The sequence below is a fragment of the Hevea brasiliensis genome, chromosome 4 (genome assembly GCF_030052815.1).
Source record: "Hevea brasiliensis isolate MT/VB/25A 57/8 chromosome 4, ASM3005281v1, whole genome shotgun sequence".
Classification (NCBI taxonomy): Eukaryota; Viridiplantae; Streptophyta; class Magnoliopsida; order Malpighiales; family Euphorbiaceae; genus Hevea; species Hevea brasiliensis.
The window spans coordinates 4,588,979-4,727,905 of NC_079496.1; the positions used below are offsets into that span (position 1 = coordinate 4,588,979).

Genomic DNA, 138,927 nt, shown 5'->3' on the forward strand with positions numbered 1-138,927 from the left:
CTTATACCCCACAATAAAATGGTCTAGTTGAAAGGAAAAATAGAATATTGGTAGATATAATTAATGCTATGCTTATGCATGCAAAATTACTAATGAATCTATGAGGAGAAATATCATTAATAGCTTGCCATGTGCATAACATAATACTTTCAAAGAAGTTTAGAGTCTCTCCATATAAAATATGGAAATGAAGGAAGCCTAACTTAAATTATTTAAGGGTATGGGGTTGTATAGCCTATTACAGAGTTTCAGATTCTAAAAGAATCAAGTTAGGACCTAGAGCTCTTAAAAGTATTTTTGTGGGATATGCTAAAAATTTAAAAGCATATAGATTATTGGATTTAGATTCTAATGTAATTATAGAATCTAGAGATGTTGAATTTTTAGAATCAAAGTTTTTTGGCGATACAAATATCAATTCACGCTCAAATACAGAAAGCACTAATCGTACATTAAATCAAGATGTCAATTTGAATTATAGTTTTTTTTTTCAAATAATAAATGAAAAGAAATTGATTCTTCTATTGAATCTAAAAGAAGTCAAAGAGTTCAGAAAGAAAAGAATTTAGATTCTGATTTTATTTCTTCACAAGCAATAATCTTTCTAGTTGAAGGTAGTAGAGATAAGGTATTAAATAAAATACCTATTATCTTAAATATGGAAGAATTCTGCTTTTTGAAAAGAAGCAATAAATGACGAAATGGATTCTCTGTTATCAAATGGTACATCAGTATTAGTATATTTACCTTCTGGTTCTAAACCTATTGGATGTAAATGGGTATTTAGGAGAAAATATAATATCAATGGTTCTCTACAAACTTTCAAAGCTAGGCTATTTGCAAAAGGTTTTAAACAAAAAATAGGAGTTGATTATTTTAATACATATGCTCCTATGACAAGAATTACTTCAATAAGAGTGTTATTTGCATTAGCATCAATTTATAATTTATTTGTTCATCAAATGGATGATAAAACTGCATTCTTAAATGGTGATCTTGATGAAGAAGTATATATGGAGCAACTTGAAGGGTTTGTATTTCCTGGAAATGAAAAGAAAGTTTACAAATTAGTAAAATCATTGTATGGTTTGAAGCAAGCCCAGAAACAATGGCATGAAAAGTTTGATAATGTGATATTATCACATGGTTTTAAACATAATGGAGCAGATAAATGTATTTATTCTAAATTTACAAAAGATTATAGTGTAATAGTGTGTCTTTATGTAGATATCATGCTAATAATAGGAACTAACATACAAGGTGTGAATGATATTAAGAAGTATTTAGCTTCTCAATTTAAAATGAAAGACATAAGAGAAGTGGATACTATCTTAGGTATCAAAATTAAAAAAACATAGTGGAGGTTTTGCTTTGAGTCAATCTCATTATATTGATAAGATTCTGCCCAAATATAATCATTTGTATATTAAATAAGCTAATACTCCTTTTGATGTTTCTAACAAATTAGTTGAAAATTTAAGAAGATCGATAAGTCAATTAGATTATGCTAGTGCAATTGGTAGTTTGATGTATGCTGTGCATTGTATTAGGTCAGATATTGCTTTTGCTGTTTGTAAACTTTCAAGATATACTCATAACCCTAGCGCTGATCATTGGAGAGCTGTTGGAAGAGTTCTTGGTTATCTTAAAAGGACAAAGTCTTTTGCCTTATTTTACAATAAGTTTCCTTCAGTACTTTAGGGTTATAGTGATGCCAGTTGGGTAACTAGTATTAATGATAATAAGTCTACAACTTGTTGGATATTCACTTTAGGTGGAGGAGCTATCTCATGAGCTTCTAAGAAACAAACATGCATCACCCATTCCACAATGGAATATGAGTTTATTGCTTTAGCAGCATCAGGCAAAGAGGTATAATGGCTGAGAAATTTATTATTAGAAATAAAGTTATGGCCACAACCGATGCCAACAATCTCTTTGCACTGTGACAGTGAAGCTATTATGTCTAGAGCATTTAGCAAGATTTACAATGGCAAGTCTAGACATATTGCTTTAAGACATAAGTATATTGGACAATTAATTTCTGATGGTATTATCACAGTTATATATATCAAATAAAAAAATAATCTTGCTGACCCATTAACCAAAGGGCTCCCAAGAGATATGATTGGTAGCACTACATGTACGATGGGTCTAAAATTTTTCTAACTTGTCACTAGTAATGGGAACCTTACCTCTATTATTGCTAAGTAATTTTAAAGGTTTAAAAGGTAATAACAAGTTATAGTTTGTGACAGTTTGCGAGCATTAGAAATTTAAGTAGTGCTTAAGAAAAAGAGGTTGAGTATTTATTACTCTTAATGACTAGGTTTGGTTTAGAATCAAGAAGTTTAAACTTCACCTATGTAAACATAAGAAGTGGTACTGCTTCTATCAAAGTTTGGATAATAATACTTTGTAAGTATTTATGAATTCAGGAGGCAGCACAATGCCATAATATGGTGCTAAAGCTCACGGTAAATGTGTTAAAGAAGTTGACAAGATTTATATGTATAATATTTTCGATCTTGTTAATATAGGAATTATCGTTTAATATTTAAATATAACCAATAATTTCGATAAGATTTTGAAATATTTATACTAATAATAGGTTTTAGTCGAAAGACACATTCTGTATGCATAAATCTTAATTCATGTTGATTGTGTTTATCACTAACTAAGTGAGGGATTATTATAAATAGTTAGTGATGTAAAAGTTGTCTCATATCAAAATAGTTATATCTGTTCATTAAAAGATATCAAAAGAAGCTATTCATTACTAATAATTGTATATTTTATAAGAGGTGTATATGAACTGATGTAATTATTCTATTTTAAGAGGTATAAGTGAACAAATATAATTTTTTCTAAGAGATATGAAATGCATCATTTTATCTATTATAAAAATTGCAAGTAAATGGATATGATTATTATAATAGATATATGGTGAACTGTTATATCTGTTTAAAATATGTGTAAATACTTTATAAATAGCAGTAGTTTTTAAACAAAAATTATTATTATCTTTTTCTCTTCTATCTCTTTTTTTCACTTCTACTAATAATCAATATTATTATTCTTTAATTCGTTGTTGGGAGAATTCTAGAATTATTGTCTAAAATTCTAATTTGGCTTTATTATCTTAGGGGGATTTGCTCAAATTATCCGATAGCAATATAGTGGGGGCATAATTCCCTTAAAGAGAGTGACTACACAATCGAAGCCTATTGCTATTATTATTGTTATTTTTTTAACAATTTCTTCCTTCATAAATTTGTTAGTATTTTAATATAATATTGTTTTTGAAATTGAGGAAGGAGAATAAAAAAAATATCAATGATGAGAGGTCCAATCCTCCACATGTTTAGACCGTAAGAGAAAAAATATTGAAAGAAAAATTATTTCATAAATAATAAAATTATAATGTTACTCTAAATTGAGAAAGAAAAATTTATAAAATATAAAAATATATTTACAATTTTTTATATTTTTTTATATTTTCTCTTTATTTTAAAGAGAAAGTAGAAATAGATTAAAATTTTTATTTTTTCTTTCAATTTTTTCTTTTCTCTTTATTTTTTATCAATCTAAACATAAAATATGAAAAATAAAATTATTTTTTCTCAAATTTTTTTTCTATTTTTTCTATTTTAAATTCATTCTATCCAAACATAATGTAGAAATTTGAATTTCATTAATGATAAAATACTCTCTAATATTAAAAACAAAAATTTGTGAATATTCAGAGTTGTAATGGAATTACTGTCTTATTTTGCAAAGGTAAAGTACAACTCATGATTTGTTGATTTGATGGGCTTGGGACCAATGTATTAGTGCCACGCAATAGCAATGCCAAACTAAAAAGCGGTGAGATTTGAATGCTAATCAGCCTAGAAAACGAGTAATTTATATCGTTACCAATAATTCCATATAAAAATCGATTAATACAAATTCACTTTTATTTGTTGAAGTTCTCCACAGGGTCCATTGGTGATGGACACAATGCCACGTTTTCCATAACCTGCTTTTATTTTTTTTAATAATTCTTCACAATATAATATTACATGGCTCCTTAGATATTTTGGCTTGCATCAAAGATAATTTCAGGTTCCAGTCTGCAAAGCTGTCCTTTTCTGGTTGGCTGGGTGGGTGGGGGTGGGGTCATTGTCATTGCATATATGCATGCCTCAAGCAAGCAATGCATTTCTATTACTGAACTATAAATAAACAAATATTAGTTTAGACGCTTTTGTTTATCTGTCTCTTTTGCTTTTCTCAATTTATTCCACCAATGCCAGTGCTAGTGTTCTTGAAAAGCACTGACTGATTTTCATCCCGTCTGGGTTGAAAAAAAAAAAATCCCAATTAAACTCAAAAATCCAATCCTGTGTTTGCTTTCTTCTTTGGCTTTAGATTTTTTGTTTCTATTTTAGAAAAGAAAGAATGAAAATGAAGTTCTCCAGCAAGGCATAATAATAGGTAGTAACTTTCCCAAAGGAGAAAGAACCAACAAGGAGAAAAATATCTAATTTGCCACTTTGGCTTCCCTTTTGCATCATCAAGCACTCAGCCCTATTAGCCAATGCCCTTTTGCCTTGCAGGTAGAGAAGAAAAAGAAAAAGAACAAGAAAATAAAAAAATCTCATCAGCTATTTATAACCAGATCATTCATTCCCCCTGCTTTTCTTTCATCTTAGCCTTTTTGTTTCTCATTTCCTCTTGTTTTGAATGTGTTGCTTGGTCTCCTTGTAGCATATCTCTCCCTCCAAGAATCTTTGCTTAGGCTTTGTTCTTTAACATTACTACTACTCTCCAGTTTTTATGGATATCTTCTGTTCATGTTTCGGATCCATTCAAGATTAAAAGATAACTTTATCCAATCTCTCCGTTTCTACTTCACTTTTTCCATATTCAAACCAAGCATTTACTCATAACTTCTCTTTCTTGATAATTCCATATTCAATCCCAAGCTGCATTTTTTGTTTTTAGGCCTTTTCACATATTATTCCACACATCTCTCTCCAAGAACAGTTTCCCATTATAAATAATCATAAAAGAAAAAAGAAACCTAACCCACATCGAATCTTACCCTCAGTTTCCAATCATGAATCGTCTAGACCGAGAGAAGGAAGAGTATGCAGGAGCTAGTTCATCTTACTCAGGAATGGCATCTGCAGCTATTCCTCAACCAATGGAGGGACTTCATGACGCTGCTCCTCCCCCTTTTCTCACAAAAGCTTATGACATCGTGGAGGACATGACCACAAACCATATAGTTTCTTGGAGTAGAGGCAACAATAGCTTCGTTGTTTGGGATCCCCAGACCTTTGCCATGAGTCTTCTGCCCAGATACTTCAAGCACAATAATTTCTCGAGCTTTGTTAGGCAGCTTAACACATATGTAAGTATTCTTTTTATGATTTATAGATCTTTAATTCTGAATGAAAAACAATTACAAGTGGGTGAATATTGTTTTGATTAGTATTAGTGTAATATCATGTTGGTTTTATAGATGTGAATGCTCCCCATGTTCATGAAAGAGATAGAATATGTATTATTTATTCATATCTAAAAAAATAAAAAGAACTTTGTATTCTTTTCAGTTGAGATCTAGCTGGTCCCTTTTTCTGCTATCTTTGGCTAATGGACTCACTGAGGACATTTTGTTTGTTTGTTTGTTTTTGAGAGGATCGGAATATGCAGATCAAGATAGAGAATATATAGATTAGTAACGCAATTATTTGGTTATTGCTCAAGCATCCACAGTGCTTGCACATTTAATTTGGTGGAACTTGTTTGATTTTTGATGCATCGTATTTTATCCGTGCCTAGTTGTTGACAGTTCATATGAGAGATTCTAATCCAAAGATCAACTGAACTTAATATATCTTTTGTATTTGATTATGAGGAAAGAAATTTTGGTTTATGTAGGGGTTTAGAAAGGTTGATCCAGATAGTTGGGAATTTGCCAATGAAGGGTTTGTCAGAGGGCAAAAGCATCTTCTCAAGAATATACGAAGGAGAAAAAATCCACAACCTCAGGTTTTTAAGCAATCTCTAGACCCTTTTGTTGAAGTTGGAAGGTTTGGAATAGATGGAGAAGTCGATCGATTAAGGGGAGACAAACAAGTTATAATGATGGAACTGGTGAAGCTTAGGCAGCAACAACAGAATACTAGAGCTTGTCTTCAATTAATGGAACACCGACTCAAAAGGACAGAGACAAAACAGCAACAAATGATGGGTTTCTTGGCTAGAGCAATGCAGAATCCCAATTTTGTGCAACAACTAGTCCAACAAAAGGACAGAAGGAAGGAACTGGAAGAATCAATTAATAAAAAGAGAAGGCGGCCTATTGACCAAGGGCCTAGTAATGCTCAAGTTGGAGACTTTCATCATGGTGGAGGAGTGGAAACTTTTGTGAAGATTGAACCTCAGGAGTTTGGTGACCTTTCTGACTTTGAAGTTTCAGAACTGGACGCACTGGCAATGACCATGCAAGGAGTGAGTAGAAGCCAACAAAACATGGAGGAAGAATGTATAGAGAGAGGAGAGAAACATGTGGATAAAGGTAAAGACCTTGATAAGGGGTTCTGGGATGACTTATTGATTGAGGATATTGGGGAAGAAATGGATACCTATTAGGTGGTGTTGCTGAAGACGTAGATGTGTTGGTAGAGCAGCTCAGTTTGCCTGGGTCCTAGTCCATAGTAGAGAAACTGGAGTTATGCTGCTTCTTTTCCTGCCTGCTTCAGTGCTTTGAGCATGAAAGACTCTCACTTTAACTAACTCTCTCTCTCTCTCTCTCTCTCTCTCTCTCTTATTTATTTTGCCCCTTGGCTGCCAAAAGCCACATATATTAGATGGGTTGTTTTGGTAATTGACAGAAGACTGCCTCAGAATAAAAGCATAAAATGTGTGCTTGGAAACTAGATAAACAGCTTATATAATTTTCTGGAATTATTCATGTTGATATATAGTTGATCGTAGGTTCAGTTATATAACAAGATTACCAGAACATTCATTTACTGTCTCTAGTATCGTGTGATTGCCAGCAGTAAATAGGAAAGCATGTTGAGGTTTTATATAATTGTTTTTGAATATAATTAACCCCATGTTCAATTTGTTACCTGATATATGTAGAGCACTACATCCAAAGTGTTAATATTGTTTGGTCATTTGATTACACATGCTAGCCAGTATTAATTCTTCGTGTTCTTAAAATCCGAACTCATTCTTGTTCTTGGAATAGCTAGCTTATCGTTGTTTTGCCCTTTATATGAGTACTATTCTTGTTCTTCAAATTCAAATATATGAGCTCTTTGAGCTAGAGGTGATATTGTGATTGCTTCATATGCATGAGTGAGCTTCATTTACTTTGTTATGATATGTACTCAAATCATTGCATTTTGGGATCATTTTGTCTTGAAACCAAGGCTGCACTGTCTGTCACTGAGACCCTGACCATGTTGTCCTTAATGCTGTTTCTTTGGTGCTCTACATGGTTCTAGAGTAAATACTAATAATAATTTCCCATTTAATTTTTATGTCATGAAGTGGTGGGCTGGTGGTGTTCCCAAAATGATTAAAGCTTGAAATCTTTTACAGCATTCTGTAGAAACTTCAGATCAGTCCTAGTCAGATCTGTGTTCTTTTTAATTACTCGTTACAAAATATTTTCCTGAACTTTATTTGATTAAAATATAGTGTCTATAATATATATAATATAATGTTTTGACTCCCATCTATCCATTTATAAAGTAAGTTCCAAGTACTGCTCTTGTAGCGCAAGTTTTCTTTAATTTCTTTGTCTTCTTTCAATCTCTCTCGCCCCTCAGGGTGAGATATATAATGCCATGCCATAGACATGCCTGCAACAACTAGCATGGAATTAAATTTTAATTTGTTTCTTTTTCCTCATTTAACAAGATATGGACTCTCTGTATTGGATCATGAAGAGATTTCAAACAAGAAAATTACCAAAGTTTAATGTCAAAAATAATCAGGATGTAATAAAAGGGCAGTCGTTTTTATTTTCTGGTACAGCAAAGGGACCAACAGCACAGTGACTTGTACTATTGTACATGTGCAGCTCTTAAAGAAAAGCATGGTAACACTTTTTTCTCTTTTTATGGGCACAAGAGCAGAAAGCTAAACCCTGAGCTTCCCTAACTTGGGGAATTTTTTTAGGTGTGCGCCTTCAGAATTGAGTTGGATCACATTAAACATTTGCCTTTGTCTGCTGAAGAGACAGGGTTGCACATGCTGTGCATGAATTTGCTTTCACGTGTAAAGAACCAGCAAAGTATGGGGACAAGCTTATTGCCAATTAAACTCAAATTGAGATTTTACCATTAATTGGTATGAAAAATTCATATGTAAAATAATTTTCTGGATTAATGAAAATTAATAAAATTTTGCTTATAAAAGAAAATGAACTCTAGTTCATGTTACTACCAGGCATATTCTGAAATGACAAACTTATGTGAACTTATATATAACCAGGGGATTGGTAGGTTGGGCTGGCTGGCTGGCCTGGAAAGCCCTTGGGGTTGGACTTGAATAAGCTCAAGGACACCTTATGTGCAATACGGTTTGAACAAAATGTATAAGTTCCTCAGCTGCAGGCCTTGAGCTATGGATGAAAACTATGTGCGATTTTTTTTATCTAAAAAAATAGGGCTTTCTAGATATGACAGTTATAGTCTCCTTAAGCTTAAAGCTCAGGGTCATCTGTTGACATTCTCAATTTAACCCAACCCAATATGGAGGATTTACCACAGAATTCAAAGTGAGGTCAAATGAGGCGAATTATTGGACAACTCGCTGTCGTCTCCTATTGCACTCCTAAATATAAACAATATCTAATCAAATCGAGATGGAACAAGGCCATCTCACTAGGTTAATCACCCGATTATCATGCTCGGTGGTAAAAAAAAAAAACTATGTGCGATGAAGATGAGCTCTTATACACAGCATAAAATGGACGAGAATATCTCTATCAGGGGTAGGTTGAATTTGTTTGATCTTAAAACTAGTCAATGCTAAACTAGAACCAAGTCCACCACATTTCATTTCAATGACTTTATAAGACTTTTTGGCATCGTAAACGTTAAGTTTGATGGGATTGTTTTTATTGAATTTTTAATTCTCCTCTATAGATGACAAATTCTAGCCTGCAATTTCTTTTCATTAACGTTAGTCTAAAACACTACTGTCTGACCATCTTGGATTAATCAAATGACATCTTTGAAATATCAGTTCCATTTTTGATAGATATACAATGGGATTACAATTTTTTTTTTTTTTTTTGAAATAATGGGTTTGTAGATTTTAAAGATAGCAAATTGTGCAAGAAATTGTTCATCCTTTGTCATATCAATTTCAATAGCAGAATTGCAAGACACAGAGAGATGTCCAAATAGCCCACAGAGTGCCAAAACCAGGACCCCAGCATGGGCTAACCCTCTGAAGTCTATCTTCAACCACTCCTCCATCTTAATCCTAACAGAGTATTATCCACAATTCAGTAATTGAGTGATTGCATTATAAAATTATAAACTTAAATTTTATAAATTAATTTTTTAAAAATTTTTCAAAATACAAAAAATAAAAAAGTTATCCAAAATCTTATCACTACCATTTTCCACCATTTAACTAAACATCTTAAGTCATAATTTTTAGAGCAAAAACATTATGCTCTTCCATTATCATCCCACCAGAGTAGGCAGGCAGGTGCTGATTTTTGCATAGAAGTCTGGTTAGGTGGAAGTGCACAAGGAAACTCAATAAGGGTTGAACTTGAAATGAATAATTTTTTTTTCCTTGTTTTGAAGGACATTGATTGAAATTGAAGAGGAAAATGGCAAGCGACTTACTTTCTATATTGGAGGAGGAACTACCATATTGAATATTTCTATATTACAAATAAGAGAGAAAAATATAAAAAGTTTTATTGTAATTAGAAATATTTAAATATTTAAAAATATATCAATTACAAGGCAAGTCTTATAAAGTTTACTTTTTCATCCGATGTATCGCATATTTAAAAGACAACTTGCACTTCTAGACGCGTACAATACTTGATGGGAGATGGGTCAAAATGGAACCATTGATCTAAAAGTCAATGGTGTGGAAACCCACGGTGCACATTAATTTCGTGGCACGTCTACCACCGGATCAAAGTTTTTTCAGCGATTAAACTCTCCTAAGACGTTATTTTTCAGTAATAAAGATTAATGTAAAACCAAACAAGCTTATATTATAAGCTCTTCTAATAGTGAAAATAATAGTTAAAAAAAGAGTATAATTTTTTTTAATTTTTGTTAAAATTGGTAATTTAATTCTTAATTTTAATTTTAATTATTGAATTTTAATTTTATGGAATTATTTTATTTTATTTAAAAAAAAAAACAAAAGATAATTTGTTTTAAGCAAATTTCCACGTGGCATCTTGCCGACGAAGCTAAGTACAGTTTTTGCAAATGACTATGAAACTGCGATTAATAGAGATACTTTACCCTCCATTTTCTATGAAAAGACTAAACCACCCCACTTCAGTCAATACTACATTTCTCTCTCTCTCTCTCTCTCTCTCTCTCTCTCTCTCTCTTTATTTTTTTTTTAAATATAGTGATTCAATTGATATGAAAAATGATGAAGGAAAGCAAATTTTCATGTTAAGATTTAGCAAAAATTTTTCCAACTCCTAAGCTTTTTCCTTTTTTTTTTTTTTTTTTAAGTCAAAGAGAATACAAAGAACTGTTTGAGAAGTATATTTTTATTTAAAAATTATATGTTACTAAAATTTTTTATAAAAATAGAATATTTGATTTTCCTATCTAAGCTCCTTTATGAATATGAAATTTATATAAATCAAATGAATGTTATTTGTTTAAGTAATTAATTTAAAATATATAATTTATTAGTTAATTATCATTATTTTTAATTAACTTATATAAACTAATTAACAAAAAGTATTAGTAGATAAAGAATATTAATTAATTGTTATATTACGTGGTAAATGTTATTAATTAATTGATATGTAAATAATGATATAAAGATAATGATTATTTAAAATTAATTTGAATCTGTTTATTATTTTAATTTGTAAAATTTAGATTAGAAAAATATTAATTTGATAATATGCACATATGAACTAATTAAAAAATATAAATAATCTATTATTTATTAAATTTTAAAATTTAATAAAATTTATTAACACAAAAAAATAATTTCATTTATCACTTTATTTAGATATTGAATATAATACTTGTTAAATTGTCCCTCTTTTCATTTGCTGATTTCAGTAATTTAATTATTTTTTTATATAATTACATTTTTAATTATTTTTTTTTTCAAAACCCTAATATTTATATTTTATAAACTGTTGGTCAAATCTCATATGTTTGTATAAATAAATATATATTGTGCTTTAAAAAATAGATATTATTGTAAAAGATTTGGAGTTTAAAATTATTTAATGTTTATAAACTATAAAGATTATAATAAATTTTTATTCATAATTTAAAAAATAATATATTAATAAACTTATTTATTCATCTATGCTTAAATAAAATTACAATTAATTAAAAATTTTATTATTAATAAAATTTTATAAAATAATTATAAAATATAAAATAAAAATATATAAATTTATATTATTAAAATAAAATAATAAATAATTTGTACAACACATGACTAATTATTTATTTTAAAAGCTAAAGTTTTTCTACAGAAAAAGATAAAGAAAGGAAAAAAGTGTAAGATTAAATATTTGGTGAAGGTGATTTTTAAATTAAAATTGAGTGTGGTATTGGTGTTATACGGATTATTATTATTATAACATTTATTTTATAAATAATTATTATTAAATGTATTACTGAGATATAAATCAAGTAAATAAAGAAAATCATAATGTGTCTCTAAGATTGTCTAAAAAAATAACTTTATTTTAATTTATAAAATTAATTAAAAAAATTTACAATCATAAATATTAATAAGTAATAATAAAAATATTTATATTTTATATAAATAATTAAAAAGTACATAACAATAAAATTCATAAAATATATATTTTTTTCAATTTCATGTCTTTTCATATGAAAATAAAATATATTTTTCTTTTTTTAAAAAAAATTCACATATCTAAATAACAAAAGAGAAAATAATTTTTTCTTTTATATATTTATTTATTTTTCTTTGCTATTTTCCTTCCCCGTAATATTTCCGAACAGAGGCGGAAGGACAAATCGGTCAATCCAAGAGTCTAATGACGCATCCAAATTGCTCCGAGGTCACCTCTCTGATTTATCCTCTGTTCTAAACCTTCGTCTCCAAGCTCCCTTTCTCTATTTCCTTCATCACGAGCAGAACTCCGTTTCCATTTTCATTCTCTCCCGAAAGCCGAACAGATCCAAAACCGTAACTCTTTCTATCTTTCTCTGTAATGCTGGTTAAGATCTCCTGAATCGGTCTCTGAGCACAGTTGACCCGCGCACTGAACCAACGAGTCAAGCGCTTCGAATTCCAATGGGAGCAGTGCCTTCAACGCCGCGACGGGGCAGCGCACGCCCACAAGACACGGCGGAGTATTTAATTGGTTCATTTGTCGGCGAAAAATCTTTCCCGCTTGCCTCAGATTTCTGGCAGAAACTTCTGGAACTCCCTCTCAATCTCCGTTGGCCCACCGACCGCGTCCAGGAAGCCTGCCAGCGCTTTGGTCAGTTCTCCTTTAAATATTTCTTCTGATCATCAATGAAACTATGGAATTGTTGTAGTTCAATTTCGCATTAAACTGTTAACTATTGCATATATGCCATTTCATGAAGTTTTTGGTGGTTTTGGGCGTTTCCATTGTGTTTAGTGAGCCATTTCTGATCAATTAGTTAAGTCCATGTACGAGAAACTAATTTATAGTAATATCTCGTAACGTGTTTGGAGAGCCACATTGTTGCCCTCCAGTTGCGGTTTAGGAATTTTAGCTCCCCTTCTCAATTTCATACTGTTCGCTCATTTGGTGATTTGAGTTGAGTAGTAATTAAGTACTTTCGCTTGTTAATTATGGTTATTGATTGAGCTGCCCAACTTGGTCATCTTTTCACTTTTGAGTAGTAGTTAAGTCATTAAGTTTTAGCTTAATTTTTACTCCCAATATATATTCAATAACTTTAAACCCCAACATCACGACACATTGTGATGAACTGCACTGTTATACTTGCCTACTGAATACGTAACACTAATAAAACATGGACTAACTATGGTTATTTAGTTTAATTATTTTCATTATGGTTCACTTCGTGATAGTCATTCTATTGGATTTGCAATGGTAGGATTGTGTTTTTTTGAACTTTGTTAGTTTTAACCTCATTGCTGCTTTTATATGATTCTTCACCTGCTTATTTTCTTTTTCTTTTTTTTTTTGCACACAAATTTAACCTTTTCTATGTTGCTTTGCATAATTCACTGTGCAGCACAAAACAACTGTTATACTAGGCATCTTGCAAAGATTTTGATTCACCTAACGCAATGTTTGCAAGAGTCCATTTCAACTTCTGGTGCACCATCCCCAGTTTATACGAAGGCCATCAACGCAGTGTACATTTCATCTGTTTTCTTGAAGTACTTAATTGAAAATGCCCAAAGCAACAACATTGAGGACGTGTGTCTGTCATTGGATGAAAGCGAACCAGTACCAGATGGTTTCATAAGAGGTATTTCGCATGTAATATATGGTTTATTTGTTGCCCTTCTTACGTGCATCCTTACCTAGTCACCAGTAAAGAAATCTAAGGCTATTATCTCATGCTGGTTCTGCCAAAGTTGGGGATCCTGGGATTGTTGATCTACATGGACTCCTATCCTCCAGCACTCTTGATGCTTCTAAGAATGATTTACTTGTGATAAAATGCTCCTTTTTTTTATTTATTCCTTTTGGATGTTGGGGAGCTTGGATGTTGATGATTGGGTGTAAGATTTTTCAAGCATAGCATAGGCAATCATCTAGGATTTGGCCTAGATTTCTGCCTGTATTTTTGTTGGGAACAGTCTAGTTTGGACACATTCAAGTTTTTGTTTGATGGCTAAGCTTTATGATATATATGTCTGAACTCTGAAGTTTGGGTTTTATTTGTGCAGATATAAACATTGAGAATCTTGTCATGCATAGTGTGCTTAGCTTTATTGGTTCTGTAGATGTAAGGTATAGCATGGATTTTTTCCTCCATTTTCACTCTGTAAGATTGAAGTCGTTTGTCATCCTAAATTGTGTTATTTTTGTCACAAGTACGAACACATACCTCCTACATCAGGAGTTGCTTAGCTTCATGCTTATTGCAATGTCATCCCAACTTCTTTATGGTCCATCCCCAGGACCAACAGATATGAATCTTTTTATTGATGCAGCAATGGCTCAGGTTAGCTGGTGAACTTTGCCTTATCTGTTGTTCTGAAGTCTCCATCCCTTGGAAAACTTATTTTTAGCAAAATTTATAATTTCCAGGAAAGTTCTTTGGTGAGTTTTGTTGTTCGCAGACTGCTACTCAATTATATAATGCGGCCTCGCATTCCATTGAACAGTACATCTTATCCTGTATTTTCTGAAGGGAGTCAGCCAGGAGTTTTGCAAAGAGTTGGTTCTGCAGCTGGTATGTTGACTCTGGTGGCTTGCTTGTTCAAATTGTCTAGTTCAACATTACAAAGCTTATACTTGTCATTTTACATATGGAAAAAAAGGTTTTGAGCTAGATGGTGCTGTTGTTTGGAATTGTCGAATGGTTAATTTCTTTTTGAATTTCAATTGATATTTGCACTACCTGACTGATTTTTAGTTTGGTTCATATTTATCAATATGACTCTTTGACAGTGAGGATTGGTTGAGTTGAGTTGTATCTATGTAGCTAAGTTGAGCTAGATATGAATGTCATGTAATTTGATTCTTGAGCTGAAGTTGAGCTTATTTCTTTCCTAACTTTTTCCCTATGTCATTCCTATTCTGTTACTTTCTTTCATGCACTATGTAGATGCTTCTGAGTTCCAATATATACTATTTTTGAATTTTGGGCGAAATTGTCAACTTCTTTGCTGGGTAGATGGTTCCATTGACCTTGTATGTTTGACTTGCAGCTACTTTTGTGTTACTGCCATTCAATTATTTGGTCAGTTCAAATGTTGAAGGCATAAGAAATCCATTGGCCGACTGCAGTCTTCATGTCTTGCTTATACTTAATTATTATCATAAATGCATTGTGGGTGATGAGCCTGTAACGGACAGAAGTGATGATAGTGCTGCTTCAGAATCTCTTCCCAAAGTAAATACATATTTCTCTGACAATCCTTACTGCAAAGCATTAGAAAGTGCAAGGGATATTGAACGTGAGATCCTCTTCTCTCTCTCACTAAATTTTTTCTTTTGGAACTTTTGTTGGCATGCAATATTTTTTTGTATTAAAGAACCCTTTCTGCAGTTGATCTATATTTTTTTATATTAAAGTACCCTTTTTGCAGTTGATCGTGTAGATATTGAGGGGAATGCACACAATGGGTCACTTGTGAGATTACCATTTGCATCTCTATTTGATACTCTTGGCATGTAAGTGTCATCTTCTTCTCTGCCCTCTACATCAGTACTTTGTATAGTTTGAGTTTTAGCATGCTAGAATATATGCTTTTCTATATCTTCATGGATCCTGGTTTAAGTTGCATCTATGCTCCTTAGGAGGGATTAGAAGAAGTAAGTCAATTTATACTAGCCGTTCTACTGCTATGTAGTTCCTGTTTTCATTGGTGAAATATAAGGGAGGAATTCGAAGTAAGTTTAATCATACTAGCTGTGTCTACTGCTATGTAGTTCCTTTTTTCATTGGTGACACAGAGAGAAAGAGATAAGAAGTAGAAAAAGCAAGTTAATTAACATTTACCTGCTTCTACTACTATATAGTTCCATTTTTATTAGTTTCCTAACTACTAAACTTGTTTCTTATTCTTATTTTTGTTGGTTGCCTCATAACAATGCAGCTCTGTTGTCTCTGTCTCTCAGAATATTGCATAAAAGTTTTTCCTATGCAGGTGCTTGGGTGATGAAACTGCTGCCCTATTACTTTACACGTTGGTGCATGGAAACTCTGATTTTTTGGAGTATGTTTTTGTGCGAACTGATTTGGATACATTGGTATGAAATATCAACTTGATATTTCTGTTATTTTCCTTTCTTTTTCTCAAACCTTCAAATTTGGATTAGCATGGAAAAGGATACCTCTTTGGGAGGAGGCTTTTGAAGGAAGCTTAGTTAACTGAGGTTTTGTTTGATAAGTAAATTTTAATATGCAACTAACTATTGATATCAACAAAATTCTTATATTTGTTGATTTTATGGCTTGTCTTAATTATTTATGTGATGGCTTTACTGAAGTACAGCCTAATAATGACCTTTTTCTGTGGAATGAAACCTACAGCTGATGCCCATTCTAGAGACGCTATACAATGCTTCAAAGAGAACATCAAATCATATATACATCTTGTTGATTATACTTCTTATACTGAGTCAAGATTCTTCTTTTAATGCAAGCATACACAAGATGGTAAGAATAAACTCAATTGGTCAATGTTTGACCTTATTTTTAAGGATTATATTATTTTCTTTACTCTTTTTTATCAATTCCTCCAGATATTGCCTAGTGTTCCATGGTATCAAGAGCATCTTCTTCATCAAACATCTCTTGGTTCCCTAATGGTCATAATTCTTATAAGGACTGTGAAGTATAACCTATCTAAGCTGAAGGTATGACTTAAATTATTTAGCATTTCCAAGTTTTGTGGTAATCCCTCTCAAAATCATCTTTATTGAGTGCTATAATATTGAAAGATGATATTAATTTACCACAAAAAACGCTTCTATTGGTATATTTGTTAAACATTTAATGCGTTCATATTCCCTTCCATGGTTTTAGTAGCGGTATTCTTTTTAATCATGGGTTCATTGTCTGGTTCAATGTTGATAGTTTTCAGTTGCACTGTGTGATGGCATGGAGCCTTTAGAACAGTTATGTCATGCAATCATACTGAAGTTCAGGGCTGTATTGAAACAGTCCCTCCTAGGACCATTTTGCTTGGTGTTTGGGACGAACATGGGGTTAGCGACATCATTTCTTTTCTTTTACTTTGTGGTGCACCCCTTGAGCACATTACGTTAGAGGATAGAAAGAAAAAAAGGGGTAGACCTAAATTGACTTGGAGGAGAGTAGTACAACATGACTTAGAAGCATTACACATTTCTGAGGATTTAACCCAAAATCGTTTAGAGTGAAGCAAGCGAATCCATATAGCCGACTCCAAATTTTTTGGATAAATGCTTAGTTGAGTCGAGTTTGTGGTGCACCCCTTGGTTAAAAGTTAGAATATAGCTTGTCTCCTTTGCACTAACCAAAACAATGTCTTCTCTTTGGTATTTTTCACTCAATTAGCATTTTTTAAGCGAGAAATAAAACTTATATGAAATATTAAGAAATAGGAATGCCTTGAAAAAATTTAATGTTGGTGCACCGAGTTGTCTGTTATGGAGAAAGGACAGTTTTGTTCATGTCGTAACCTAGTTTATTGTCATATTGTATTGCAAGGGTTAGTAAAATGTTCAAAAGGTGAGTATTTTTGAAAAGCAACAAATTGCTGGGGAAAAGGAGTCCATAGAAGTTTTTAGGAGAAGAGGAGGAGGGGGAGATTTGTGTGGGATGAAGGTGGGGAGAGAGGGGGATGTGGTTTTCCCACTTGTATGGGTGAACACAGAGCCCTGCTGCTTCTGTGTAATGCGAAGAAGGATCAAAGTATCTAGCCTAACTATTGTTAATGGACCATTTTTCTCACATGGGATCCATTCAGATGTTTATCATGTTAATGATGGCAACTTATATTTCGTCATGGTGGATGTTGATTATTTTCTTATATAAGAAGTACGTATATTACTGTAAATGTTGATAGGTATAATCTAAAAATTTCCCTCACAGCCCTTGAAAATTTTAAATTTGTGACAGGATCTCTATCTCCATACAACTTGTCTAGCGACTTTGGCTAACATGGCTCCACATGTCCACCGTTTGAGCGCATATGCATCACAAAGACTCGTTAGCCTTTTCTACATGCTTTCTCGCAAGTATGTCACTTCTGTTTGGCTTCTTCTTTTTATGTACTTTTATCAATCATGATGATTTTATCACTCTGTTGTTGATTTTCATTTTCTGATGTCCTTGCATATCCTTTTACTGTTTCTTTTAATGTGATGTTGCATTTTCAGGTACAACAAACTTGCAGAGAGGATAGATGATAAAATAGGAAAGAGTGGCTCAGTTGAACAAGGCAGCTTTGCTGAAGATTTGGTAACCATTTTGGTCTTTTTATATGATTTGGCATTAGCACAGTAGTTAAATTATGCTACTTATACATACCCTTGTGTTCTTTTCTATTAGATTAACTGGATTGTTTTTGTCAGTCTGCTGAGTTGCATATTTACACCGACTTCCTGAGAATTGTCCTCGAAATACTAAATGCAATTTTGACTTATGCCCTGCCACGCAATCCTGAGGTATCATTTCATGGGTAGATTCAGCATTGATTATGTTTGTTTTCCTCAATCACGTGAAATATTGTTATGAACATTTCCCATTTTATGTTTTGTGGCAGGTTGTATACGCTATAATGCACAGGCAGGAGGTTTTTCAGCCATTCAAGAATCATCCACGCTTCAATGAATTGATTGAAAATATTTACATGGTATATCCATTTTTTTCCTAAATAAAACTTGTTGCATCTCCTTTTCTAATGGAATTGTTCAGGCACAACAGTTGGTGGTATTGTTATACCTAATTTATTAGGCTTTTCAATACCTAATTAGTGCTATTTGTGTCTGATTTTCTTTTGAATTATCTATGACACTTGTTACCTTTACAGGTTTTAGATTTTTTCAATAGTCGCGTGGATGCACATGCAGAAGATGGGGAATGGTCAGTAGAGAAAGTCCTCCAGCTTGTAATTATTAATTGTCGGTCATGGCGAGGTGAAGGAATGAAGGTGAGAGCAAATCATTTTGGAAATTAGCAGTCGTTCATAACTTCAGAATTTGGATGTATTATCTTTAGGAATTACTTTTGCCATTTTATAAAATTTTGATTATTTTATCTGGACAGATGTTTACTCAGTTACATTTTTCCTACGAACAAGAGAGTCATCCAGAGGAATTCTTCACTCCGTATATTTGGCGGCTGGCTTTGACCCACTGGTATTTTCCTTGCTTCTCCTTGACTTCCTATTTTGCCTTCCACCCCTGTGGGGGCACCCTAACCAAAAGTAGAAAATAATAGAGTAGAAAGGAGAAAACAAGATTCAGATATTTTGTGTGATTATGAGTCGGTCGCTATCTTTTTATTAACTGTGGCCTGCCTGTTTCCCTATTTGCTTATTTGCTATCGTTGCAATTATTGTTTTGCATAATATGTATGGTTCCTTATACATCACTAATGCTCTTTTTTTGCTGTGCGCTTGTTCTTCAGTGGACTCAGCTTTAATCCCAGTGCCATAAATTTGTTTCCTGTTGACTTGTCAGTAGAAGTAAGTATCAAAATATGCCTTATCATCTGTAGAAGTACTTCATAAGCAAGGAAACTTAAAATAATAAAAATCTGAGAGTACATTTGGATAAATGTGAATTTGAAATGATTGTGAATTTGAATTTGTGTTTCAAGTAAAAAAAAAATGCTCCAGTTAGACAAGTAGAGCACATTAGGCTAGAGGATAGAAAGAAAAAAAAGGGGTAGACCTAAATTGACTTGGAGGAGAGTAGTACAGCATGACTTAGAAGCATTACACATTTCTGAGGATTTAACTCAAAATCGTTCAGAGTGGAAAAAGCGAATCCATATAGCCGACCCCAAATTTTTGGGATAAAGGCTTAGTTGAGTTGAGTTGAGTTGAGTTGAGTTTCAAGTAAAAAAAATCATAAAATTAAGTTTTTAACATAAGTTCAAATTCAAATACTTTACCATTTGAAATCAATATCTATCCAAATGAGCCCAAGAATTTTAACTGATTAACAAATGCAGAAAAATTGTTTAGCAGCATTATGCAATGAATTAAGTTTTCATAAGCAACTAATGAAATATGGGTTGCCAGAAGACTAGAGCTGCCTTCCTTAGCATAGGCCGGCAGAAACGAGGAAGTTTGTGTGTGCTGAGACATCTGTTTATTATAGGAAAATGGGTGTAGCTGGGGTTGCATGTAGAGGAATTAGAATTCAGGGCTGGTTGATATATTCTACGAGTAAGACAACAAGGAATGCAAGCTATTATGCGAGTGCTCTTGTTGGTTCCAATAGAACTATCATTATTTTTATTATTATTAGTTCAGCTCTTGGGGAATGGCCCAGTTGTTTTCCCAACCTGGAATTTCCTCTAAGTGTACCGACTAAGCAAACTTCTGTAATTTTGGTCTCTCTTCCTTCTTGTCACATGTATGGGTTTTATTTCTTTACAGTGACGGTTATTTTGGTGCAGAAACTTAATGGTTACGGAGGGGATGCTGACAAGCATCAAAATGGGGAGTTGGATCAGAATGAGCAGCTGGAGGTGTAGAGGGTGTGCAGTACAATGTTTCGAGCATAGATATTTTCATACATTTTTAACTTCTTGTAAATACGAGTAGTAGAAAAGTGTATTCGCCTCATTCTTTCATGTTCATATGCTTGGAAAACTGTAGAGGACTCTTTGCCATACATAAGTGATTGACAATACAATATAATGAATAAGAGAGTATGAGATTCCAGTTCACAGCGTATTTTTACGAGAGAGTAAATAGATTCTACATTTCTTTTGCTTAGGCAGGCACAGATTTTCTTTACCTTGTAGATTAAGCTGTCTCAGGTTCAACTTTAGTGGATGCAAAGCGAATGGAGGCAGGTATTCCTTGTGCTTGTATCTTTTAATGATTGTTGAGAAAATCAGCTTTTAGCTTTGCATTTCCGCTTCCTGCTGAGGCGATAGATTCACAGTAAATATTTCTGGGTTTTAAATTAGTACTTCATATTCCGTCCGTGGATTCTTTCGGTTTTATCAAAAAAAAAAAAAAAAGAAAAATCTATGTATCGGATGTATCTAGATCAGCTCAGGCTTTTACCATATAATTCTTTTTCCCGTGGATCGGATGTCAAGGACCACCGGCAGATCAAATTTGGTGGGTACCTCCACCGGTAGGATTTGTCGAATGCAATATTGATGCAACGGTCTTGTCATGTTTCGACGAAAACGTCAGTTGGTGCGGTGGAGCGGACACAAGCGGTTCGCTTCTAGCTGGTTATTTAGGCTTCTACCGAGGGACCTTTCCTCCTAAACTTGATCAGGCGGTGGCTCTTCGTGATGCGTTAAGGTGGCTCCTCCATGCATTTCCTCACCGCGTGATAAGATAGCTGAATATATGTTAGTTATACTGTGTGGCAAGAGCATTTGAACTCAATGTCTTCTTAAGTTTTGTTATCTGGTCCTTGCTAGATTTTCTTCACTTAATATTTTAGATTCTAAGGTTTATCTGAGGAGTCTGATAATTGGATTAATTTAAACTTTCTATATTAAGTTTTTTCTAATTTTATTAAGAAAATATTTATTTAAAAAAAAAACCTTTTGAGATATTTTTGAATTAAAATCAAATCATTCAATTTAAAAAAGAAAGGAAAATTAATTTTTTGTTTCAAGGTGTAGTGTAATTAATATACCTCTATTTTTAAAAATCAATGGTATAATTCCTAAGTTTTGATTAATTCAACACTTGAATCTCTGTCCAAATTTCTGTCAAGTTTCCGTTATTTAACTTTGGAATGACCAATATACCGTCATTGCTCCCATCCATTTTCCTGGTATCCAAACAGGAAGTGGAATTCAATACATTATTTTCCAGGCTCAAGCAAATGGGATGAATGTTCAGCATAATTTGTGCTCAGCGGTGCAGATGCTGTGGGCTTTTGCAGTTATTTGGGTGGGGTATTTGCAAGTTTGTACACATAACTAGAGAACATTTCAAATTCTCTTTGGCCTCCTACTTCATCAATTGGCGCAGCATTTCGAATTTCTTTCAATTATAACAAGCAGGTTCTTTGTCACTGGGTTCAGAGCCCCGTATCTTTTGATGTAGATTCTGTGCGCAAACACACTGCTTTTTTGGAAAAATTCAGGATTGATTTGGAACTTGAAATTAAAATATAAAATCAAAGGAAAAAAAAATGTACCTTCCCAATCATGATCTCATTGTCATAATTATCTCCATATGCATCAGATGTGTCAAAAAAGGTCATTCCTTTTGAAAAACCTTCCTTCATAATTTCACATCCAGCTTCATGTGAAAGTGGTGGATTATATATTCCTGATAGTCCACCACACCCAAAGCCCAGTCTAGAAACCTGCAATCAACACCATTAGAAGGAAATCACCGATGACTAACCTCCATCCAAGTTAGTAAAAAGTGCAATGGCTTTTTGAGTCACCGACAGCCAGATAGATCTTGTGTTGCTATAGATTTGGCGGTTTCCTATTTGATTTTGAAGGTTTATGTCCTCTCCATGGTAAAAGTTTTGTTATGTTGGATTGATGTGCTGTGACCATTATGTGAAGCTTATTTGTAGAGGCAGAACCTGCTAGATTGATCCATTCCTCCCATGAAATTTGTGGCTTTTGCTCTCTGTGTTCCTTCATTCACAATTAATTTCTGAATTTCCAAGCAAGTATAGAAAATCCAAAGAGCTATTTAGCCACTCTTAATATCTTTATTTTGCTCATAATCCAATTATTTTAGATAAGATTTTATGCAACCCTCGAGCCATAGAAAAAAACGTGATTCCTTTCCTTGAATTTTCTTTTTCGCGGCAAAAAAGTAACTCTGCTGAAAATTTAAAGCAATGATTTCTCCATTTGTCTACAAATTTCATTAATTAATTAAGAAGTTAATAGTAAAACTTGGTATTCATCATGTAAACATATTGTTATTTTTTGTAGCTTGAATTTTTTGGTATTTTACCAATATAAATATTGTAATATTCTGAGTTATGAGATATTCGAAAAATAAACTGGGATTAGGATTAGAGAGTTTTGATTGATTGTATATTGCTCTTTTTATCATAGTAGAACTTGTTTCTTTTGTCTTGCCTATGGATGTGGACTTTACCGTTGAACCACGTTAAATCCTGTGTTATTTTTCTTCTCTTTTGAATACTATGTAATTGTGCGATTTGTGTGTTTGTTTTAAATTTGCGTACTTATTATAACCCAGATATAGAATCTTTACACTATCAAAGAAAATTATATTTTTATTTCGAAAGCTAGCAATTAGATATTTATAAATATTATTCATTAGTATAATAAATTTTAAATACAAATAAATATTTTTAGAATTATTTATTAATTATTTTGTTGTGGGTTTAGACTGCTTAAAAATCTACTGATGCTGAATGCTTCTTTTGCAAGGACATTGGAAGAGAAACTATAAGGAGTAAAGGATACGAAACAAAGCGAGGGAACATGAACAGTGACAAATTTCAAATCATTAATCCCCAAATTCAACATTTATTTTCCAGGCTCAAGCAAATGGAGTGATCAGCATAATTTGTGTTTAGCAGTACAGATGCTCTAGGTTTTTGCAGTTATTTAGGTGGAGTATTTGCAAGTTTGTAAACATAATTAGAGAACGCTTCATATTCTCTTTCACCTCCTACTTCATCAATTGGCACAGCATTGCGAATTTCTTTCAAATCTTCTTGTGTTAGCTCCACTGCTAAGGACCCAATATTGGTTTCAAGGTTCTTCAATTTAGTTGTCCCTGTAAAACATCCAGGGGAATCATCACCGCTATTGCATTTCATGTTTTCATGAAAACAGGGAATCTAAATTTCTAGAGTCAAATATACCAGGAATTGGAACTATGTCTTCTCCCTGGTGCAGAAGCCAAGCCAGTGCTAATTGAGGTGGAGTGCAGGCATGCTTTGCAGCCAGGTCCGCAAGACGGGCATATATAACTTTATTTCTCTCTAAATTCTCTCCAGTAAATCTGGGATGCATAACCTATGGCAGGATATCAGATCATTTCAAGGACATCCATGATAAAAATTAAATATATATTGCAATAATATCAACCAACCAATAGGCTCTTATCAGGCAAGCTTTCCACCACTGCCTTCCCAGCAAAGAACCCACGACCTAGAGGGCTATATGCTACTATGCCAATACCAAGCTCTCTGAGTAAACAGGCAGAAATACATTATATGTATATGTATCAGTCCAATTTCACTGTAGTGGAGAATAGAAAATGCAATGGGCACTGAACAAACCTACAGACTGGAACTATGTCCTCTTCAATTTCACAACTCCACAACGAGTACTCCATTTCTACAGCTGTTATAGGATGAACAGCATTTGCCCTCCTTATAGTATCTACACTAGCTTCAGATAACCCAATATACTTTATCTTTCCCTCCTCTACCAGCTTCTTCAATTCCCCAATCTACCACACACAATTAAATCAACATTCTATATATGTCAAAAGGAATGAAAAGGATTAACAGGTTTTGAACCAAACATAGAGGAAATATAATCTGTAACTCTTACAGTATCCTCTATTGGCACTGAACTGTCCACACGATGCTGATAATACAGATCAATATAGTCCACATCAAGCCGCTTTAAACTAGCTTCACAGCATTGCCTCACATATTCTGGGCTGCCATTCACTGCAAATTGAAATCCCTTTGACCTTATAATGCCAAATTTTGTTGCTAACTGAACTTTTTCTCTAGGAAGCTGCTTTAAGGCCTGAAAAATGAAAATAGGGAGAACTTCTTTAGTTTTGCAGCACTATTTTAATCAACTCCTGCCTCCTTTAGCATAAAGCAGTTATAATCTCATCACATTTTTTTCAGTTATAGAAGGTAGACTTTTTTTCACTGGATTCAAAGCCCTGTATCCTTTGATGTAGATTCCGTGAATAGACACACTCTACTTGTTTGGAAAAGTTCAGGATTGATTTGGAACTTGAAATTAAAATATAAAATCAAAAGAAAAAATTTACCTTCCCAACCATGATCTCATTGTCATAATTATCTCCATATAGATCAGATGTGTCAAAAAAGGTGATTCCTTTCGAAAAAACTTCCTTTATAATTTCACATCCAGCTTCATGTGGGAGTGGTGGATTATATATTCCTGAGAGTCCTCCACACCCAAAGCCCAGTCTAGAAACCTGAAATCAACACCATTAGAAGGAAATCATAGCCCTTGGTTGACGGATCTAAGTTACTAACTTCCATCCTAGCTACCAAAAAGTAAAATGGCCATTTGAGTAACCGATGTCCGGATACTGTGCAAGTAGCCATCACTACATCTATCAAACAGGTTAAGGGTAACCATCCTTCATAAAAATTTCATCACTACGGCAGCTAAAAACTATACCGTTGACAGATGCAGAATTGAATTTCTGAATCAATAAAACTTGAAGTTTACAGAAGGGGGAAATGTGTTCCGTGAAAGTAAAAAAATTATTTTATGGTGACATTGATTGATAACCTAAACACATAGGAAGATTCAATAACTACATTATTGCAATAACCATAGAAACATTCCATTTCTCAGCATGACATTGACGACATTTCTCCGTGAAAGCCTTTACTCAGCTTTTCTTTCTCTGTTTTCTTGGCCTGTTACCCAAATTCATCTTATTTCTCAAAGAAAAAAAAAGTTATAATGGGATAATTCTTTTCCACTCAATTTAAGGTTCATATGCCAGTTATATCTGATTCTGGGTTACAGAAATATAATTTTTCAAATCCAATATGTAGAACTAGTAGAGAAATTACGAGTGTGACAAACTGAATATATGCTACTCTCCAAAGCTAATTATTAAATGGTCCAGAATTGCTTGAAGAACCCATAACAGAAAAATTAAAACTAAAATAGGTCAAAGAAAAGTATGAACTTAATAATAATAATGATTCACAAAAATTAAGTACATAGATCAAAAGATGAAATAAGTTTTAAAGTGATACTTGTATATTGCAAAATAAATAGTAAATGGCATGCTTACCTCCAATCCCTGACTGCCCAGTTTCACTCTTGGGATTTGGATCTGTGATTTTGCTTCCATGGAAACACAGCTTAGCTGAAGATGCAGTGACAACAAAATGCTAAAAGTGGCAAAGTTCCTGTAAGGCATATCATTATGTATTATATTCTCTTTCCTACCAGTTTTGGTAGGGACCACCTGTTTCACTAAATATCATATGTGAGCTAGGTGTACAATTGCACTCAATACATAAACAGGCAATCTTATTCTGGATTTATTTAATAGAGAAAGACTTATTTAGGTCTGGAAATAGGCCTTTATTTAATTCATAAAAATATGATAGAAATATAAATTTCTTTTATTAATTAAGTGTACAAGTCAAGTTATACACTCAATATAAATAAGGATTTCTCTATTTTATTACAGCAGAAAAATGTTAGTAGATGTGTCACCTTCCATTTCCAACCTTCACCTAAAATTGGGATGATAATGTTGGCATAACAACAAAATCATCGGTATTCTCTGTTACATTACATCATTTACAAGCAAGATGCTCCCTGTCTCATCATTTATTGCAAGAGAAAGACATGAAATAACTCTCTGTTGTTTTGCCAGAAAAAAAGGGCATGTTTTAGCTTATAATTTTTGGTGGGGAGTTTGCAAGCCTTCAGGTATATTTAGCTATAATAGGAATTTCTCTTAAGCCATAACTTCATTAACGTGCAGAATCCGAAATTTCTTGTAAATTCTCTTGCAAGCTTTACATCATTGATCCAATATTGTCATCAAGGATCTTAACTATACTTGCTCCTGCATAATTTCAATATATATATATATATATATGTGTGTGTGTGTGTGTGTGTGCATTGGTCACTACAAATCATGGTTAAAACTAATTGCAGCTATCAAGTTTAAACTGAAGAAAAGAATTCAGTCACATGCTTGCATGAAAAGGGCATTTTCAGAGTAACCAGGAATTGGGACTATGTCATTCCCTTGATGGAGAGCCATGCCAGAGCTAACGAGGAGGAGTGCAGCCATGCTTTGTAGCCAAAAGTTGGCAAGCGGGTATATATGGGACTTTGCTGTTTCCTAGATTCTCTTCTTTGAATCTTGGATGTGTCTGTACAACGAAATTTGTGAGATACAAATTCCAGAAACAAAATTTTATTCTTTCATACTGCCATTTAAAAGGCAGAATGGTTAAATTGGGATGGACATTGCAACGCAGAGAATAATCGTGTATAAACAAATTTTTATATATAAAATTTATTAATAAAATCTTTATTAAAATAAAATAATTATAAAATTTAATAATTATTAATTCATTTAATCATAATATAAAAAATAAATAATTTTATTTATAAAATAATTAATAAATTAATCTAAAAATCTTTAATTTTCTATTACACTTTTATAAAATTAATAAATTGAATGCGTGTAATAATTATTTATCATCGTCTCTTCTCAACAAAAATAAACTATCAATGTCTATTCTGAACGTCGTCGTTTGACCTTCAGATATCAAAACCAAAAAACGACGTAGCATATTATTAGCTAAAAAGAAATGAAAATCCTAAATGCAGCATTTCGAGAGAAGACGCGAGTACGAACTCTTCTTTCTCTGTTTGCGCAACGCTTCTGTTTTTGGATCTCTTGAAAGCCCGGTGGAGAAGAAATCGAACAAAAATAAGAATTCAGAGAGAGAAGGATGGAAAGAAGGCAGATCTACGTTGTGGCAGCTCTTTTATTTACCTTAATTGGCCGCATATCTTCTCTTTCCGTCACCGTGAACGACGTTGAATGCGTCTACGAGTATGTCCTCTACGAAGGCGATACCGTTTCTGGGAACTTCGTGGTGGTTGATCACGACATCTTCTGGAGCTCTGATCACCCCGGAATTGATCTCACCGTAAGTCAATGTCCTCCCTCTATCTCATTTTCGTTTCATTCGGATCCATGCTTTGTTCGTTTTTCCGGATTACTCTTAGATCTACCTGTTTGATTTCGTTTATTTTACGATTTTTTTTTTGGGTTAATTCCGCATGGGTTTTTAATTTTTTTCAGTCGATTTTGTTTCGCTTTTGATTAGGTAAAGGAGTGGGGAAATGGGGAAATGGGAAATGGGGTGTGTATGGTTTCCGATAAAATTAAGGTCAACGAAAGGAAATAATCTTTTCATAATTCCTTCTGGTGATTTGGTCTGACACATATTGGCTGCAATTTCATAAAGGTGGGTCATTTTTTAAATTTAACTAAATAAAGCCCTCAGTGCTTGGAATACCAGGAAAGTTATTTTCTCTGGGCTGGAAAACATTAGAGTTGGCGTTATAATGCAAGCAAAGTATATATTATATCAATCTTACTAGTTTTTCTTAACTTGAGATTATTTCTAAAACTCCATTGCATGTGTTACCCGCCAATGAACTTTGCCAAAAAGATTTAAATATAGATTGGTCAAATGGCTAAAAGTACAAGTGAAATTGCGAATTAAAACATTAATGGACATAGCTTCTCTGTAGGTAATTGTGAGTGAAAAAAAAATCAGTAAGCTTAGATTCCTGCATGAAAGGTTTGACACGATACAAAAATCCAAAAGTGGACTTAAAATGAAATGAAAGCTATGATATTGAAGAGTGATATTCTTGAAAAAGAGTGCGTTTAAATGTAATTTGAGTTAAATGTCTCTCGTAGCAAATTTCTTTTCCTTCCTTTTTTTTTTCACTCAGGTTATCTGTGTATGCATCCATTGATAGAATCAGCATATCAACATACATATCATTGCAAAATTAACAAAGCATTTTTAGATAACTCAACTCAGGAAAAGTAAGATTTAGATGCAGGGAAAATGAAACATATTGAGACAGTCCAGATATAATCAGTGATTGTGTACATGTGTCTCTGTGTATCAGGGGGAAGGGTGGAGAAGGGAATGAGAGTCTGATCTATCTTGAATTGGTAGCTTAAAGTTCTAATGAATTGCATATAAATGATGGTTGGTTGGATATAAATGAAATCTGACAAGTTATTTGTTGTCTTGTTTCCCAAAAATTAAAAATTTTCATCAGGATTAACTCTCGCGTATGCACAAGTTTAATTTAAGGTTAGTTTAAGGAAGACTTGTAGCATGATGATTGGGGAAGAGTAAGCAACTTATAGATATGACTGTTAATTCGTATAATGAATTCCTTCAGGGTCTTCAACTTGTACTGTGTTTTCGTTGATCTTTTTTCTCTTTAAACAGCAGGGCACAAATTTATAGTGTTGACATGTTGCGAACTTATACCAGATGCTAGGATTACCTGTGGTAAGGTGGCATTGCTTTAATTTATTGCTTCATCTTGATTTTGGCTGTCATGCAGGTGACATCCCCTTTGGATAACGTGGTTCACACTGTGAAGGGGACATCTGGCGACAAGTTTGAGTTTAAGGCCCCAAGAAGTGGAATGTACAAATTCTGTTTTCACAATCCCTACTCAACACCAGAGACTGTCTCTTTCTATATTCATGTGGGTCATATTCCCAATGAGCATGATCTTGCGAAAGATGGTTTGTAAAATTATCTTTCATTAATATATCTTTTATTCTACATCCATCTCTATGTGTTTCAACTTATGAACTATTAAAAAACTAATGAAATTTAACTGTTTATTTAAGCCAATTGGTTCAATTATCATATTTTAGGTTATATCGGCACTGAAGAGATTTTTTTTCTTTTGTACATTTGATGTTTACATGTTTGTTTCTTACAGAGCATCTGAATCCTATTAATGTTAAAATTGCTGAGCTGAGAGAAGCATTGGAGTCTGTTACGGCAGAGCAGAAGTACTTAAAAGCACGTGATGCTCGACATCGCCGTAGTAAGTTTCTCTGATTCTTTCTTTTTCTTTTTTCATGCATTTAGGCTATAATTGTGAACATTTTTCAGTTTTGTTCTTTATTTATTTATTTTTTAGTGGGGCTGTATTTAGAATTAAGGCTATGATTACAAACAAGTTTCCCAAGACACATGTTGGAAAGGCATTTGTCATTTGTCATATGCAATAGATTTTGATAATGGTGTTTTCTTCTGCAGCGAACGAGAGTACACGAAAGCGTGTTATAGGCTACACAGTGGGAGAGTACATTTTACTGGCTATTGTAAGCATACTTCAGGTTGTATATATTCGTCGCCTCTTCAGCAAATCAGTTGCATACAACCGAGTCTGAGCCACCTCATTGTTTGTTAATTCTAGACGAGTTCAGGGAAATGTTGTAATGCCCTTGAGAAAAGTGATCTGCTGGTTTATCCTGTTCAGTTTTTGCACTTCAACCATAATGCAAAGTTTAGAACTTTAAGATATAGCCCATGTTTGATGGGCTTTGAGCTCTTATTTTTATACAACTCTTGACGTTGCCTGGAAAATGCATGATTGTGTTGCTGCATTACAGACGAAAGAATAACTAATAGGAGAGTCTAAAATTTACCTTTTAAAAAAAAAAAAAAATTGTGCAGGGGAGAGGTGGGAGGACCTGAAGCCCAACTGTGGTCTTCTCTCAATATTACAAACTGAATCATAAAATTTAATAAACTTGTTTTACGTGTATTAACGGTTTGGCTTAAAAAAAAAAAAATGAAGAAAAAAATAGAGAGCTCAACGGATTCCCTGTTGCCCATTCAAAGGCATATTATCATAACAGATAGATATAACCATTTAATTGCCAAAACAGATTAGGAATCCGTTGTCGTCCAGCGGTTAGGATATCTGGCTTTCACCCAGGAGACCCGGGTTCGATTCCCGGCAACGGAAGTTTTTTCCTGTAATTTTAATAAAATGTAAATGTTGAGCACAAAAAAAGAGGCTTTTTTTTAAATCATTATTGAGTTCAATTCCCTAATTTTTTAAAATATTTTCTTAATTGTAGTTTGTTGTTAAGCCCACCGACCATCAACGTGCTGTGGATAAGACCCCACGTTTCTTTTATTTTATTGCAGTAAATATAAAAAATCGTGGAGTGCATTAAATTACTGGAATACCCCTATTTTAACTGGAGGCAATCGTTGATTCGGTGTGAATTTGTAAAAATTGAAAGGGTAACATTGGGAGTAAAAATTAGAGTGCCGGAAACCTCATAACTACTTAAAACTGGAAACGTCTCCGGTTTTACGTATTCCAGAGACCACCAATCCCAAACAGTCACTGAAAAATGTTGGCAGTTTTTGACAAAACGGTAGCTAAGTGCCCGGAGGCGCTGCAGAGCCCGAACTCTGGTTCTAACTCCGCGATGAAAGATGGGTTCTTGGCCAAGCATTTTGGGTCAGTCCACCCCGGTTCTGTCACTGTCAATCTTGGCTCTGCTGGTGTTATTGCTTACTCCCTTGACAAGCAAAACCCTCTCCTCCCTAGGTAGTTTTTTCTTTGGCTTCTGTTTTGCCCAAAACAATCATTACAATGCCTTTTTTTTTTCTTTTTTTTTTTCCTTCCTAATGTTCGATCTAATCTTGATCGCTTTTCTGCCTTTTCGTTTTGGGATTTTGGGGTGTATGGTTCTTGAGAAAACGAGAAATGATGAAAACCAAATATTTGATGCAGATGATTATTTTTCTAATGATCAACAATATTTTAGATTTTCTTTTTTTGATGGATGTGTTCTGATACAAAAAAAAAAAAAAAAAGAAAAAAAAATCCTTGCTGGGATCTTTTATTGGTAGTAATTGCTTATAAATTTGGATGGATATGTTATGATCTGGGGCTATTTGTTTGCGGGAATTTGAAGTCTTATTGATTCCTTCCGTAGATCTATTCTTTTCCATGTATCATCGTCATTGTCGTCACTTGGTTTTTATCTAATCATGAAAAAGAATCTCAGTCTGGCTAGGGTCTTGAGTTTCTAATTTGGTTGAGACTTGCTGTAATGCATATATATTTTTTAAATTTTTCCTTAGTGATAAAGGGCTCTTAGAGTTGTTGATTGGGTCATCCATTGTTGTTATTAGTCGTATCATATACTGTTGTTTTGTTAATTAATAGTCATATTTTTAACCTCTTAATATAATTTCCATGAGCTTGTATAGGATGAGTTTATCTAACTATTGGTTCCTGGTGATTTGGCTTTAGTACGGCATATAATCTGAGTCTAGAGATTTCCACTTTTATTTAACATATATTGTTTTATTCATGGTTCTAATATAGACAAAAGACAAATCAAATCTAGTTCAGCGGCTATTCCGTCACTTCATGTAATTTCCATTTTTGGAGGTATTTGGATGCTTTTTTTATTGGAGTGATCCCATTTGTAGTTTGAAATGTGCTTCCACAAAATCAATTGGTCAATATATGGCATGGAGAGAATCATATTTTTTTGTATGATATTAGTCTCAGTGTTTTCTTCTCTACTTAGATTAGTATTGTTGGCTATTTTTTGTGAGTTGCCATGCTATAAAAGATAAAAGGCTCATCTCTTTGTTGTTGAAAGTTAAGAAATCAGGGCATGTGTGCCTCTGCCTGTAATCCAATATTTTTCAGCAAACTATAAAGCCAATTCCACTTTTTATTTTTGTTCTTTGTCCATTTTTATTTGTTGAAAATGCTTCAGATTTATCTTGAATAAATATGTTTTTTTTGTCTCATTTGTACATAACTTTGTTTTATATCTTCTTTTTTTCTTGTTAGATTATTTGCGGTTGTAGACGACATTTTCTGCTTATTCCAAGGGCACATTGACAATGTTGCGGTCCTTAAGCAACAATATGGCTTAAATAAAACTGCAAATGAGGTGATCATTGTTATTGAAGCTTATAGAACCCTCCGAGATCGAGGGCCTTATCCTGCTGATCAGGTTGTCCGAGACATCCAAGGGAAATTTGCTTTTATTCTATATGATAGCTCTTCAAAAACCACATTTATAGCTGCTGTAAGTAAAACCTTATGCTTAGGTTGTTGAGTTATATATAATCAGTTGCTTGAATCAAGCTTAACTTTGTTTCTTTGATGCAGGATACTGATGGAAGTGTACCTTTCTTCTGGGGAGCTGATTCTGAAGATAATCTTGTTCTTTCAGATGATGTTCAGATTGTGCAGCAGACCTGTGGGAAATCATTTGCACCATTCCCTAAAGGTGACATTTTTCTAATCATAATTGGATCAATTGCCTTGTATGTGATTCATAAAAATATCGTTTTTGGTACTTTTTTTTTTTTTGAAACATATCTCAGTATAGGGAAGAAAATACAAAATAAAAAACATAAGGAAACGCACATATAAGGATTGAAATCTACTTCAAGTTGGTCAGGGATAGGTGAAAATTGAAAACCCCAACAATGGGGAATTTTTACGTGCACTAAAATTTTCAACACAATATGTGCATCGTGCATCTTTTTATATGTTTTCTGAGAGTTTCTTTGTAATTTTTTTATCGCTTTTATTTTTATTAATGTCATTCATTTTGCACACAAGATTTTGGGTTCAAAGTTAGGTCTTGTTTTTTTGGAAAATTTCTATTCCTTTTTAGTTATCTTGTGATAACAAAAATTTTATAATATTTCTATCTGTTCTCTAGTTTTCATTACCTTTCATCTCTTATAGCATTCCGTAATCTCATTAACTTTAGATGGTCATTTAAGCTGCAAGCATGGCATTGGCAAGTCTATGATAGATGATGATCTGTATGGGTTAGATTGCATAATTTATCAGTTTCTGTTGTTACCTCAGGATGCTTCTTTACAACTTCGGGAGGCTTGAGGAGCTTTGAGCACCCTCTGAATGAGTTGAAGCCAGTTCCAAGAGTGGACAGTTCAGGTCAGATTTGTGGTGCAACTTTCAAGGTGGATGCAGAGACTAAAAAGGAAGGTGGCATGCCAAGAGTTGGGAGTGCTTACGACTGGTCCTCAAACTACTAAGGAGCTATAAAGTTTTTCTCAATGGGGCTGGTTGTTAACAGCCCTTGTGTTGGTTTTGCAATATCTTCTTCTGATCTTACATTCCGATCTTTTATGATTTTGCTGCACAAACAGATCACTTTATATTGCTGTTAGTATTTCCCAAAAACAGGACAGCAATTTACAGTGCTGTAAGTGTTGCTTAGTGTCCAACTAAGCCCTAACTTTTGTGGGGCTTAACATAAAATAAGATCTACCTTGCATATAGTGTTTCTTGTACAATACATGGTTGTTTTGCATTTGTTGATTTTAGCTCTTATTTTGGCTTGTTGGAGATGGACAGAGATAGGGAGACAAGAGGGGGAAGTCTTTTGAGGGAGATGAATTTACTGCTTTTGAACTGGGGAACAGTCTGCCATTGGGCGTGTTGATGTCATTTTTCTTTTAGAAGTTGCATAATTTACGTAGGGTATGTGCCCGATAAACTCCCGCCGTAATGTAATTTCATAATTTCCTCCTGGTCATCCCTTGACCTTTAATGAAAGTCTACCTTTGGAAAAAAAAAAAAAAAACTCCTGCCACAAGGTTCACTTTGGAGAAGTATTATAGCCAGGTTAAAGCTGCAAGTCTAGTTGGATGTAACCCCTGCTTTGTTTTACTAAGTAGCAACAAGCATCTCAGTAGTGAAAATGGCACTGAAGATAGTACACCTAGAGTAATCATAATGCCTATTTATTTGTTTACCAGGGTAGGGATAAAAAGAGCGATCATTGTTTAATTTTATGGAAAGGAGGTTCTTGACACGTGATCAGCAGTTGAATTCGTTATTTCTCGAAGTGGTGGTTGCTGTCTCTGCTCTGTGAAGTAGAAAGACGGCAGGCTTGATGAGTTGGTCTTTGTTGGATAATTTGATATTGAGGATAGTAACAATGCAGTGTGTTTTTAGGTAGTGAAGCACACCATAAAATTTTTTGTGTCAGATCCATTTAGAGGCTGCACAAACAATTTCCAAAATTACAACACAAATAAGGTCAATGCTTTAAAATGGTTCAAAAATGGTTCAACTAGTGTTCTAGAAAGCTCAAGGAGCACGTATTAATGCAAGGCTTATTGTACTGTGGACAACCAGCAGATGTAGAGGGGATGATTATATGTGTATGGGTGATTTCATATAGATACATGGAATGATAATTTGTCATGTATAAATACGTGGATCTTATAAAATTATAACTACTTGATAATTATTAAATAATTTTTATTTTTTTAATATTTAATAATTAATATCATATATATATATATATTTAATTTTTATTAATTAAATATATCTTTGGACACTTAAACTATTACGTTTCTGTTTAATAAATATTTGAATTTTTTTTTTTTACTTATCTCACACGTTAATTCAATCAAAATTCATTAGCACAAAATTGTACACTCATTTGATCATATATATATATATATATATATATATATATATATATATATATATATATATGATTATTATCCTTCCCGCTTTTCAAATTTTCACCTTTTATTTTTTTTTATATAACTTTATTGAAAGATTTGAAGATATGTATCTACGAATTGCTACCGAAATATGAAATGTAGTGGCCAGCCAACGACAGATGCAACAATAGTGTACAGACATTTGATCTTTGGGAAGCTGATTTTTTGTCTCTCTGTTTACGTGTCTTGCAATTTCAACACTGTTAATGGCTTCCCTACAATCTAGGTCCCTCCTCTCCTCCGCCATCGACCTTATTTCTACTAAGGTTCGATCATTTTGAGTATGGACATTTTGAGTTCTGGTGTTCTTGAAGGAGTACGGAGAATGGGATAAGGAAGTTCTTGAAGAATTTGATCGTATTACTGACTTTTGGTAAAAAAATATAACCACCCTTAGCCCATTTTGCCACCTCAGATTTTTCTGTTCATTTGGTAGATTTTTGCCAAATCAGATGGGCGTGTTGCTCAATTTGGAGGCCATGTGCAAATTTGTATTTAAGTGATAAGCTTTGATTGCAAATTTGTATTTAAGTGATAAGCTTTGATTGAGTTGAAGTGTGAGTTAAAAAAAAAACTTTAAGTATCTATTATGTAAAAATACAATAATTTATCTGAGATGTATTTAACTATTTTTATTGGCTTGTTATTTCATTTAGTATACCTACATAAAATTACAGCTTCATAATACAATGTCTGCCAGGGAGTTGGCTTCGGAGTTGGTACTGTCGAGGGGCACTAGATAACCAACACAATCCTTCCAACATTTGATAGCAGTGACGTCCCTAATGCCTGCTTCTTTTTGAGTTGTCGAGGGCAGAGCACTTTGAGATGCATCCTTATGATGCCGCGGTTTCATCGGGTACACATGATTTAAAGCATCAATTTGGTTATCTGCTTACATTGCATTACATGACATAAAGTAGTGATTACAAGCGAAGCACAAGCAGAAGCTATAACCAATTTTCTCTGCTTGCAAGATTAAAAAGGATTTAAGATTTCTCGTGCACTTCATACCAAAATAAGCAGCACAGTAACAGTATCGCACCACTTCAGCAATTCTCAATGTGGCTACTTCTTTGGCAACATGTTATAGCAAGTCTATTACAGAGTTCGGATAAATGTAGAGCACAAACAAGGACAGCTAAACCCTTGCTTTGCCTCAGAAACAACAAAAAAATATATTTTCTTCTAAACATTTACTCGTAGATAATAGGAAACTTTCTAATAATGTGCCCTTCGGTGTTCTGTGCATTTGCTAGTCCTTTGCATCCGCAATCCCCCCTGGTGTAATCTGAAATACGTGCATCTGTCAAGAAAATTTGCAATTTAACTCTAGGTTGGGAAATTAAATTCTGCATTCTAATTGGTGGTTTATATTAGGATGAGAGACCAAGTAGTAGTTTATTTTGGATTTTACATCATCCTCTATCTTATCATGATATGGTTATACAGCTTTCTTTATTTTTCATAGAAAAATTGAACCAGCCAACCAGTGTAAAAAGCAAAAATAACAACGGTGGGAAGAAGGATATTGCTTCAGCCTCAGGCAGATTTGGCGCGTCAAACACCTTGCAGATGCGTTGTTCACCTTTGCCTTTCCTGAACATCAACCTGATTGTGGCTGCATGAGCAAGCACATGGCCTCCTGCTGGTTTTTTTGGATCTGATATGAACACTCCTCCACCTGGGTCAGCAATAACTGCAACCAACAATTGAACAATATATTCAACCTATATGCCTCTGAAAACAAGAAATCAGAATAGATTGGAGCTGTACTGGGAGAACTGAAGGTGAGCTTGTGGGCTGATATACCAACATATTATAGCTAGAAAACAACATCTCATTTGTGAAGACATGTGGCAACAAAAATATTTAGTCATATAAAGAAGAAGACAATAGAATATTGGAGTCAAAGCTTTTACAGCACGCTATATCTGGCTTTCCATGCAGGATAATGTCTTAGGTCGAGGTCGAGGATACCTTGGTTAGTCATGTAAACTGCAACATTGAATTCCTCAGCTATCTTTATCAATCTGGAGAGCATCTGTGCTAACTTTTGCTGTAAAAGGCAATCAGTCAAGTCATTGGAAAGAATAGATAGATATAATGGTCGCAGTTTAACATTGAGAAGCTTATTAACTTCACCTGGCGCTCTGCAAGTTCTCCTCTACCAGTGAAATCCACTCGAAAGAGAGCAATTACGGAATCCACAATCTGAATTATAGGTGCAAAAAAAAAAAATATCATCCCAATAGGACTCCTAATATTGTTATGATAGGATAATGTGTAAGCAAGAAAAGTCACCAGAAGTCTGAATGGCTCTTCAGACATTTTTGCAGCCAGACCAAGAAGCAGGTTGTACTGATGTTCATATGTATATGCACGAGCATAAATGATCTTTTACATCCACAGATAAAATAAGTGAGAATTGACTTCTTCCATGATACAATTGATCATATCCAAAAGTTGATACTTACATTGTCAAGGACTGCTCCTGGGTCCATGCCAAATCTTTCAGCTATTGGAATAATCCTATCTGGTCGGCTGGAAGTGCCCGTAGTTAAGAAGAAAACAGACTGCAACACACATCAAATGAAGATAATTCCTTGTAACTTTTTCAAGAAAAAAGAAACATTAAATATTGCCAGTCTAGATGTTAAGAAGGATGGCAAAAGTGAGGATACAAAGTTCCTTCGGTATCAACATAAGCAACCTTTCCATTCCCACCTCGCATGTTGGTAGGAAGCTGCACAGGCAATAGAAATGTTTATTTTGCAAGGTTTGTTGCAATATTTTTTCTGCTACATAATCAACCATGTAAACCAAGGCTAATGCCATTGCCACCTACGATAGCCTCATATCTTTTCTATATTCTGATGGAAGGATTACTGAACCAGAAAAAGCAAGAACTGGAATGCAACGTCAAAGTCATTTAATTGACTAATAATACAAGACAATTATACTACAAGATCCACATTTTTAGTAAATCAGTTATCCACTCTTTTCTTTTTGCTTTTTCTTTTTCAATTGTCATGGATAATAATAATACATTAGTTTGTCAAAATTTCTTCCATTTTCTGTCCATGCTCAGAATATCACTCTATCTTGTACAACAGATCCAACTATTAAATCATGCTATAATTGACAGGCACTAATGAGCTGGGTAGGAGAAAAACCTGTGTAGAGACACACAGAGTATGAGCAAGCTGTGTTTTCCCAGATCTGAAGTAATAATTGAATTGTAAAAAGACTTTATGCATGTGCTTTTATGATAAAATGGCATAAAGCTATCAATGTAAACAACTGTATGTAGAAATGCAAGTTTCTCACCGGAATTCTCCAAAAGCTTCTGTAATAGCCAGAGTTTCAATCCCACCTTTATTAATCAATCACAAAAGCAGTGTCAATTGCACAGAAATAAACTATACTACTACACTTGCAGAGATAGTGTTAGAGTAACTAAGAGTGCAAAATGACCTCCTAATAGTTCATCAAGGGCTTGGCTTCCTGTCGTGATGCGAATCACTGACTTCCTCTGTCGGCATAAACAGAAATCATATCTCAGGTTTGTCAAGAAATGAAACTATTCTCAACAGCTTTGAAACTTCCAATTGTTCTTATGGCAGCAAATGGAGTTCAAATATTAGAGTCATTCAATCGGATATGATCTCTCTATAAATTCAAAAGGAGCAAAAAGAATATAGAACTTACTCTGAGCAAAGCATCACTTCCAGTTATATAACCAAAATTCTGAGAATGAGAAGGAGATATAAAAGGGAATTAAAGAAGGAGAAAGCTACAGAAAGCAATAAAAGTTTAAACACAGACTATCATTTTATTTCCTATAATTTGAGCATTAAAGCACTGATTATCATTTTGGTCATCATGTAATTTGGGCGCTAACCACTATCTTCTCAGCAGCTTCGCAGATCTTATCAACTTTAGCCTCAGATAATCCTTTGATCCCTGTCAGGTGCTGGAAAAAAAAGAAATTGAGATGATCATAACCGGAAGGGGACAAAACTTCCAGAATTTGAATTACTTGAACTGAAAATCATTGTACCTTCTTCGTGTGCATCATCAAGCCATTACAGGTGTAGATCCCTGCATCCTGAAGCTTCTTTATATCTCCTGCATTGATTCCTTGTGCGATTACTGCAAAAAAGAATCATACATTATAAACAAACAAACGGAGCACTAAAACATCAATAAGGTTCTAATTTCTTGATAACCGAGTGAAATACGCCAGGGAGAAACCAATTCAGAAATACGCTAAGGAAAAACCAATTCATCTTTGCAATGATGAATCAGCTGAATCCCAGCAGACAAAAAAAAGCCAAAGGCCTACCGAACCTAAAGAGTTGCACACAACTCTTGCAGCTCAAAATCAACAAGCCAGGCAAATAGCACGCGTCATTTATTACAATCAGGAGAATCATTCCAAATTCTTTCTTAGAAATGTAATTTTTACTTAATATTTGATTAAAAAAAGGCACAAAAATCTAGAATCAAGGAACGCGAACAGACAAAAAGTGCTGCATAGGAATAGCAAAAATTGTTGTAGGGATTTCGCTTCGCAGATTTGAAGAGAACTCGTATTCACCAAATTAATCGAGCAAATCACTCAAAATTTTCCAAACATAAACGAATTTTGACTTCACTAGGGGAAAATAGTACCAAAAAAGGCAAATAAACCGAGAACGAAGATTTTGTAGCTTACACTTGTCAATGGCTTCGAACAAGTCCTCTTCGTCATCAATGTCTTCTCGTTCCACAAGCTGCAACTGATTTTGATCTTCGGCTCTAAAAATCATCGGAAATGCAAATTTTGGAAAGTGATTAGGTTTCAGATCACCGTTATAACACGATATTGGTCCAATCAAAGAAAAAGATATTGCAAAAAGCTGCATTAACTCACTTGAGAGTAGCTATCATCTTGGATTCCAGTAGAGAAAATCCTAGCACTTCATTTCCACTTTCCACCAGAGAAAATTTCGGTGTTTGCTTTGAGAGAGAGGGGAAGAAATGTTTAAAATTGAAATCTCAAATATGCATGAGTGATGAGTTTTCTGTTCTATGGCATGAATTTATAAGGCGGGAATCGGAATTGGTCGAGTTTTTTTTTTTTTTTTTTTTTTTTTTATAATAAGATTTAAATTTCTTATTATTTAATCACTGAATTATAGCATTATTTACAATTTAATCATTATATTTTTTAAATATTTTTGTTATTCACCTACTTTAACTTTTGATTTTGTATGTTCATCAACTCTTACTTTCATCTCGCCGCATTTAACATGTCATGTGCATGCACGTAGGGATGGTAACAAGTTAATGTTTTTGAAATGTAATTGGATTTAAAATAAATTTGAATTTAAAAAATAATATTCATAGTAAATTAGTAAAGAGTTTCATATATATTATATATCTATTATTTTAATTTATTTATATACAATTAATTAAACATAAATTTATAATAAAGTTTGTAAATTTATACATATTGAATATAAATATTTTATAAAATTATTAAAATTTTTAAAATATAAATTGTTAAAAAATATATTTAATATAAATTATTAATTAAAATATATAAAATTAAATAAATTTAAATATTATCTAAATAATAGTAATTAAATTTGAGTAATTAAAAATAAATTTAAATTAAAATTGAATAGTAATGACAATAATTATTAATTTAATTCAAATTCAGTCAAAATAATTTATACGACGGCAAACCGACCGTTGCCCTTCCCATGCAACAAATTACAAGCGTATCCAGCCCAAGGGATTCGTGACCACGCCCTGGGCTGCCGTTCTTCCTGTATAATCTTTGTACGCTGCAGGAGCTATTTACTTTTGACCCGCCAGCGAAGTGGGCAGTGCCTTCCCTGGTAATAATAAAATCAACGAGTGCCCGTATTAAAATCCCTCCTCCTTTCAAATAATTGCTGTACTGTTTGCGTCCACATTCTCAGTTTTTTCCCTTCTTTTAATTTAAAAAGGGAGCGGTTCTCTTGTCTCTTTTCCTCTCTGGAGACCGCTCCACTTAAATTTTCCCCACCTTCCCTGTAATTTCCTGCAATTCTCATGTTCACATCACTGAATTTCCCTTTCACCCAAATAGTCCCGTAGTTTTTTTTTTTTTTATTCTTTTCCTCTCTCTATCTTCACTATCACAACATACCTCCAACCCTCCTTAGTAGAGCCAAAAAAAATCCGTAAATTGAATTTTCCTTCCGACGAACACCCAAGTTCGCTTCTCGGTTATCCAATGCAACTGTCCGTCTCCACCGATACCAATTCAAATGCACCCCAAAACCTCGAAAGCCCTGGATCCCGAAAATCTACTTTGACAGAAGCTGATGCATCTTCCGCGGCTGCAGCTGTGGTGGCGTCGAATGTTGAGGACAGCAATAAAAGGGGTGATAGTCTGGATGATGAATTGGTTCTCGATGTTACGGGAAAAAGTTTGGAGTTTGATTTATTAGAGAAGGTCGACGATTCCTTGGAGGGGTTGTATTTGTACAAGAATGTATTTAGTTTGGTTCCCAGATCTGTGGGAAGGCTGGGGAAACTGAGAACGTTGAAGTTCTTTGGAAATGAGTTGAATTTGTTTCCGGTGGAATTTGGGAATTTAGTGGGTTTAGAGCGCTTGCAAGTAAAAGTATCATCGCCGGGGTTGAGTGGGTTGTGCTTGAATAAGTTGAGAGGTTTAAAGGAGCTTGAGTTGTCAAGAGCTCCGCCGAGACCCTCTGTTTTCACGATTTTGAGTGAGATTGCTAGGCTGAAGTGCTTGACCAAGCTTTCTGTTTGTCATTTCTCCGTAAGGTAAGCGTGTAAGTGTTTTTTGAATGGTGGTTAGGAATGTGGGAAGTTGAATTTTTAAAGGCTAGGCTACTTAATTTGCTTTCGACCTTGCAAAGGGGTTTTACTAGGTAGGCAAAAAGAACGGCATTTGTAGCACAATTGGGATGGGATATTTTCAGTGGCATTACAGAAGATGCAAAAATACTTTCTTCATTTTGATTAATCGTTTCTAATACATGCTGGACACGACGACTTCTATTGATGCTAAATGTGCTCTTTTAAGAATTTATGTCCATTATGATTCTTTTGTTCATCGAAGTAGGGCTATGCCTTGTGTAAAATATTATGACTCTTTTCTTCATTGTCTGATTTTTCGGTTATTTCCTTAAGCGATACAAATAAGTTATGAATGCATTTAGATAAAATACTGACATTAAAGTAGAATCAGAGTGTAATACGTAAAGATAAAGGTTTACATGCCTTTACGCTGGATCTCTTTATTTTTTGGACATGCTTTCAGGATAGGCTATTGTATGATCTAAACAAACAGGACAATTGTGAATTTTGAGCTCAACCTCTCAAACTCGATGGGATCGAAAAAGTTATTGTGCCTAAAGCAACAAAATGATTAATTCACTGAAATTCAAACTTTTTGGAATTCTGGATCTTTTCATGTCTTTTATTGAAACCTTGAATTTTGTATGTCAGTCAAAGTATAGGTGTTTCTGCTTTTATTTATATGCAGGATTACTTTATTTAAGTGTCCGGTTAGATAGTTTAGGAAATGTTAAGGTGCTTTGCCAGTGTTTTTTATCTAGATATTTAAGGCTTAAGTTGTTTAATTAGCTAGAATGGGCTAGTCTCAGAATATAAAGGAAATATTAGAAAGTTAGGTAGTTCAAGGTATCAAATATGGAAAGAAAGGCCTGGGAAGTAGAGCACCTTGAAGTGATAACATAAATGAAACAATTTGATATGCTTCATATGGTTTGAAGAGGCAGACAACACATCATTTATGATATTTGTATGATTAGTTTTGTCTATTAATCTATTGGTGTGAGAAAACTGTGATCGATTAAGGAAAATGCAATCCTTTGCCATTACTGTAAAACAAATTTTGTTGTTCATCAACTTCCTTGTATTAACACTCAATTTGTTTTGGGCTGTTAGCACTTCTAAATAACGGTTAATGTTAGCATTCTAAACCGCAATGTTGTATACATTACTTAATTTTACAGCATTAAGTGGCTACATATCAATGTATCAGTGTTTAAACAAAAATTTTGGCGTCGGTGTTCTTTTTCCTGCAGATACCTTCCTCCAGAAATTGGATGCCTAAATAACCTGGAGTACTTGGACCTTTCATTCAACAATATAAAGAGTTTACCTACTGAAATTAGTCATTTAACTGCGCTGATATCATTGAAAATTGCAAATAATAAATTAGTTGAACTGCCCTCCGACTTGTCCTCATTGCAAAGATTGGAGAATTTGGACCTGTCAAATAATAGGTTGACATCTTTGGGGTCTCTTCAACTTGTCTTAATGCATAACCTTCAGTATTTAAATCTTCAGGTACTTTTCTGTGACAAAACTAGGAGTCATTTATTTTCCAGAATCTATAAGGGAAGATTATAATGTGAATTTCATTTTTCAAAATTATTATCTCCTGTTGTTCATCTGACTAGATTTGAAAGTTTTTTTTTTTTTTTCTGTTGTTATTTTTTAAAATAATTTAGTTTTTTTTTTTTCTATGATTCTATCTAGAAAATTCATAGTTGTATCTGCGATAATGCCTTTTCTGTTCTAACTTGTTATCCAAATGTTTTATCTAAGAAACATTGGCAATTTCTAGTGATTCTTTGTTTAGGTCCATATCTCTAGTCAAATCGCAAGCAATTAGGTGCCTTTTTACATTATTATCGATTCTTTCAGAATCATGCTTAGTCTTTTTTTTTTTTTTTTTGGTTAGGAAAAGTACTATTATATAATACTTTCTTTGATCAGACCTTTGTCACTTATGTACAAATTTGTTTTGATGCTATCTTATGTCACATTTTTTTTATTAATTTATTATTTTCATAAGTTGTAATGCTATGGATTCTTAATTGCTCTTGTTGTTTAATTCTCTTGTGATGTTGATGGTGTGCATTCCTTTGCTGGGTATAACTTTAGGTTTTCTAAATAGCCTCAGTAGATGATGTATTTTTGACATCTTCACAAACCTAGTCATTTGAAATGGATTTTCTATTGTTCATCTTTTTAAATTTTTAGTACTTGCATATGGATTATGTCTCTATAATCTTTTTTTTTTTTTTTTTTTTTTTTTATTGATCTTCATAATTTTCTTTGTTAAAGTACAACAAGCCTCTCAGTTGTTGTCAAATACCAGCATGGATATGTGGCAATCTAGAAGGAAATGGCAAGGACTTGTCAAATGATGATTCCATCAGTTCTTCAGTTGAAATGGATGTATATGAAACCTTCATTCAGTCTGATAATATAAAATTTTCTTGTAATGGTTAGTGCTTTAAGTTCATTTTATCTAAATGCCCTCTGCAGTTGACATTTTTTTTTTAATCTTTTTTTTTTTTTAATATTGACTCAATGACTTTTCTAACCAAAAGTTGGATCAACTTGAAATGATGCAGGTTCTCCTAATACCATTTCAAGTGTATTAACTGGTTCTTCATTGAACAGCAGATGCTTTGCAGCTTGGAGGTCAAGTAAGCGGTGGAAACAACGGTATTATTTGCAACAGAGAGCTCGCCAAGAACGTTTGAACAACAGCAGGAAGTGGAAGGTTGAAGCATGTGCTGAATTATTGACTCCAAAGGAATGTGAAAATCACAAACCTGACAACCTCAATGTGCTGACCTCTGAAAATTGTGGAGAAAGTACCTTAGACATAGGTCTGGATGATGAAAATGAAGATAAGGTAGTACATTCTGGTGGAGTTGAAGCTGAAAATTTACATGTTAGTGGTGAGAATGAGAGAATCAGTTCTGTTAACATAGAAAATAGCTCATGTGACCTTGAAACTATGAGTAAAGGTGGGGAAGATGAATGTTGTGTGCATGGCAAATTTTTAGCTTTGACGCATGGAGCTGGTGGGGAAGACGAGGGTTCATCTTCAGAAAAACCCATCATCAATTTTAAGTCAAAGAGACATTCTGATAGGGATCTTGATAATCCAAAACCAAACAAATGTCGAAGACCAACAGGAAACAGGTCAAGTTTATCCCGCAAGTATAGTGACCTATCATTTTGTAGCATTGAGGACCATATTCCAGATGGCTTTTATGATGCAGGACGTGACCGGCCTTTCTTGCCACTTAGGAGTTATGAACAAATTTTGCATCTTGATTCACGTGAGGTCAAATGCTGAATTTTTTTTTTTTTAATTTTTTTGTTATCTTATTGCTTGTTCAGTGCAAAAGACTGATTGTTTATTTTTTCCTGTAGGGAGAAGGATGAAAAGTTAGATGCAACAGTTCTATCTGCCCAGGCTTTGGCCTGCCGCTTGAAGAGATTCAATGGTTTTGTCAAGGAAAGGAATCAGGTTGTTGCTGATAACTTGCGGATTGCATCAATGCTTGCACTTTTTGTATCTGATCATTTTGGAGGCAGCGACAGAAGTTCTATTGTTGATAGGACATGAAAGGCTGTGTCTGGTTCAAACTATAGGAAGCCATTTATTTGCACGTGTTCAACAGGAAATGATGACAGTATTAATGCATCCACAAAGCATATTTTGGGCACTTCAGAAGATATTATTTTCTCTGATCTCTGTGAGAAATCTTTACATGCTGTTAAAGCAAGAAGGAATTCTATTGTAGTTCCTCTAGGGGATTTGCAGTTTGGTGTGTGTAGGCACAGAGCCTTGCTAATGAAGGTAAGTATTTTCTTTTATTTGACCATATGTTAGTCGGATGTTCATGTGTTCTTGGGCTAATTTAATAAAACTTAAATTGCTCCAGTACCTATGTGACCAAATGGAGCCACCAATACCTTGTGAACTTGTCAGGGGTTACCTGGACTTCGTGCCGCATGCCTGGAATACCATTCTCATGAAGAGGGGTGATTCATGGGTTCGCATGTTGGTGGATGCTTGTCGTCCTCATGATATAAGAGAAGACACTGATCCAGAGTATTTTTGCAGGTCAGGATACATGACAGTTCAGTAGTGTTAGTACATGGAAATAGGAGAAATTAAATTACTCTTTTGCTCATAAACAACATCCAAGATTATTTGATTGGTTATATCTATTTTTCCTTGTCTATTTTATTTATCCAAGTTTAAGATCATGTTTCTTATGGATTTTCTTGTTCTGTCAGGTACATTCCACTCAGTTGGACTAAAGTTCCTCTTACAACCGAGAGTATGCCTGGTCCTGGTTGTTCCATAACTTCTTTCTCCACATGTGATGAGTTAGGAAAAACAGTTTCTAATACTGTCATTAAATGCAAGCTTGGATCAGTTGAAGCAGCAGCCAAGGCATGTTTTATTAAAATTTTCAGGCTTGTATTGTCACCAAGCGGAAAAATGCAGTTAATATTGCTGTCTGCTAAATCTAGCAATTGTTGGTGTTAGCATTTGATGAGAATACTTTGTGCTTTTCTCATGATATTTTACTTATGCTAGATAATTAATTACTGATTTTCATTTTTATGTCTTTTCAACTAAAAAAAAACCTGATTGTCTCGAAGAATTTTCACTTTTGTAGAATGTATTTATTCCATTTTTGTTGTATTTTACTTGATGCTGGTTAAATTTTGGTTTTATTGTTTGGAGTATGACGACATTCTACTGTTCATTTTTATTTTTTCTATCACAACTTAGAAATGCCTGGCAAACTGTTGATAAGGTGTTCTTATTTGATGGTGCAGGTGCGCACTTTAGAGATATGTGGGACTTCGGTGGACGAGATTAGGAGTTTTGAGTACAACTGCATTGGGGAAGTAAGAGTTTTAGGGGCTCTGCAACATCCCTGCATAGTTGAATTGTATGGACATCAGATATCTTCAAAGTGGGTTCATTCGGAAGATGGTAAACCAGAGTGCCAGATGTTACTGTCTGTGATTCTTATGGAGTATGTTAAAGGGGGATCCTTAAAGGTATTTATAATTCAATTTTTTAGTTAGTAAATGTTATCATGTGGTTGTTGAATATCTTTCCATACTGATTATTATTTGCTTCATGCTACAGAATTATATAGAGAAGATGTCAAGAACTGGTGAGAAGCATGTACCAGTGGACTTAGCATTGTGTATTGCTCGAGATGTTGCATGTGCATTGGCAGAGCTGCACTCAAAACACATAATTCATCGTGATGTGAAAAGTGAAACTATTTTGATTGATTTAGATAGTAAGAGAGCTAATGCAATGCCTGTTGTGAAGCTCTGTGATTTTGACAGAGCTGTGCCTCTTAGGTCATTCTTGCATACATGTTGTATTGCTCATAAAGGAATACCACCACCTGATGTCTGTGTTGGAACACCTATATGGTCTGGTATGATGTTTTTTCTGTCGTTTGACAAAGATTCCTTAGTTTTTTAGCGCATATTGTTCAGGCTTCATTGGTCTTCCTCAATTTGATTGTTCACATTTCTATTACCATCTATGAAACCGATTGTATGTAAGGTTCCATAAAAGTAAGCAGGTATGAGAGTGAAGTAATGTTAGGAACATTGAAGTTAACAGATTGGCAGTCATAATTAGCTAATGACAGCTAAGATTACTTAGTTCAGCTGGAAAATATAAAAGAAAGTTGTATCAGATTTTATTTTCAGTCTTTTAGTCAATCGTAATATCCAGAAACTTCCCACAATTCTCTCTCTCTCTCTCTCTCTCTCTCTCTCTCATTTTCTCTCTCAACTGCTAATTTTCCTACTTTCTCAGTCACCAATTAGTCTATTCTTCTCTCATTCTTATTCCCCTGAACTCAGATGAGTGCAGGTCATGACAATACTGAGGGTATAAATATAATATAGATTTCCTTATATTTTTTTAAAAATTTAAACCATTACACTTTAGCTTTTATAACCTTGATTTGAGAAGGGAATACTGGGGCAACAATCCGAGATTGTCATCAATGTAGTTAAAGAGCATGAAGTGGTACCTTGGACAAATGTGAATCATTGTTGTGTAGAATATTAATTTTTTTGTAACTTGCAATTGACACACACAGACTATTTGGTGTAGGATCGTCCTTTTGTTTTCTTGAATTGCTAGTACTGTATACAGCCTTCAGGATGATTGTTTTGGCTAATGACCATATGTTCTACTTAGTTGTAGAAGTTTCTCTACAGAAAATGTTATTTGAATGGCACATTTTGAATATGCAGCATGTGTTCATATATGCAACTTAATTTCTGTATTTTTAGTTGATTTTCAGTTATGAATCAAGTGTTTCTGTTGTCTGGTTGCAGGAAGTGGATATTTGGTCATATGGCTGCCTGCTTTTGGAATTACTGACTTTGCAAGTTCCATATTCTGGTTTATCTGAATTCCACATCACTGAACATCTTCAGGTGCGTCTCTTTTGGAAAAAAAAAATAATAATAATGGACAATTGCACATATCTCAAATTAGAAATGTGGAAATAGTTTTGTTCTTTTTGATGCCTTGGTTTAAGCACTTTCTTTTATGCCATTTGAACTAAACAGATGGGCAAACGACCCCCACTAACTGATGAACTGGAGACGTTGGTATCAATGAATGAGCCTGCAGCTACTCAGTCCGGCTCAGATGGGGCATGCCCGGAGGCTGAATTGAAAACTATGAAATTCCTGTTTGATTTGTTCTGTCAATGCACAGAAGGAAATCCAGCTAACCGTCCCACAGCAGCTGAAATCTATGAATTGTTGCTTGTTCATGCAAATAATTTCACTAGTCGAAGGAGCTAGGTACATGTGTAGATTAATCTTTAGGTACTCACTCAGTCCAAAAATTTTTGTAGCCCTAGAATGTTGTATGACAATATGTAACATGTATATCTTTCAGGATTGAGTGTTTGGGCTTCTACTGAAGTTGTTATAGCATGACTAGTTACAGGTTTAGGATTAGCATCATCTTTAAGCCTTCTTCAGTATGAGTAATGTCCAGGATTCAGATTCAAATTTGGCGCTTCCTGCCTTTCTAATCTAATTGGGATTTGTAAATTTTGTAGGTAGTTATGTTTGCTTAGGTGTTGACGTCCTTATTCTTTTGTAAGTTGACATGTTTAAATTATTAAAGCTCCTTCATTTTGATTTATTTGAAGCTCTGGAATATGCTCTCTGATTTTTATTTAGCGAGTTGCCAATGACATTTTTTATGGACGTTGTAATTTAACTTCATAATGTCTTTTTGCATCTGTAATACTAACGCACAACATGATCATCTGGTCAGCCGTAGTTGGTTAGTGTAGTTATTATCTTGAACTGGCCTGGAAAGTCATGGGTGTATTAGACTGGCTGAAGCAATGGAGTTAATTTTTGCTTAGCTGTTGGACCATTGAGAAGAAAATATAAGGGGTTTGGGAGTAGTAAATGGTTGAGTGCAAGGAGTTAAACAAATTTTGCCCCTTGCTATGGAACCGGAGGTGGTAAAAGCTTTATCAGCTCAAGCATATAGCTGAGAGGGCATGGCAGGCTTACCACCTTTATTTTTGTCTTTTTGTTTAAAGGGGAGAAAATATTCATCAAGGGAATAGGGGAGATAATGGAGGGTCACGCGTGCAGTTAGCCAGGGGTAAATTTGTTCTGATTCCGGGGTCCGACTCTCTGAGCGTGAAGAGACTCTTTGTTAAGCAGTACACATCCATGAAAAGAAGTGGAAGCCACATGGGCGATTAAAACTGTTATGGATGTTCTTTATCTACGATGCATCCTGTCCTTTTATATGTATCCAGGTGTTTGTAATCATTTTTCCTCCTCTGTTAAAAGAAAAAGGTATCTATCTTTTTTTTTGAAAAAAAAAAATTATACTTGTTGTAATATCTGTATCCAGATGCTATTCTGCCTTAAGACTGTAAAAACATTTGATTAGAAAGGATCCCCAACCAAATCTTGTCATTTCTACTGCCTCTTTTTTTTTTCTCCTGCACATTGCAATGCATGCTGTATCCTTTGAGATTGATGGGCACCGACTGGGTGATGGGATAAATAAGACTCACAGCTGTTCTTATCTCTTACTTTGGTGTTCGTTGCGTTTTCTGTGGTCATAAAATGGTGCCTGCGTTTTTGTAACCCTAAAAATAAAATAATAATAATAATAATAATAAATAAATTAATTAAAAATTAAATTAAATATTTAAAATTTAAAATTTTTTCAAGAATGAATCTGGACAACATCTCTGATCAGATTCATTCCCAGAAATTCAAAAAAAAAAAAAAAAAGAGAAAACTCAGCCCCACCCTTCCTAAACTCTCTCCCGTCACTCTCCCTCCCCCTCCCTTTTTCTTTTGATCAGCGAACCTGCAGCCATCATGGCCAGCCGGCGAGGCTTCCACCCACCATGGGCGACACCGACGAACTGCCAGCTGGCCGGAGCAGTGCCGGCAGCGACGCAAATGGAGCAGTTTTCCTCATCAACGCGCGCACAATGAGCAGTAACTTTCAGACGCAATTCTGGTTTCATCCGACGTCCGATCGAGGCGATTCAGGTGGCGTTAGAAAGCTTGTTCCGAGAGCTTTCTTTTGATACTAATTTTGCAGCAAATGGAGGTCGGATGAGTGAGATATAGATGAAAGAAGTTTCGGGTTTTTCAAATTTTTTTGTCAGATCTAGGACGATCCGACCGTTGGATTGACGATCCGAGACCACCTATGGACTGAGGGAGAGGAGAGGAACATGATGGTATGATCAGATCCAGCAGATGCCGCCGGTGACCGACGGCCGGCCACCGTGCGCGGTGGTTCCGGCGGTGGCTCCGGTGAGCTTTGGAGATGATTCAACTTCCAGAGGCTTCCTCATAAATTTGTGAAATTTTTGAGACACAGATAAGCTTCGGGTAAGATTATTTTTATTATTTCTCTATTTGTGGAGCATAAATGCAGTATTTCTTAAACAGAAAAAATTGGAGAAAAATTCTAAAAAATATATATGATGAAAGTAAAATTATTTGGAGATATTCTATGGTATTTGTTGAATTTTTGAGTGATTTTAGAATATTTTTAAAAAATATAGATGGATTTTAGTTAGATTTTTAGCACATGGGCATATAAGATTATTTGAAATTATGATATTTAAATTTTATATGATTGATTGAAGCTTGAGGATGGAGGTTTAAATATATAAATATTGAATTGGGTTGAATTAAGAATATGTTAGCTATTGGAAACTTATGGAATTGAGTAATATTCATGAATAAAATATTCATGGTTGATTAGAAAATTACAACTACTTTTGTGATAGCTTTATAATTTTAGAATTTTTAGAACTTGTTTGAGTGAATTTTTACAAAATGTCAATTATAGAGACTAAAACGTAATTTTTAATATTTTGAGTATTGCTTAGTTTGGAGGGCCCAGGAGGGGCCATATAATGATGATGAGATATGGATTGAGTTTAGAAGTGTTATTTGAACCATTTTTGACAGGTTGGGTAGGTCCCAGGTATAGGAGAAATTTTGCCGGATTTTCGGCATGAATTAGGCTGTCTGTTGTCTCTTTAGAGTTTTATTTTGATTTAGTACTAATAAATTTATAATATAATTATTTAGGTGATCGATGTCAGCTATTTTCTTCTGTCCAGCAGCCACAATAGTCCTCGGTATACTGTGAGTAAAATATTAATTTTAATTATAATTTCGATATTATTATATGTTCAAGCATGCCCATGCATCACTTATAAATATGTATCTATGTAGTTAAACACTAGACACGTTTTATATTACATTCATAATTGATGAAGTGCCATGGATGTTGTTTGTGGTAATTTAGAGCAGTGTGCGTGAGTTGGTGTACGTGTAGTATGGTATTGGATATGGACAGGACGGGTAAACACGGCTTGAGAGACACTCGCTAGGACCCTGCATTTGGTTTATTAAGCGAAAGTCCGGCTTGAGAGACACTTGTTGGTAAATGTTGGATTAAGAGGGCTGTATAAGAGATCAGCTCCCATATATGTATTGTCTGAACATTACTGGGTGTGTGAGTGCTCCAAATTACGTTTTTGCTGTTATGATGTGAATTGTATGAAAATTATGATGATGTTGCATTTCATTCCACATGGTGCATTAGCTTTAAATGGCTATAGAAATTGTACTTAAAATGGGTATTTTACTCTCTGAGTCGAACGCTCACTTCTGTTCACTTATTTTTCTAGGCTACAGGAGGAGTTCTTTTACAGAGCAACCTGCCTTCTTCCTTGCAGGTTTAACGTCGGTTATTTAATTGTTTTTATTTTTTTTTTTAAATTTGAAATCTAGAACTCCGCATGTATTAGCAGTAGTATAGACCCTATTAGGAATTGTATTAATTTAAATTCTTGAGGTTAATAAATAAAGATTTGTATGATACTTAAACAATTTGTAAATGATGTAACCGGGTTGAGCTGGGCTCCCCTAATTTGAGTTTCTGATAATTATTGGGTTAAGTTGGCCCGAAATAAAATTATAATATTTTAATTTAAATTATTTTTATATGCATGTTGGGCCTAAATTATGGGCCTGGTTATGGATTTGAGAACAGTAAGGCTTACTACGGGCCTCGGAGGCTTTATGCCGGCTCAGGTCCTAGTGCCGGTCCAACCCATAGGTTGGGTCGTGACAAGAGTGGTATTAGAGCTTAGGCTCTAGATTCATGGGAAATAATATACTTGGGAGTGTAAAAGGAGTCTTGTTAGTATGTTACATGCGGAGTATAAGATTTTGTTTCATCTTTTTCTATAATTCTTTGTTTCTAGATTCTGCGTTATACCCCGAGTAATATAAGAGTGCATCAGTTGGTGTCTTAATTTTCGTAGAGTACATAAAAATGTGAAATAGAGTTAGCAGACATATTGAGGTCTACCATGATGATACGTACTCCAAGAAATATTATGTTTTTGGTCGGTATGCGTTTAAGTGGTGTGCCTAGCTAGTGCAAGGTACGAGTACATAAAGGTGAGTTATAAGGATGAGGATACCACTGCTGGCAGTCGTCAGTGGATGACCCAGTCAGAGTAAGTTTATGATAATAGCAGATTCGAGAGAGATAAGAAATTAGGAGACCTAGTCTGTCAAGACGTATCGTAGTAACCATACAATATTCTCGATGTCTACTCTGTAAGCTGTAGATTACAGTACTGACATGGGATTATTGTGTAGAGCTGCATGCATCCCTGTGGTGCTCCATAATGAGGGTGTTTGAGGATGGCCTCTGTTTTGGTACAGTTATGCCAGAACAGAGTTCTATATCTGCAGAGGAGTTGGGAACTCCTGGTTAAGGGTCTAGAGTTAGAATATTAAAAGGTCACAGTTGGGTGATAACTAGAGTCAGTGACTCGGTTACCCTAGCATGAGCTAGAGTTACATCAAGAGTTGCCATCAGACCAGAGGTTGCGGATTAGTTGCAAAGTACAGGTGACATCTAGAGTGAGACCATATGATCTTTGGTATGAAATTTTAGATAGTTTTTGCAGTACGACAGACGTTTTGCTTAGAGCTTAGTGAGAATAGTATACCTTGTGTGTATCAGTGAGGTGTAAAGTACAACCCTACTACCTAGAGAAGGTCAGAACTATGAATTGATGATTTACAGAGCTATGATATGATAAGAGAGTCATTAATTTGACATGGTTTTGGCAAGGTGGTAAATGTAGTACCTTTGTTACAGTAAGTTAGGGTATAATCCTATCTTTTCAGAAGGGATAGAAGGTTATTATTGATAATGATGACTTATGGAATAGTGTCCCAGATGGGACTGTTGCGTGAGATTGTGCCCACTGTTAGCTCAGGTGTTCTGGAGATTGATACAAGTTCCATTATATGAACCATAAATGATTAGATCATGATGGATGTAAAGTCTTTGAATTGAATGACGGGCTTGGATGCCCAGTATCTTAAGTTTTGGCTAGCTGAGTAAACATGGAAAAAAAATTAAAATTAATAATAATAATAAATAAAATAAAATAAAATTGCTGCAGAACCAGTTCTCGAGGTAGTAAAGGTATTATATAGGCTACAGGATAAGAATAGAGATCACACAATAAATGTATGACTGCAATTTTCTGAGTTCCTTTCTAACTTCATATTGTTCAAAATAATAGTATAATCCAATTATAATAGTATTAAGAGTAAAAAAAAATTAGCGAAGATAAATCACAGAAGGCCAGTGGATAGAGAAAGTGCAGAATGAAAATTTAGACAATTTATTGCAGATACAACGTAATCTAAACGCTAGTGAAAGTACTAGCTAGAGTGGTCAAAAGACCAAATCTGAGTAGCACAGATATGTGATAACCTGGTAGAGACTCTGAAAGATACAGTTAGCAAGTATAGCTGTCATGTTAGAAAGAAGAATGAAACCAGGGATATAATAGTTAAGTTTTATTTTGGGTAAGACAAAGGAAATAAATGAAAGGACAACCTGAAGGGTGCAGAATAAAAGGAACAAAGTTAAGATATAGGGTAGGCTAAGTATTATTCTTGACAAGGTGAATGACAAGGATGAAGAACCCAAAATGGGACCACATTAGTGAGAATAGTGATGGAGGTATGAAATCTAGTAATGTGATACTCATAGCATGATGTAGTTGAGGTAGTGGCAGGGGCTAAAATATAGAGCTTGGAGTTGCATGATTGGATCATACTTTATCTATTCCTTATTCCTAAAGTGAAGTGGATAGCAATGGGGCAAGATTCTTTTAACTTGTTAACTGTATCAAGAAGATTAGGCGAGGAATGCAATAATAATAAGCAAAAGCTAGAAGGTGTGCGATGGTATTGCGGACTATCTAATTAGGCAGAGAAAAAGAAGTTAGTAAGTAGTAAGTTGAATAAAAGTCAATCTAAGAGATCAAATAGGTATGATGAGAGGAAAAGAATGATAGATAATGACACATAGGTTTAGGTTAGACTTTTGAGATAGTGAGAAGGTAGTTAGAGGTTCGTTATGAATGTCAGGCAAACATTTTTAGTGTGATTAACAGAATCACTTTGCAGTGAAGCGATAACGATAGAACAACAGTAGGGGTAGAACAAAAAGTGACAAGTATGGGTGGTTATAAATCACTAAAAAGTTCAAGGATCAAATTAATGACCATAGATAAGGGTAGAATTAGTGTTGAAAGAATCTATTAGTTAGAGAAATCTTTCAGGATTCAACAAAAGTTAAGGGCACAATATAAACGATGATAGATATGAATCATAGGTCGAGTATAAGTAAAGTTAATAAATTATAAAATATTATGTCAGGAAGGACAATGGTACGGTAAAGGGTTCATGCAGATGGTACCTTATAGGTAGAGCACAATTGTGCTAGGAGATGATGAAATTTGAAGAGAAAGACCAAGAAACATAGGTTAAACATTATTATATGGACAATCGAGCGTAGTTGAATATAAGAGGATATTTTTCTTTCTTTTCAAGTTTAGCTCGTGCTTTTGGTTCTAGAGGGTTATATAAGGAATAGAGACTGAGTCAATGAGACCTAGTTATTTAAGAGTTTGGTAGGCACCAATTCATACACAATTTTCTAATATGAGAATGACAGTAAGTACATACCTAGTGTTAAGTATGAAATGACGATCAGAGTAGTGACAGGAGTTAAATTGAGTTAGCTACTAAGGCTTACAACTGTTTTAAACTATGAGCTGGAGGAAATACTAATTGTGGATGAGTTTCAATAAATGAAATTATTGCTAATGGGAAAAGCTGAGGCTGAAGTTTGGAAAGCTGTGGGCAGTATATATGGTTATATCAAGGAGAATGAACTAAGTATCTAGTTGGGAATTGTGGCAGAGCACGCATTTACCACTACCTCGTCAGTTCAGGTGGAACTTATAGGCTCAAGGATTGTGGAAAATAATAATATTTTGATGGTCATGTTAGGAAGGAAGTACAGGGAGAATCATCTATGGTGAATATCCTAGTGGTAACTAATCGCTGAGTTAAAATTCTGAAAGTAACAGAGTTAGTAATCAAGTTGAGAATAAAAAGTATAAAGGGTACAATTAATGCTAATGGGATGAATATCGTCAAGAGAAAGGCACAAGGCAAAGAAAGACAAAGAGGAATAGTATGGGAAGAACACTAAAGAATGTCTAGGGCAAGTTATTGTAAAATGGCAGGTTAAGGGAATAGTGGAGCCTCGATCTAAGTACCAATATTTTAAGAAAATACCTCAAATAATAAGAAGTTTTAAGCAGAAAGCAAGGAACTCCCTTTTCTAGAAAAGATGGTAGGATATGATAAGTTGTTTAAACTGGGTGGCTTAGGAATACATAAACTTTTGTTAGGTCAGAGAAGATACCCAATCCACTTTCTAATATTGATAGATAGAATATAAACGCTCAACGCTTAGATGGAGCTCTGCATAACTAGTTACATAAGATGGACATGAGTTGATTTGAGAACCTTAGTAATGACACAAAGGAGATTGAAAATCGAAGTATCATGGGAGTGAAAAGATGCATAGGTACTAACCATTGAAGTCAAAGGACAAGTAAAGATTTAGAATAAGATGCCTATGATAGGTGCTACAGGAAACATCTTATAAAATATTATAGGATAAGGAACATAAGTCATGTCCTTGGGAAGCAGAAGGTTAAGGGGTAAGTGCCAAGGTTGATTGAAGTTAAGAGACATAAAGTCAAGTATAGAGAGGTATAGTGAATACTTGAGATGTCAAAAAAATGGTCAATGAATAGTTAAGAGATGAGAGCATCTCTAGTAAAAAAAAAAATAATGACAGTTAGGGCACTACAGTAAAAAAAAAAAAAAAAAAAAAAACCCGAGAACGAGGGAATGTGATCTATATTGCACGAAGAGTTTGGAGAATAAAGTATTTTAACCATCTTTGCTTAGCTGGAGGAGTAAATGCTCGCACCTATCCCAATAGCCCTCTTTCCCTATCCCTTGTTTATTTGAAAATTCGAGGACGAATTTTTCTTAGGAAGGGAAGAATGTAACAAAATAATAATAATAATAATAATAATATTAATTAATTAATTAATTAATTAAATTAAACATTTAAAATTTAAAATTTAAAATTTTTTCAGGAATCAATCTGGACAACATGTCTGTCCTTCATTCCCAGAAATTCAAAAAAAAAAGAAAACCCAACCGCGCCGCCCCCCCCCCCCCCTTTAGACTCTCTCTCGTCACTCTCCCTCCCCCTCCCTTTTTCTTTCGACTGGTGAGCCTCCAGCCATCATGGCTGGCCGGTGAGGCGTCCACCCACCCTAGGAGACACCGGCGAACTGCGAGCTAGCCGGAGCAGCGCCGGCAGTTGCGCAAATGGAGGAGTTTTCCCCATCAATGCGCGCATAGTGGGCAGCAACTTTCCAATGCGATTCCGGTTTCATCTAACGTCCAATCGAGGTGATTCAGGTGGCGTTGGAAAGCTTGTTCCGAGAGTTTTCTTTTGATACCAATCTTGCAACAAATGGAGGTCGGATGAGTGAGATATGGAGGAGAAAAGTTTCGGGTTTTTTAAGCTTTTGTGTCAGATCTAGGACGATCCAAACGTTGGATTGACAATCCGAGACCACCTATGGACTGAGGGAGAGGAGAGGAATATAATGGTATGATCAGATCCGGCAGATGTCGCAGGCGACCGGCGGCCGGCCACTGTGCGCGGTGATTCCGGGGGTGACTCCGGTGAGCTTTGGAGATGATTCAATTTCGAGAGACTTCCTCATAAATTTTTAGAATTTTTGAGACACAGATAAGCTTCGGGCAGTATTATTTTCATTATTTCTCTGTTTGTGGAGCATAAATGTAGTGTTTCTTAAATAGGAAAAATTAGAGAAAAATTCTAAGAAAAATATATGATGAAAGTAAAATTATTTAGAGATATAATATGGTGCTTGTTGAATTTTTGAGTGATTATAGAATATTTTTGAAAAATATAGATGGATTTTAGTTAGATTTTTAGCATATAGGCATATAAGATTATTTGAAATTATGATATTTAAATTTTATATGATTGATTGAAGCTTGAGGATGGAGGTTTAAATATGTGAATATTGAATTGGGTTGAATTAAGAATATGTTAGCTGTTGAAAACTTATGGAATTGAGTAATATTCTTGAATAAAATATTCATGGGTGATTAAAAAATTACAATCACTTTTGCGATAGCTTTATAACTTTATTAAGGACCGCGGGGCGAAATTTTAGAATTTTTAGAGCTTGTTTGAGTGAATTTTTATAAACTGTCAATTATAGAGACTAAAACGTAATTTTTAAGATTTTGAGTATTGCTTAGTTTGGAGGGCTCAGGAGGGGCCATATAATGATGATGAGATATGGGTTGAGTTTAGAAGTGCTATTTGAATTATTTTTTGCAGGTTGGCTAGATCCCAGGTATAGGAAAAATTGTGCCAGATTTCCGGCATGAATTAAGTTGTCTGTTGTCTCTTTAGAGTTTTATTTTGGCTTAGTGCTAATAAATTTATAATATAATTATTTAGGTGATCGATGTCAGCTATTTTTCTCCATCCAGCAGCCACAATAATCCTCGGTGTATTGTGAGTAAAATATTAATTTTAATTATAATTTCGATATTATTATATGTTCAAGCATGCCCATGCATCACTTATAAATATATATCTATGTAGTTAAACACTAGACACATTTTATATTGCATTCATAATTGATGAAGTGCCATAGATGTTGTTTGTGTTAATTTGGTGCAGTGTGTGTGCGTTGGCGTGTGTGTAGTATGGTATTGGATATGGATAGGACGGGTAAACACAGCTTGAGAGACACTCGCTGGGACCCGGTCCTTTATGGATAAGTCAAGGTAGACACGGCTTGAGAGACACTCGCTGGTAGAGGTTAGATTAAGAGGGCTGTATAGGGGATCAGCTCTCAAATATGTACTGTCTGAACATTATTGGGTGTGTGAGTGCTCCAAATTACCTTTTTGCTGTTATTATGTGAATTGTATGAAAATTATGATGATGTTGCATTTCATTCCACAGGGTGCATTAGCTTTAGATAGCTATAGAAATTATACTTAAAATTGATATTTTATTCTCTGAGTCGAACGCTCACTCCTGTTCACCTATTTTTCTAGGCTACAGGAGGAGTTCTTTTACATAGCAACCTGCTTTCTTCCTTGCAGGTTTAACGTCGGTTATTTAATTATTTTTATTATTTTTTCTAAATTTGAAATCTAGAACTCCACATGTGTTAGCAGTAGTATAGACCCTATTAGGAATTGTGTTAATTTAAATTCTTGAGGTTAATAAATAAATATTTGTATGATACTTGAACAATTTGTAAATGATGTAACCGGGTTGAGCTAGGCTCCCCTAATTTAAGTTTCTGATAATTATTGGGTTAAGTTGATCCGGAATAAAATTATAATATTTTAATTTAAATTATTTTTATATGCATGTTGGGCCTAAATTATAGGCCTAATTATGGTTTTGAGAACAATAAGGTTTACTACGGACCTCTATGGCTTTATGTCGGTCTAGGTCCTAGTGCCGATCCGACTAATAGGTTGGATCGTGACAGTTTTAATGTATAAGTTTGCTAATCAGAGAAAGAGAGGGGTAAATGTTTCCTCCAGAGTATTAAGAGTGCAAGGGGACCAGACTAGCCTCCACCCTACCCTCAACTTGTGGCAAGAAGGGTCAAATTCTAGAGTTTTTATTGATCCATGCTTCATATATGGGTGATTAGGGAACACATGCTCTCTCTCCCCCAAGGGCCTTGTGAAGGGTTGATTTAGTTAATCACATACTTACGCGCATGTTTTGACATATCAGGTGGAGGAATCATATGATATTATGGTAGATTTATCAAGTGGCATTTGGTATCATGGAAACAAATCCCACCCTTTTTTGGGTATCCATATGACTTTAATCCATCTTTATTAGATATCCAATTAATAGGCTCAAAATTTTATTCACCAAATTCTGTTTGACCAAAAATTCCATATGATTCTCGATTATATATGAAAAACAAACAAAATATATATATTCCTCTCCTACATTATCCGTACTGCGAGGGTCTTAGGAGCCTAGGAAGAGGATATGATAATGCTTTGCTGCCACCACTATATATCTCCAGCTGCTTAAAAAATTCCACTCCATTTTATATTCCACAAAGGCAAACCTTCAACTTAAGAATACCCATTAGAAATGATTGTTTTGCTGCTATTGTAATAAATGAAAGGTTTGATAAGCGTTATATAGCTTGTTCATACACTGGTTTACACTATAAAACTACAAATAAAATATTTTTTCACATTTGAAACGTTCAAGAAAATTAATTAACGAAAATCTTTTTGTCAAAGACAAAAATAAATTATTTTTAAAAGAGTAAATATTTTTTAAATTTTCGCAAGCTTATATAAATGCATATTAAGAATCTTGTAATTTTATGACAAACACACACCTATAAATTTATTGACAACTATCAGTTATATATCCTTCACCATCAATAGTTACCGTCGATCATTGGCAGCCTGTGGCAGTCACCAGGAATCAGTGGTAGCCACCAACACTTGGTGGTGGCCAATACAATTGACTATTTTTATGTATTTAAATTTTCTCATATTCAATAATAAAAAATATATATTATTTATAGTTGAAATATTTTTAAAGCATTAAAATTGAAAATAAATAAATAAATAAAAATTATTTTTTAAAAAAATATTATTGGCTAGACCTTATCTATAATGGATTTAAAATATAATTATATAAGACCTATATATTTAATTGGTAAATTTCATCATACATCTTATATTTTAAGTCTATGGTAAATCGGATCTAAGTAAAAAAAATCAATTCTTAACTAGACAGACAAGAATTGATTTTTCTCTATTATGAACTCAAAATATAAAAATGTTAGTAAGGACGGCAACGGGTTGGCTGCTTGTGATATCCAATCCGACCAAATCCTAATATGATAAGTTTGGGACAGTTTCGGATTTGAAAATAATACCTATGGCAAGTTTGAGTCATGTTCAAATTTTGAATGAATATCTGTTACTCGAATCCATCTATATAAATAATTAATTAAATATAAAATATATTTTTTATAATAATATTTATAAATTTTTATTTATTATATTTTAAATAAATAAAATTTAAATATTTTATAGAATTATTAAATTTTTAAAATATAAATTATTTATAAAAAAATATTTTTTATGTAAATTATTAATTAAAATATATAAATTAAACAAGTTTAGATATTTGTAATAATAATTATGTTTGGGATAGGGTTGAATTGTTGAAAATAAATTTTAATTAAGTTTAGGACATGTTTGGATATTAAGTATATTAATCAGATTCAAGTTTAGATTTGGGTAGGGTAATTTTCATAAGTACTCTATCCATTACCTTCTCTATAGATAAATCTCACCATACATTTTATATCTTGAGTCCATATTAGATTATATCAAAAATCTTTTTTATAATATAATTTTGGTAATAACTAAATTATTGTTAGTGAAATAAATGGAGCAGGAAGTACTGTATTAGTAGGCGGCTGCCTTTGAGCGGCAACTGGATCGCGCCTAAGCTTTCCGGTGGCAAAAGTGACCCATCGTTGGCTTCTTATTAAGGTGAAAATTTATGGAGTTGGACTAGAGTAGATTAGCAAACTAAAAAGTAAAAGCTAGACTCGAATTATAGAATTTCTTAGAGAAAAAAAAAAAAAACACATGTTAGACTTGAATTATTCAACCTGTAATTCAGTGGCCTGGCTTCACCTAATTACTGTACAAGTTTGATAATTTGACAGAGGCAGAGTCTTCGCCATACATGGCATAAGTTTGCAATAGCGTGATCTACGATTGGTGATTGCACGTTCGAAAAGTTGCTGCTCCACAGGAGGAATTATATAAAAAAATAGGCTACAGCTGCTTCCCCGAAAGAACACATCAAAGCTACTTCAGCAAAAGAACATTACGTAAATACTTGGCAATAATTCATATAAAATAGGCTGTGTCAGTGTTACGTAATGAAATACTTGCAATCTGGGCAAATTCATGCCACACTTTTATCAATCAATGGATTCCAAGGTAATTAATTATAATTCCAAAATGGGAATCTTGGAAATTTTGGGCGAAAGAGAAGAATACTAATGAGAGTTGATGTGGGCATTACATGTGCATAAAATCAAAGAAGAAACTCTTGAATTTATATCGGAATAGATGCTGCTTGATTTTTATACTTAACAACTTGTAATCTAATTCCCATTAAACAATGGATTAGTTCGTCAAGAATGCGCATTCTACAACAAAATTTTGCTAGGCCTATATGGGTACTTGCCCTCCAACAACATGACCAAAAGAAAAAAAATCTTGAACAGTATGTGTGTTACGATCCCATTGCAAGAAAATTTGTGTCCCACATTAAAAGAACAAAATTTCAATGTGAGGTATATATTATGGACTCGAGCTTTTCAATCTTAATAGTTTATTTTTGAGGTGTTGTTCTCCTAAATTTGTATTAATAGTATTAGAGCCATTCATTATGACTCTAGTTGCAATCGTGCGGCATTGGTGGTGATGCAGAAATAGTATTCTTTACATGTGTTTATAATTAATTAATGATGATTTTCTTAGGAAGGTTTTGCAATTTAAGCTATAAGGGTAGCATATTTCAAAAAATCATTATATATTTCATATATTTCTCTGTAACATTAAAAGCTTCAAAAATTCTCCACAACTAATAGATTATTATATAGCAATGTAAACGATATGTAATGGGAAAATATTATCTAGGATAAGTAGATATATATGCTGAGAATATTAGCCATAAACCCTAGCCGAAGCTAGAGTACAACCTAGGTCTGCACAAGGTATAAGGTAATTATAAATTTATAATTGAAGTGTTAAGGGCATAATGGCCCACTTCAGTACTGTTACAAGGTTATAATTGAAGTGTTAGGTGTTCATTGGCCCACTTCATCGCAGATACAGAGAACTTTCCAATGATGGCAAAGGTGGATATCGTTTGGGGAATATTACAACAGAAGGATATGTTCCAACACAGAAAAATAAAATTTAAAACTATCAGATGAATATATGATAAAGAAGAGAGTGTTAAAATGTATATTTAAAAAAAAAAAAAAAGAATTGTATTCCATTTGGATTGTGAAATCAAGAAATGAAATCTCAAAAGTTTAGGCAAATCTAATTGGGGTTAGGGTTTTATTTTAGACCTTATAAATAAATGCAGCAGCCTTGCCGAAGCTTTTCATTATTCTAGATAAAGACTGATTGCATAATTTGGTTCCATAATCACGCCAAGTGCAAAGGAACAAAGCTTAATTGAAAGGGGCAAGAAAAGTTTTCTAAACAACCAAACTAGCTAGTCATTTTCATGATTGTCCATATCAATTGTTACTAATAAATACTGGTGTGCAGCTGGCACAAATCAGATGTGGGATTGTCAAGAAATCAAGATATGGCAAGTTTGCAAAGAAAGGGCTATCATCAGTGACCAAAGCAAAGATGCTTATATGGAACTGGATTAAATGCACATCACACACATAATAGCACAGAGAGAGAGAGAGAGAGGAAGAGATTCAAAACCATTTTTTTCTTTTCTTCGGTTGAGATGCTCTTTCCTTTCTCCTTTTATAGTTTTATTTGTTAACCTTATGCAAAAACCATGCAAAATGGTCCCCTCATAAGCTACTATATTAGAATTGTAAGCTCTTTTGGCTCATGGGTGATGCTTTACTTCTCCTCACAGTCACTGTAGGAAAGGAGGAGGGGTATGAATAAGGGTCCCCCACTCTCTTAGGGCCCAACCTAAAAAGTTATTAATGCTCTTACAAAATACACCTATAGAAACACTCACTAACCTGTCTGCAAAACTGCATCGGTGCCGAGTCTTGGCGTGATAATATTCAATGTGCATCACTAGGGACCACTCCTTGCATCTTGCATTTTATTTTATTTTCATAGCTTTAATTTTCAATGTCTTCTTCCCATATTCCATCACCAACAAAATAATAAAATTTCATTAAATCCCCTTCAAATCTCATCCCTTCCTCTTCTATTTATACTCCTTTATCCTCTATTCTCTATATCCCATAACCACCAGTTGAAGGTCTACTTCAAGTACTGCTACTGAAATAGGCCTTTAATTTCTTGTTACCATTCTCTGGGAATGAGAGTGTTGTGTGTCTAATTCTCATGGTACACCACTATCGGTTGAAGCTGCCAGCATGATCTTAACCTCCCTCCCTTGTTGAGGAAAGATCAGATCATGTGGCAGTTTCACCCGTTGTTGGTCGTACGAGAAACCCTAATTCTATTATTTTCCACTCTTATGCTTACATGTGCTATTAGGTTTTCCTTGTTCAATGATCCCTGGAAAAGGTATGTGATCTTCTTGCACTACATGATTTAGCCTCATCTGGGTTTCTTGGGTTTGCATTTTCATTTCTGTTTGTACAGTTTATTTGCTTTCTTTTGAGTATTTGGTGCATTGATTTTGGTGTTTCTCCATTTTCATTCTGTACCAAACTTACGCGGAAAAGTGTTTGCTCCTCGGGTTTGGCTTGTTAGGGTTATCAGTGACAGGATTTTTGAGTCTCGGTGCAGTTCAACGATTTCAAGAGATCCCATGATGCCTTGGTGATTGAACCTTGAAATTCCTTTGCTTGCCGTACACCCTTCGTTAATAAATTGGGTATGCATCTTCCATTTCCTGTGTATGATCTTCCAATATCATATCTGTTTGTTTAGGGTTTTTATACTACCGTTATGCTTCAGGCTTATAAATTCTGCTCCGAATTACAAAATAATAGCATCTACTTGTATCGGTCTGTAAACCCTGTTACATATTGCACCTCACATCTTCACAGTTTTAGTGGACTTGGATTGAAGCCTAGCTTAATTCTTTGGCTAGGGTTTCTCCTTGCTTCAATATGTGTGTGTACGTAAGAGAGAGACAGATAAAGAGAGAGAGGTAAGGGCAATAAAGAGATGAGACACGCCTGAGGGTTTATGTAAAATGTCTGTATGTGTGAGAGAGAGAGAGAGAGAGAGAGAGAGAGAGAGAGAGAGAGAGAGAGAGAGGGAGGGGGGAGAGGTGAGGGCGATAAGAGATGAGAGATACATGTGGGCTATGATTATGGTTTACTGCTAATTTTGTGCTCTAGAATTTCACAAAGTGAGGGGAGTAAATAAACTCTAAATATTTTGTGCACTCGCTTGAATGCATGATCTAAGTTGGCATCACTAAGTTTAATTTTTCACTAATATTATGTGGGTTGAATTCATCTAATTCAACTCATAAATTCAAAATTAGAAGGTAAGTAGTCTAGTCCCCTTAGGTTTTTGAGTTTTGCATTTCTTTTTTCCTCTTTCAAGATCCAAATTAATGTAGTTGATTCATTAGGGCTTTCAATGTAGTGAGCTGGATCTTGCTCTCTCTCTCTCTCTCTCTCTCTCTCTCTCTCTCTCCTTTATAGTTTTTTCTTTTCTTCGAAAGATTTCATTCATATAACTAGAGTACAGATAGGGATACAACTATAAAATAAAGAACATTAACTTGTTCAAACATTTATACTCAATAAAATTGCAAGAAGAAAAGAAATATCCTTACAAGGATTTGGAGAATAAAATTTATATTTTTTACATATACCTTTACATACATAGATACCGAATGAGAATTCGTTGATGTCTGAGTAGATTCGTTTAAAGGTTCTCTACCATTTATAAACTGGTGGTATCACAAAAGCCTACCTTGATATTTATGATATTTATGGTTGCTTGAAAATCATTTTGTTAAGCTAAACTATAAAAAGAATTCTTCTTCCAATCTGAGAGAACTAACTAAAAAGACAGGTACAAAAGCCATATTAGGCCAGAATTTCTAAAAAAAAAAAAAAAAAAAAAAAAAAAAAATCAAATCTATGAAAAATCCATGAATTTGAAAGAACCGCCATTATTATATAAGGGAAAAACTAAAAAAAAAATAGTAAAAATTAAGAGGAAGGGCTACTGCCGGCCAAAAAAGACCAGCAGTGGCCCTTAAAACCCAGATGGAAGTAGTCTTTTTGAGAAAAAAATAGAGAGAGGAGTAAAGAGAGAGTCGCAGTAAGAGACCTTTTTATCCTATCTTTTTTAGGTACACATAACAGGGATAAATTTTACATTTTCTGGTAAATTAGTTGAGCTATTTAACCAGCTGGCATCAATTTAGACAAGAAATACAGCTCAAAGAACCTGTTTCTCCAAGTTTCTGAAAACAAGAAGGAACTAATGAGCTCTATCTTGGTAGTGCTTTAATTATTTTTAAAATTGTAAAGTCCTGAGTTCGAATTTCAAAGCCAAATGAATCAAAAAAGAAAAAAAGAAAAGAAAACAAAGGCGGAAGAGTTGCATGGAGAATGGAGAAGTTAACTAAGTTACTACAACAATAGAACAGTAAGATATTTGTCCTATTTGAAAAGTTTTATACTTTTACTCCGTGGAGAATCTACCAGATAATTAACCTATTGGGTGTCTCTTTTCTTTTCTTCTGGTTTAATCCTAAGAGTGATGAAAGCAGGAAATATGGATATCGGCATATCGCTCTTGTTATAAATGTTACTGTTCACTTCTTGTGTTTCTTCCAGGTTTGAGGAAGGTGATAATGATGGTGAAGCATATTATCAGGATCATGATAAAAATGAAAAAGAAGAAACATTCAATCTTTATTTTGGCCAATAGGCATGCATTTTACTGTCATACGCTAAGAGAAGGTTTTGGAAACCCAGTTGTAAATTATCAACATGGAAAGGGAAACGAATAGCCATAAGACAAAGTACCCAGTTCCTTAAGCGTGCAAGTAAAATGACCATAACATTGATCCGGAAGTAGAATACATAGTATTATTATTATTATTATCCACTGTGACTTGGTGATGATCACATGTTCAACCATATGGGAATAGCCAAGAGAAGGGCTTAGAACTCACAATGTTAGCCTAGGAGTCTCATGCATTGGGACATCTTTTATGCAAGTAACTTCTGAAAGGAAATTTAGTTGTATTTCCTAAACGGAAGTGTGAAAAATAGTCTTTAATTGATGTTGTTTTCGAACTTTTAGCATTCGCATGTGAAACCAATAAGCCCTGTTGCAGTTGTTTCTTCTTAATAAAACGTTTCATATTCTTTCTTTAATAAAGGACATACCCAGTACCCACATATACACATGGATTGCAGAGTGAGAGACAAATATTACTATCTGATTATGCATATATGAGATCTGATTTTCCTATCTACATTGGTTGTTGGAGTTTGGTCCCTCTCATTTGTTAGGAAGCTCTAGTGGACAAGATTCCATATAGCTTTCTTCTTCGCTTGGTACCCAAGTTAGCAAAAAAGTCATTGGTTTGATTCTTCCAACTCTTTCAAGGGATTACATTTGTCAGTTATCATCAATGAAAGACATCAGGTGGAGAATCCATTGATAAGGCCTTGTTACATTCCTATTTATGGATGCTCATTGGGAGACCCAATATTAGATGCACTAGGCAATAAATTGGTTTTCTACAAGGGACCCGGGAATGGCTCGCGTTCAATTGTTGAAAGTGAGATTAATGCAGTGGAAAAGTCACAGCTTTCTGTGTGTATGTGTGACTGAGAGAGAGAGAGAGAGAGAGAGAGAGAGAGAAGGGAAATGGTAATTATGTAGTTTTGGAGATGACTTGTTCACATTTTGGCGCACAATTCATATATCTATGTAAAGGGATCTTATATACATGCTTCCTCATCACTACTGTGTCACCCTCCAACAGATATTAATTTCCCATGTGATTTTTTTTTCAGTGCAATTTTTCTTACATCTAACTCAGGCATTTTGTCCTGGAACTATTCAGCAAAAAGTATGATTGATGTTCCAAATATATGGGATGCATGTCTGGAAATGAGTTGAAATATATGTACATATAAACCAAAATCATATTTCCTATATGTGGATTCTATTGTTTTAATCTTTTAGGTGAATGTACTTTATCTTTCCTAGTACAAGAGTAATATTCATTCAGATATGGCCCATGAAAAAAATATCTTTTAATATAAATTAATACTGATATGAAATTAAGACTATATACCACTTGTATAAAGAAGATGGTTAGATTTATGTGGTGGAGATCTTAGGTTCAAGTTTTTCAGCCAATTTGCATATCTCTTTTTTTGAAATCTAAAATTTTACAAATATTTAATTTATTTAGTCAATTCTTATATTTTGAATGAAAGAATTTAATTCTTTTCTATTAAAAAAATTAAAAAATAAAATTAAATATAATTGTGTGAAAATTTAATTAAATTTTTTTTTATAAATGATTTATTTCAAATAAAGCCTGATGAAAGTTTTTCCATGGAGAGAAGGCTTATTTAGGCTCCTAATGAGAAAAAAAAAAAAAAAGTGGGTATTTTTCAAGTTGAATTTTACTTAAATTCCAGAAAAAACTAGGAAAAAAAAAGTTTTAGAAAATTTTTTGATACTGTTTGATAATTTTAGAAATGAAAATAAGATTTTTGTATAAATATTAAATATTTTGTTTTTTAATTTTCAATATTTATATAATATCACGTATTTGTAATGCTAATTTATAAAATTTTTATTACTTGAAATTAGAAGTAGAATTGGATATGATCTTACATCTTGTTAATATTTAAAGAGAATATATAATATTATAAATTTGATGATTGTCATTAATCTAGTAGCTAAAAAAAAAATAATACTAATCCAATAGAAGAGCTGCTTCCTGGTAAGTATTTCTCTTAATAATCTAAATTAAATTAAAATTTTCCATGGGCCAATGGCCTAAAGCCTTCTGAAAGGCCAATTGGGCCAAGCCTCAATGCCCAATAAGTTGTAATAATATAGTGTTCATCAGCAAATACAAATTTTACCCATGAAACTTTTGGTTCCTTTTGGTGTAAATTGCTCTCTCATAAAATGATTAGTTTTCCTTAAAAGTATTAGCAAGCGAAGGAGATATCTCAGACTTCGAATTTGAGTATATCCATCTGTCTATATAATTCATTAATTTTTATTTAATAATAATAATAATAATAATAATAATAATAATAATAATAATAAATCCTTACCAATTATGGTGACTCCAATTACATAGCCAAATTTGCATTTACAAAATTTTACCTTACAATCCAATGCCATCAAAGGAAAACCATCTGATTATCTGATTTTGCTATTTGATCTATTGTTCTCTATCCGGCCTTAGCTTTATAATAAGTTCTCTATTGGGAATAGCCAGTTGGTCTCTGGTACTTGAATTTCCAATTTTTTGCCCCACAAATTTTATTTTGCAAATTAGAACAAATTATTGTTCCTCTTGTAAATACAATCTTTTGACATGAAAATTAATGAGCAAAATTTCCTACATATAGAGATTGATCATGAATAATCATTTCTTTACAAGACCTAATTTGACATTCTTCCAAGATGAATGGTTACTCAAGAGGACTACAACTATCACCTATGTTTTGGGTGTTTCTCCCACTTTTTTGCTAGGAACCAGGGCTAAAGCTTTGCACTTGTAATCACTGATCTAAAATATTTCATGTTGCATATACAAGGGAAATTTTTTACCACTGTATCTCCCCGCATTTTCAACTACCACCAACCTCCCTCCATGGTCTTTAACAATAAAACATTACTCTCTTCACATTTTCCTTCAAGGCAGGCAATGGCCGGACTCCAGTTTCTCCTGCTCGTGTTCCCTTGCTAGCATGGCATGAACCACCAGCAGTTGAGCCATTTTCCTGCATTTCTGGCTCCATGTAAAATCGGGCACGAAAAGCAGCTAAATGTGCATAGTATGCAGGAGGAACTGCATGGAAACCACCAATTTACCACTCGAGTCAACGATTATATATATTCACCAATACTCCATGACAGCAAAAAGAAGAACAGAAATAATGATTATGATTCTTCTGTACTTGGACTGGTCACTCTGGTGGAGACTAATCCAAGCTAAAAGTTGCATGTTTTATAATTTTTCTTTCGGTATATATCAGAAAAACAAGTTGCATATTTGATGAGCCTATGACTTAACAGAAGGTAGCTTTACTACAATTTTTCATTTGTTCGCTACCTTTTTCATCCTTTAACAGAAAAGATTTTGTTAAAACATCACAATTTAATTAAGTTTCACAGCATTGTACTATTTCATTAAGGTTAAGCTCAGATAAACTTTAAAGTGGCAAAATCCATAATATACTAATTAAGGGGCTAATCTCAGTCACCAATGCATTGAGATGCTTTGCATAAATAATACCTACCAACAGAAACGGAGCGTGTACATCTTGCATATGTGTAACATAAATTGTTTGTCAATGACTGGATTCCATCAGCAGTAAAGTTGTTCTCATCCCACAGAACATGGTAGTGAGCAGGCCGACTTGTCCCCTGTCACATCAAAAAGAAAATAAATTTATTTCAATTGGAAAGCAGCATGATCTCAAGATTTGGATATAAATGTAAACATAGCAGCAGGTAAAATATGCAAAGCTAAATCCTCTATTTATCCACTTTTTCATTCTGAATAATTCCATGTTAAGACCTAATAACATAGGGCAGCATCATGTAAAAGCAACAAAGCAAGTGTTACAAAGAGTTGTAGCCTTATTCAAATCTCAAATTCTACATGCATTCCTACTACCTGAAGACATCAAAAATACTGCATCAATACTATTGCCTAGATTAGATTATGTTGGATTTGGACAAAGTGCTTGTTCTGCCCATTGCCTTCATTGGCCTTGCATTAATATGTGCCATAAATTAATAGTAAGTAAACATCAAGTTTTTTAATAGATCATAGAGACAGAAAGAGCTCTACCTGAATACCAGCATGGCTACAGAGATAAAAATCAAATTCTGTTGGATGACAGATTTTAGAATCAACCACAGTGCCTAAAAAATAAAAACAATGTCATCAGATAAATAATAAGCGAAGAAAATTTATTTTAAACAGATATAAATGACAAAAAAAAAAAAGAAAAAAAAAACATAATGTTACGCTTGTGTCCACAAATATAACAGCAAGAAATCATAAACCCTACCAGGTAATATGTTCCCACTCTTGTCTGTGCTGCTCCTATCCCTATGATTGTTAGCAAATAATCGAGTATGGTGTCGTTTTTGTACAACTATGAAAGTCACTGGTGGTTGATAGTTTGGCTCCAGAGAAGCACAAGCCTGCAAGAAAAATTATTTGTTTAATTGTTCCACATAATTTACAGGGGAATATTAAAACAAAATTCCATTCTCACCTTCCGAATTGCATCCAATTCATAAAGCAGAACTTGATAAAATTGCCCTTCACTAACACCATCCCTAATCAAATTAAATGGTATGAGCATCACCATAAGGACTAAAATGCAAAATGTCTTACAATGCATGTATGTAATTCATATGTGCACATAAAGATACAACACACAATTTGCATGCACAAGTGCATGTGTAAATACAGTTATTTGCAGCTAAAATGACTGAATAGAGCAGTAATAGGGTGTTGAGGGTTGACACCACAAGAAAGTTCTAGCCCTGTGCAAGTACTGCGTCAAAAAGGAAATTTTCTGTGTGCCTGGAGTATCAACCTGTAAAATATAATCCTTAGTGGCTTCTGTCCTGTTGCCTTCCTAAAGGAAACCAGAAGATCTCTGCACAGAAGAAAATATTTTATTGATCAAATAGTGGCATTAGAAAAAATTGATGGAAAAAAAAAATAATTCTGACAATTCCAGGGATATTGAATTTCCTATACCTGATCATGCCACCACTAACAGTTCCACGAACTGGATCTTGCCATGTTTTGTACAAGTCTTGTATGAGTTCCTGCCTATGAGCTTGAGCACAAACTAATCCGGCATATTTTGTTACTTCAGGCCAGTCCTGAGAAGCTACTACCTACAGTAGGAATAACATCTTAAGCAACCAGACGGAACTTACTGGGGGAGAAAGTTATAAATGTTAATATGGTAAGAAAGCGTACAGCTGCAATTGAGGGGCTTGAGTCCTCCCCATTCTCTGGGTGAGTTACATCTGCTCCAAATATAATGGTTGGTGTGTCACTGACTAATGGTATTCGGCAGCTAATGGCGTCTAAAAGGACAGTGTTTCTACCACCCATCTGCATCAAGTATGTGGGGAAAATTCAATAATATTTAGGGGATGCAAGCCAAAGGAAAACAAATAAAAATTATTCAGAAAAACGTGGTCATTCTAGCAACTTCATGAAGTACTTTGTAGAAGTATATATCCATACCAGATAAACATCTTATACTCAACTTCTTCAAACATTTGTGAAAAATATTACCTCATATCAAGAGAGTTAATCTAACCTTAACATTAATCTTAAGTGACACATTAGCCAAATACTGCTTGCTGATTTTGTAGACATGTTTTGTAAGACAGCATTGTGATATTAAACCAAGATCAGTTTCACATATCCGCTTAAGATCCCCTGAAAAGGAAGAATCGTATTAAATAAAAATGTCAGTTCTAGACTTCAAGATAATATCTTCAATTTCTTTTGTCGAATCAAGAAAATCAATTACAAACTAAAATAAAAATTTTAAAAGAAGCACAAATATCAACTTTATGAACTATAGCCACCAATACATGAGCACATATGACGTACCATACAGGGATCCATTGTTGTCAGGTAGAATAGCTAACAGAAGCTCCAGTTCTTTTCCTTTGGTTTTGCTCATGGAAGCATGATAAACATGCTTCAAAGCTTTCTCTACTTGATCAGGCCTGGCATTGTAGATTGGAATAACAGGCTCTGGATTGAATTCCTATATGACAGGAAAGATTGGCAATCCAATTAAAAGATAGGTGAGGGAAGAAATAAAGAATGGTTTGATAATGTTTGTACATAGATTTGCAGCTTATGAAAATGTTACCATGCCAGATACTTGGCACATCTGAGCAAGTTCATTGCAAAATCCACGAGCAACACTTTCTTGAACACTCCTTGAAAAGTTAATACATGACCATCGGCTTACAGTCATTCCATTAATCATTTTCTGCACATACAAAAAGGGGTAAACAAAAATGAAACTGACAAAATTTCTGATTTATCAGTATCATCAAATTAGGCTATATGAGAATTAATTCTAGAATTATGAATTCTACAATGAAAAGTCAGAAAACTTCCTGAGACATGCAATGGTTAGTTGATGCCAACAGAAGAAACAATAAGAAAGAAGGTTTTTTCTACTTGCCAAATGTATAGATGCAATAGTAAAGAATTAGTTCAAGTTGATAGATGTCCAGTCATTCACATTAATTCCAGCATTAGGAATCTCCTAGCAGCTTATAGAGATTGCAATTTGTGAGTACAATACCTTATTCATCATGTTCCATTGGCCAACTTGTGGCAAACAGTCCTTTTCCTTTCCAGTTTCATGATATTTCAGCTGCAGAAAGAGTCTAATGAGAGGATATGAAATGAATAATGCTAATTACCTTTCTCCAAATTAATATAGAGACTAGGAATAGAAGAGATGATGAAGCATTACCCAAGGTGCAGGGAGAATTCGAGCCTCAACAGAAGCTAGCTTTTCACTGATTTTGACCCCAAACTCCTTTGCGTAAGGATCTTGATCATAAGCATTATGCTGAACTGTCTGCTTGTGTTTCAACATGCATAGAGGATACAGGGCCATGAATAAAATAAAAACCAAAAAATCATACCATACATGATACAAGACCATAAAGCACTATTCAGCATGCTGCTTGCACAGTTACAAAGAAAAGGGGGGTGGGGGGGAAACAGCCATTTTAAGGAGGCAATGATCAACTGTTCCATTAATTACAGTGATAATTTAATTAAATGAGATTGTGCAACATAACAACATTCCAATGTTCTTCATTTCAATCTCAAGAAGAAGGCATCACATATTTATACTGAATTTACCAGCAAATTCTAACAGTTATTCTCAAAACTCCACCACATGCTGTGAAAAGTAAAAATAATATAATTCCGTTATCTATCTTGCTAGTAGGTCAGGTAGTGATAGCTCCAAAGTTGTCGCATTTTAGTCATTGGCTACATGAAGTGTAAAAAAATCCACTTGCATATCATACTAGGTCCACAGATCTACCATGTAAAGTTTGCACAAAATTACCACTTTGAGAGAGAGAAAATATCAGAAATCACAAGTACCTGCAAAATGTCATTTTCCCGATCCCTTGGCCTTTGGCACGTAACTTTCAATAGGGCAGTAATTTGCCTCTCATTCAACCTTTTTGTATATCGTTGCCCCTCTACAATTTTGCAAGCCTAGCAAAGCAATTCAGATTCCATACAGGGTTTATCTAAAAGAAGTGGAAAGTCAAAATTGAAACTAAAATAACAAGTAGAAACCAAAAAAAAATTCAGTGACCTTCACCTACCTCCATAGGTAGATAGTTTGCCTTCTTCTGGTTTCCTACTTGAAGGCAAGGTAGATGCGTATGTTGAATGGTGAAGCCATACATCTCTTGGAAGTATTCAACTACTGACTTCATAGTCGAGTTATCATCAACAGGAAATCTAAATGAGAAAACCATTGGCAATTAGAAATCCCATGAAGACTTCAACTTTCCATTCTTCCTCATCGAGAAGATAATCCACTAAATCCAATGATCAGATGTAAATAAGAGATAACTAAAACTTACACAAGTTCTCTTGTAGGTTGAGATGTCAATCCTGAGACACGATACTTTCTCCGTGCATTTCCTCTATGAGTTACTTCAACTTTTACTCCCCTGAGGGCCTTCTTAATCTGTTATTCATCGCCAGTAAGATCCTAAATTATATTAAATACCAAGAAAACGATACACACATATCATGACTATATATTAAAGTACCTTAACTCTATCAGAATCAGACAATGGCCTTGATAACACATCCTTGCCTAGAAGCTGGGCAACATACTCAATTACTGGGAGAGGCTCAATGAATGCAGCCGAAGCCATATCTATATTACATCAAAGCAGATGAGAGTTAAATGAAAAAAAAATGAGAGATCAATTATGGATACTGTACAAACTCTTACTAGATGTTCTAACTTATAGCCATTCGCTTACCAATATTCAAGGAGAGGCCCATTTGGGTAGGCCTTATACTCTGGTAAAACCCACACCAGGACTCCAAGCCGTCACCAAGTCGTTGTGCTGCTCTAATATCCGGTGAAAAGAAGGATCTTCCAATGGGGCAGTACCTTCACAGAAAGCGGAGTGAAAATTTTTCAATGCAAGTATGCTTTTTGTATATCCAGGATCTATTACAGTTCCAACACAATCATAGACTTTGTGAGAAATCATACCTCTTTGTTGAGAGCTCCCTCAGTACAATATCAAGAATTTTTAACGCTTCCTGTGGAGCATCAGCACGTTTACCAGCTAAAAAATGACCCAAATGGTGCATATTGGCCCTTGCTACGAACTTGACCACCACTTTGTACTCTCTTTCTCTCCTGAAACATTGTATGTAGGTCCGTGAAATTACTTATTTTATGCACAGATAAACGAAAAACAAAAGTTAGCGCGCATTATATATACAACAAAGAGAAGTTATCCTTTTTTTCAGATTTTTAATTATATTAATCATCAATTTTCTAAATTCTTTGTAAACAACAAAACTTAAATTTAGTCAGTACAGTGAAAATAACATAGATGGCACAAGAGTTAACGAATTAAAATTCAAAAATGGGAAAAAATGGAGCCAAAGCAGATTTAAAAAAAAAAATAAAAATGAAAAGAAAACTTACTTGGGACCATTGATTCCATCGTCTTCATCAACAAGCTTAATCGTGAACTCCTTCCAAGCAAAGGGAAGTTCACCAGCAGTGTACAGACTCTTTCTGCCATCGTAAGCAGGAAGTCTCATTCCCAAGTCAGATTCTTTGTAAAGCCTCACAAGCTCCGCCATGATAGCTCTGTTTGTAGTTCTTGATGCCACTTCAGGAGTTATGGTAACCTGCAGGAATCAGAAGTAAGAGATGACCAAAAGAGCACACAAACAATAAGAACAATATTAATAGTCACATTCGAGACTCATTACTGTTATTAGAAGGAAAAGTATATGAGATAAAACAGAAACCTATTCAATTCCTCCTGCAATGTACAGCGAAAGTAAGACCAACGGCATGTACATATCCATTGTCAGATTAAGGGCCACAAATTTGCAAAGGACATTATTTTGGGCCACAAATTTGCAAAGGACATTATTTTCTTCAAAAGAAGAAAAGAAAAGGCCAAAGGATGAAGCAAAGAAAACCCAACATTAATAATCGGCATCAGCATATGAACCGCCATGTTTAATGCAAGAGGCCAGAGAAAGAGAGAGAGAGCAATAAGAAGTATTCATTGTCAACGTCAGATTAAGGGCCCCGACTGTTAAACCAGAAAATCGATAACCAGAAAAATAAGAAAAAAGCAAGGGAATTCCCTTCCAGTAAATTTACAGCAATGTTTGATTTAAAAACTAAAACAGCATCAAAGACAGTAACTTACATCATACTGGTTCAAGTCCTTGCCTGGTAACTCTGCAAAGAAGTGGTTGGCTTTAACAATGCACTTTGTCCCCAGTTGACCATAACCAGGCCTAGGAGCAAAACTCAATGACTTGCTAGAAGTAGGGAAACCCAAACCCATCTCCATTTCACAAACATTTCCAGCATTTCCAACAGACCCATTTGGAGCACTTGCCAAGAGATTACCTGCTGGATTCACAGGCTTATGTGCCACAGTACAAGGCCTTGAACTGGGTCTCGTACAGACATCTCCTTGATCAGACTTTCTACCACCTCTGCCTCTTCTTCTTCCTCTGTTTTTTGTTGGAGGTGAGGTCTGGCTCTGGGGTTTGCTGTTGTGGGTTTCCTGAGATGGCGGTCCCTTGCCATTTTGAGCAGTTTTGTGGTGTTTTTGAGGTTGGTTCATTGTGTTCTGCAAGTGGGTTTTCATCACCAAGTGCTGCTCTGAGCTCTCTTTCATCTGCCTTATAGGCATTGCTGATTTTATTTTCTCTCCTCTCCTTTTGCTCCTTGCTCGCTGAAGCTTACACGCAACGCACAAAAAGCTGGTGTTCAAAACAGTAAAGATTCACCAAATGGCAGAAATACTCTCTTCTATCCTTTCCACATTTGCCTCACAGATTTGGGATTTTAGACCATTTTCTTCGCTGGGAGAAAAAATAAAACTAAATAAATAAATAAAAGCAGAAGGAAAATGCATGTCAGCCGAGTTACCAAACTTCATAGAAACTGTAAGGAAATAAGAATAATAATGAATGATAGTGCATCATAGTTGTTGACACGAAGTAAAAGGGTATGGGAGATTGCCTAGGCCTTTGTTGCGCATTACAAGCCTTACAATTCCTTTGAAAATTTGGGAACCCAAATAACAAATTAAAAATACATGTCTGACTGGTGATATTGCAGAACCGCTAAATGGAGAAGGAGAGACATAAATACAAGTAATGTACAAACGTTGCAGGCAAGTTTTAATATTGTATATTTTATTTTTGGAGAAAATTGGAATTAAATAATTCCTAGCCTTGAATCTATGCTCAAATTCTAAAAGAACGAAGAAATAAGAAAATGAAAACTCGAAGTCCAAAACGAGACAAACAGCACTGCAACTCCAGAAACAATAAAGTGCAAAGACAAAACTCAACATCACCACTCAAAACCCAAAATCCTTCTTTAGATGGTTCTACTTAGCAAGCAATGACCATGAATCATAGAGACAAAAACAAACAAAATAAAGCAACAAAATGAAAATTAGAAAAAAAAAATGCTAGTAGAAACCCAAGAAAAAGAAATAACCAGTTGACGAAACCATATCCTTAAAATCTGTCCCTACCCACAACTGAAAATCTGCAAGGGGAAAAAAATCACAATGAAGATGAATACACCCAAGCAGATAAAAACACAGGATGTGCATTAAAAAAATAAAAAAATATTTTTTTTTTCTAGAGAGTTTTGAAACCACAAGACTGCACGTAGAAGAAAACAAAAGGCAACAAGAAGAAGGTATATGCAAAGAGAAGGAATAAACCTTGAAAAGGGAAGTGAAATCACTATCCCAAGGATACCCAAAAATTTATTGCCTGGATAGAAATTACCCAACAATAAATACCAAGTCCATAACCACAACTCGCAACACTAAACAACTCCTCACTCGCTCAGTAAACCATGAAATGGAAGAAATCCTAGAGCTTGCAAGAAAGAGAAACACACTCACACACTGAGGTTTTAGAGATGGGGTGGCAAAGAACGTGATTGGATTAAAAGAGAAGCAAAAGAAGTGGAGATAGAGTTGGTATTTTTTTAAAACAAAATAAATAATAATTCAAGAATTCAGTTTTCACAGAGACTACATAAAAGAAAATAAAAGAAAAGAGAACATAGAAGAGAGAGATGATGATGATGATGAAGATGAATCTTTATACACGCATGCAAGTGCTTTTGGTGTTTTCTTTATCACGTGTAAAAGGCTTGTGAGGCCCCTGCCCGCCTCCTCCCCTCCTTCCCCTCCTCTACTTTTATAAATTAGCCTCTGTCTCTCTCTCCATCTCTCTCTCTCTCTCTCTCTCTCTCTCTCTCTGTGGTTCTTGACCGATCACGCAGCCTTGGGGACGTGCCCAGACCAAGTGTATAACGTAACTTAAAAGAGTATATATACTGATATATATAGTTAGAGAAAGAGGAAAGTGATGGTGGGGAAGCCCTCTTAGTTCTTGCTAAAGTCCAAAATACCTCTCTCAGTATCACAACTCAATCATACACGGAAAGATAATTCGAACTTGAAGTCCTCTTCTGATAAAAAAAAACTCGAAGTCCTCTCCCTTGCAGACTTCTCCGTATGTTACATTTCTCTCTCTCTCTCGCTTTATTTCCCTTTTTTCATTTTTTTAATTTTTGTTGGTATCTAGTCCCCATGTAATGCAAGCTTAATTAGCTCTTCCTCCCACAGATCCTTTTTTATGCATTCCTCCACCACCACCTTTCTTTACCTTGGGCAAGTTCTTTAACGGTCCATTCAATGGGTCCTTTAGACATCTGGGTCCAATTTTTTTTAAGTAATTTTTATCTCGTTGTGGACCCCACTTGGCTTTTTGTATTTATGATCTGATGATCATTAATCCGATGGGGTCGTACCTTGGCCCCTACCAATACCATGCGCTCTTTTTAATCTAATTTGCTTTTTCTATAATTGTTGGGTTCTAATTTGTAACGCCAACATATTTTGCTCATCTTTTGATCTTTCAATCACAACACTACATGAGCACTAAGTGGATAGGCAAGTACTTGATGATATATTTAAAAAAATGAAATTATGTGTGAGAAGTTAGGACAATGAAAGGGGGCAAATTGGGTAATGAAAGTTATAGTCATTGTGTATCATGACATACTAGACTTTGAAGGGGAATTTTGGGTCCTACCTATGAGTGCACGTTCTTGGTGGGAAGTCAAGTTAAAGTATATTGAAAGCCCTTTCTTTATCATTTTTTGGGTGGTCTTGAGTGAGATCATTGCTTTTTTGACCATACATATTGAAACAATCATGCATTCCAATCAAATTACCCTTCAATTGATTCGGATAATTAGTCTATTATTTCCTTCAAAACTCAAAACTTTTTATAATTTAATTAACTTCTTTTATTTCGTTACATTTGTTTTTAAACACTTTTAATTAATGTATCATAAAGATATTAAAATTTTAGTTTTTAATGTTCATATTTTTTATGTAGATATATAAGTAATACATGTGTGCATTTTTTATAGTATATTTACTATTTTTTAATCAATTTTTATAATATGTAAATTTATGTCTATTAAAGTTTATTTAATACTCCAATTTATATGGGAATTATAATTTGTAATTTATTAAATAAAATTTAATTATATTTAGCACAATTTTTCAAACAATTTGTTATTAAAATTATAATTTTCTATATAAATAGAATGCAATAAATAACTTTTAATAGTTATATATTTACATCCATTAAAAAAAATTATATTTTAAAGCGAAGTGATGCCTCAAAATTCAATAAAAACACAAATATAATTAACTCAATTTAACTAAATATTTATCTCAAAAATTTAGGATCAATTATAATGATTCTCTTTTTTCACTTTAAACATTTTTAAATTAAATTCTTAACAATATATAATATTTATAAGTAATGTTATATTACTCTCATTCAAGACAGTTACAGCATTAAATGACTGGATAATAAAAATGCCCACAATTTAATGACTTCTTAATGATATATTAAATAAAGGATTTTTTTATATAAACTTTATTTATAATAAATTTAAAATATAAAATACATAATAAAATTACCTATTAAATACAAAAATATATAAAATTACGTACATTAATATATTGAGCTCACGATACAACCGCGCATCACTCTAGCAAATGAAAATCCTATGCATAGGTGAAAAATTAAGCGCAATAAGGAGGAAAGGACCACTTGATCCAGGAGAAAGTCTATGGATTGAAAGGCCAGAAATGACTGGAATCATAACAGGATTTTATAATGAGAGTGGCAGATGTCATGACACACCAACATAAATGAGCATCTACCGTTTTGTTGGACGGTTCTGGATTACAATAACACATAATTCCACGGCACCATAAATGCACCAAATCATTACTCCCACGAGGATTTTGGTGTATATGACCTTTTTCCCTCTATTGTGACTTTGGAAATGAGCATCTCACATGGAACAATCGATGTTTTATATAATTTCTGGCATGATGCATTATCTTGTTTGATAATATTAGATATTTTAATAATTATTAGTAATTAAATATTAATTATTAATAATTAATTATTTATTTATATAATAATTTAAAATATAAAAATAATATTTTTATCTTATTAATTTTAATTAAAATATTCATTTTTTATAAATCACTAAATTAATATCTAAATACTAATATAAATATTATGTCATTAAATAATATAAATAAAATATATAATATTTTAATTATAATTAAAAATACTAAACATTATCTTAAAAATTATTATCAAACATAACTCATATTTATAATAAGAATTGAATTGGAATTAGTTTTATGACTTTGGGGATGGGTATGGTAGACCCATACGGTTCATTTTTTTTAACATTCAACCATATTATGGACTCGGTGATCACCCTTAGAGTATGGACCTCTTTTGTTTTGACATGCAAGTGGGTTTTTGATCATTCCTAATTGCATCAAAACTATGCACACATTGATACATAGATTAGGGACAAGTGGTACTATGATTGATGGGCAGTGTTTGTTTTGTTTTGTCTCCATATAAAAACAGTGAAAGGGCATGTTCACTGTGTTTTAGTATCATAGTGGACAAATCAGAGGCATGTATATTTGAGAGTTGAGAGAGTGGAAATGGCAGAACAGAAGAGGATGGGGTGGGGTTTCCCAAGTAAATGTCGTCCCCATTGAGAGGAGAAGAGAGATTGGTGTGTGGGTGGGTCCATGTATAATAATAAATAAAACACGCACACACATCTTGAAATTGTGCAAGTTTTGCTTTGCACTGCTCTATTGCCGCTGCTCATGTACAGTAATGAGTGGAAACCTGAAGATGTATACAAATCATCATCATCTCCACAATCCTTACTGAATTTTTTTCCCCTTTCGCCTTAGAATGTGCATTTGGGCGATCATACGAGCAGTGATTAAAGTATTCACTACTTAATTAGCAAGAGAAAGTAAATAAATATGAATCTTTTCATGATTAATTAAATTCATACATATATCGATCAGATAATTATAACGTCTTATGAGATTTATAAGGGATAATTTATATATTTTATTTAAAATTAAAATTTGTAATTGTTAGAAGAAAGAATACAAGTAATGAAGAAAAAGATTGTGTATTTATCTGTATATTTGTCTGTGTGTCATTTACAGAGATATTACATCTATTTATAGATGAGAATATGAACTAATTTGGACAAGAATAATAATTGCTATAATTATGCTACACAAATATCCTATAATCATGCTAATTGCTGTAATTATGCTACATAAATCTCCTATAATCATGTTAATTGCTGTAATTATGCTAATTGCTATAATGATGCTAACACTCCCCCCTCAAACTCAAGGTGGTAGCGCATGTGCCAACTTGAGTTTGCTTAAGAGATCCTGAAAGCGAGCGGGATGATGCGTTTTGGTGAATATATAATCAAAGGATCAACAATTGGTGCAGATTCAAGAGTAATGCTTTGGATCAACAATCGTGCGATTCAACAGAGGCAAGTAAGGATCAACAATTGGTGTAGTTGGACTAATATTGAGCACATCACAATCACGACTGGATTTGGAAACAAATTTGGTATAATAACAGAAATAAAAGAATGAACCAGAACATGTTGTAGAGAGAGAAGAGAGACCCCAGAAACTATAAATAAAAGATTTACGGCTCTGATACCATGTTAGAAGAAAGAATACAAGTAATAAAGAAAATGATTGTGTATTTGTCTGTGTATTTATCTGTGTGTTATTTACAGAGATATTACATCTATTTATACAAGAATATGAATTAATTTGAACAATAATAATAATTGCTATAATTATGCTACACAAATATCCTATAATCATATTAATTGTTATAATTATGCTACACAAATTTCCTATAATCATGTTAATTACAGTAATTATACTAATTACAATAATTATGCTAATAGTAATATTTAAATTTTATTTAAAAGAATTAAATTAATACTTAAAAAATAATCAACCCACTAACATAAACAATGAAAGGTATGATAAAAGGAATATAATAAGAAGGTAGAGAATTCTCCCTACCACGAAACACTAGCTATCATAGCAAGGGACATATGCCAAGCATTCATGGGTTTCGAATTTCGATCCTCTGAAGATTTTATTATCTTCTTGGAGTCTGCCACTGCACGCGTGGCCATCTTCTTCCCTTCCATTTTTAATCCCATAATTTCTTCTAGTTCAGGTGACACCTTCTTTAAGCTAGTATGGCAGAAATTTAACGTTTGTCTTTGTTTATTTCTTGTTCACTTGGTAACAAGAGCCTTAATGTGCACATGCACCACACCATCCTATCCTAATAATAAATTATTTTTTTAAATAATTTTTATTCATATTAACTTAAACTTATGTTAAATTTATATAATTTTTATTAAATAATTATCATAATAAACATGATAAATTCACATATTTATATTTTAAATTTATGATAAATCAAATTTAAATAAGAATTTTTCATTACACATGCAATAACTATCCACTAATAGTACATACACATGCACATACCATATGTTGGCCTAACAAGAAAGATGCTGTAAGGATTAGGGGTTTGTAGTTTTGTTTAGATTGGACAGTTTGCTATTGACAAATTTAACTTGTCTTGCCAAAAATTTATTCCCCAGCATATATAATTGGCCTTGCATGACTGTTGACGCCATAATCTAATGTTTCCCAAAAATGTGGATAACATCTCCACCAAAGTTGCACTAAAACAAAGAGTCCTTACAAACACTGAATGTGATTGAATAAAACCAACCTTCCAATGATACGATCCAACATTCTCAAATTATTGAGATTCAGATGAAGCTTTAATTTCATTCCAATTCAAACACTTGGAATAATTAAGTTATCTTGAAAAATGAATTCTGATGATTTTTATAAAGAAAATTAATTAGGATTAATTTAAATAAAAATTAACTTAAAATAGAAAGATTTTCTAATTTTTTATATTTAACACTATTAATTTATACTCAATCAATGCAGAATAATATATTCCTTATATTTAAATATAAACATCTGAAACTTAAAATTTACAGAACTAAACATCAAGATAAAGATTAACTAATATTATATAAAAAAACATATTAAACTTAACACAATTTAAAAATTAACTAAATCTTTATATTTAGCGATATGGGATTACACCCTATCAATGAAAACAGTCTTCTTAGATATCATAAAATGGGCAACCCATCATTACATTATTGATTCAACGACGAAACAATTACAGCATTGTCATTTTGCTCATGGAAGAGAAAGTGATTGGGCTAATAATAATCATTAATTAATTGTTCTATGTACGTGACACTAGGCCTAACAAAGTGGAGTAAGCATTTTCCTTGGGTGGCAACTCCACAAGCCCTTGCATAAAGATCTCAATTTGCTGCCTGATCTTCAACTCTTAGCACTACAAGTGTGTATAACCACCACAAATTGGCACTATATTTTACTTTTATAGTCATGCTTTCCTAGTTAAAACTCACTTTCACACGCTTGTGTAATCCCTCTAAAAAAATATATAATTAATATTAAAATGGGTGCACTAATTTTTCTCTAATCTCTTATAAAGAGCACTTGTAAAAAAAATCAAAACCCACAACTAAAAACAAGTTGCATGTAGTGACTTGCTGAGATAAAAGCATACAAATGCCATGTCACGGAGCAATATAGTGAAAGCTGCTGCTGAAGCAGACAAGCATCTGCCATATTTAGCAACTGAAGAGAACCATTATCTAAATCCATAAAGTGGGCTTAGGGCTAAAGGGGGTGGCAAAAGTTGATGGTAAAGAAATATATATATATATATATATATATATATATATATATATATGCACTTTTTTTTAAAATTTTTGTAAGAAAATAGTAATCGCCAACAATAAAGCTGCTGCTGGTAAAGAAAAACGCTGGTGTTTCGACTTAGGCGATGTCAGTTGCTCCAAAACATTTGAGAATCTGTTATCTTGCCACGCGTAGTTTGTAGGGTCCAACCAAAGGCCCAATAGCGGTGGAGCAAATGTGGATGATCGGGCCAGAGGCAGAGGTTTCAGCTGTTTTAAAAGGAAACATAGATTCCAAAGGCTTTAATTATTAATTGAAAACAAGGGCCCATTTGGCCAGCATCGGAGCAAATTATTACCAAAAGTTTCGCTGCTGCTCGCTTTCGTTGGCTACCTACTCTTTCCTTCCCTCTTCTTTTATTTACACTGTTGGGACTTGGGAGGATGGGAAGGGAAGAAGGAAGGAAGAAAAATTTGTTTCCCCCTACCTGGCATTAAAAGTAAGAATGGCAAAGGATTAAATTTTTATAGGTATCTAATTATATCGAACTCTAGTAGAATAATTTTGAGTAATATATAATTAAATTTGGGATGAACTCGAATTTGAAATTTAATACGTAATGAGTTCGAGTCGGATTCAGATTTTATATGTTAAGTATCTATTACTTGAATCCATTTACATAAATATTTAATTAAATATAAAATATATATTTTTTATAATAATATTTATAAATTTATACATATTTTATTTTATATAAAATAAAATAAAAATATTTTATGAAATTATTAAATTTTTAAAATATAAATTATTAATAAAAATTATTTTTTATATAGATTATTAATTAAAATATATAAATTAAATGAGTTCGGGTATTTACCGAATAATACTAATCAGATTTAAAACGGATTCAAATAATTGAAAATAAATTTTAATCAAATTTAGATGAAAATATTAATCAAATTTAGGTTTAGATAAAATAATTTTCATAAATACTTTATTAGTTGTCATCCTTAATAAAAAGTTACATAATTATACATACTAAATTATTTTTAATTGCATATACAAAACAATATAAATTTTTATTTTCTCTTCTATTATCACGTATTTTCTTATTCAACCAAATAAAGGCGGGAATAAATAAATAAATAAAGTAAACAAATCGATAAAAAGCAAAAGCACTTTTGATTCAGCAAATACAAATCTTTGAAAATGAATACCATACTCTGCTATTTCTTGCCGTCAAAAAAGTTTTTGAACAGATGAAACCTAAATGGGTAAGTTTTGCAATCAAGGTGCTGTCGTCTTTCCATTAAAAAAACAATAAAACGGGACAAGATTTAAGTATGTGCTTGTCGTTTTGCCACTTTATATCCCATTATATATATAATTGATTTTAAGGAACTCAAATAATTTTAATACTACTCACTATTAATACAGCTTAATCTGATTTGGACTAATAATTAAAAGCTCATCTGATGATAGGCATCAAGTTTTAATCTCAATTTTCTTAATTTTTTTTTATAAAATAATATAAAAAAAAACCCTACCCACCACTTTTTTTTTTAAGAAAATATTTTTAAATAAATAAATAAAATCATTAGACTCGTGTACATTTAAAATAAAAAATGAAAACATTTTGTCTTGTAGTTGTTTGATGGGACCCCACAAACAATCCCAAAACTCTATGGGCTAATGAGTGAGTTTCGGCGGGGCCCATGCAATCGACAAAACTCCAGTCCGTACAGACGCGTGAAATCAATTTTTTTTTTGAAAATAAAGGATAATTCAATTACAGCAAATCCAAATACAAAGCAGATAAAAGGAGTGGCCACAACATCCCAACTCCTACGATCTGGCACAGAATGAGTCTCTCTCGCAAGCAAATGAGCTACTTCATTTATAGAACTATGAACAAATTGAAATAAAATAACAGAGGTCTCTGATGTAAGAGATTTACAATATACAATGATAAAACTAGAAGAACTTTGTTGTAAGGCAGATATAATTGAAAGGGCATTTGATTTAACAATGGTATTAGACCAATTTCGTGATTTAATCCAGGATAAAGCTTCCCCAATGCCTACAGCTTTATAAACTTTTGGTGAAAATACACCTTGGACAGTGAATGATCTTGTAACAGTCGTGTGTGATTGCAACCAGCCTACGTATGAGATACAGAAGCAGCTTACAAATGGCTTTCCAACTAATTCTTAATGCTAGAATTAAACTTTGAACGGCGAGTTGACTCAAATCATCTTATTCTTTTTTATCGTTTTGTGAGATTAAAAGAAATAAAATATTGCTATTTCGTAACTAAATGTATATTACTCATTTAATAATTTAAGTTTAAATATTCATTCTCTCTATTCCTATAAAAAAAAAAATTCAAGATTTTAAAGATAATTTTACATCATTAAAACAAAGTGGTGTTGCTTTGAGATACAGAGATTGAAAAGTAATTAAGGGTTTCTTACTATCACTTTTTCCTTTATCATTTATATATTATTGGAGATGAGAAAGGTAAGGTTGTTTGTATGAACCAAAAGCCCAAAGTGACAATTGATGTATTGAAGACCAAAATATTGTTGTTGTCTTGCTTTCCTTGACTGGCAATAGTAATAGATGGACGTGTTCTGTGGCCTACATATTTATGATTATCTTTTGATGGAGCCACATGCATGCATTCTCTTTTTAATGCTTCCTTTTTTAATGTTAATAGATGCAGCACGTACTTGTTAGGTGAGTATTATTTGATTTTAATTGAATAAATTGAATCGAATCACTTTATTTTGATAATTCAGTTTTATTTTTAAAATAATTCGGTTCGGTACAGTTCAGTTTTATATTATAAAAATTTCTATTATTTCGATTTGATTCGATTTTAAAGAGAAAAAAATCGATTAAACTAAACTGAACCGAATAATTTTATTGATTTTTTAATTAATTTATTTTTTGAGAGAATTTATGAATTATATTTAATTATATATATATATATTATTTAATTTTATTTATTAATGGTTATTAAGTTAAAATCATTGTAAAAAATTAGATCAAATAATTTAAAAATTAAGTTCAAATTAAAAAATTAATAAAAAATTAAAATCGATCAATTTGAATCGAATCAAACTAAAATAAAGAGGTTCGTTTCAAATCTATTTTTTATCCATTTCGATTCAGTTTGATTTATAAAATATATAATTTAATTTTTATGATTTAATTTAATTTAATTCGATTCGATTCGATTCAATTTAATTTGAGTTTAATACTCATCCTTACGTACGTGTTCTCATTTCCCCTTATTTGTTCATTATTTTCCAACTTATTGTCCTTATCTTCCACGCCATTTCCTTCCTTATAATAAGAAACAAACCATAATAATCTAGCATATATTTTTTTTATTACACTCACACATTTAAATCATTATTTTTTTGTTAATTATTATCACATACTAAATTTTAGATGGACTCTTACAAAACCAACCCAAAGTCTGGCCTGCCAAAACTAAGCCCATCTGAATTACATACGTTTGCTTTTGTTGTGATCTCGTTCCCTGCTTTTTCTTCTGTTTTGTCTCCCGACTCCCAGGATGAGCATGGATTGATTAGCCGAACCGAATGGCCAATTTGCAAATCAAACCGAACCTAGTGATTTTTATAATATGTAAACAGAACGTAAATTGATCAAATCAATTTGGTTTTGATGCATTTTTTTAATTTATTTTATTTTATAAATTTTATAAAATAAAAATAATATAAAAATTGTAATATTAATAATATTATATAATTATATTTTAGTTTATGAATATGTATGCAGGCTCCTAGTGTGTCTCACTTATTTTTTGCTGATGATAGTCTCCTTTTCTTTAGAGCCAAGGAGAGGGAATGTCTCAAAATTGAAGAGATTTTGACTGTGTATGAGCGAGCATCAAGCCCAGCAGTTAATTTTCAGAAATCTGGGTTATTCTTTAGTGCAAATATTTCAGAAAGGGACAGAGATTTATTTTCTGGGGTACTTGAAGTGTTTAACCCTTTGAATCATGGCCGATATTTAGGGCTTCCTCCTCTTATTGGCAGTAATAAAAGACAAAATTTTGCTTATGTGAGAGATAGACTGTGGAAGCGGATTCATGGTTGGCAAGAGAGATTACTATCTCAGGCAGGGAAGGAGATACTTATCAAGTCAGTGGCTCAGGCTATTCCGGCTTATTGTATGAGTGTTTTTTTGCTTCCTATCTCTTTGTGTGAGGAGCTCTAAAGGATTATGAATTCTTTTTGGTGGGGTTGGAAACGGAATGGGCAACGAAATTTACCATGTTTATCTTGGGATAGACTATGCTCGACAAAGAAGGAGGAAGGTTTGGGAGTTAGAGATCTCCATTGTTTCAATGTTGCAATGTTGGGTAAGCAAGGGTGGCATTTTCTGGCTCATCCAGATTCTCTTGTTACTAGTGTTTTCAAAGCTAACTATTTCTCATTAGGGGATTTCTTGGAGGCTGTCGAAGGGTCAAATTCAAGTTTTGTGTGGAGGAGCATTTTGCAATCTCAAATTGTACTGAAACATGGATGTCGATGGCGAGTGGGCAATGGAGCGAAAATAAAGGTATGGCATGATCCTTGGTTTAATGATTCTGATAATTTTTATGTTGACTCTTTTATTGTGCCAGGATGTGAGGACTTGTTAGTTAAAGATCTTATGGATATTGAAGGTAGGAATTGGAACTTTGAATTATTACATGGTCTCTTTCAACAAAGAGACGTGGCAGCTATAAGCTCCATTCCTATTAGCTCTTTTGGGAGGGAGGATATATGGATTTGGCATTATGCGAAGAAGGGCTTGTATATTGTCAAATCAGCTAACCATGTTGCTAGAGCTGTGTTGAGGGACCAAAGGAATTTTTCAACTCCTGTTTGTTGGTTGAAATTGTGGAAATTATTAATTTCACCAAAGTTGAAGAATTTCATTTGGAGGACGTGTAGGGACTTGCTACCATCAAGACTCAGATTAAATCAGAGAGATTTGCAAGTTGATCAAACTTGTGTTTTGTGTGGTCAAGAGGAGGATTCAGTTCATGCTTTGTTAAAATGTCCTTTGGCAATTGATTGCTGGAAACTGATAGGAGTGGATTATTCTCGGATTGTTTACGCAGAATTTAGGAGCTGGTTCTTTAGTCTTTTTCAACAATCAAATTCTAAATGTATTGCAAAGTTTTGTGCTATGGCATGGAGTCTTTGGGGTAGCAGGAACCAATTGATTTAGAATCAAAAGTCTTTTACTACTGGTCAAATTGTGTAGCATGGCATCTCTTATTTGAATAATTGGTTGGCAGTGCGTACTGATAAGGTTTGTGGTTTTGCTACTCCAAATATTAATAGTAGAGGTTCCAAATGGACTGGTCCACATTCAGGCACTTTGAAGTGTAACATTGATGCTGCAGTTTTTGATGATCAACAGAGCACTGGGTTTGGGTTTGTGTTGCGAGATGAGAATGGTATGTTCGTAATTGCAGGTTCGGGTTGGCATCCTAGTTTGAGACCTCCAAAGTTTGCAGAAGTTGTTGCACACTTTGCAATGGTTGATTGTTCCACAATACTCTAACGCGCAGCTTGAGATTGATTCAAAGGAGGTTTTGTTTCGTGTTATGTCTGCGGAGGAAGATTTTTCAGAATGAGGATTCATTGTGGCTGACTATAAACAGATTCTACACCAAAGAATGGACTTTCTCATTGCAGTGGGCTTCAAGACAAGGAAACATGGTAGCCCATGTTTAGGTAGGGCCTCCTATTTGTATGCTTGTTTTTCTATTTGGACAGAGCCCGTGATTGGCATTCAAGTTTTGTTGTATTCTAATCTCTCCCGTTAATTATACTTTGCTTTGGTTCTAAAAAAAAAATATTTACATTGATAAATAATAACAGAAATATAATTCAATTATATAAAACTTCATTTTTATAATAAAATTAGCTTTAAAGTATTATTATTTTTAAAATAAAACTCAATTGTAACAATTACTAAGTTTTTTAATAAAATATAAATATATAATAAGATGGTATTATTAAATAAAATATAAATAAATTATATTTATAAATACTACAATATAAAAATAAAAATGCAAACATGAATCTATCAAGTTTGTCCTATACTAAAACGGTGAGTTACATTCACCACTAAAGAAAATTATTGAAAATTAAATATTATAAATAATTTTTCATTGATAAAAAATAAAATAAAATAAAATGGAATTTAAATATTAAATCGGTTTAAAAATGAACCGAAAATCGAATTCACAAGTTCGATTAACCATTTTCCGATTTTCGGTCTGCGGATCAGTTTTTTAGTTTTATTCGCTCCTCCCCTTCGTTCTGCTCGTCCATGGAAACATAAAATTACACCGTACGCGACGGTCCTTCCTGTCCATGAAATCTCCAAACCCAGTTTTCACTCACCCAATACTGCAACTCCTACAAAAATGCAGAACACTGGACACCCTCAAGCAAATCCATGCTCAAATGATAGCAACTGGTCTTACCCTCCACACATACCCTCTTAGTAGACTCCTCCTCTTCTCCTCCACCCTTAACATAACCTATACTCTTTCTGTTTTTAACCAAATACCAAACTCAACAATATTCCTCTTCAACACTCTCATTTCCTCCCTCGTCAATCAAAAACACCATACCCACATTGCCTTCTCTCTCTATCGCCGTATTCTGTCTCACAAGACTGTTAAACCCAATAGTTACACCTATCCATCTCTATTCAAAGCTTGTGGGTTACACCCGTGGGTCCATCATGGCTTAGCCCTCCACACCCATGTGTTGAAATTCCTTGAACCCACTTATGATCACTTTGTTCAGGCCTCTTTGCTAAATTACTATGCGAATTCTGGCAAGTTAGGTGTGGCTAGATATTTGTTCGATCAAATTAGCAAACCTGATTTAGCCACTTGGAATTCTATTTTGGCTGCTTATGCAAGTAATGCTAGCGATATCTCTGCTTATAATGGCAGAAGTGGTAGTGAAGATGTTACTAGTTTGTCAGTAGAGACGTTATACTTGTTCAATGAGATGCTATATTCCTTAGTTAGGCCTAATGAAGTTACCCTTGTAGCTCTAATTAGTGCTTGTGCTAATTTGGGTGCTCTTTGTTTAGGCGCGTGGGCACATGCATATATACTAAAGAACAATCTTAGATTGAATCGCTATGTGGGTACGGCTTTTATTGGGATGTATTCAAAATGTGGATGTATAGGTTTAGCATATCAATTGTTTGATCGATTGTCTCAAAGGGATACATCGTGTTACAATTCGATGATTGGGGGTTTAGCAATTCATGGTTATGGGCACAGAGCGCTAGACCTTTATGAGAAAATGAAACGTGAGGGTCTAGCTCCTGATCACATAACATTTGTAGTCACAATGTGTGCTTGCTCGCATATTGGCTCAGTAGATGAAGGTTGCAAAATCTTTGATTCTATAAAAGAGATTTATGGTATTGAGCCTACACTTGAGCATTATGGATGCGTAATTGATCTTCTAGGTCGAGCCGGGCAACTCACAGAAGCTGAAGAAAAGATGAGGAACATGCCGATGAAACCAAATGCAATATTATGGAGATCTTTACTTGGGGCAGCAAGAGTTCATGGGAATTTGGAGATAGGAGAGGTTGCACTTAAGCATCTAATGGAACTAGAACCAGAAACTAGTGGCAACTATGTGCTTTTGTCAAATATGTATGCAGGCATTAATAAATGGGAAGATGTGAAGAAAATTAGGAAATTGATGAAAGATCAGGGGATCATTAAAATTCCTGGAAGTAGTTTAGTTGAGATGGGCGGTGCAATGCATGAGTTCATCACAGGTGACAAAACACACCCACTTTCAGAAGAGATTTATTTGAAGCTTGAAGAGATAAATAGAAGGTTACAAGAATATGGTCATAAGCCAAGAATCAAAGAAGTGTTATTTGACATAGAGGAGGAAGAGAAAGAAGATGCCTTGTCATACCATAGTGAAAGGCTAGCAATTGCATTTGCTCTTATTGCAGCTGACTCCAGTGCTCCTATTAGAATAATAAAGAATCTTCGTATCTGTGGTGATTGCCATGCAAGTACTAAGCTTATATCAATGATATATGGGAGACAGATAATAGTAAGGGATAGAAATAGATTTCATCATTTTAATGATGGTACTTGTTCTTGTCTGGATTATTGGTAACACTAGGTTAATTACCTTGCAAATGTGAAATTACTTGCCTGTTCATTATTGGTAAGGTTACAAGATAGGAAGGTTATAATTAATGAAATCAAATTCAAGGCAGCTACGCTAACCAGCTGAAGGCAGGTACAAATCCTCAGGACTCGTAATAATTTTCATTACAATACATTTTTTATTGTGTAGTCCATGGGTAAACTTTCATTTTCTAGCAAATATCATTTCTGATTTGGTTTAGGCTACATTATAATCAGGTGAATTTTTTTGCAATTTCTTGATCTTGACATGTGTTTCAAGTTGTGTCCCTTTTTTGCCCACTCTCTGTAAATTAACATTATAAGCATTGAAGGAATAAAAAAAAATATTTATATACAGCTTTCAAGCAATAGGGTTGGGATAAAAGCTTGATTTTGCATTAGTTAGAAAGTAGAAAAGTAGATGTTGAAATAGATTCATTAAGTGAGGGAGATATGGTCCAACCAATGGCCATACTAATTGGTGATTAGGAACTTCTGGCTAAGCACCATGGATTATCCAGAATGCTCTAATTTTGGAATTGTTCAGGCGGCTAACGCATTGCAGTCTCTCTGTATAGCTCTTTTGATTATTTCAATTGTACATATATTTTAATTTATACTGCATGAATCTTATAATAAAAGCTACTTAATACACATTATGCATATGTTAATGTTTATTAATGCATTTTTTAAATTATTTATAGTTTTAATATAGCGTACAGTGCCTTTTGTTGCGTAAATGCCTATGTCAGATTAGCACTAATCTAATTTAGTTTTGATGACTTAAGATATTTGCCTCTTAATTGTCTTTGACTCTTCAATAACGACAATTGCCAATAAGAATAGAAAACACATAAAAGTAGGAAAAAAATTTTGCCTTTGAATCTGGACTGAAAAATGGGTAGAATTCAATTTAATTGAAGAGCTGGACAGCTTTGAAAGAGAAAATGTCAATTTTTATTGCTTTTTTCTATGTAAATAGAAATTATTTGGGTGTATCTTTGAATTCCAACGATGAAGATTCCTGGAACCTCAAAGCGAAATTGCCAATTGACCAAAGCCACATATTAAACATTTTAAATAGCTTCCTTTCTGTACTAAAGCCTTTTGAAAATTCTACGGTGTCTTGTCATATTACTTTATTAACCCTTTTCTTTTATGGGTTTGAGAGGCTTGCGCGCCGGCGACGTGCCATATATAAAGCTAAGAAGGGCAAAATAAAGAAGTGAAAAGGAAAAAGAGAATAAGGTGTCCAGATTCATCCTCCGAAATTGCCCATTTACACCAGCCCATCCCCTATAAATTCTGTCACCGTCTCCCACTGGTACTTGCAGAAGATCACTTCTCAGCTCTCACCAACGTCATTTGACAAACCTTAATTTCATTATCCTAAAAAGACTTTTTTTTTTCTATTATTAAACGCCTATCCTACAAAACCAAACTACCACTAAAAAAAAAAAAAAAAAAAAACACCAACCGGGGAGCCCTTCTTCTGGTTCTCCTCTCTTCCATCAATGGCTTCCCTGACCAACCTCTTCACCAAAACCACTTTTCCATCTCACTCCCTTTCCAAATCCTTCAATACCCATTTCGCCCCTCCTCTCAAACTTTCCTTCACTTCCAAACTTCAACCAAAAAGGGTGGCGGTCCGAATTCGAGCCGGCTTGATTAAACCGGACGGTGGCAAACTGGTTGAGCTCTTCGTTGATAAGTCCCAGCAGGATGTTAAAAGGAAAGAAGCGATTTCATTGCCTAAGATTAAGTTGACGAAGATTGATTTACAATGGGTTCATGTGTTGAGCGAAGGTTGGGCCAGTCCACTCCAAGGATTCATGAGAGAATCCGAGTTCCTCCAAACTCTTCATTTTAACTCTCTCCGTCTGGAAGACGGGTCGGTTGTTAACATGTCGGTGCCGATTGTGCTCGCTATCGACGATTTGCAGAAGCAGCGGATCGGCGAGTCCAAAAGGGTCGCTCTTGTTGACTCTGAGGATAACACGGTTGCGATTTTGAGCGAGTAAGTTAACACCACTCGGTCCTGTGCTTTTTTTTTTTTTTTCCCGTAGTATAAGTTTTCGGTAAAAATTTGTTTAATTCGCATGTTGGAGCTGCGCTGATGGAAATGAATGTGAAGTGTACTCTAAAGTTGGCGTTAGAAGGTTTAGATTTTTATGGTGGCTGTGATGATGGGTATTGATGTTTTTATATTACGTGTTCCGTTCTATTTATTAATGTATTTATTCCTGAAATTAGTCTTCTGTCATTTTCAGTTGAATAATGTGAGTTTTACGGCTAGGTGAAGAAGGGAGGTTGGAATGTGGACCTCTTTTTTAAGCCTACATTTCTTAGGAAAAAGGGATTTGATGTTTTCTTGGTCCAGTGAGATCCAAGGCATTATTGGAGCTTTATGCAAAAGACTAGTTGTGTTCTATTGCAACGCTATTTCTGTTTCTTGAAAACAAAAAAAATATGATGATATAGAGTATGGGAAACAAAAAGTGTTTGGATTTAGGTCACTTTTGTGCGTCACCATGTTGTTGAACTGCCAGTTTCCTCTTATCATGGAAATTTGATGTTTTCTTTGTTTTTGTTTTTATTGATTTTTTTTTTTTTAATTTTTGGCCCCGTATATCCTTAGAGTAAATTGTTTGTTAACTGTTGTTCTTAAAGATATTTGATTCATCATCATGTGATTTATAATGTAAAGTTATGAAGAACCTACTTTAATTCTTCTTTGCTATTCATGGTCTAACCTGTGACGGTGTGACCTTTGATTATTTTGCAATAGGGTATGATTCCTTTATATTATATGCATTTGTGTTTTGATTTTCTGGGCCCCCTGTTTGTATTTGACGTTTGTGCAAGAAATCCAAGAACGGATACATGAACATATTATAAATTAGAATTCTGTGCATGTAGATTTCAAACACCTTTCGGGTAAACATAGTCTCATAATCCATATTTTTATTATTTGTCCCCTTGAAATGACATAATTGAGGCTCGAGGCTTGTTTATTTTAATTATGACTGTGCTTTTAACTTCTGCTCTTTCAAGTGTCTTGGACTAAAAGAAAATGCTCATATAGACTTCCTTATGCACAGGCTTGTGGAAAGAGAGCTGTAAAATGTTTGTGAAGCTTTTGACCTTTCAATAAAAATTTCAAGTTGGACTTCTAAGAAACTAGGAAATCTTGTGGAAAAAAAAAAAAATTGCAATACCCATTCTATTTACTTTCCCATCCATCTTCTTTTCAGCTTGGAGTTGATTTAGTACATTTTTTAGTATGAGGATTTTACAAATATTACTATTTTTTTTTGGAATTTTTTTCTTCTTTCTTCCTGGTTTGCTCTGTCCTTCCTCTCAATGATCTTGCAAAATATGCATAATCATGTGTAGAAATTGGTTCACTGTAATTTTTATTACTTGTACTTTAGTTTTGATTTCTCTTATTTGGTGATCCTTTTGCTGATGATTTAAGTTTTGCTTCTTGAGTGCACCATTTTTGGTGCTATTTCTTTGACGTGTTTGGAGTCTTAAAACAGGAGAAGAATTGGTGAATGAGCAAACTGTGGTACTGGGACCACTCTGTGCTTATGGCATCTGATACATGCAGTTATATTTTAGGCATCAGTTCTTGTATTTGTTCTTAAGCTGTAGATATGATGTTGATACCTGTTCAAAAAGCCCAACATGGTAGGCAACTCTTTCACAACAGCAAAGACCTATGAATTTGACATTTTGGCTTTTAGCCATTATTATTTGTCCTTAGCAAAGACCTAAGAATTTGACAGTTGTTAGAATTTGTGGACATGTGCTATTATAGTTTTATTTAGCTTCTGCGAACATAATATGTTATGTCATAGATCATGCCAAGTCAGTTTGTGCTATTCAGCGACTTCAAATTCTAATATGTGGTTTTATTTATTTATTTATTTATTTATTTTGTTTCAGTATTGAGATCTACAAGCACCCCAAGGAAGAACGGATTGCAAGAACATGGGGAACTACTGCCCCTGGTCTACCTTATGTTGAAGAAGCTATAACCCAGTCTGGAAACTGGTTGATTGGGGGGGACTTGGAAGTTATAGAACCAATTAAGTACCATGATGGTCTTGATCGATTTCGAATGTCACCTGCAGAACTCCGCGAGGAATTTACTAAGCGCAATGCAGATGCTGTCTTTGCTTTTCAGCTCAGAAATCCTGTGCACAACGGCCATGCTTTACTAATGACAGATACTCGCAGGCGGCTTCTTGAGATGGGTTATAAGAACCCTGTCCTTTTGCTTCATCCATTGGGAGGCTACACAAAGGCAGATGATGTTCCACTTAGTTGGCGGATGAAACAACATGAGAAGGTTGGTGTCTCCGATTTTTTATTGTACCTTTATGTAGCCTGTTTTCTGTTGGGTTATCCTTGTAAACTTGCAAGGATATCTTGTTATCTGGTTTATGTCTGTTTCTATACTGTTGTGATTTCAGAAATATTTCTAAGAAATCAGTGTTTTAGGCCAGCACTGACTTTGCTTGTTATTAATAATATATTTCCAGGTGCTTGAAGATGGAGTACTTGATCCAGAGACAACTGTGGTTTCTATATTCCCCTCCCCCATGCACTATGCTGGTCCGACCGAGGTGCAGTGGCATGCAAAAGCTCGGATTAATGCAGGAGCTAACTTTTACATTGTGGGTAGAGATCCGGCTGGAATGAGCCATCCTGTTGAGAAAAGAGATTTATATGACGCCGACCATGGGAAAAAGGTGTTGAGTATGGCTCCTGGATTGGAGCGGCTAAACATCCTTCCTTTCAAGGTAACTTTTGACTGTCATAATTCATGAATACTCTTCGTTCTCTTCCTTAAAAGAAAAGAGAAAATCCCATAGATTGCTGAACTGGATTTAATTGCAGGTTGCTGCATATGATAAAACTCAGGGGAAAATGGCATTCTTTGATCCCACGAGGCCTCAAGACTTCCTTTTCATATCTGGCACCAAGGTATGCAGCTAACTAAAACTTTTATGTAATTGCCCAAAATTAGAAAGAAAAAAAAATCCAAAATGAAACTACACAGAAGATATTGATAAGAGACATAATAATTTGATTGTTTCATTTATATTCCTGTTTATCGCATACAAGTAAAGCTTGCTTGCATTTTATAGATGCGAACACTTGCGAGAAACAAAGAGAACCCTCCTGATGGATTTATGTGCCCTGGCGGCTGGAAAGTGCTGGTTGAATACTATGACAGTGTGGCTCCAGCGGACAGTGGCAAAGTCCCAGAACCTGTTCCAGCTTAGGTGGACTTGCCTGTATCATAATTTAACGCCATGTGATTGGGAGAAACATTAAAACTTTATTTATCTCCACTGTGTGGCAAACTGTAAATATTCTGTATCCAGCTCTCTTCTAATAAAATCACGAGGCACTGGTATGGGTACACAAAACTCTACTCATCTGCAATTAGGTTTGCCCATTGTGGGCGCTCTAATGTGTGGGCGCCTTGTATCATATTGTGTTGTTCTGCACTTCTTTAAGGAAGTGATTGTGGGGTGTTTTTGTACTTTTTGAGTAGTTTAATTTTTCAAAAGCCATTTGCGTACAGATGAAGGAGTAAACTCATTTTAGTGGGCAAACTCAAAAGGCACAACATTTTCTGCCCATATGCACGAGGGGATTAGGTTGTGTTTGGATTGAAAGAAAATAAGGGAGGAAGGAAGATTTAAGAGAAAAATAATCTTATTTTTTACTCACTTGTGTTTGGTTAGAGAACAAAATAAAGAGGAAAGAAAATTTTAAAAGAAAAATAATAGTTAGATTTTACTCTCATTTTTTCTTCAAATTGAGGGGAAAGTGGGAGAAAATTGTTTAAAATTATAAAAATATTTTTATATTTTTTAGGTTTTTTTTGGATGTCTAAGGGTGGTATTGTAATTTTACTCTTTAAAAAAGTAATTTTTCTTTTAATATTTTTTCTCCAACATAAAATAAAAAAAGTTATTTTTCACTTCAATCGTTATATTCTTTTATTTTTCTTCCATTATTTTCTTTCCTCCAATCCAAACGGCAATATAAGGAAGCAATTACTCGGGGATGTTGCTTAGGAAGGTCGTTTATATCATTGGCTTGGGGTTATTTTAGTCTTTTTAGTAGCACAACACCAAAATAATACGTGAGAATTGAGAATGGTTATTTTTCTGAGTGGAAAACCTTCCATTCCAATATCAGCGAGAGGGCCTTTTTTTCATCAAGAAAAGTCTGAGGAAACAGCCCTTTGTTGGTTGGCAAATGGCAAGGGCTTTATTTTTTTGGAAAGTAAAATTTCATTACTAACATTCACTTGACAGAGCATAACAATAAAATGAGGCAATAGAGCGCACTCACGTTCTGATGTAGAACATGTAGCTCTAGCTAACGCATGAGCTACTGTATTCGCTGAACGTTTTATGCATAGGATGTCTCGGATGCAATTGAGACACAGTCGTGCACAATAACGTCGAAATTGGAACTACGGCCACCCGGCTTGTTGAGACAAGGATGTTATTGATCTGGCAGCCAAGGATCACACCAAACAAAATATTATATGGTGTCAGGCTTTGATGTTTGAAGGGTCAATTTGACTTGACATTATTAATATGCTGACATATTAGCTAAAAAATAATAATATTTTTTAGTATAATAAATCCCAAAAATAATAAAAATTTAAAATTTATAAAAATGAATTAAAAAAAAAAAACCCAACAACAAGCTTTCAATTGATGTCTTCTTAGGGACTAGGCCCAACTTGAAGGATTTGTGACCCACAGACTGAGGAAGCAAGCGCATTATGGGCTTAAAGTTTGTAGAAGAGAAATAAAACCTCATAGGTTCGGACTCTGGAGCGGAGTAGATTATTGGACGTAACAGATTTTTCTATGAAGGGCAGAGTCAAGGGAATTTCCATTTGGCACCAATGATTGGGGTGATTCTGTGATAAGAATACGCCACAAGAACAAGAGCTCGAGTGAGGAGGATACTGAAGAGAAGTAAAGCCGGGCCGGATCGGTCACAAAGAACCATGTTCAAACAGAAATTGCTCGGGCATTCAACCAGGTCCATTTTCACTGAATTCCCACTCTTTTCCTTTAATGAAAACTGAGGCTCTGTTTATTTTCAGCATATTACACTTCATGGAAGCATGTTATGTGTTCGCTTAAATTAAACACTGATTAAGATGTCTTATATTCTGGGAGGCCTTTTTTTTGTTACTCGTGTACAAGAATTATAAGATTAAGTTTTTTGTTTCTTGTCATGCTTTTGGTTTTGCACCTATTATTTGCCATTATCTTAAGAGCTGGGCTAGTTTTGGTACAACAAATAATGGTTTCTTCATTCTTGTTGCTTGTTTTGGGTTGCCATTGGTCTGCTGATAATTAAATTAGGTAAATATTGCAAGAATTAAATTTTATTCTTCCATTGTTTGCTATTTTTGTTCGTTGGTCTCATCCTTTTGTACTCTGAATTAATAGATGCTAGCTCTTACCAACATGCTGTGCTACAATTGGTTTGGCAACTGATCTTTATTCTAGCTAGTAGGAATAATCATATAGATATATGCCGCTAGAACTAATTGTTCATGAAAATCTGCTTCTTTTCTATCCTTGCCTTGCTTTTGTCCCAACAAAAGGATATAACGTTGTAAAAGCTGCCCTAATTGGAGGAAACAAAATTATATATTTATGAAACCGTACAAAATCTAAATCATATTTTATTAGCGAACAAGTGCACTATCAAATGCTAATAGAACTCTAGAATTTATCACAAAACTATATACCAAACCCTAAGGATTACTAACTGTATTTCTAAGTCCTAATTCTTCCACTTTAGATAGTTAAAAAATGGTTTGTTTGGGACAGGTATCCGCTTGACATACCAAGCAACTGGCCATGACATAGCTGCGATTCCAATGCTAGCACCCCATTGCTCCCAATTCAGCCTCTCTGTACCAGCAAACCTCTTTAGAAATTCCACCATCACGACTTGAAGAATAATTATTGCCCCTATGATGCCTACAAACAATTTGTTCTTGTGTATCCTCTTAAAGATGTTCTTCTTCTTTAGCTCTCTTGCATTGAATTTATTAAATACTTGACAAAGAACAAAAGTATTGAACATCATAGTGTCTTTTACCTCCTCATTCACGCCGAAGATTGCTTTGCCCTTGAAATGTATGGTCAATAGGATAGCTACGTGGTAGATAGCTTGCGCTAATATGTTTCTCCACATGATGTTGGTTATAAGAGGTTTTCCATCCACTGGACACTTCATGAGCTCCTTAGAGGGTTGCCCTGTAGCAAGAGCCACAGCAGCCAATGTACCCATGATTAGCTTCACCCACAAAACTTGTAGAGCTGCAAATGGGATTTCTCCGGATGAGATGGTAGCTACAATTTTGATGGTTGGTGGCTCACTAGCTGAAACTGCTGTCACAAAGTCAATCGCTAGTGAAGTAATGCTCAGTGTGAGCTGGAACTGAGCAAATATCTGGATTTGGTTAAACATAGTTCTCCCCCATTTCAAAACATTGACAACAGAAACAAAATCATCCAATATGACTATGTCAGAGCTCTCTTTGGCTACATCAGCGGCCTGAATCCCCATAGAGATGCCTATATCAGCTTCCCTCAAAGCAGCTGCATCCTCTGTGTCAGTACCAATAACTGCCACCATGTGGCCTTTTTGTCTTAAATATTTCACCATAAGAAGAATGTCAGAAGGAGAGGCACTTGCCATCACACGAATTTTATCAACCTTTGCCATTCTCTCCTCTTCTGTGTAATTTTGAAATTCTGCCCCTTCTACTACTTCACTCTCCATGCTTTGTTCAGGCTTGAGTATGCCACATTCAGTTGCTATAGCTCTTGCAACTAAAACTCCATCTCTTGTTACCATTTTGATGTTCACTCCAGCATATTGGCAATCTTCTACAGCTTTTTGAACCCCAGGTTGGCATAGATCCTTTACACCAACTAATCCTATGAATGCCAAGCAATCATCTTCTATTAATTGATGGGATATTCCATTTTCATAAAGATCTATGGAAGTTTTTTTATGTGCAAAAGCAACGCATTGAAGTCCATCAGTTGCCATTACTTGAGCTACGTGATTCAGTTTCTCCCTTGTATCATAATCAATGGCTTTGACAATCCCTGTTGTGTCATAATATTGTGAACACATGGCTAGTATAGCCTCTGGTGTCCCTTTCCAGTGCACATGGATTGTATTATCATTATTCTTCTTCATCAAAAACCCACCACGTCTCTTCTTTGAATCAAATGCTTCACCATGTAGAATGCTGCAGGTTTCCTTCAATTCCCGAGTATTCATGCCCATCTCCTGGATGGCCCAACAAATGATCGCCTTTTCTATTGGAGTCCAAATGAATGAGGAAACTTTTGAAGAGTTTTGAGTTGTGTGTAGACCAACTGCTTGGTGGAGCAATTCAATGATGGTTGGTGCAACTTGTGAGTAGGCACCTTGTTCAATGAATCCTTGCCCTAACCAAAACTTTGTTACTGCCATCTGATTCAATTTTGTGCAGATGGTGGTGGCTGAGGCTATTGCCTCACAGGCTGAATGTTTTCTGACAATAGTGTGATTATTTGTCATACTCTTCATTGAATAAGCAAGAGTGATTACAACAGCCAATGGTAAGCCCTCTGCAACTGCTCCTGCTGCAATAGCAATTACAGTGGCTAGTATTCCAACCATCTCACAGAAAACTTCATGAAATTCTGTCTTGCCTGGCACATATCCGTTTCTCATTTCCCCCTTGAAGTAATGAACCAACCACACCAAGAAAACCAATGAAGCTACCATCAAGCCAACTTTACTGGTTAAAGAAGTTATTGCTTGCAGCCGGGCCTGTATAGGTGTCGTTTCATGTGGATCTTTCCATTTTGTGCTAAGCATCTTGCCCCATTTTGTGTTCATGCCAACAGATGTGACAAGCATCAGGGCATACCCATCTGCCACCATAGAGCCAGACCACAAAAAGGGATTCAGATGACAGTTAACAGCCACGATGTCAATGTTCATTGTCAGGCTTGATTTATCAATTGATAATAAATGGCCGTGTAAGAACAACCCATCAGCGGGAATTTTATCCCCAATCCTTAGACAAACAACATCTCCTACCACAATTTGATCAACTGGGATATGCTGCCTCCACCCACTCCTGACAACTTCCACCTTCATAGTGTAACTGATTTGGGACAGCTTGTTGAATTGTCTGTTGGGCCAGTAGTTGCTGACAGAAGATGCCATGATAACTATAGAAATAGCGAGAAATATGCTGCCTCCGTCACTCCATCCTTTTGTCAGTCCATGCTTTCTAATACCAAACCCAAGAGAAAAGGCACTGCACACAACCGCAAGGATGATCATGGGATCTTTGAAGGCCTTTAACACAAAGTTGAACAAGCTTTTTGCTGGTGGCCTTTCATACGTGTTTGAACCAAAGGCCATTTGTCGATTGAAAACATCTGCATGATCATCTCTGATTCCATTCTTTGCATCACTTTTCAGGGCTGCAACAACACCATCAACCCCACCAAAACTTCTAAGTTGGTCAAGATTTTCCTCCTCCACAAGCTTGGAGAGACTTACTTTATCAAAGTGCTCAGTCTGTGTCTTGATATCAATTGCCGTGTAGGACAGAGTGCGCAATAGTCTGCCATTTAACTGCTGTTTTACAGCGTTTTTGGCAACATAGAGCAGTGTTTTAGAAAAAAAGATGGCATCAAAGGCTAGGCGCCATTTTTTGAGGTGCTTGCCATTACTGGTGGGGGTTTGAACCAAGTTGTGATGGAGCTGAGTACCCATTGTTGCAAAAAGCACCGAAGGGAAGGGACGCTCAAATCAACAACAGAGCACGACAAGAACAAATTGGTGAACCCAAAAAAGAGGGGAAAGAAGCCAAATCTGAATATTTGGCAATATAGTAAAAAACACAAGAAGGGAAGTATTTTTCCCTTGGGAAGTACCGGAAGTGGAAGATGACAAATTGTTTAATAATGCGTGCTTGAAAACATTGAAAATGGGATAACAAAGGAAAAATTTTACAGGCTTCGAGTTTGACGACGTATATCCGGCATCCTAACGATAAACTGTCGGATAAAAAAAAAAAAAGCAAAGAAAAAAGAGTCAAGGACGCGTTGTGGCAGTGGCACTGATAGAGACAGAGCTGCCTATCGTTAATTAAAAAAGAAAAGAAAGGAAAGAATTAAAAAAAAAGGTGTTTTTTATTTTTTATTAAATGATCAGGAAAGTGTTGTTTGCATGCTGAATGGTTTTCATTCTTGGGTTTCTTTTAGTTTCTCTTTTGGTAATTGCTTGTTTTGTTTATTAATTAATTCTTTCTTTCTTTTTTTCTCATACTCAACATCTCATTATTGTTCTTGATTTTTAGAGATTAGGATTGCAAATTTTATTCCCGTGAATTGTAATCAAATACAAAATGAGGCTCAGATTGAAATATTTGAGGTATTGCTTATATTATTTATAATTTAGTTTTTTCTTTTTTAACCTGGGAAATAACTTTATTTTTTTACTTGTACTCGTTAATCAAATTTTAATAAAATGAATTTTAATAATATATAATTAAATTTAAAATAAATTTAAATAATTAACAATAAATTTTAATCTAATTGATAATGAATTTAAATTTTAATAATATTAATCACATTTAAATTTAGGTAAAGTGATTTTCACATATACTCTGTTAATTACTCTTATAAAAATTCAATCATTCCATCTGCCCATTACACTCATATGTATTTTTGTAATAATTAAAAAACTTTTCTAATTATTAAATTGCAGTTTTCGTAAAAAAAATTGTAGTGTCTTTTTCATTCCTAATTATTTTTTAAAAATAATAATTACTATTTTCTAATTATTATTTTTTATTAGACAAGCTCATATATTAAATGATAAAGTAGGACTCTAAAATATAAATATTATTTATTGAGGTATATATCTTTTTTTTATTTAAATTTCTAATCTCACTTTAATTAGATTTTTTTTAAGAAAAGAATTTATTATAATTGCATAACTCATCTAAATAGAAGTCTACTTGATACTTATATAAAAGATTCAAGTCTCCGCTTTAGTATTAAAAGACATGATCAAGTCAACTCACTCAATATTTTCTCTCTTATTAAAATGTATAAATTTATAAAAAAAATTCACTAATAGTATCAATTAAAATTAAAATTTTTTAATTATTTTTAATTCCTACTAAAAAAAAGTAAATTGCAGTTTTCACACGCTACGCGCTTTTATGGAATTTCAGTGTCTTTTGCAAATAATAATACTTAGAGTCAATGTTACCAATACGAAATTAATGTTGTCGTCTGTTGAGTTTTGACATTATCTATACAATAACGAAACCAAACAAAACATCTCCATTATGATTTTATTACTTCGAAAAACGCGTGAAAAATCATTATCATATCATAGATAATCAAAATGCTCCTTCCAAATTGCCGTTTATCGATGTGAACATATGCAGACTTGTGAAGCTCGTCAATATTTATATCTGCACCACAAAACCATATTTCTTATTGTCATTAGTTATTCCTTTATTATAAAAATTTTTGGATAGTTGAAATTATCATCATTAATGAAATAAATTTGGATTTTTAATAGATTACATTTATTACAAATTTGATCTTACATAAAAATGAGAATAATAATTTTTATATTAAATATTTACATTAAAATTTATATCCTTATTGTTTTAATTATATAAATAATTTAATTAATATTATATAAATCTCAACATAAATATTTAATTTAAAATTATCAATATTTTTATATAAAGTTAAATTTATATTAAATTAATATACTCTTTTTAACATCCATATTTTTTATTTTTTTGCTTTCATCATTAAATTAATGATTCAATTTTAATAGTGGAACGGAAGGAATCTCTTTTCTAACATTAAAATAATTGTAAAATATGCTTCTACATCCAATCAATAAATTTTTAATATTTGTTATCGATCAAAATTTTTCCTCTTTCTGTATTAAATTGATCATAAAATATCGTATTATAACACTTTAAATTTTTAAGTAATTATTTTTCATGTAGTAAGTAAGTTTTAACTAATTGGAGGGCCCAGGAGGAGCCAGATGTTATTGAGATGAGAATTTCAGACTTTAATTTTAGAAGTGTGATTTGAGCTACTTTGCAGGTTAGGTAGATTTTAGATATAGGGAAAATTCTGTCAAATTTTCAGCAAAACCTAGGTTGTCTTTGACTCTTTCAAAGTTTTGTTTTAAGTAAATATTGATAAAATTTTTGTTATAATGTTTAGGTGAGCTGGGTCAGCCTTCCTCCTCTGTCCAGCCGTTGCAGTGACTATCAGTTAATTTATGAGTAGATATTGATTTATTTATAATTTCAATATTATTATATATTCAAGGCATACTCATGTATCACTTATATATATATATATATATATATATATATATATATATATAGTAAAAATTAGGCACGCTTTATATTGCATTTGTTCTTGATGATATTGCTGCGATTGTTGTTTTATGGCGATCTGGAGCTATGTGTGTGAGTTGGTGTGTATATAGATATGAGTAGGAGGAGTAGACGCGGCTGGAGCTTGACTCGCTGGGACCCGATCCTTATTATGGATAAGTCAGGGTAGGCACAGCTTTTAGTTGATCTTGCTGGCCCTCGCCTTTGGATATTAAGAGAAAGTCCGACTTTGAGTTGATCTTGCTGGCAGAGATTGAAACTAAGAGAGCTGTATAGGGAATTAGCTCTCATATATATATATATATATGTGTGTGAGTATGGATGTGACACACATGTGTGTGAGTGCTCCAGATTGCTTTTGATGTGATTATGACTTGACTTGTTTGAATTGTGTGAAGGTGTTGCATTCATTCTTAGGGATGCACTAGAATTAAGTAGTTATAGAAATTGTAAGTAAAATCAATATCTTACTCTATGAGTCGAACGCTCACTCTTGTTCATCCTATTTTTTTCAAGTTACAGGAGAGTTTATTCTTGTGTTTAACCTACTTCTTCATCGTAGGTCCATTAGTTACTATTTTCATATTTTGTATTGTTAAATTTGAATTCTAGATTTCTGCATGTGTAGAACTATTTTATTTAGCTTGGGACTATAAGATAAATTTATTTGGGTTGTAACTTATTAATCTATGTATGTGTACTATGTGGATAGATGGCTATATTGGATGAGGGAGTTGGACTCCCATTTGATTTTATATTGATTGTGGATGATTATAAGGGTGAGTTGAGCTCCCCAAATGGATTTATTTTGAGATTACAGGTCAGGTGAGTTAAGAACTCCCCGTTGGATGGTCCATGTTATGGCCGAACTCTGTCCGATTGATTTCTTGAAATTAGGCTCAAATATGGGCTTCATGGATGGGTTAGAGATTAGTTGGGCTTACTACGGGCTTCGAGGGCCTTATGCTGACCCAAGTCCTAGTGTCGGTCTGGCCCCTGGGATCGGATCGTGACAATATTGGTGTCAGAGCTTAGGCTTCAGATTCATGGGAAGTGCATGTCTAAGGATTTAAAAAGGGGTCTTGTTAGGAGGTCACATGTGGAGTATAGGTTCTTATTTCGTCTTCTTCTATAATTCCTTGTTTCTAGATTCTGTGTTATTTCTCATGTAATATAAGAGTGCTTCAGTTAGTGTCTCGATTTTCATGAAGTATGTAGAGATGTGCAATAGAGTTAGCAGACGTGTTGAGCTCTGCCATCGGGTTGCATGCTCTAAGAGATGCTGTGTTTCTCCCAGTATGGGGCTAAGTGGCGTACCTATCTAGTACAAGGCACGAGGTGAGTTGTGGTAATATAGTTACCCTCGATAGGAGTGAGGGTACTGCTGTTGGCAGTTATCAGTGGATAGCTCTATCAGAGTAACTTTACGGTACCAGTGGGTTCAAGAGTGATAAGAGATTAACAAACCTAGTCTTTTGGGATGTACTGTAATGATTATGCAATGTTCTTGATATTTGTGTTGTAAGCTGCAGATTACAGTACTGACATGGGATTATTGTGTAGAGCTGCGTATTTCCCCACAGTGTTCTATGATAAGAGTGTTTGCAGGTAACCTCTGGTTTGGTATAGATATGCTAGAATAGAGTTTTATATCTGCAAAGGAGTTGGGAACTCCTAGTTAGGGGTTTAAAACACTTGAGTTGGCATATCGAAGGTCACAATTGAGTGGTAGCTAAAGTCAGTGACTCAATTATCCTAGCATGAGCTATAGTTATATCAGGAGTTGCCATAAGATTAGAGGTTTCAGTATAGTCGCAAGTAAAGGTAGCACCTACAGAGTGAGATCATCCAGTTTCCAATATGGGGTCTTGGACAGTTTTGGCATTATAATGAACGTTTTGCCTAAAGTTTAATGAAAATAGTATCTTCTTTGTGTGGCAGTAAGGCATAGAGTACGACTTTGCTCTCCTAAAAAGGAGGATGCTATGAATGGTGTTCATAGCTTGTGAAATGACGCTTTAAAGAGTTTGCAATATGATAAGAGAGCAGATAGCCTGACATGGTTGTGGCAAGGTGACAGATACAATACTTCTTTTACAGTCAGTTGTGATGTAGGGTATGGTCTTATCTTTTCAAGAGAGACAGAAGGTTACTACTGTTGATGGTGACCTACAGAATAGTGTCCCAAATGGGACTGTAGAGTGTGGTAAAGAGTTGTCAACTTAGGTATCCTAGAAAGGATACAAGTTTCATTGTAGGAGCCATAAGTGATCAGATCATGATAGATGTAAAGCCTTTGATTTGAATGATGGGTTTGGGTACCACGTATCTTAAGTTTTGGCTAAGTGAGTGGATACGGGAAAATAGAATCCCTATAGATCCCCTCCTCGAGATAGTAAAGGGCAGTATGTAGTCTAAAGGGCAGAAACAGAGATCACATAGTGAATATATGACTACTATTCCTTGAGTTCCTACTTAGCTTCTTACTGCCTAAGACAAGAGTATATTCTAAATAAACAAAAGGGTAAGGATAAAAGTTAGCATAGATAAATCATAGAATATATATATATATATACAAAACAAATGCAGAAGGGAAAGATAAAATAGTTAGTTTAGATGTAGCAGGAGAAATAATATGAATGCCAGTGGAAGTGCTAGTTAGAGTGGTCTGAGGACCAATTCTGAATAACACCAAGGTGTAGATGATTGATAGAGACAGTGATAAGGTATAAGTTTTTGGCATGGCAATCAGGTCAAGAAAGAAAATAGAGCTAAAGAATAAAATAGTCAAAGTTCAATTTTGGGTAAGAGAAAATGAGTCGGATAAAGAACAAATTGAAAAGCTCAGATCAAGATGAGATTAAGAAGAGTAGAGTTAAGATACAGAGGAGGCAAATGTGGTTCTAGAGAAGGTAAACGAGGTAAATAGAAGGGTAAGGATATGGAAAGCTTAGAAAATGATGACATTAGAGAGAACGTTTATCATGGTATAGGACCCAGAAGTGCAAAACTCAGAGCAGGTCGTAGTTGATGCACTGTTAGGAGCCAAAACATGGAGCTCAGAGTTATAGAATCTAGAATAGATTTTGTTTGTTTTCTGCCCCAAGGTAGAATAAGGGGCAATGGGATTAGGACCTTTGAGATTGTTAATAGTATGAGGAAAGTTAGGTGAGATATGCAGCCAAAGTAGGTAGTAACCTGAAGGTGTGCAACAGTAACTCAAATTGTCTCATTAGACAAAGAAGTGAAATTAGTAGGTAGTAAGTTGAATAAAACTCAACCTAATGGATTCAATTATGAATGATGAGAGATAAGAATAATGGATAATAACATAAAGATTTGATGTTAGAATTCAGAATGGCGAGACATAGTTATAGAATCTGTAATCAGAGGTCAGGCAGATGTTTTCAATGTGACCAACCGGATAATTTTGTAAGGAAGCATGAGTGACAGTTTGATAATAGGTAACAGAACAATAGTAGAGGACAGGACATGTATAGATGTTACTTACAAGTTATTAAGAAGTACAAAGATCAATGTGATGAATGTAGGTAAGACTAGAGATAGTTCTGGAAGGATGTGATAGTGAGAGGTATCTTCCAGAATATCGCAGAAGATAGGAACACAGGATAATGATGCTAAGTATGAAATACAAATGGAGTGTAAATAGATATAATAAATTATGAGATTATATGCCAGACAGAGCAATGATACAATAAGGAGTTAGTGCAGTGAAATCCTATAGATGGAGCACAATAATTGTGAAGAGATAATGAAAATTGAAGAGGATGATAAAAAGATATGGGTAAATTAAGGTTGAAGTCTAAAAAGTTGTAGGCAATAAATGTAGCTATATCAAAAAGAATGAATGTGTAAAGTATCTTGTCTGGGATTATGGTACAATACTCATTTCTCATTACCATGATAGTTCAGGTAGAAATTATAGGTTCAAGAATACCTATCTAACCATGAAGAGCAATTCCCTACAAAGAATAGTAGAGAACGATAATGTTTTGATGGTCATGTTAAGAAGAAGATACAGAAAGAATCATCCATTGTGAATGGCCTGTGTTCCATAAAATGAGTAGTAAGTTAGTATTATAGTATAATACTATATGGTGGATGTGCCGGTGAAAAACAATCATAGGATTAGAATTTTGGAAATAATGGAGTTAGCAATCAAGTTAGGATTAAAAAATAATAAAAGGTGTATTTCCATATTCCTAGAGTGGAAGAGTTTAGTTTTGATGATGACAAGAGTGTAGCTCCATACAATCTAGTATCAACCATAAGTGCCAGAAAGATATTAAGGCGTGGCTGTCAAGGTTATGTGGCACTAGTGAGAGACACATCTGTTGAAGTTACTTGTGTAGAAAATGTACATGTTGTTAGGTAATTTATGGATATTTTTCTTGAGGAGCTTCCTAGGATGCCATTTGATAGGGAGATTGAATTCTGTATAGCTACTGTGTCGGGTACGGATCCCATTTCTATGCCACCCTACAGGATGGCATCAACAGAGTTAAAGGAACTGAAGGAGCAACTGCAAGAGCTTCTAGACAAGGGTTTCATTCGGCCAAGTACTTCACCTTGGGATGCTTCTGTTCTGTTTGTGAGAAAGAAGGATGGATCTTTGAGATTGTGTATTGATTATAGATAGCTGAATAAAGTGACTATTAAGAATAAATATCCACTTCTCGGATTGATGACCTGTTTGATCAACTGCAAGGGGCTAGATTTTTCTCAAAAATAGACCTAAGGTTAGGTTATCACTAGCTGAGGATCCGAAATGAGGATGTATCGAAAACAACATTCAGAACAAGGTATGGTCATTATGAGTTCCTGATGATTTTTTTTGGACTCACTAATACACCAGCGGCCTTTATGGATTTGATGAATAGGGTATTTAGGCTGTTCCTGGATCGCTTTGTCATTGTATTCATAGATGACATTTTGGTATATTCCTACATTGAGGAAGAGCATGTTTGGCACCTAAGGATGGTACTGCAGACCTTAAGGGAGCATCAGCTGTATAAAAAAAATTTCAAAATGTGAGTTTTGGCTGGAACGTATCTCATTCTTGGGATATGTGGTCTCTAGTGAAGGTATTCAGGTGGATCCCAAGAAAATTGAAGTAGTAACTGATTGGCTTAGGCCTACAACAATTACTAAAGTGTAGAGTTTTCTAGGCTTAGTAGGCTACTACAGGGGCTTTGTGCAGAATTTCTCTAGAATAGTAGCTCCTCTGACCAGGTTGAATTAAAAGAATGTCACATTCTTCTGGTCAGACGAGTGTGAAGGAAAGCTTTCAAAAGCTTAAGGAATGCTTAACTACAGTCCCTGTGTTGACATTGCTTGTAAGCGAAGAAGGATATATAGTGTACTATGATGTTTCTACAGTTGGGTTGGGGTGTGTCTTAATCCAGCACGGTAAAATGGTGGTTTATACTTCAAGGCAATTAAAGAGGCACGAACAGAACTACCCTACTCATGATCTAGAGATGGCGGCTATAGTCTTTATATTAAAGATCTGGAGGCACTATCTATATAGTGAGGTGTGCGAGATGTACACCTACCATAAAAGTTTAAAGTACATCTTTCAGCAGAGAGATTTAAACCTAAGATAGAGGAGATGGATGGAACTTCTAAAAGATTATGACTGCACCATTCAACACTACTCAGGTAAGGCGAATGTGGTGGCAGATGCCTTGAGCAGAAAATCTTCTAGCAGCTTGGCGCATATATCAGGGAAAAGGAGATCGTTGGTTCAGGATATATATGAGTTGATGGATCAAGGTCTGATCTTGGATATATCAGATGAGGGTGCACTATTGGCATCTTTTAGAGTAAGGACAGACCTGTGGGACAGGATTAGAGTTGCTCAACACAGAGACCCACAATTAATGAGAATTGTAGAAAGGGTGCAGCAAGGAGAAAAGTGTGAATTTGGGTTTGATATAGATGATGCTCTTATGCAAGGCTCCAGGATATGTGTGTCAGATGTGGACAATCTCATACACGAGATTATGCAGGAGGCATACCATGCACCCTACAATGTCCACCCAGGCTCTACCAAGATGTACCATGGTACTGGTGAAATGGCATGAAGAGAGACATAGCAGATTTTATATCCAAGTGCTTAACTTATCAGAAGGTAAAGTTTGAACATCAGATGCCATCATAAAAGTTGTAAGAGATTCCTATTCCTAAGTGAAAGTGGGTGATTATGTGTTCTTAAAGTTCTCTCCTATGAAAGGGGTTATGAGATTTGAAAAGAAAGGCAAATTGACACCATGTTTTATAGGATCTTTTGAGATCACAGACAGAGTGAGAGCAGTTGCTTATCGATTAGAGTTGCCATCAAACTTTTCTCATGTCCACTCAATATTCCACATTTCTATACTTAGGAAGTAAGTTCCCGATCCTTCTCATATGCTGCAACCAGACACAGTGGAGTTAAATGAGAATTTGACCTTTGAGGAGCAACCGGTAGCCATAGTAGACTATCAGATGAGACAACCTCAGTCAAGACAGATTCCTATGGTTAAAGTCCTATGGAGGAGTCAATCTGTGGAGGAATGCACTTGAGAGTCAGAGCGGGATATGCGCAGCAAGTACCCATATTTATTTGATATGTGATTCTGTGTCATTGTTATGCCTAGTGTAAAATTCAAGGACGAATTTTTTATAAATGGGGAAGAATGTAATACCCCAAATTTTTAAGTTATTATTTTATGTGCAGTATGTGAGTTTTAACTAGTTGGAGGGCCCAAGAGGGGCCAGATGATGTTATTGAGATGTGAATTTGAGACTTTAATTTTAAAAGTGTGATTTAAGCTACTTTGCATATTGGGTAGGTCCTAGATATAGGGAAAATTCTGTCAAATTTTTGACAAAACCTAGGTTGTCTTTGACTCTTTTAAAGTTTTGTTTTAAGTAAATATTGATAAAATTTTTGATATAATGTTTAGGTGAGTCGGGTCAGCCTTCCACCTCCCAGCCACCGCAGTGACTATCAGTTAATTTGTGAATAGATATTGATTTTATTTATAATTTCAATATTATTATATATTTAAGACATACTCATACATCACTTATACATATATGTATGTAGTAAAAATTAGGCACGCCTTATATTGCATTTGTTCTTGATGATATTGTTGTGATTATTGTTTTATGGCAATCTGGAGTTGTGTGTTTGAGTTGGTGTATATATAGATATGGGTAGGATGGGTAGACGCAGCTAAAGCTTAACTCACTAGGACCCGATCCTTATTATGGATAAGTCGGGATAGGCACGGCTTTGAGTTGATCTCACTGGCAGAGGTTGGAACTAAGAGAGCTGTATAGGAGATCACTCTCATTTATATATGTGTGAGTATGGATGTGACACACGGGTGTGTGAGTGCTCCAAATTATTTTTAATGTGATTATGACTTGACCTGTTTGAATTATGTGAAGGTGTTGCATTCATTTTTAGGGATGCACTAGACTTTGGTAGTTATAAAAATTGTAAGTAAAATCAATATCTTACTCTATGAGTCAAACGCTCATTCCTGTTCACCCTAATTTTTTCAGGTTATAAGAGAGCTTATTCTTGTGTTTAACCTGCTTTCTTCCTCGCAAGTCCATTAGTTACTATTTTCATATTTTGTATTGTTAAATTTGAATTCTAAATCTCCACATGTGTAAAACCATTTTATTTAGCTTGGGACTATAAGATTAATTTATTGAGTTGTAACTTATTAATCTATGTATGTGTAATATGTGGATAGATGGCTATGTTGGATGAGGACGTTGGACTCCCATTTGATTTTATATTGATTGTGGATAATTATAAGGATGAACTGAGCTCCCAAAATGGATTTATTTTAAGATTATAGATCGGGTGAGTTAAGAGCTCACCGTTGGATGGTCCATGTTATGATAGAATTCTGTCCTGTTGATTTATTAAAATTGGACTCAAATATGAGCTTTATAAATGGTTTAGAGATTAGTTGGGCTTACTACGGGTTTGGGGGCTTTATACTGATCTAAATCCTAGTATTAGTCCAACCTGTGGCATCGGGTCGTGATACATATAATAGTGAAATTGCTTTAAATTAAGAGTATGTAATCGATCAATTTAATTTAATTTTAAATTAAATTAAATTATAAAAATTGAATTATCAAACTCTTGAATCAAAATAATAAAATAATTAAATTCAATTCAATTGATTCAGTACAATTTAATTTATCAATTTTGACAAGAATGTCACACTGCGGTTTTTAAGCAAATGATGTCGTTCCACCCTACCCAGCCACTATCCAATGTTTAATCCCAATCAAATTAAATTTTTATAATTAAAATATATTAAATTTAAATTTTAAAATTCTTAATAAATATCTTTAAGATAATATTCTTAATAAATATCACCGAATCAATAAATTTTTATTATATGTAATTCACTCAATTTTTTCTTGAAATGTTTAATTGAAAAATAAAAAGTTTGTATTTTAGGATTAGAAAGCGTGGATTACTCAATCGTTAAATATCAAAATATTAGGCCCATTTACTTGTAGGGAATAATTTTCTATTTTTTATTTTTTAAGAATATTTTAATTTAATTTTATAAAAAATATAAAAACACTAAAAATATGATCCAAAACAGTTATTTAATTTAAATTTTGAATAAATATTAATATTTTTGTAATTAAAAAATAAATTATTATAAAATATATTTAAAAATTTATTTTGCTATTTAAATTTTTTAATTTGTATTATTTATTTTATAATATTATTATTAATTTTATTATTGTAAATAAATATTTTTTAAAATAGTTATTCAATGATGGTATAATTTTGATTATAGAAAAGTTATAATTTTTTATTTAAAAAACTGTTGAAAAATATAATTTCTGTTATAAAAAATAGAGTGAAAAAAATTTAAAATTTTTCTAAAATTTTAGTTAAATTTATTTTTTTAATTTTGATTTAAAAAATTGATATATTTAAACACAAAACTTTATTATTTTAATTTTCTTAAAAGAAATTTCAAAAAATAATACAATATTCCATAACTAAGCAGGTTAAAAATTTTGCATCCTGTGATTTTTGTTTTTCCCCTTAGGAAAAGTGATTGTTCTTTTGGGGTAGATTCCTCTGTTTTGTTTCCAGAAGCCACATCTTCACCGAAGGAAACTCAATTACAGTGCATGGGCCGCTTGCTTCTTAAACTCTGCTTATTCCCATATGGCATTTTTTTTTCATAGGATTTTCTGGAGACTGGAGGATTTTATTTACATTATAATTGCTTGCGGATTAGTTTCAGTTCTTGGGAACTTTTGCAGGCTACGTGTATGCGGAAATTCCTTGTTACCATCTCGTCGCTAGTTGATGGGCGAGCACGAAAGAAAAGAGCAAGTAATTGCTCCCCTGTGCAGCTGTAGAAACTGTAATTGCTGGACCTGTTTGTGGTGATAGTTTCCTGATTCAAGAGTCTTCTTTTAGGCCCATCATTGTTATAAATGCCATTAGAAATTATAGGTTTTAGCATAATTCGTACAAAGAACAACTCTAATCATTTTAATGGCTTTCTGGGATTCGGCTAGAACATACCAGTAACTCAAATGTAATGCATTATTGTTGGATTACGGAGGAGAGAACTTGATTTTACTTTTTCAAAAATAGAGCAGAATTTATAAATAAAAATAGAGCTAAAATAAGTTTAAAGATGAAGAGAAAAATATTGATTTTATTACATAAAATAAGCATAAAAAAAGACATTTTTTTTCATTTTCTTGGCAACTCTCTCTCAACAATTATAAGGGAATAAAAATAATTTATACAATGAATAATCATCTGTATTTCTTTTGGTATAAATAGGCTTCTAGAATTTTATTTACACTAATAAAGAACAATAAAAACTAAAATCAATCAATTTTCTGAATTCTACTTCCTTCAATTCAGATAGCTGAAAATTGGTTTCTGTGCAACAGGTATCAACTTGACCACACAACCAATTGGCCATGTAATAGCTGCCACTCCAATGCATAGAACCCACTGAGCCCAATTCAATCTCTCTGTATCTGCAAACTTCTTCAGAAACTCTACCATTAGCACCTGAAGGACTATGGTTATCCAAATGATTCCTAAGAACAACTTGTTCTCATGTATCCCCTTGAACACATTCTTCTTCTCCAGCTTCCTTGCATTAAATTCATTAAACACTTGGCAGAGAACAAAAGTATTGAAAATCAATGTGTCGTTTACTTTCTCCGTGACTCCAAAGATGGATTCGCCTTTAAATTGAAGCGTCAAGAGAACAGCTATCTGATACAAAGCTTGAGCCAATATGTTCCTCCACATAATGTTGGTGATAAGAGGCTCAGTTCTGCCCACGGGTGGTTTATCCATGAGCTCTTTAGTGGGTTGTTCTGTAGCAAGAGCCAGAGCACCAAGTGTGTCCATGATCAAATTCACCCACAGTAACTGGACTGCTGTCAATGGGACTTCACCGGCTGAAACTGCTGCCACAAAATTGATTACAAGCGCAGCAACATTGACAGTGAGCTGGAACTGAATAAATTTCTGTATGTTGTTGTAGACACACCTTCCCCACCTCAAAACTGTAGCCACAGAAGCAAAATTATCATCCAAAATGACAATATCTGAGCTTTCCTTGGCAACTTCAGTACCCTGGATCCCCATGGACAGCCCAATATCTGCTTCTTTCAATGCTGGTGCATCATTAGTTCCATCACCAGTGACAGCCACCACGTGACCTTTTTGTTTCAGGCACCGCACCATGAGAAGTTTATCCAAAGGGGAAGATCTTGCCATGACGCATATTTTATCTGCTTTCTCCATTCTTTCCTCAGATGTGTAGTTGCGAAATTCTTCTCCTTCTACTACAGCTCCACTGAACATATCCTGGCCAGGCTTGAGTATCCCACACTCGATGGCTATAGCTCTTGCAGTGAAGACATTGTCACCTGTGATCATTTTGATGTTAACTCCAGCATGTTGGCAATCTTCCACAGCTCTCTTCACCCCTGGTCGGCATGGATCCTTGATACCCACAAGTCCTAGCAGGGTCAAGCTGTTTTCTTTGAGCTTATTCTCTTCCATCCCTTCTTCATACTGTTCTTCTGACATTTGTGTGTGGGCAAAAGCAATGCAGCGAAGGCTGTTAGCTGCCATGCCTTGAATAATTTGCTTGAATACACTCTTTTCATGATCATCCAGATCTTTCATTATTCCGGAAGCATTATAGTAACTTGAGCACATTGTTAGTATCATCTCTGCAGCTCCTTTCCAGTGCACGTGGACCGTTTTGTCAAGTTTCTTCTTTATCAAAACTCCACTCCTTTTCTTCAGTGAGTTGAAAGCTTCGACCTGGAGAATGATGCAATTCTGCTTCTGTTCCTCCATATCCATTTCCAAATCCAGGATAGCCCAAGATAGAATTGCTTTTTCTGTTGGACTGCCTAAGAATTCATAATCAGCTTCTGGATTTGCTCTGTAGGCACTTCCCGTTGTATTAAATGCAACTCCTTGTTTCATCAATTCAAGAACATGGGGGGAAATGGAAGAAGTGCTCTGCTCCATTGATTCTTGGCCTAGCCAAAATTTTGTCAACTTCATCTGGTTCATTGTAAGAGTGCCTGTTTTGTCGGTACAAATAGTGGTGGCAGAGCCCATTGTCTCGCATGCGGAGAGCTTCCTCACCATTGCTTGATCAGCCATCATCCTTTTCATCGAATAAGCTAGAGTGAGTGTGACGGCCAACGGCAGTCCTTCTGGGATTGCGACTACAACAATTGTGATTGCATCTGCTACGAATCCTACTACAGCATTCACTATATCATCTGCCTTTGTCTTGTTGCTATTAAACTCCCTATTTCCATTCTCATCTTGTGTATTCCCTGTGAAGTATCGAACCAACAATACTACAAGAACAAGGAAAGCAACAGCAAGACCGACTTTGCCTATGGATGAAGTGAGCTTATTAAGCCTAGCCTGCAAAGGTGTCTGTTCATTGGTGTCGCGGCTGATATGGCTCATCATTTCTCCCCATGTTGTGTTCATTCCCATTGATGTAACAAGCATTCTGCCATAGCCATCCGCAACCTTGGTGCCAGAGAACAAGAATGGGTTTTGGTTGTGATTAACTTCTACATGGTCACTTTCCCCTGTCATGCTGGATTCATCAATTTGGAAGGAATGCCCATCTATGAACAATCCATCAGCAGGGACCTGGTCCCCAATATTGAGGCAAACAACATCTCCCACAACAAGTTCAAATATTGAGACCTGTTGTCTCCTACCTCGTCTTACAGCATCAATTTGAATATTGTTGCTGACTTTGGATAACTTATCAAATTGTCTATTTTGCCTGTAATTGCTTACAGCAGAGACTACGATGACAAGAAACACAGCAACAAAAATGCTTCCACCATCATACCAACCTTCCTTTAGACCATGCTCTTTGATTCCAAACCCAAGAGAAAGAGCTGCACAACCTAAAAGAATGGCAATGGTAAGATCTTTAAAAGATTCTACCACAAAGTAGAAGAAGCGCTTTGTTGGCGGTTTCTTATACTTGTTGGAACCAAATGCTTCACTTCGGTGAGCAATGTCCTGAGGGCTGCCATTGATGCCTGCTTCTATGTCCGTTTCAATAGCAGATGCAACACCAGAGATCCCACCATATTTTTGAAACTGGTCAAGGTTTTTCTTTTTAACAAGCTCAGTTAGACTTGCTTGATTAATCTTGAAGCAATTGTCGCCTGAATTAATATCGAGTATGATAAAAGATGGACAGGGGGAAATCTTAGCACCCTTTTTCTTGCGTATTGCATTTTTGCTCAGATAGTATATGGTTCTAGAGCAATAAATAGCAGTAAAAGCAAAATGCCATCTTTTATTGGGTTTGCTACGGGTGCTTGGGACATTAAGTAAACTAAAGATAGAAATGTTTTCTTGGAGAGAGGCAGACATAATTTGAGAAGCAGGAAATGGAACAACAAGGCAGTAGAAAAGATGACTCTGAAACTAGGCAAGGATTGTTAACAAGGAGACAATGCTATAGGAAACCGAAAAGTTTATTCGGTGAATAGCTTATATAGAAAGATCAGGTAATGACTTGAGTGCAATGGGACTTAGGTTTCACTTAGCTGTATGAGTTCTTATAGTCATTTGATCCCGTGTATTTTGCTGTTTAAGCTCATGATAATAATGTAAGGAAATTGCTTTTGCATTTTCAGAACCTTCTTGGAGAATTATATCTAGCTTCTCCCTTTGTTCGTTATCTATTGACGCACTCTGATTAGAGCTAACTAACATTCGAAGTAAAGCAACGAAAAATATTTGCTTGGAATTCAAAGCAACTGCTACTTAAATATGTTTGTTAGTTAGAGTTTATTAAAATTTATTTTAAAGTTAAATTTGATATCTTTAGGTATAAGAGTTTTAACATTATTAATAATAAGTTACTAACATAATGATACTTTTTCCACTAACAGTTAGAAATGAAAAAAATTATACAGGAAAATCGATATATATATATTATAACACTACAATCAACAATTATAATGAAATTATTATACGTACATCGATTTTACCAGATAAAAATTCAATGAATGGTGCATAACATATGAACTCATTGTAATCATCTTAAAAAAAAAAAAATTATCTTCCATCATGTAGTGAATAAATTTTTTTTCTCCGGCACATTATATAGTTATAATGTAGGAATTATTATGTATTCTAGGAATTTTTATTCGGTATAATCATTGCACATATAATAGTTTAATTATAATTATTAAATATAATGACACTCACCACAATTAATGATCACAATAAAATTATTGTATAAATATCAATTTTATTGTATAATATTTTGTACTCTAAAATACATGCTCTTTTTATATAAAATTATTAGTATTATTTTCTAAAAAAAATTATATTTAATAGAATACTAAAAATTTATACTTTTCGATGTATTGTATAATTAGCCGTTATAATTTGCCCATTGTTTCAGAAGAAGAGCAGCATGTACCGTAAGAAAGCCGGAAATGCCGATAATGTAATAACGGGAATATATTTTTTTAACTCCATGGAAACTGAAGTAGAAACACGATATGATGCAATATGAAAATTTTGATATTTGTTCAAAAATCAGACTCAAAATGCAGAAAAATTGATTAAAAAAATCATTATATGAAAATAAATTATTCCTCCAACATTAATTTTAATAATTCACTATAAAAACTCCAAAGAAAGGAGTTTTTTTTGTTTTATATTTTAATCATATATATATATTTTTTTTAATTCTAATTAAATTATTGTAAAATTTTCAATTTATAATTTAGCCTCTATAGTTTTTTCAATATTTTTAAAGATTTTTAAAATGTTTTAAAAAAATAATAAAAGATTATTGTAAATTTAAAATTTTTTTGGGAGATTTCAACCTGTGAAAAATTCTTATTCTTATTTACATTTACATGAGAAATTAAGAAATTATATTTTATAATGAGACCCATTACGTTTTGTACTAGAACTCAATATTATTTTCAATGATATGTCAATAATTTTTTAATTTAAACCTGATGTATATAGACTCAATACATAAAACATATGATAACACTTACCTGTTATATATATATATATATATCTCATTTATTATATTTTAAATTCAAAATAGACCAGGTCTAAGCGAGAAGTTTCCTAGACATAAATGCAAAACGTGTGTAACACAAAGATATTGACCTCATAAAGATTTTCTTGCTTGTTAGATGGAATTTCTTTTCTTAGACAGGCTTCCAAATTGCAATCCATGAGCAGTGTGATTAACGATTTAGGGGCATCACCATCGCATTTACAATGGGGCCTCCTCACATTGTAAGCAAAAGGAATCTTGTTCGCTGTGAGATACAGCTTCAACAACTTTTCAGCTGATCAATAGTTTTAACTCGGAATTATTCCTTTGAAGAAAAGATCAACATATACATATATGAACAATCAGGTAATTTTCCAAACGCGCTATGCGAAGACCTGTTGCACTCTCCTCGAAATTTCTCATAATTTCGTAAAGAATATGCAAAGAAAAAAAAAAAAGTAATCTAGTAATGCATAAAACCACTGTAAGTGTTCGCCAAGAGTCCCACATATAAAAGAGACAGTAAGTCATGAGCTCAAATATCATTATTTATGAACTCTTATCTCAGTCATATTTGATAATTATAATAATTTACATGACATTCTTCTTAAAAAATTTATTTTTATCTTAATTAAGCGTGTTTACGGATTGAGTTGGCCTTAGTTGGTTAAATTTGAAATTAAGAACAGTTAATTATTTACATGCTCGATTTATATCAAAATAAACTTTAATTCCTAATTTAGAATATAAAATTTTACAAGAATTTAATTTAATTAATTCTTTTTAACTTAATTTTTTTATTTTAAAAAAAAAATAGAATTCATATATATGATTATCGTGTGACGATTTTTTTAATTCTTTTCATTTATTTCAAATGAACCATATAGGTGGATGAGTATGAATTTCCTTTTAATAATCTTAAACTAGATTAAAATCAATATTTATAATTTGATTTAACAGTACAATTCAGTTCAAATCATAATTTAAAAAAAAATATTATGAAAATTTATTTAAACCATTAATTTTTTTCAATTTGAATCAAATCGGCCATCAAAATTTATCTAAAATTAAAGTGGAAACTACAATTACGAGGGACTGAAACTATGGAAAATCGATCCACATCAATCCAGTTAAAGTTTGCCGGGCGGGCCATGAACCAAAACTCCAATTCCGACTCGAAATCAAACAGAAACTTTAATCAACATGAAAGTTCAATAGAAGTAAACAGATATTTGTGGATAACTGTCCATAGAGTGCAGCACCATTGAACTTGTAAAACAAGTTCTCTTGATAACGTTATATCAGTGACATCATGAGTTACACTTAGTCAAATAACTAATAGTTTTTGTATTTCCTTTTTCTAACTTGCAGAGGATAAACTTGGAAGCAGTTGTTTAACTTACAATTTACTAATAATAGTCTCCGTCAAAACTTTGAATGTGATAGAATTTTTTTTCTTCCGCCAAGGAAGAACAAACCCCTTGAATGGAGCAAATAATTTATAATAAAATGGAGAAAATTAAGCTTTCAACATATTGGCAAATGAAGAAAACCAGTGACGCACCAAGAAATACATAAGCAGCTGGCTACTAGATTTGAGGACTTTTCCCTCCTTTTTCATTTTGGATAATGAATATGTTTCGGTCTTAGAGCTCATAGTCTACGCTCTCAAATGTTGATATATATTAATTGAGTTGGAAAATTTTTATACGCACCGAGTAATATTAATAAATTATAATTTTAGATAAATTATACCATAATTTTAGATAAATTTTATCATAATTTTATATAACGTGACATAATTTTATTTGTTGTGTAATAGATATTAACAACAGATTAACGATGCATCCATTACTAATCCATCACAAAATCATTATTTTACTCTAAATAAAGATCCTTATTTTTAGTATATTATATTACTCACCTAATTTTTTTATTAAAAAAAATTAATTTGAACTTAGTATGAGACGTGTACTAATTTCTTCGCCCCTGCTACAATATTAGTCTGAAGGCAACCTTGTAACCTGGATCCATTTTGACAATGGAATTGCATGGTACACGAAATTAGGATTTTCGTAGTTTTCTAGAGATGGCGTGTTATGCTTTGGTCATCTCTATTCAACGAAAAATTATATAATAAAATTGATATATATTCATAAATTTCATTGCCATAGTTGATTATAAAGAATTTCATGTGATTCTATTATGATTAATAATTATAATTAAATTATTGTATGCATAATAGTTGCATCGAATTAATTCCTTCAAAAGTGAAATTGATTAATATATTATTTCTAAAAATTATCATTATTATTTTAATTAAAATCAAATTAGATTTTATAATTTAATTCTATTAAATACTTTAATTATTTTGTTTATTTTTAAATAATTCCATCATATATATTTTATCGGTCACACAGGTCAAATGCAAAATAAAATTTCAGATTAATTTTTTTATTCCTAAATTTTATTACTATTAACACTTTCAATTAATCTCCATTTTTTTAAGAAATTTTTTTTTAAATATCTCTAAAATTATTGGCTTTAATAACACATTCATTGAAAAGTAATTTAGCTTAAAGAGTTTCACAAAAGCTTTGATAAGAAGTTAAGAATTTTGAATCATTCAACGTCCACTACGTACCTAATCTGGTCTACATAAAAAAATTGCAATTAATGAATAAAACTTCCTTAGTTAATAATATTATTATTCATCGATTGATTCGGTTTTCATTGAGAAAGTTCGCATTAATATACATATGGTACAAGGAAAATGTATATATAGTCGATGATGAGTTCAAACAAATCCTATTTAATTTAGTTTGATCCTTGTCATGGCTGTTTTAGCAGGCTATATATATAGGTGACATCACCATAATATATATATCTTTATTTCTTGAAGAGATGAAACAAGGTATTAGCAACTGAAAAATAAATAAATAACATTGATGATGATAATAATAATATTTAGCTAATTATGTAATATTTATTTTCTTTTTATTATGTAATTAATATAATAATATATTTTATTTATTTATAAATTATTGTTCGACACTAAAAATTAAATAAAAATAATATGTAGGATATATGAGAAATATAGTTATTAAATGTGAAAAAAAATTAATTTATGTCAAGAGAAATTAGGAACTAACAGCGGCTCAGTCGCTAATTTATCACAAGGTCATATTATTACTTCTCGATTAGTGACAAACCAAAAATTCATTGCTAAAATTTCTATTTTTTTAAGGATATTATATTACACCTTTTTTCTATTGAACTTACGATGAGACATGTACTAATTACTTCGCCACTACAACTCTAAAGAAATTGCATGAAACACGAAATTAAGGACCTTGCTTTCCAAGTTTTCAAGAGATGGCATTTTATGCATTGGTCATTTATATGTTTAACGTCTAAAAACTTAATTGCTTCCCCAATGAATAGTGATTTGAGCTTATTTGATTTTGGATCAATTATTGTTAGACTTAACTAATTAGTTTAGTTTACCTTGACTCATTTGTATGTTTACCATCTAAAAACATATTAGCAACTGAAAAATAAATAAATAACATTGATGATTGGATCAATAATATTGTTAAACTTAAATATTTATTTTAGTTTTATTATGTAATTAAACTTTTTTATAATAATATATTTTATTAAAATAATAAAATTAAGAAAAATTTAGCATGAACAACAATAACTAATCCCAGCCAATGGGCTGCCCCAATACACCTAACCTAATCGACAACATGTTAAGTGAAAAAAATCTGATGCTAAAGAAATTAATAACCTACATGGCACTGAGGGAAACAAAATAGGATTCTTAGCAAAAAGATATAGCCATGAATATGAGAGATCAAGGGAAGCAAAACAATGAACCTAACAAAGTATTTACTGTAGGTTGGCACAAACCAAACAATTATTCTAATTTTTTTAATGGTATCATCAAACTAGTCCTGAGGCAAAAGTTATTCACATTACCAACAAAGATGCAAATGTAACCTTTGAACAAAAATAGCTACTAGTCATAAAACATATTTAAAAAAATAATTTATTTATTAATAATTTTAACAATAATGCTAAACAGACTTACTATTTATTAAGTTGTGCGTTATCAATAAATTCATTAATGATATTAAAACTAACAATAGATTTATTTGTCCAATAAATACTCTATCACTAATAGGAACTAACAGCGGCTCAGTCGCTAATTTATCACAAGGTCATATTATTACTTCTCGATTAGTGACAAATCCAAAAATTCAATGCTAAAATTTCTATTTTTTTAAGCATATTATATTACACCTTTTTTCTATTGAACTTACGATGAGACATGTACTAATTACTTCGCCACTACAACTCTAAAGAAATTGCATGAAACACGAAATTAATGGACTCAGATGTAATTAGTAGATCCGTAGCTAAACGGGAGAAAGTTGGATCTAGCGCCCTCCTCCATCCGTGGCTTAAAGCCCATTGAACTTGTTATACATTCTGGATGTGGGATATTGGAACTCTTAACGATCTATGAGGATCTTAATCTACAAAGTTGGAGTGATTACTATTTACTTTCATTTTAAAATTTTTGTTATTTTTAATATTTTTTTTACTTTAAAAAATAAATTAAAACATTTTTATGATTTAGTTCCTTTAAATACTTTAATCATTTTATTCATTTTCAAATATATTTCACCACATTTCGTTAGTCAATAAATTAAATAAGAAATATAATTTTAGGTTAATTATTATTTTTTCCTTAAATTTTGTCATTAGTTGCATTTTCCCATCTATTAAAGAAAATTGTATTAAACCATCTCTAAAACTGATAGTTTCAATAAAAGTATTTTGGTTTTTTTTTCAAAACATTCATGGCTAAATGAGGAAAGAATTAAAGTGTCTAAAGAAATTAAACTTTAAAATTTTTTAAATTTATTTTCAAAATAAAAATATTAATAATGATTTTATTAAAAAGTAATTTATCCTTAAAAAGCTTAACAAAATCTTTGATAGGAAGTGGGAATTTTGAATCGTTCAACTTCAACTACCGATCTGATCTCCACGAAATTGCCATGGATAAAACTTCCTCTTTTTGGTTTTCGTTAAGAAACTTCGCATTAATATTTGCATATCGCGCGTACAAGGAAAATAGTTGGCGATGATTTCAAACAAATCCTATTTGGTTTGACCCTTCTCATGGCTTTTTGAGCAGGCTATATGTATCCACATAGGTCACATCACCATATTATATATCTTTCTTCAAGAGGTATAAAATTGCAACAGGGATACAATTAGCCTAAAAGAAATGGAGAGATAGAAGAGAGAGACAAAAAGAGAAGGTGACATTATATCGTTTGTCCCAGAGAAAATATTTTTTATATTTTTTAATATTTAAAATATTTTAAAAAATAATTTAATAAAAATATTGTTTTTAATTAAAAAAATAAATTATTTTTAAAAAATATGATTCCTTCTTTTAAAAGTTATTTTTTATTTTTTTTAAAAAATTATTTTTTATTTTTTAAATTATAATAATTTTTATTAAAATATAAAAATACTAATATATAGATATTATATAAATATATAATACTAATTTAACATTGTAATATTAATTTAACATTATAATAAAAGAATAAAGAATATTTTCATAAAAAATATTTGTCGTATATAAATTATTTTTCGTGAAACAAATTAACCTTAATTTATTTTCATTTCTTAACCTTGGCATTGTCAAGTTGATATGTTAATAAAAAAATTTGACAAAAATAAATTAAAAGGATTTCATTATTCATAAATTGATGTTTAGTGAGTTTTATATTATAAATTAAAATAAATTTAAAAATTTTATTTTATTTTACAATTTTACTTTAAATATGAAAAATTTTCTAATAATAAAAAAATAATTAATAGATATGGAACCATTTTAAATATCTATATATTATATTGCACTAATTAAATTATAATATTTATTATAATAAAAATATTAAAAAATTTATTATTTTATTTAAATAATTAAATTAATATTTTATATTATATATATATATATATATATATATATATATATATATATATATATATATATATATATATATATATTAATAGATTAATTTATGCATTTAGCAAGTTAAAAACCCCTTAAAAGATGTCGCAGAACTATTCTTAAGGAGGGCATAGCTTAATAGATTAAGTAATATATGGAAGTTGAAAGAAATAAAATGGGATGCTTAGGTTTGTCAAGTTTAAACAGTAATCGGTGTGATTCCAATATGTAACTGGTTTAAATTGTTGTATCATGGACATTAATAGAGAAAAACAAATTTAAAAATGGAGAGAAATATAAATTGATAGCTGAAAATAGAGGAATACAATCAGAGCTCTCTCTGCCTTATAATTATTTTTCAGCTCACTCTTCTCCCTGTTCTATCTTTTTATTTCCAACAAGAACTCATACTTGCACTATACTTAGTATGATTATTTACTTTTCTTGTATACAAATTTTTACCTATTAAAATCTCATTAATTTCAACACTCATTTTTAATGAGATTTTTTATGGAGTTGCACATTCAATTAACAAGTCTTCAATTTTTCTTTAAATTTGTTGAGTTGTTTTGCTTTGGCAAGCACTTCTTCCAATATTTGTTAATTAGTTTTATTGTTAGTGGAGCACACATCTTCAACTCTTTTATTGAGTACTTCTCTCCAACACTTCTCATCATTATTTTCTTTTTCCAAATAAACTTTCTCACCAACAAAATTTCTTTCTTTAAACTGAAATTTTTCTTCTTCGAGGAATCCCCCTGTGGGCTATAATAGGTTTGCTTAGTTCTATTGCTGCCATGCTTTGACAACAAGAACAAAACCTAACAAAATTCTTTAAGATCTATAATGCTCTATTACCATTATTGGCTTATGGAGAAGGAAAGAGTTTAATTTTAGTTTCTCGAAACAGATCAGAATCTATAAACATTAATAGAGCAAAAACAAGTTTAAAAATGGAGGAAAAAACATAAATTTCATAACAAAAATAGAGGAATACAACAATAGAACATATACTCTTCCTTTTTTTTTCTTCCTATTTTGCTAGCTCTCTCCAACTCATAATTCTTTTTTGCTCACTCTCCTTCTCCCTCCTCCATCTTTTATTTCCAGCAGCAACCTCTTCCTTTTTATAGGGAAAGAATGCTTTCTTTTATCAACATAACCCACACTTGCATCATGCTTAAGTATGTCTATTTATTTTTCTTGTACACATAAATTTTCACATGCTAAGATCTCATCAACTAGAACATAATTAATACCTTGGATACTTTGTAATTTACTGAAACGGACATAGAAGCAGGCATCAATGGCAGCCCTCAGGACGACATTGCTCACCGATGTGAAGTATTTGGTTCCAACAAAGTATAAGAAACCGCTAAAAAGGAGCTTTTTCTACTTTGTGGTAGAATCTTTAAGGATCTTATCATTGCCATTCTTTTAGGCTGTGTAGCTCTTTCTCTTGGGTTTGGAATCAAAAAGCATGGTCTAAAGGACGGTTGGTATGATGGTTGAAGCATTTTTGTTGCTGTATTTCTTGTCATCACTGTCTCTGCTGTATGCAATTACAAGTAAAATAGACAATTTGATAAGTTATCTAAAGTTAGCAACAATATCCAATTTGATTCTTTGATTCCAAACCCAAGAGATAGCTTTGATTCTTTGATTGTTGCTGACTTTAGATAAATTATCAAAAGTTAGTTCTTTCTCTAGGGTTTGGAATCAAAGAGTCAATTAGGATATAGTTGCTGACTTTGGATAACTTCTTAAATTGTCTATTATGCCTGCAATTGCTTACAGCTAGCAGAGACAACGATGACAAGAAACACAACAACAACAATGCTTCCACCACCATACCAACCTTCCTTTAGAACTTGCTCTTTGATTCCAAAACCAACAGAAAGAGCTACACAACCTAAAAGAATGGCAATGGTAAGATGTGTAAAAGATTCCACCACAAAGTAGAAGAAGCTCTTTGTTGGCGGTTTCTTATACTTCGTTGGAATCTTCGGTGAGCAACGCCCTAAGAGCTGCCATTGATGCTTGCTTCTATGTCCGTTTCAATAGTAGATGCAATACCAGAGACCCCGCCATATTTTTGAAACTGGTCAAGATTTTTCCTTTTTACAAGCTCAATTGGACTTGCTTGATTTGACGCAGTTGCCGTGTAATGCTTTCACTTTAGGTAGTCCGTACATTCTACTGTTCCGATGACTAATGTCTGTTCGGACAGCTAGGATGTTTGGAACTACACTCAAACTAGAGTGAGGAGGCATAAATTAACCGAATAAAAACCAAGAAAAATTAAGAAAAAATAAAAGAAATGAATTGTAAATGAGTTAAACGAGTAGGGTTACAGCGATGGGTGACCTAACTGGAAGCGACTGTGAAGACAGTTGCGGACCCCGCATCCATGAGAAGCCCTAAGAAATAATTTTTAGGACTTAATTAAAGGTTTATTGAAGTATAAATGACATTAAAAATGTCAAAGAAATCTAGGATAATTTAGTTAATCAGTACAGACAAATATATTCCGGTAAGTCTAACGAAGGGCATTTTGGTCAATTCACCCTCAGTGATGAATTTTGACCTAAATGCCAAGTGAAATGAGAGAGAACAAAATATTAAAAATAAATTTAAAACATGAATTATTAAAGAAAGAAAAAGAAGAAATAAGAAAAGAAAAAGAAAAATTTTTTATGACATAAGTAATGACATCATTAAAATTTGTGACCAATAAAATGTTAACAAACAATTATAAAGGGATAAGAGGGAGTAAAATGAGACAAAAAAAAATTGACTAAAATTTCAGCTCATCTTCCTCACTCTCTCTCCCTCATTTGGCCGGCCACAATTAGAGCTTAACTCCTCCATTTTCATCAAGCTTTGAGCTTGATTTCCCTAAGTTCCTTACTACAAAACCCTAATTTACCTTCACCAAAATTTACCCCCACACCAAGATGAAGCTTTTGATTATCATAAAGTGAAGAAATTCCAAGGTTTATACAAGTCAAGAATTGAACTACAAGAGGTTAGTGCAATAATCACCCTATCTCTCTTCTTTAAGTGTTATAAGCATGTTGAAACAAGTTAGTATGACATGAAAATTGAAAAAAATAACAAGTATACGAGGAACTAAATTTTTGACAGCCATGATCTAAAGAGGAAATTGATGTTCTTAATTGATATAAATTAGCTTAGTGATGTTGATTGATAAGTATATATACATTGGAAGTGAAATTGCAATTAGTTGTATGGTGTTGGGAATATTGAGTTAGGGTTTTGATCTAATTTGGTACTTTTCTATTATGGCTTGAAATTGAGCATGTTGAGATGAATTTTTTATCATTTGAAGTGTTATGTATGCCAAATTGGAGTATGGGAGTGTAATTTTCTTGCAGGAAATTTGAACCTATGAGTCTAGTGTATTTTTTAAGCTATAACTGAAATTATGTGGCTCCAATTGGTATGAGGCCAATTAGAAGTGAAACTAGACCCATAACACTCCATTTTTTATAAAGAAATCCTGCCCAAATTCTATCTATAAGTTGACCAATTTACTGTTTCAATCCAGATGTCCATACACTGAACCAGGAAAATAACCAAATGAATAGTCCATAACTTCCTCTAGACAGGTCTAAATGATCTGATTTTTGTAGCATTGGAAAGCTTAGACATAGGAATACAACTTTTATGAAGAACACAGAACCCAAAAATGTCTCTAACTAAATCAAATTTCTAGAACAATTTAGGTCAATAAAACTGTTCAGAATAACACTGTCCAAAAATTTTGGACTAAAGCTCACCTGACTAGTTTTGGCAAAATGGTCATAACTTGATCTATAAAAATTCAAATACAATGAAACCAATGAAAAAATTTTTATAAGACATAGGTTTACAATATTAGCCTTTTGACCAAAACCCAGAACCCAAAAGAACTAGGTCAAATGGTTAGAAGAAGTTAACACATCAAAATCTAGAGTTTGACCAAATTACGCTATAGTTTTTATAGTATATCTTTCACTAGGAAACTCTAATTAGGATGAACCATACTGATCTAGAACCCTAAGAAATAGGGCTCCAACTTTGTTTTAGACATTATCCTCAAATTATGAACAAAAGGACCCTAAAACTTGAGTCAAAACTACTGACCTGAACTTGGACCCTGAAGACACAGGGTACCTGAGTCTAGGCCAGTGATTTGGTCATAATTAATTCTACAAAACTTGAAAAATTGTAATTTAAATTTTTTAATGACCATAAGACATAGGGTAACAATTTCTATGAAGAACACTAGGCCTAATTTTGGCTGTAACATATTCAATTAATTAGGTAAATTGTAACTCTAAAATCTGCCTATTTAAGGAACCAAATTAGGAAATGAACTAGTTATGGTTATTTGACCATAACTTGAGTTCTAAAATTTCAAATGACATGATTCAAAAGAGAAAACAAAGACAAGACATAGAGGAATAACTTCTATGAAGGAAGTGTAGCCAAATAAGGGCCAAATCTTGGCCAAATTGCTAGGTGAATCTAAGATACTAAACCTGGACCTTGAGAAAGGTTCCTAATATGATTTGACATATGAGATGAAATAAATTACAATAACTTGCTAAGCATGAAAATGACATGAATCAATGAAATTATGAGTATTAAATAACATTATTTTATCCAGAGTATACCTAGACTTATTTATATAGCTTTGATCGATTGGTACACTAATTAGGGACTACAGATTGCAGTACTGCCCACATGAATAATCATTGACAGACAACATATGTCTGAAATGGTTGTTCTACTGGCTTTATGCTTGCTCGATGGCCATAGTGCCTATTATTATTATTACTGGCTTATGCATGCCCGCTGGCCTAATGTCTGACATAATTGTTGCATACTAGATAGACATACGGATGTCTAACTAGTATACTCCCGTGTATCCATACTTTATAGTCTGTCATAGATTACTTGGGCACAGATATGAGTAACATATCTTAAATTTAAATAAGTACATGAAGAGATTACTGTCATGGATTTAATAAGACTGAATATCAAATATATGAATAAAAAGATCTCGATAATCTATTGCTTCCAAAGTTTCTTAAATATGTAATTAATTCAAAAATTTAGTAAATTTTATATGGACAATTATTTCAATTATTTTATTATTTTTATTTCAAATTATTGTACCATTAAGCAGAAATGTTTAGCGCTTTAGTTTTTCCATCGCGTAGGTACATGAGAGCACCAGCAGCCGTAGCAATAGTAGGAGAGTACAAATAAAGAGGATCAGATCTGCTACAGGGTCGGTGTCACCTCACCAGTTCATTTTGGGTAGGGCTCATGTGTATTTAAATTTTGTATTTTGGATCACTGTACATAAGTAGATGTTGTAAATTATGTTGAGATATGTAATTAAATTTGGGATTGTAAATAATTATACATTATTGTATGTAATGTTATATGAATGAAATGAAAGTTTGTTTGTTGAAAATTGATATGAGTAATGAGAAATGATGTGATGAAATGGGTATAAATTGTTATTAACAGGTAAATAAGGAAACTCGCCATGCACTAATAAAACAGAGGAGACTCTGTCTGAGTCTCCATGAAAATGAAATGGGATAAAAAAAAATTTAATACACGTAAGATAATATAATTAAATAGATAATTAAATTAATTTTGTACACAATAAGAAAGGACAAGGTGCTTCGACACTAAATATAGCACGCCTTACTCAGCTACACCGTAGACGGATGAGTGGCATTACATACCGCCTGCATTAATATTGAGTATAATAAAAGATGCAGAGGGGAAACTAGGCAAGGACTTTGAACAAGGAGACAATACTATAAAGAGTCGAAAAGATTATTAATGGAAAAGAAGCTTATATTGACAGATCAGGTAATGACTTGAGTGCGATGAGACTGAGGTTTCACTTCGCTGGATGAGTTCTCATAATCGTTGAGTTTTGCAGTTGAAGCTCATGATTTAAAAAGGGAGAAGAGTTGAATTGTTGGCAACTTGGTAAGGAAATTGCTTCTGCATTTCAGCCCCTTCCTGAAAAATTATATCCATTTGTTATTTATTCAGGCTGATTAGAGCCAATATCCACCTAATGATTCCATGCCTTGTTTTCAACATTCCATTAAACATGAAAAATATTTGCCTCAAGTTAAAAGCAGCTGCTACTGAAACAATTATTATAGAGTAAAGCTTAGTTTAAAGTTAAATTTGATTTGTTTTAGTTATAGCACTTTCCAAATAATTCAATAATTTTTTCATAGCATTTAAAATAATATTTTAAAAAAATTAATTGGACAAAAAAATTAAATATTTTTGCTAATCAATAATTATATTCATATATTCTAATTTTTGACAACATATCTTAAAATTATAAGCAAACATAACAAAATCTCAAAATCTGTAGTAGCAAAATGTAGATTTCAGAGTGTTAAACCATTATTTAGGTTCATTTTATTATCTACAATAAAATAATTTTAACATAAACATTTTTTTTCTTCAAAATTATATTTATCCAAAAATTACAACATTTGGCAAAAATGTTTGCCATTTTCTATTCAATAGACCTTTTTAAAACATCATTTTAATGTCTCAAATATAATTCCAAACAGAGCCTTAATCCACTGCATAACTGTAGAAATAGCCATATCTAATTCAAATTTGAAATCACACTAAAATCAAACAAATTTAATCCATATTAGAATTGAACCAAAGTTCTACATGTTCAAATAGAAGAATCATTTTTTTTTTTGAATCAGATTAGAATCCAATTAAATCTGATCAGATTTAAATTATTATTTTCTCCCTTTTTTTTAAATAAAAAATTCAACTGTTGAATTAGCTTAAATCAAATTGAATTCAACCTAAAATTTAATCGAAATTGAAATCAATCTGAATTGATAATCAGTTCCACATAATTGTGGACAAACTTAATGATACTTTTTCATTGATTTTATTTTGACAGCTAGGCTTTTGGCTGTACATTGTCCGGGTATTATCATTAATTATTATATATTATGGTTATATAGTGTTTCCAATATTTATGTTTAATTTATTGAAAATGTTTTAAGAAATATTTATAAAAGCAACCATCAAAATATAAAGAAAATAAATATATATCAATTGAAAATAAAAATTAAGAATAAAAATAAGATGCCAATAAAATATATATAAATAAATTTTTATAAGATGAAGATTACTTTAGTGATATTTGTACAAATTATTCATCATTTTTTTTTTCTAATGTCTTGGTTACTAAAATACTATTTAGGTTTGAGAAAAAATCTTAATTATACATTATATCTTCTATTTGCATTCGGAAATGTCTAATTTAATTTTTGATGTGTGACATTTGATTTATATAATTTATAATTATAACTCAATATTTTTAGTATTAATTAAATTATAACTGTTGTCATAAATTTTTTAAATGAATGAGATAAATAAAAAGTTTAAGAAAAAAAAAAGAAAAAAAGAAAAATTCTTAATGTGACTCTCTTATTATGCCAAGTGGCATTAATATTAAAAAATTACATGACAATATGACATAAACTTATTTTGGACTTCAGTTTTATTATATTTATATAAATATAAATATAGATTATATAGATTAAATATAGACTGCCCTCAAATTTGTCTAAAACTAAATGGAACTAGAATCACGAGAGACCAAAATTGTGGGGAATCGATCCACCTCGATTCAGTTTAAATTTCCCTGACCATGAATCGAAACCCATTCCAACTAGAAATCAAACCAAAATCTTACTCAATTTGAAAGTTCAATAAAAGTAAATAGATATTTGTGGATAGCAGACCACAGTGCAACACCATTGAACTTGTAAAACAAGTTCACTACATGACGTTTCGTCAGTGACATCATGCATTACACTTAAATAAATAAAGTTTTTGTATTTCCTTTTCCTAACCTGCAAGGAAACTTAGACGTAGTTGTTTAAATCAATTTACTAATAATAGTCTCCATCAAAACTTTGAATGTGACAGGATTTTTTTTTTTTTATTTTTTTTTACCAACGAAGAACAAACCCATTGAATGGAGCAAAGAATTTATAATTAAATGGAGAAAATTAAGCTTTCAACATATAGGCAAATGATTAAAACCAGTGGCACACCAAGAAATACATAAGGTTCCAATCCATTTTGGTCATTTGACACTTAGAGTCGATTTTTGACCAAAATATCCATTCAAATAAGTGATATTTAAATTTTAAAAATTTCATGAAAAACATAAAATTATATGCAATATAATTAAAGGAAACATAAGGGGTATTATTAGAAATGTTGGAACTTTAGTTATTATAATCAATAATTAAAAATTGTAGTGGGGTATAAAACTCTAAGTCCCTTCCAATTCTCAACATAAAACTCTAAGTCCCTTCATTAAAATTCATCCCGACACCTTGGGAAATCTATAGGCAGTAAGGGAAAAAAGAAATTTTGAAGTTTTTTTATAAGTTTGAGAAGCTGCCATTAAAGGTTAGTGCAAGTTTTCTTCTCCTTTCCTTGTTAAACCTTGAATTGAGGTTGAAATGAGTGTGTTTGACATGAAATTGAAAGAAAATGATTAGTAATTTAGAACCCTAGATTTCGACAGCTTTGAAAATATAGGAGTTTAATGTTTTAATGCATGTAAATGGTGTTTGATGATGTTAATAGATATGTATATGAAGTTATATATGTGAGAAATTGATTGCATATGTATGTTGTGGTTGACAAATTAGAGTTAGGGTTTTGGTTTAACTATTGGAGACTTTGTGTTATTGCTGGAATTTGATTGTGTTGAGATGAATTGATGATATTAGAAGTGCCATGAATGTCAATTTGTAGTTTGGGAGTTGGAGGAAATAAAATTTGGAAGTGTACTTTTCCATGCAGGTTGAGACTTGAAAAATCCAGTGTATATTTTGAGCCATAACTGAATTTTTATTGCTTCAATTGGTATAAGGCCAATTGGAGATGAAACTATACCTAAAGTGCTCCATTTTTTATGAAGAAACTATGCCTAAATTCTGTCCAGAACTTAACTAAATTGTTGTCCTAATCCGGATGACCAAATGATGAATCTAGAAAAATGACCAAATGAACAGTACACATTCATTTGGCCATAACTTCCTCTAGACAGGTCCAAATGACTTGAATTTTATACCATTGGAAATCTTAGATATATAACTACAACTTTTATGAAGACCACAGAGTCTAGAAATGCCTTAAACCAATTCAAATTGTTGGCCCAAGTTAAGTCACAAAACTGCCCATAATCATATTGCCCATAAATTGCTAGACATAGGCTTACTTGACCAGTTTTGGCAAGGAGGCCATAACTTGGTCTACAGAAATCTAAATGCAATGAAACCAGTGGCAAAATGTTCATAAGACATCAATCTACAATATTGGTATTATGACCAAAACCCAGGAATCAAGGAAATTAGGTCAATTGGCTAGGTCAAATTAGTATGCAAATTCTTGAAATTGTCTAAGTGACCATTTGACTCCAGAACAGTCTTCTAGTCATATCTTTCACCAAGAAACTCCAATTGGGATCAGCCATATTGTCCTAGAAACCTAAAAAATAGAGCTCCAACTTTATTTTAGACATTTTCCTCAAATTATAAATGTAAAAATCCCAAAAGTTGAGTCAAAGCCACTGACCTGAACTGGGATCCTGTTGGCATAGGGTACTTGAGTCCAGGCCAGTGATTTGGCTATAAGTAATTCTAAAAAACTTGAAAAATTGCAATCCAAAATTTTAAGTGACTATAAGACATAGGACAACAAACTCTATGAAAAACATTAGGCCTAAATGTGACTACAATATGTCCAATTAAATTGGTAAAGTATAACTTCAAAACCTGCCTTGTTAAAGAGTCAGAATTAGGAAATGAACCAGTTATGGTTATTTGACTATAACTTGAGTTCCAGAAATCCAAATGACATAATTCAAAAAGGGAAAATAAGACAAGACATAGAGGAACAACTTCCATGAAGGAAGTATGGCCAAACAGTTGCCATAAAGTGGTAAAATTGATAGGTAAATTTAAGACATTAAAACTGAACCTAAAGAAAGGTTCACAAGATAAACTATTTTATGGCAGGGTTTTAACCCTAATATATTGCTAAACACTGAATTACATGAAATAGGTATGTGGGACCCACTTTCCCACTACAACTTGACATGAAATCTCTAATAAGTAATTGATCATGCTTAATTGCCCAAAGTAAACCTAAGCTTATATATATAGTTTGGATCGATTGGTATACCAATTAAAGACTGCAGATAGCAGTATTGCCTACATGAATAATCATTAATCGATAAAATATGTCTGATATGATTGTTCTACAGGCTATATGCCTGCCCGTTGGCCATTGAGCCTAATTTCATTTCTGGCTTTGGAAGTCTGCCCGTTAGCCTTGTGCCTGACATGACAGTTGTATACAGGGTAGATATATGGTTGTCTAACCAGTATACTCCCATGTATCCTGGCTTTATAGTCTGTTATAGGTTACTTGGGCACTGATATGATTTTAAAGATACTGAAAATAAAATAAATGTACAGATAAGATCCTGATAAATAAATTAACCCCAAAGTCAAATAAATTTATAAAGACTTACAATTTATGAAATTTTCCTATAATTATTATTTTACTTATTTATTTGCTTTTCTTTAAAGTTATGCATCACTCCTGATAAATAAATTAACCCCAAAGTTAAAAAAATTTGTAAAGACTTAGAATTTATGAAATTTGCCTATAATTATTATTTTACTTATTTAATTGTTTTTCTTTAAAGTTATGCATCACTAAGCAATTCGCTTAGCTCGTTGGTTTTCCATCGCGTAGGTACTGGAGATCAAGCATAGCCACAAAGAAATGTAGCAAGAGTGCCCGACAGAGATTTGATCAGATCGGCGATGTGCATTAGTCACCTCAGCAGTGTAGTTTTGGTAGGGCCCATGTATATTTAGTTTTGCATTTTGTTTATTGTATATAAGTAAATGATGTAAATCTTTTTGAGATATGTAATTCAATTTTGCTATTGTAAATTATCATAGATGAATTTCATACGAATGGAATGAAGTATATTTACTTGAAATGGATATGAGCAAAATATATGAATACATGATGTATATGTAAATGTGAGATAGATATGAAATAATTTTTAACAGGTGAATAGTGGAACCCGCCAGATGCTAATAAAACAGAAGAGGCTCTACCCGAGTTTCCACAGAAATAATTTGTGATAAAAAAAAAATTTACCACATGTTTTCTTTGAAGCTTAAAATTATAATGAATAGGACATTATAAGATAGGGTGCTCCGGTACCGAATGTGACACGCTTTACTTAGCTACACTGTAGATAGGTAAGGTGTATCACATCTGCTGTATACAATTACAGGTAAAATAGACAATTTGATAAGTTATCTAAAGTCAGCAACAATATCCAATTTGATTCTTTGATTCCAAACCCAAGAGATAGCTTTGATTCTTTGATTG

The 138,927-nt window shown here is 33.4% G+C and overlaps 12 protein-coding genes, 2 long non-coding RNA genes, 1 other non-coding gene and 1 pseudogene across 23 annotated transcripts; 11 read left to right on the plus strand and 5 right to left on the minus strand.

The window, feature by feature from the left end:
- The first annotated feature begins 4,303 nt into the window (after positions 1-4,303).
- On the plus strand, positions 4,304-7,024 carry LOC110673269 (heat stress transcription factor A-6b-like). The gene is made up of 2 exons (XM_058146393.1): positions 4,304-5,401; positions 5,932-7,024. Exons 1-2 carry the CDS (start codon positions 5,105-5,107, stop codon positions 6,643-6,645), a joined length of 1,011 nt encoding a protein of 336 aa, XP_058002376.1. The 5' UTR covers positions 4,304-5,104; the 3' UTR covers positions 6,646-7,024.
- A 5,215-nt stretch (positions 7,025-12,239) lies between these two features.
- On the plus strand, positions 12,240-20,807 carry LOC110673245 (uncharacterized). 2 transcript variants are annotated; one of them, XM_021836309.2, is made up of 18 exons: positions 12,240-12,721; positions 13,473-13,712; positions 14,137-14,200; positions 14,285-14,414; positions 14,501-14,645; positions 15,124-15,372; positions 15,505-15,589; positions 16,066-16,168; positions 16,452-16,577; positions 16,664-16,777; positions 18,024-18,142; positions 18,284-18,365; positions 18,479-18,571; positions 18,670-18,759; positions 18,937-19,056; positions 19,173-19,264; positions 19,536-19,593; positions 20,535-20,807. In XM_021836309.2, exons 1-18 carry the CDS (start codon positions 12,532-12,534, stop codon positions 20,610-20,612), a joined length of 2,178 nt encoding a protein of 725 aa, XP_021692001.2. In that variant the 5' UTR covers positions 12,240-12,531; the 3' UTR covers positions 20,613-20,807. The 2 variants fall into 2 exon arrangements, with proteins under 2 accessions (XP_021692001.2, XP_021692003.2); XM_021836311.2 differs by lacking the exon at positions 19,536-19,593.
- Positions 20,808-23,541: 2,734 nt separating this feature from the next.
- On the minus strand, positions 23,542-26,265 carry LOC110673247 (perakine reductase). Its single transcript, XM_021836312.2, has 7 exons — positions 26,095-26,265; positions 25,084-25,254; positions 24,624-24,827; positions 24,347-24,519; positions 24,157-24,253; positions 23,927-24,080; positions 23,542-23,838 (listed from the first exon to the last, which is right to left on the minus strand). Exons 1-7 carry the CDS (start codon positions 26,221-26,223, stop codon positions 23,663-23,665), a joined length of 1,104 nt encoding a protein of 367 aa, XP_021692004.1. The 5' UTR covers positions 26,224-26,265; the 3' UTR covers positions 23,542-23,662.
- A 1,382-nt stretch (positions 26,266-27,647) lies between these two features.
- LOC110673244 (transmembrane emp24 domain-containing protein p24beta3) lies at positions 27,648-30,501 on the plus strand. The gene is made up of 4 exons (XM_021836308.2): positions 27,648-27,985; positions 29,436-29,622; positions 29,826-29,933; positions 30,149-30,501. The coding sequence occupies exons 1-4, from the start codon at positions 27,785-27,787 to the stop codon at positions 30,280-30,282; spliced, it is 630 nt and encodes a 209-aa protein (XP_021692000.2). The 5' UTR covers positions 27,648-27,784; the 3' UTR covers positions 30,283-30,501.
- Positions 30,502-30,791: 290 nt separating this feature from the next.
- Positions 30,792-30,863, plus strand: TRNAE-UUC (transfer RNA glutamic acid (anticodon UUC)). The gene has a single exon. It is a non-coding gene; the product is annotated as a tRNA-Glu (tRNA).
- Positions 30,864-31,132: 269 nt separating this feature from the next.
- LOC110673243 (stem-specific protein TSJT1) lies at positions 31,133-34,196 on the plus strand. The gene is made up of 4 exons (XM_021836307.2): positions 31,133-31,460; positions 32,727-32,967; positions 33,051-33,171; positions 33,765-34,196. Exons 1-4 carry the CDS (start codon positions 31,261-31,263, stop codon positions 33,950-33,952), a joined length of 750 nt encoding a protein of 249 aa, XP_021691999.1. The 5' UTR covers positions 31,133-31,260; the 3' UTR covers positions 33,953-34,196.
- A 2,289-nt stretch (positions 34,197-36,485) lies between these two features.
- On the minus strand, positions 36,486-40,510 carry LOC110673236 (meiotic recombination protein DMC1 homolog). 2 transcript variants are annotated; one of them, XM_021836301.2, is made up of 15 exons: positions 40,356-40,510; positions 40,158-40,240; positions 39,501-39,592; positions 39,342-39,413; positions 39,149-39,187; positions 38,915-38,972; positions 38,768-38,813; positions 38,614-38,659; positions 38,122-38,183; positions 37,915-37,981; positions 37,742-37,834; positions 37,583-37,651; positions 37,418-37,496; positions 36,970-37,136; positions 36,486-36,737 (listed from the first exon to the last, which is right to left on the minus strand). In XM_021836301.2, the coding sequence occupies exons 1-15, from the start codon at positions 40,370-40,372 to the stop codon at positions 36,693-36,695; spliced, it is 1,035 nt and encodes a 344-aa protein (XP_021691993.1). In that variant the 5' UTR covers positions 40,373-40,510; the 3' UTR covers positions 36,486-36,692. The 2 variants fall into 2 exon arrangements, with proteins under 2 accessions (XP_021691993.1, XP_021691994.1); XM_021836302.2 differs by lacking the exon at positions 38,122-38,183 and having other exon boundaries at positions 37,915-38,013.
- Positions 40,511-41,401: 891 nt separating this feature from the next.
- Positions 41,402-49,502, plus strand: LOC110673234 (uncharacterized; annotated as a pseudogene).
- A 1,150-nt stretch (positions 49,503-50,652) lies between these two features.
- Positions 50,653-68,171, plus strand: LOC110673281 (uncharacterized). Its single transcript, XR_002498471.2, has 4 exons — positions 50,653-51,241; positions 51,953-52,009; positions 64,922-65,045; positions 67,760-68,171. It is a non-coding gene; the product is annotated as an uncharacterized LOC110673281 (long non-coding RNA).
- LOC131179142 (uncharacterized) lies at positions 57,516-59,762 on the plus strand. Its single transcript, XR_009148129.1, has 2 exons — positions 57,516-58,904; positions 59,456-59,762. It is a non-coding gene; the product is annotated as an uncharacterized LOC131179142 (long non-coding RNA).
- Positions 68,172-69,732: 1,561 nt separating the features above from the next.
- On the minus strand, positions 69,733-78,802 carry LOC110673256 (protein argonaute 10). 5 transcript variants are annotated; one of them, XM_021836328.2, is made up of 23 exons: positions 78,425-78,802; positions 78,193-78,243; positions 76,880-77,546; positions 76,135-76,343; positions 75,691-75,840; positions 75,452-75,585; positions 75,233-75,342; positions 75,041-75,147; positions 74,777-74,915; positions 74,547-74,663; positions 73,900-74,007; positions 73,726-73,797; positions 73,282-73,404; positions 73,014-73,173; positions 72,715-72,836; positions 72,366-72,503; positions 72,138-72,280; positions 71,971-72,033; positions 71,644-71,707; positions 71,434-71,569; positions 71,211-71,284; positions 70,654-70,780; positions 69,733-70,202 (listed from the first exon to the last, which is right to left on the minus strand). In XM_021836328.2, the coding sequence occupies exons 3-23, from the start codon at positions 77,372-77,374 to the stop codon at positions 70,012-70,014; spliced, it is 2,982 nt and encodes a 993-aa protein (XP_021692020.2). In that variant the 5' UTR covers positions 77,375-77,546; positions 78,193-78,243; positions 78,425-78,802; the 3' UTR covers positions 69,733-70,011. The 5 variants fall into 5 exon arrangements, with proteins under 5 accessions (XP_021692020.2, XP_058001096.1, XP_021692022.2 ...); XM_058145113.1 differs by lacking the exon at positions 78,193-78,243 and having other exon boundaries at positions 76,880-77,541; XM_021836330.2 differs by lacking the exon at positions 78,193-78,243.
- A 3,756-nt stretch (positions 78,803-82,558) lies between these two features.
- On the plus strand, positions 82,559-89,209 carry LOC110673223 (uncharacterized). Its single transcript, XM_058144814.1, has 2 exons — positions 82,559-82,654; positions 88,769-89,209. Exons 1-2 carry the CDS (start codon positions 82,559-82,561, stop codon positions 89,207-89,209), a joined length of 537 nt encoding a protein of 178 aa, XP_058000797.1.
- Positions 89,210-91,262: 2,053 nt separating this feature from the next.
- Positions 91,263-94,758, plus strand: LOC110673275 (pentatricopeptide repeat-containing protein At5g43790). Of its 2 annotated transcripts, XM_058145114.1 has the most exons (2): positions 91,263-91,927; positions 92,105-94,758. In XM_058145114.1, exons 1-2 carry the CDS (start codon positions 91,369-91,371, stop codon positions 93,166-93,168), a joined length of 1,623 nt encoding a protein of 540 aa, XP_058001097.1. In that variant the 5' UTR covers positions 91,263-91,368; the 3' UTR covers positions 93,169-94,758. The 2 variants fall into 2 exon arrangements, with proteins under 2 accessions (XP_058001097.1, XP_021692045.2); XM_021836353.2 differs by having other exon boundaries at positions 91,263-94,758.
- Positions 94,692-98,783, plus strand: LOC110673276 (ATP sulfurylase 1, chloroplastic). 2 transcript variants are annotated; one of them, XM_021836354.2, is made up of 5 exons: positions 94,692-95,199; positions 97,134-97,539; positions 97,733-97,993; positions 98,091-98,177; positions 98,342-98,783. In XM_021836354.2, exons 1-5 carry the CDS (start codon positions 94,697-94,699, stop codon positions 98,477-98,479), a joined length of 1,395 nt encoding a protein of 464 aa, XP_021692046.2. In that variant the 5' UTR covers positions 94,692-94,696; the 3' UTR covers positions 98,480-98,783. The 2 variants fall into 2 exon arrangements, with proteins under 2 accessions (XP_021692046.2, XP_058001098.1); XM_058145115.1 differs by lacking the exon at positions 94,692-95,199 and adding an exon at positions 95,284-95,372.
- A 2,020-nt stretch (positions 98,784-100,803) lies between these two features.
- On the minus strand, positions 100,804-104,328 carry LOC110673222 (putative calcium-transporting ATPase 13, plasma membrane-type). Its single transcript, XM_058145116.1, has one exon. The coding sequence runs from the start codon at positions 104,040-104,042 to the stop codon at positions 101,028-101,030; it is 3,015 nt and encodes a 1,004-aa protein (XP_058001099.1). The 5' UTR covers positions 104,043-104,328; the 3' UTR covers positions 100,804-101,027.
- A 12,209-nt stretch (positions 104,329-116,537) lies between these two features.
- Positions 116,538-119,855, minus strand: LOC110673274 (putative calcium-transporting ATPase 13, plasma membrane-type). The gene has a single exon (XM_021836352.2). The coding sequence runs from the start codon at positions 119,696-119,698 to the stop codon at positions 116,657-116,659; it is 3,042 nt and encodes a 1,013-aa protein (XP_021692044.2). The 5' UTR covers positions 119,699-119,855; the 3' UTR covers positions 116,538-116,656.
- Between the last annotated feature and the right edge of the window lie 19,072 nt (positions 119,856-138,927).

Bases quoted from the DNA above. Each gene is read 5' to 3' on its own strand.
- LOC110673236 (XM_021836301.2), bottom strand. The intron at 37,137-37,417 runs GTATCCTCGACC...TGTTGGTTGCAG, and splicing joins AGTTTACATGACTAACCAAG to TTATTGCTGACCCAGGTGGA. The intron at 36,738-36,969 runs ATATCCTTCTTC...TGACAGATGCAC, and splicing joins ATCTGCCTGAGGCTGAAGCA to GTATTTCAGATTACACCAGG.
- LOC110673243 (XM_021836307.2), top strand. From the start codon at position 31,261: ATGTTGGCAGTTTTTGACAAAACGGTAGCTAAGTGCCCGGAGGCGCTG. The intron at 31,461-32,726 runs GTAGTTTTTTCT...TTTTCTTGTTAG, and splicing joins CAAAACCCTCTCCTCCCTAG to ATTATTTGCGGTTGTAGACG. The intron at 33,172-33,764 runs GTGACATTTTTC...TTGTTACCTCAG, and splicing joins ATTTGCACCATTCCCTAAAG to GATGCTTCTTTACAACTTCG.
- LOC110673222 (XM_058145116.1), bottom strand. From the start codon at position 104,042: ATGGGTACTCAGCTCCATCACAACTTGGTTCAAACCCCCACCAGTAAT.
- LOC110673244 (XM_021836308.2), top strand. From the start codon at position 27,785: ATGGAAAGAAGGCAGATCTACGTTGTGGCAGCTCTTTTATTTACCTTA. The intron at 27,986-29,435 runs GTAAGTCAATGT...GCTGTCATGCAG, and splicing joins ACCCCGGAATTGATCTCACC to GTGACATCCCCTTTGGATAA. The intron at 29,623-29,825 runs GTTTGTAAAATT...TGTTTCTTACAG, and splicing joins GCATGATCTTGCGAAAGATG to AGCATCTGAATCCTATTAAT.
- LOC110673269 (XM_058146393.1), top strand. From the start codon at position 5,105: ATGAATCGTCTAGACCGAGAGAAGGAAGAGTATGCAGGAGCTAGTTCA. The intron at 5,402-5,931 runs GTAAGTATTCTT...TGGTTTATGTAG, and splicing joins TTAGGCAGCTTAACACATAT to GGGTTTAGAAAGGTTGATCC.
- LOC110673245 (XM_021836309.2), top strand. From the start codon at position 12,532: ATGGGAGCAGTGCCTTCAACGCCGCGACGGGGCAGCGCACGCCCACAA. The intron at 14,415-14,500 runs GTTAGCTGGTGA...TATAATTTCCAG, and splicing joins TTGATGCAGCAATGGCTCAG to GAAAGTTCTTTGGTGAGTTT. The intron at 19,057-19,172 runs GTGAGAGCAAAT...TTATCTGGACAG, and splicing joins GGCGAGGTGAAGGAATGAAG to ATGTTTACTCAGTTACATTT.
- LOC110673223 (XM_058144814.1), top strand. From the start codon at position 82,559: ATGCGTTTTGGTGAATATATAATCAAAGGATCAACAATTGGTGCAGAT. The intron at 82,655-88,768 runs GTAAGGATCAAC...ATATGTATGCAG, and splicing joins GTGCGATTCAACAGAGGCAA to GCTCCTAGTGTGTCTCACTT.
- LOC110673275 (XM_021836353.2), top strand. From the start codon at position 91,369: ATGAAATCTCCAAACCCAGTTTTCACTCACCCAATACTGCAACTCCTA.
- LOC110673256 (XM_058145113.1), bottom strand. From the start codon at position 77,374: ATGCCTATAAGGCAGATGAAAGAGAGCTCAGAGCAGCACTTGGTGATG. The intron at 71,708-71,970 runs GTTGATACTCCA...TAATTTGATTAG, and splicing joins CTAAGGATTATATTTTACAG to GGATGGTGTTAGTGAAGGGC. The intron at 71,285-71,433 runs GTAGGGTTTATG...TTTATTTTTTAG, and splicing joins GAGTGGGAACATATTACCTG to GCACTGTGGTTGATTCTAAA.
- LOC110673274 (XM_021836352.2), bottom strand. From the start codon at position 119,698: ATGTCTGCCTCTCTCCAAGAAAACATTTCTATCTTTAGTTTACTTAAT.
- LOC110673276 (XM_021836354.2), top strand. From the start codon at position 94,697: ATGGCTTCCCTGACCAACCTCTTCACCAAAACCACTTTTCCATCTCAC. The intron at 97,994-98,090 runs GTAACTTTTGAC...ATTTAATTGCAG, and splicing joins TAAACATCCTTCCTTTCAAG to GTTGCTGCATATGATAAAAC. The intron at 98,178-98,341 runs GTATGCAGCTAA...TGCATTTTATAG, and splicing joins TTTTCATATCTGGCACCAAG to ATGCGAACACTTGCGAGAAA.
- LOC110673247 (XM_021836312.2), bottom strand. From the start codon at position 26,223: ATGCCTTACAGGAACTTTGCCACTTTTAGCATTTTGTTGTCACTGCAT. The intron at 25,255-26,094 runs GTAAGCATGCCA...TGTTGATTTCAG, and splicing joins TGGGCAGTCAGGGATTGGAG to GTTTCTAGACTGGGCTTTGG. The intron at 24,081-24,156 runs GTTGGTTGATAT...ATCCTGCCATAG, and splicing joins TGCCTGATAAGAGCCTATTG to GTTATGCATCCCAGATTTAC.